Source organism: Dipteris shenzhenensis, chromosome 16 (assembly GCF_047967505.1).
Source record: "Dipteris shenzhenensis isolate YYH24624 ecotype China chromosome 16, Dip_SZ_1.0, whole genome shotgun sequence".
Classification (NCBI taxonomy): Eukaryota; Viridiplantae; Streptophyta; class Polypodiopsida; order Gleicheniales; family Dipteridaceae; genus Dipteris; species Dipteris shenzhenensis.
Window position 1 is genome coordinate 29,711,115 of NC_141611.1, and position 118,405 is coordinate 29,829,519.

Here is a 118,405-nt window from a genome sequence, read left to right on the forward strand (position 1 = left end):
CCATTTGAAATCTTTTATCTTATTATTCCGAGAACAAACATAAAACTAAGGTTTAACAATTTTACTAATATGGGAGGTGTATGCTCAATTTGAAATTATTGATATTGATGCATGAAACACATGTTCGATCCATACCTCTATTCATCAACAAAGCAAGTGCCGCAAGGCTATGGGAGGTGTATGCTCAATTTGAAATAATTGTATTCTTGGGACTGTATATTTTGAAGGAAATCAGCCATTAAAAGATCAAAAGCATGGCTAACGGTTTTCAGGTCAATGTTAAGTCATTTATCAACAAAAATATTGATGCATGAAACACATGTTCGATCCATACCTCTATTCATCAACAAAGCAAGTGCCGAAGCTAATGCATGGAACAAATATTGGACCCCTACCAAGATGGAGACTTAGCGATGGAACTTGAATATCTTGGCTCAACTAGATACTGATCTTTAGGGTTGGGTAGTCATGAACATTATCTCCATGTACATGCTGATCTTTAGGGTCGGGTAGTCATGAACATTATCTCCATTCAAGGCCCATCTATATGTAACAAGATACACTAGCATATAGATCTTGATGCTGATATTTAGGGTTGGGTAGTCATGAACATTATTTCCATTCAAGACCCATCTATATGAAACAAGGTACACTAACATATAGACCTTGATGCTATGTAGTGCTTGCATTGGATCTGCGAACTTTGCATACAGAAGTCAAGTCACAAAGATGCATCCTCCAAAAACTACTTCTAAAGCACATAAATAGCATGAGAGAGAGAGAGAGAGAGAGAGAGTTAAAGTCTTTGAAAGATTGAAGTATCTATGCAACTAAAAGGCCTAGATACATAAGAAAACTTGAATGGATGGGGCCACTAGGTGAGCATATACACCCAAGATGAATTCTAATATCTAAATCTATTGAAAAAGAGAGAGATATTCAATATTATATCATTATGAGAAGATCCTCTTTAGCTGTGAGTTGATTGTTGTAATCTTTAATCATGAGTATGTAAGCATGATCGGTTTTGCTACTATTGCAAAAACTCTGGTTGATTTGGTTTCTCAGTGTGAGAATCTTGGAAGTATTCTTGGACTCGTAGAGAGCTGCGAACATATCCCATACTTCTTTGAATGTCTTGACTGTGTTAAGTTGTCCTATCATGACATCTTGCACATTCTTCTTGATCAAATGATATGCATAATTGTCTTTCTTGTCCCATTCTCCCTGTGCTTGGGCAATGTCAGGATCTGCTACAGGTGCAAAAACTATTGGTGTAGCTGGAGATCCCGCTTCTGGTGCTGTGACAACAAGTGGAGTAGAGCTACTGCTGGCTGGATCATCCAATGGTCTAGGTGTAGATCCATCGACATACTCCCGTTTGTCCTGAAGCAAGAATGGTCTCCATTTGGTATTTCCATGTGCCATAATTGGAGTTGTCTAGCTTAGCAAATGCCTCCAGATTGAGGTTGATAGTCGTAGACATGGTACAAGAAATGTACTCAAAGTGTCCGTGAAATCACTATCTGAATCAACTACAAAACAATGAGTGTGTGAAGTGAAATTTAAACTATCAGCGATGAAGATAGAACTGTAGTATATAATCCAATCTGTTACAAGGCTTGTGGCAAATGATGCCGAGAATAGCCAAGAGGCTTTACAAGGCTTGAATAAAGTGCACAATGCCAAAAAATAGCCAAATAGGCTTTACAATGATGGCATGTGTGTGTGAAACCAAATCATGTGCTATTTGTCCCACTAATCTGGCGTTGCTGTGAGCCGCCCAGGCTATCGTCTGTTTGCTGTGAGCTGCCTAGGAGATCGACTATTGGAGGAGCTGTTGCCCGTTTTGGACATCAGTCGGTTGATAATGGCACAGTTGGAGCTGTGTTGATGGCAGGCCGAGTTGCCTTTTGAGGCCTATTACACCTTGGTTTTCGGAGAAGAGCCTTTAGTTGCTTTTAGACTAGAAGCGACTACTCATGTAGCTCAAGTAGGTCATAGCAGGAGCTTGGAGGTCGTAGTAGCAGGAGCTTGGTTGGCTATGGTGTCGCTCATGGTGGAACTTGGGACTTGTACCCTTCCAGCCAAAATAGATTGGATATAGCGTCACTCGTGGCAGAACTTGGGACCTGTACGTAGGTCGTTGAAGGAGTGTGTAGCATACGACTGTTGGATACGACTGTTGGCTAGAGAGGCGTTGTCTCTATTGGCTCAGCCTATGGAGTTGCTAACGGGTTTATATAGGTCGATGGAGGTAGCTGGCTGTGCGGGAGCAGAAGGTAGGCTGGCCGCCATTAGAGGAGCCTTCATTGTGGGAGCTTTAGTCAAAGAGCTTTAGATTTGAGAGCATTGGAGGTAATGCTGTGGCGGCTAGGTCGTCAAGAATTGGAGGGCTGGAGTCATTGCTGATTCATGGCAAAATTGAAGATCGCTGCTGTAGTTGTTGGTCAAAGTTGTTCGATAGAGGCTTGCAGGGGGCGTCCGTTCATATGGTCCAACCTAGTGCCTTAGTTTTTGAGGTGATGGCGCTAGCAAGCCGCTGGTTGTAGACTCGTCTGGAGAGCGTGCATCTCGTGGAGGTTGGCGCTTAGTCGGCTAACCCTTGCTCCAAACTGCATATCCCAAGCGCTATGCTATGGATGGTTTGTCTAAGCCTGAGTCGAGGCTGGAAGGGTAGGTCGTTTGGAGATGTCATGGGCCAAGGCTGTGGGCTGAGTCCAAAAACTCTTCGATGGAGTTCATTGTAGTAGGAGGAGTTGAGCAGAGGAGTTGTAGACTCCTTAGGTCGCCTTAATCACACATAGATCTGAAAGAAGATCTATATCTTTCTTTCTATCACTCATTGGAAGTGAAAGAACCCTCGATCTCTTAATCAGTCTCACTCTCTCAAGGATCACCATGTCTCAGTGGAAGAGAGGGATGCTCTGATACCATGGCAAAATATGAAGAGGGGAGAGGAGAAGAGTGGAGATGAGGAGAGAGGGCACAGCTAGAGAGCACACCACAAATGACTAATTGTACACTAGATTTAGTTGAAAATGTAGAATATATACAAACCCATTGAGGGTTAGGGTTAGGGCATCTAACCCTTTTCTTTATAGCACTCTATTGGGTTAGTGCTATGCACACATGATCACATGATGTTGAGCGTGGTCTCTCAACATGGGCACTTTGCAGGCTCATTTACAAAATCCTTAGGATTCTTTAGGAGACTAAAATTTTCATTTCTTTGAGCCAGCTCAAAGGAAGCTATCGAGAATAGTGTTGCCTAGCAATGGCAATAATTATTTCAGCAGTCTCTACTAGCTTTTCGGGGCTATCCTTCTCGATAACATGGCCATCCTTTGGAATATCTCAACTATCCTTTAACCATAATGGACGTCTTCTACTTGCATCTGTGTCATCATTTGGAAGCTTCATAGCTTTTGATGCAATGGCATCCAATTTCTGTGCTTCATCTTCAAGACAGTCACTGTTTGTGTCTTGGTTTCCCTTGTCTACACTGCTAATTAAAATTCATTATTTTACATCAGGGCTACAATTGAAATTAAGCACATAAAAGTCTGAGAATATCTGATTATAACTACATATCCTTTTTATCTATTTTCTTCTTGCTATTGTATAAGGACCTTACAACACTTCTCTTTTTGGGTTCTACTCCTCCCTTCGTCACACCATTAGCCTCATCTTTTGATGTGATTTTATCAGTTGAAATACATAACAAAATACAAGAAAGTCCACATGTTTACTCCATACGTAATGCAATAGGGAAAATAAGAAAAAAGGTAAGGATGCCAATGACACATCCTACCGTCATTGGAGGTCACATCTACCATCTCTCCCCCATCTCCCTCCTTTGTCTCAGAATGTTCCTTTGCAACCTCTCTCTCAATTACTTCCCTCTGCCTTCTCACCTTTCCCAAGACATAAGCTTCATTATAATCACTGTCCTCACCCCCTATCGGCGGCAGCAACAAAGCTATCAACATATAGTATTGAATAATATAATCAGCCCGTATGCTAACATAGCATTATGTTAGTACAATCAACATAAGGCGAACCAAAGAGTACATTCATCAACCTATAATGTTAACATAGTACATTTCAAGTTGGCAATAGCCACATCTAATTACAAAATCAATTTCATTTTCTCCTCCCCCACCTTCATCTTCCAATCAGATATGGCATTTTGTTGTTCCATAGTCAAGGTTTCACATGATGTACACTGAGGTCTGTCTTCACAAGGTGTTCCTTTTTAGTGGCTTCCAAGGGTGTTCCTGCAATGTGCTCCAATTTAATAAACATGTTTTTCTGAATACCACTCTTTAGATTCATTTCTCAGTGGTGGGAAAATTTGTCCCAATCCACCTCAATGCTGTGAGTAGCTGCAATATATGGTCGGGCCAAAATCGTGCCCACCTCATTGTTCATGGCTATAGTCGATTGGTATATCCTTCTGTATATAAACCATATAACTCTTTCTTGAGACTAGCAATATCGTAGCCTCAATGTCTTGCCTTGTCTTGGGTGCCCCAGTTCTCTTGCATTCACTCCTCCATCTCATTGTATAGTCATGGCTTTGCTTTGAGGAGGAACTTTCGGCCTAGCTTCAACCTAGTTGGAATGGAAAGGGTTTGAAGGGCCTTACCCTTCCTCTTTTCCTTTGTTGCAGCTTTCTTTGTTGGAGAAAGGATCTCATGGCTTTTTTTGGATTTGGTGATCTCAGGCTTTCCTGGTGACCTCGGGTTTCTTTTTTAGAGAAATGTTTGCTTCTATTTTCAAATAGAGTTATAATTCAGTCATATGTAACAACAAAAGTTCTATGAAAAAGGGTTATAGTTCAGTCATATGAGACTGCAAAAGTTGTATGCCAAGGTAAAGGTAGAAAAAGAAGAAGAACGAGAGAGAAAGAGATAGCCAAAGAAGAACGAGAGAGAGAGCCAAAGAAGAAGAGAGAGAGAGAGAGAGAGAGAGAGAGAGAAGTACATTTTTTGTTTTGAATCCCTTCATCCGACGTGCACTCTCTCGTAGAGATAAAAGCTTAAACCAAACGTCTACTCTCTGGCTGATGTGCACTGGATCTCTGGCCCACATGCACTTCTTCTTTATCTAGGAGAGATGAAAATGTAAACTGAACTCCTATTCTCTGGCTGACGTGCTGTTGTCGTTTGTCTAGTAGCTACGTTGAATCGACGTGCACTCTCTGACAAAAACCAAAAGCTTGAACCACCTTAACGAAGTTCAGAAGCGTATGGAAGTTCAATAGAATATCAAAGTTTAGAGCTTGTAACGAGAACAATTGGATTTGAAAGATTTTTCAAATATGTCTCATGAGAATCCATGCATGCATTACTTGAGTTCCTTTTTGAAAGTGTACTAAGACCATAGATTCTTGAGAATAGTACATATATTTGTAGCATGCATAGACCCCTTTTAGAAAGAGAATTTTTTACAGCACTTAAAGCAACAGAGAAGACAAAATTATAGGCATACCGCCTCTATATGGGAAATCAATAGCGTTTGTGAGTGAATGGCTAGTAGTAAAACTCACTTAGAGTCGAGTTGTGGGTTGAGATGCTTCAATGGTTCATTGAGAGAGGGAAAGCTAAATGGAAATTAGATTGGGAGGATAAACTTTTCTCTTTCACCGTCTAAACCAAGCGTTATGATCTTTCAAAGATATTTCACAAATTTCAATCCAAGCCTAGGAGAAATTGTTGCTTAGGACTTCATGTGGCCATAGCAATCTTATGAACAATTGGTGTGGTCATCTAAAGAAATTTGAAGATGAGATGTTGACTCACATCATTTGAAGAGAAACTTGCATTGAAATTTGAAGACAAGCAGTTGGCTCACATGAATTGAAGAGTAGCTTGCAAGCTTTGTAACAAGCACAATGTTAACATTTGGAACCCAAAATCTAGAGATTGCCTCAAAGACTTCATTCAAGAGATGCCCAGAGGCTTGGAGAACATGGGATGTCACCTTGATTTGGTGTCTTCCCAATTTTGCCTCCTCCAATGGAAAACCATACATTAATGGTGGTTAACATAATCTAGAAAAATGCTTGTAGGTTTTCCATTATGTAAAGCATCATGTGAGACCACTCTTCACCTATTATGGTCTTGCCCACTAGGTTGTTTTTTTTTGGAATCTTGTTACATGAGGAGTTGACTAACAATTGAGAGGTTATGTCCCCAGTTGTCATTTTGGTTGGAAACATACTTTATTAGGAGACACCAACGGCTTCTCCATCAAATTCACTACTTTGCAAGAGGAGCTACACTTTATGCATGCAAGCAAGTGTTTCATCGGATGACTCAATTGTGGTCTCAGTAGTAGCAATTTTATATGGTGATGTTGGATCTTTGACAACTCATAAAGCCGAGGGTCATTGCATTGTAGTGATGTTAGTGGGGGATTGTAATTGGCCCCTCTTTCACTCAATAAATTGTCAAGAAGCTTCACCTCCCCCCCATTGCCCCCCCCCACAAAGAAAATATACAAACCAGAAAATATTCAGGGAACTGGAATCTTCAAGAGCGGTCTTATAATAACGTAATTGTATCCATTAGCAATGTCGTGTAATAAATGCCTACAAGGCATCGCAAACGTGCGCTTCTCGAGCTTGAGTGGGCTGCCTAGTGATGCCCCTTGCAAACACAACCTAAAAGGGATAGCAAGGTCAAAAGGAGAGCTGGGGTAAGGTTAGGGGGAACTCTAGTCGATAGAGATCTCTTTTCTATAAAGCCATTTCTCTACTAGCTTCTTGGAGCCTGCATCTTCACTACACAGAAAAAGCTCCAACGAGGATGATCATCTTGCTTCTGCATCGATCTCGTCGTGGGTTTTGTTGGTATGGCTTGCAAATCCCTGATTCGCCCAATTCTCTGATTTGTTGCCCTCTTTTTGGCATCTTTCAGCTTGCCTTTTGTTTCCTGAATCGCAGAGAAAGCTTGAATTTTCCTCTACACCGGTCAGAGAAGAACAAATCTTGTTGAGATGGGCTGCCCCGTCGATGGAAAAGTCGTGCGCTCCGTAGAGCTGTACAGATGGAGGGCGGTGCCCAGGCGTCTAGATGTCTGGCCTTTCGTGATTTTGTATCTCAGCTGGATGATCCTTGCCATCCCTCGGTTGGATGCAATGGACGCCATCGTAGTGCTCGGGGCCCTTCTCGTTTCGCATGTTTTAACATTTCTATTTTCAGCATGGTCTGTGGACTTCCGGTGTTTCGTTCAGGCCTGCAAGGTGTGTGGACTAGGTTTTTTTGCATTGCCTCTGGAGATGTCATTTTATTCCTGTTGCTGTCATTTTATTGGTTTCTATGGCTTTTTTATCTGCTAAGATGACGACATATGCCTTGAGTCTTCTCTCCTGTATTCTTTTGCACGCAATTTGAACCAGAGAAGGTTTCCTTACCTATCGTACTCTAAATTCACTTTTATTCCTCATCTTCAGAGAATGCCTATTATGCTCCAAATGCTTGCATATCTGTTATGCTCCAAATCTACGTGGATCTGGGCAGAAACGCACGATCCTCATCAGGATATTATAATTCCTTCATCTTAAAGAGAAATATTAATTTTAATGCTGATGTATCAATGAGGAGGAGACTGCTGCAATGTCGTGCATAATAATTGAGAGCTTGAACTTTAAGCTCTAGCTCTCCTTTACCAAAGAAGAACGATCCACTATCGAGTTTTAGTATTATACTTTTCAAGTGCAAAACATTGTATCTTGTCCCACCAGTCCAGGTAGGCGTATTTGAGGGCCATCCAGCTTGAGAACATTTTAGATGCAAAGTGTGCAAATGGAAGGTTCGAACGATCCACTATCAAGTCTTAGTATTATATTTGTCAAGTGCAAAATATTGTATCTTGCCCCACAGTTCAGGTAGGCGTATTTGAGGACCATCCAGTTTGAGAACATTATAGATGCAAGGGTGCGAATGGAAGAGAGAACCTCTGAATTTTTATTATCTATTATGTGCGTATGCATTCCATTGAAACCCAATTGTCATTATTCAGGAACTGCTTAACATGAGCATTTATAAGGCCTACATATCCCGTATTACATGAAGCCAGATATTTAAACAAACATCCACTCTAATTCATGACTCAGGGCTAATGGGGGACCTAAATTGCTATACCACAAGCCTCATCAGAGCACACTGAAGTAGAAATAATAAGAAAGGGCTGAGACCTTTCAACCTGAAAACCAGCCTATTGTGGAGGCTTAAGAATGCTGGTGTACAGGAAGCAACTGTATGTGTCTCTCAATGTGGAGAAACGATTTATAAGGTCACTTACTGGCAAAGCAAATGAAGCTGTCGAGAGGAGGATGTTCGTAAAACTGTTTGGATTTTTAGTAGAGTGTGATCTGCGGAGTTCCCTATCTCAATCTACCATGTGCTAAGAGAAATCACTGTGGAATTGAAAATTAATCTGATCTCTTTTACTTGGACTGATGTGGGGCTGAGAGCTAACCATTTGAGAATACCAGGACCTCTCACTGCGAAGAGAGTCAAAACCTAGCGTTCTGGAAATGTTTGGAAGATTTGCTCATCTAGGGATTACCATCTGGACATTGTTCATGTGACTGAGCCGTTGCAATTAATGGTCTCTATCCGCATCCACCTCTTGAGGATTAAGATGAGGAAGTAGTCCCCATGTGCCAAAAATGAGAAATTGCTGCACTGAGTTCAAGCTTGATCAGCAGGACCCAAGGACCAAGATAACCCCTCGATGAAGGGGTGGGGTCTAACCCTTTGCTTGAGTATCAAGATTGCCACAGGGGCATAAAATTGGATGCCAAGACCCGAGAGAAAGAGACCCCTGTTGCTTTGGGAATGATGAAGGCAACCCCCTCCTATATACATTCCCGACATACATTGTAGTAATGTAGTCAATCCATGGATGTGATGGAGACTGTCTGGTCAAGTGGCCCAAATTTTAAGCCTTCCGGTCCTCATAAAGTACAGAAGGACTTTGCGGGAAAGAGGTTTATGTTACCTTTGGACTACCATTCAAAGGCAGTGAAGAATCGGCTATGCTGTAAGTGTTCAAGTAAAATCACATAGGCACAAATTGCCCCAGTCAACTATAGGATAATAAAAACCCTTTTGATAAGGGTAAGCAACCAATGAAGCAAGTTCATAGTGTACAGATCTTGCCAATTCATCAACATTCCAAATACAAGGAAGGCAAAATCTTGCGCGAGGATGAAGAGCATGCTTGCTTCATGCTACTTCATTACTTCGTCAGTGAATGCTCCTTGACTATTTTTTGGAAAAGTGTGTAAGAATGAGGTGTATGCTTTTGTCAGGGTTTGCTTACGATTAAGGGACTGGTTTGAATGTGCCATACTGCATGCCTGTTGCTTCAAGGGCAGTCTCAATCTGTGTCACTTATTGGACCATTCTGTGCAGGTGAAAGATGTTAGTGAAGCTGAAATATGCAAAGTTATCCCCGAAAAGTTTTCAGGATCTAAGGAAGTTGTACCATTGCAACGTAAAAAAGTTGTAAGTCCCGCATGAGATATTATATTGTTTGTAATGTTTTTGTTTTCTGTATGCAATGATTTGTCATCCTATTGTTGTTTCAATTTTGGAAGTTTTGGGAAAGGTCCTGTTCAAGGATCTTAAGCTTGATTTTGGTTATAATTTTTAGCTCATGTCCATCATGGTTGAATGCTTAAGATGTTTAAAGAACGTTTAGCATTAAGCTTCGACAAATTATGAAGTAGGAGGATCATCCTTTGCTTTTGTTGCTAGTCTTTTGTGTAGTATCTACACGCACTGGTCAACCGGAAGCTGTACAGTGCTGCTCACAAAATTTTGGTGCACCAAAGAGGAGTTGACTCCAAATGCAGTCCTTTGGATTTGATTCTGGAAGCAGCTTCCAACCCTGAGGAAAACTAGGGTGTGATATGCTGTTGTTGGCACTCTTGCCCTCTGGGCTGGTGCATGACAGATGTTTGCATGATGGAGGAATTGTTTGGCCTCATCATGGAAAAGAGCTTGGATCACTCATGGTCATATCGCCACATTTGACATCAACAGAAAATTGTTCCAAAGCTCAAGGCTAGGTTTGGGATTAGCAGTCGCTGTGATAAGGTTGGGGCCCACCCTATGAGCAGCTTTAATAGGGTACACATTGACTGCTGTACACTCTGTATTTATCTATATGTGCTGAGTCTCCAGACTACATTTTTTGGACATATGGAAGTCTTCCATTCCCTTCAAAAGTTGCCTAGGTCAGAAGTTCTGTCTAACCTTTCAGTCAGAGCTGCGGAAGTCGTGTCTAACTTTTCAGTCAGAGCTGCAGAAGTCTCTAGGTTCCATGTTTGTCCTCAAAATTCCCCCAGTTCTGAATTTGGAAGGAGTTGTATCCAACCTTACTACCATGCCTGACTTATAATATTGGGAATGGAACAAAATTAAGCGAGGAATAATCTTAATATTCAAGCATATTGAAAGGTTGGAGCATGTGGAAGTCTTGAGTTTCCTTCACATTCTGAATTTAAAAATTGTCCAACGTTCCAGTTGGAGTTGCAAAAGTCTTTAGTTTCCATCTTTGTCTTCAAAAGTCACCTTGTTCTGAATTTGGAAGGAGTTGTGTTCAATCTTACATACTTTTAATTTAGGGAATTCAAGCATATTGAAAGGTTGAAGCATGTGGAAGTCTTTGAGTGTCAAAAGTCACCTGGTTTTGAATTTGGAAGAAGTTGTGGCTTCAATTGGAACTGCACGAGTCTTTAGTATCGGTCTTTATATCTTAGGTCTGAATGTCATGTCCAAACATACTACCATGCATGACTTCTAATATTGGAAATGGAACAAAAATTAAGAGAGGACTAATCTTAAATTCAAGCATATTTAAAGGCTGAAGCATTTAAAGCTCTTCTGCAACTGTAAAATACTGCAATTTCTGTCTTTGTTTTTAAAAGTCACCTAGTCCTGAATTTGTAAGAAGTTGTGTACAACCTTCCAGTTTTGGAGCTGTGAAAGTCTTAAGCTTTTTTCTGTCTTCAAAAGCCACCTAGTTCTGAATTTGGAAGAAGTTGTGCCCAACCTTACTACCTTGCATTACTCTTAATGTTGTTAATGGAACAAAATTAAGAGAGGACTAGTCTTAAAATTCAAGCATATTGAAAGGTTGAAGCATTGAAACCTCTTTCTGCTCAATGAGCAAGGAACTTTTCTTACAAGAATGGTATGGTTAAGCTTTGTATTTCTATTCTTCATCTGTAATTTAAAAGATTTTAATTGAAGCATAAAATTGCAAATATCTAAGCTCGAATTCCAGCCCTCAGGGTCAGTGGTTAGTAAGCAGGCCAAATGGCCAGCCTGGGCTGACCAAAACCAGGCCAGACCAGGTTGGCGCAGTTGTGCTGACCCGGTCGGCTGGTTTGACCAGGTCTGTCAACCAGCTGGTCCAGGGCCTATGAAAGGGGCCTCAGCCCTCCCATTGTCAGCCCCCATCACCCCCATTCAGTCAGCCAGCATATGGCAGCATTAGCATGGACATCAGTGCGTCTCCGCCTGCTTAGTCATCCAGCATCAGCAGTAGCCTGAATGATTTATATTCATTTCCATTTTGCAGTCATGTATAGTGAGCCATTTAGGCATTTTGGCCAGCATTTGTAAATCACAAAATAAAGCACGTGTACAGTAAAGATCTTGTGTGTTTGCTTTGAACCTAGAAGAAGTCTCTTCAGTTAATTGTGCAAAGAAAAGTAATTATCTTTCTAGAAAAGGTGAACTTTTCTTCGAAAATTGCTCAAAGAAAAGTCATTATCTTTCTAGAAAAGATGAAACTTTTCTTCGAAAATCCCATAGGAATTTTGCCATATCTCATATGGACAAATGTTCCAATAATTTGTGTTTATTTGCAAAAAGTTTTAATTAGAATGTCTTTCGAGAGAAGTGAACTCGTTTGCTAGGACTTATGCCCTTGCCTTAGTTTCTCAAAAGGATCTCATCTCAAAACACCAGAGTTTTTGTAAGTCTTCAGGGTTGTTTGCAATCCAAGTATCCCTTTCTTTGTGCTGCTTTGAAGTATCACAAAATTCCAAAAAAGCCAATATTTATTGCAGTTGCTTGGCAGATGTTTCAAAATGGCTAAGCTACTGCTTCAAAGCCATGTTGCCTAGCGTCCATGAACTTTGGAGGGACTTATTAAAGGAGGCAGGTGTTCCTTTACAATCAAGCTGGGTTTTAATGACTCCGTAGGAGTGGTTCCTATTGTACATTTTTTAAATTACTCTCGAAGTGTTCAAGAAAAAGAGTCTTCTATTCTCCTTCAATCTTACACAAAGATTGAGTTGGAAGATTTGAAGTGTAGAATAAAAAAGCTAATGGCTGAAGTTTTTAAGCTGAGATTTGACAAAGATAGATGCAAATTGCTAAAAGTTCATTTATTTGTACCAGATGTTCTTGACTTTCAAGACTTTATGTATAAAAACGCTTGTGCTTTTGGAGAAGGATTCTATCCTCGTGACTCTCGTGAACTTAACTGCACTTCAAGAGGAGATTCTTGTGTTTTCTTAGTTCTTAGGTTCTATCAATCTGCCGCAGGATTAGAGGTTGATATATGATAAACGTCAACAAGGTGAAGATTGTGGTTTACACATTATAAAAATGCCTCACATTGACTCAAACATTTCTGATTTGGCAAAATATGGAGTCATTTCTTCGCAATTCCATAGATGTTCCCGTCTTTCTACAACTAAGGAATCTTTTATCACTCAATGTAGTAATTTGTTCACTTTGCTAATACACAAGAGGTGTAATCCAAGAAAAATAATGAAAAAAAGTATACATGATCGTAGATATGAAGTCTTTTATCTCCGGTCTATTGGCCTTAGGCATGTTTGGAATGATTGAACATAAGCTGCAAACAAAAAGCGGGGAGCTGAACAGCCCGTTGTTCTTTAGTTTTGAAAAAAGAGAGAAATTGAGTATGCATGTGGTTACCAAGTAAGGAATTTAATATTGCATCATTATAGGAAGTGGTACATAAGTGTAAGTGGTTCCTTTAGATTTTTATGTTTTGAATCATTCATTCTTCTTCCATTCATACATGTGAGAGAAAGAAAGAAAGATGTATTAACGTCTGCGGGAGGCCTCGCGGGCCTATGGGACAAAGTGCACAAAAATAGTACTAATACAAGCCTCAATGGGCTGGAGCAAAGGGTGCACTAGGGCCCTTGATGAGTACTAATCTATGCTATCAAAATCATAACCATAATTAGAACCAGAACCAATCAAGCTCAAGCTCAATCAAGTCGATCTCGGAGTTGGGACTTAGAAACTGAAGCTCGGCACAGTGATGGCTCTTTGGTGAGCTGTGAAAATATATCGTATCTGTGTCTGTTGAGCCGTCTCGCGTTGTGGTGGGGGGTGCGGTCTCCTTAATCTCTGAACTCTCTGGGCTATGTCCAGGGTGACCCCTCGCATTTGTCGTTCCCCTCTAAAGAAAGCCGTGATAGGTCGGACCTCAATAGAATGTGCTCTCGACACTCTCCGTCTTGCGCGTGATCTTTGCGTCCCTCTCTTAGTGGCACCATGTCGGCTCTCTATGCTGATCCAAGCTGCCCTCATATCAACTAGCTCCTCCTCCTCTACTCCACTGTGTCCTGGAGCTGACTCATATGCATAGAACTCTGTGACGCGTCGCTGTGCCCGGTCAACCTCCATGTCCTGTGGTCTAAGTGCCTCTTGCTGCTTGTTGATCCGTCGCAGGAGTGTCTCCCTGTACCAGTGCATCTCCATCAGATAGAGCCCAAAACAGACCTGGTCATGGAATGGATTAGTCATGATAGTGGACCAAAGCCACTCCCCTCTAGGTAGAGACAGTGGTAGCATCCCCGTATCTCATAATAGGCTAGGCAAATACAGAGAAAATGCTCCTCTGTCTCAATCGCCCCCACCGTACATAGCATGCAAATCCTCTGCTCTCTGGGTATACCTGCCGCTCTCCCTGCCTCAATCCTTAGCTGATGTGACGAAACACACATCTGTCTAATGGCAATCCTCAGTGCATGTGAGACTCCTCTATCCTCGAGGTACTGGGGTTTGATGATGAATCCCTCCTCTGATACTCTTAGGAAGTGGTCGCGATAGAACTGGATCTTGGTGGGAAACTCCTGGTCCTCTCCCCAAGTCCGAGATGTGTGGAGCTGGATGAGATCTAACTGTATGATACGGTTGATCTTATCTGATGGGATCGACTCAGGAGGTGCATCCATGCTATAGTGAAAGGGAGGAAGTTTGTCCATTTGGATACTGTGCCTGGGAAGCCATGCGGATATACGTGCATGCCATGTGTCTACCTTGCACTTTGATAGTCGTTTGGATTACTCCAGGGCTAGCCTCGGAAGTCTCCAGTGAGCTAAGTCCCAAACTCTGTGGATGAAAGTCACTGTTTGAAAGATGGCATCAACCTGGAGAGGTGTCATGGCGAACTCTGCCTCTACTATCTCATGTGGGACTGAGAGCTTACATTGAATCATCCTGGAACCCATGATCATCTGTAGCCGCTCTAGTTTCCTCCACTTTGCCTTTGGGAGATCGCATCACCAGAAGGGCGCTGCATATATGGCAGTCGATCGCACTAGGATCCTGGGTCATCATGAAGAGGGGTCCTGTGAAGACTGCTCCCAAATACGTATAGGACTGTACTATCTCAACTAGCTCGGCACGATAAGTGAGTGCTGCCCATGAGGTGTTGAAGACCATAACCTTGGTTTCCTAAGATTGACTGTTAGGTCTTTCTCTCGGCAAAACACCTCTAGGGCCTCCAGATGTCTCTGCAACCCTTCCACTGAAGATGATATAAGGACTATGTCATCAACGTATAGGAGTATCTGTATCATGAGGTCTGCCAATAATGATTGCTTGCCTCCTAGGCGGTCAATGAAGAATGTGATCTCATCGATGTAAAGTCTGAAGAGGGTCGGTGAGAGGGGGCAACCCTGCTTCACTTTGATCATGCTCTTGACGCAATCAGATAGACCACCTGGGGCACGAACTTTGCCTTTGACTGACTCATATAGGCTCATCACCTCCCAGATCAACGTCTTTGGAATCTGCATGTCTTGTAGTCTTCTAATCATGCGGGAATGTGGGAAGTGTAAAAGGCCTTTCAAAAGTCTACGAAGCATGTGTGTGTGTGTGTGAGAGAGAGAGAGAGAGAGAGAGAGAGTTTATTAACGTCTTCGGAAGACCAATGGGTCTATGAGACTGTGAGCAACCTGGTACACAAACTGGGGGGGTGGAGCTACTGAATGAGCATCCACACCAATGTAGAATGCAGAATGCAAAAATGCAAAATTATAGTACTAAGTATAACATAGTCATGCCAGTGGTCGACTACAAATCAACATCATCATCATCATCATCGCCATCAGGACATCAGGGTGGATGAGGCAATGGAGGCATGAAATTGGCGATAGTGTTGTCGGTTGCTCACGGGTGCGGCTCTGTGACGTCTCCTAGTCATAGCTCTGCATGTAACAAGGGCCATAGTAACCCCTATTGGTCGGGCTCCAACTCTGAACAGAGAGGTTATGTCTCCAAGTGTAATTTGCGGTTCAACCCTCTGTCTGAGCTGTCGAGTCATTGGCTCTGGATCGCGATCATGTTGAAGCCTCGTCTTGTGGGTGTCCATGTGATCTGGCAGGATGACTCCGTGATAGAGCTCTGAGAAGGGTCTGCTAAGGAAGAAGTATGCTGTTGTCTCCGTGATCGAAGTATCCTCTCGCGGTGCCTAACTACCTCATGGATGAAGCCTGCCAAGCCAAACATCCCTGGTCTAGGTAGGAGAGGAACCGGGACAAAACCCCAAAACTATCTTTGAAGAGGTAGTAGAAGCGCCCTCGGATCTCATGGTAAACAGGGCACCTGAAGATGAAGTGCTTCTTCGTCTCAACCTCCTGCATGTCACATAATGTGCGTATGTGCCTCTTCCTGGGTATGTCCTCTGCTCTGCCACTCTCAATACGAAGTCTTTGTGACGAGACCTGGAACTGCCCAATAGAGATCCTCAATGAGTGGGGTAGGTGGATCTGCGTATATCCTGGTGGGTTGATGAAACCCTCCTCTGTGATGTGCAAGGCAGTGATCTCTGTAGAAGCTGAGCTTCGTGTGACAGGAGGGGAGAAAAGGGAGCATCCATACTGTACTCTAAGGGAGGGAGTCTATCCATTTGGAGCCCTAGTCGCTCAAACCATCTCTCAGTGCGTGCGTACCAGCATCTCTGGTCCCCCCCGCTGAAGAGAGAGAGAGAGAGAGAGAAGTAGAATTTATTATCGTCATCGGGGGGCCAAAAATGACCCATGGGACCTAATCATCAGTACAAAAATCTCCTCCGATGTGGAGGGGTCAAGAATTTTCAAGTTCTTGCGGTACGAAAAAAGACGGGTGACAAAAGATCCCAATGGAAAAAAGAGTATGATCTTGGAGGAGCTCCCGTCTGCAGCTGCCCGCCACCACCCCGTGGCCATCATCCAGCCCGTCTGGCCGCGCCCTGCTCTCTTGGCCGTGCCCCCCTTGCCCCTTCAGGTCGCCCCCCTTCAGACCGCCATTCAAGCCGCCATTCCTGCGCAGCTCTGCCCGGCGCCGCCATTCAGGACGTTCCTGCAGCTGCTGTCCACCCCTCCCTTCTTTGCGCTTCAGGCTGGGCTGCTTCAGGGCCCTCTCCGGGGCTGTTGCTGCTCGTGTTCAGGGGTCTTCAAGCTGAGTTCCTGGGCTGATTCCAGGGCATTGGCAGAGCTTTTTTGCTTCAGCATTGAGCGGCCTGTTTTCATCCCACGCAGGCTGAAGTTTGGGGCATTTATTAACCAAGTTTTTGGGGATTGAGTAGTGGTTGGTTGCGACTCCATTGCCACATCCACCCTGATGTCCTAATGATGATGATGATGATGATGATGAGATTGATATATAGTCGACCACCGACATGACTATGTTGTACTTAGTACTTAGTACTACCATTCTGCATTTTTTGCATTTTGCATTGGTGTGGATGCTGTGGATGCTCGTTTATACCTAGACTTTAATAAACTTTCTTTCTTCTTCTTTCTTTCTCTCTCTGGACGGGACCCCACTCAAGAGCAACCCCCTTGCAGCACTACACAGGCTTACAGCTCTACAGGATCACCCTATAACATGCAGCCCATTTGGCTGGCTTACCTACACATAGACTTAACTTGGACTGACCCTGAGAGCTGGGAATGGACCCACTACCTCGTGTATGACTCGTTCCCAGTCTAGGCATGATGGGGCAATTGCATACGACAAAATATCCTGATTTGTGAACTAATGTTGCACTCGATGATGAGTTTAGTGTGTCACAATCCACCCTAGTTCAGGGGTGCATGTGACATTCTAGAGTGACAACTGCTGAGGGTAAAAGCTCTGCCCCCTCCTGGAATCTACAACTGGTATGTCTCTCTTAGAAACTAAGAGAGAGCTAGAACTATGTATGCATCCCAAAGGAGCCGCAGGTGACTAGCACAGCAGAGCACACCTCTAAGGGATAGACTATACAAGATGCTTCCCAAAGGAAGGGAGGAGCAGTTGAGCACCTCTCTAATCAATCTATTGAATGGGATGCTACCTGAAGGGACTACGAAATGAATGGAACTGCTGAGAACACCTCGACTCAACTGGATGCATCTTGAAAGAACTGAAAGATGGACGGAATAGATGCTCCTTACAAGAATGAAGCACTAACTAGAAGTGAGGATGCCTCTAGGAAGAATGGAATGAGGGACAAGACTGATGAGCATACCTTCGATGAATCAACCGAACTACTGCCAATACTAAGGGAAATGTCGGTGTGGGCACTGGTCACCACTACTGCTGATGGCTCGAGGTTTGATGGAAAGGAAACTCCATGACTAACCTCACGGACTGAATGATACTGCAATTGCTGCCTCCCTAAAGAACTGAGGAAGGTGAACTGTGATAACACTGTCTAACTATCCTATCAACCTCCGTACCGCTCACTGCTACAACCACTACTTCCTCTGTAAGGGTACTCCCTTCTGCTAAGCCTGAAATTGCCCCTCCTGCTGAGTTTCAAGCCCAGTGGGACTGGAAGCTGAGCCCACTACTCCTGAAAACCCCTGATGAGAAGGTGAAATGTGAGTCATACCAAAGAGAACTGATGTGGCCAACTGAGCTCCATGGGTGGAAGACCCATAGGAACTAAATGTAGCTGATGGAGAGGCCTCATGGGCATCACAAATGTCTGCTATGTCTCTGTGTAAAAGATTATGTCGCGACTTACGTGAGACTCCAAGAAATTCTCTGGTTCTAACCATAAGGTACCATTACAGTTCCAAATGGTATAAGACAGGGTCCCAGAAACCTGAGTCCCATAGGCCCTGCCTCCCTAGGTGGGAAGAGAGGTTGGTGCCTGACAAAGTCCTGTAAGGAGTCTCCCATCTTGCACCACCGCCCAATTCCCCTCCTTGCAGGCCAAATCTTGTTGTTGCATCAGGGCACGTCTCTCCTCGACCTATAGAGGTGCAAATCCTCGTCCATGGAGATAGATGGGTGGTCCCATAGGATCGATCGATGTCGTAACACTACTAGTCAAGCATGAGCGTCATGGAATCGTATGATGAGGGGCTGTTCTCAAATGGGGTCTCTCCCCACACGCCAAGCCCTCTCAATCACGTGCTCTGTAAAAAGCCTAAGGTCGTATCCAAAAAGTGGTCGCATCCTCCATTGGTGTAGCTATGGTATGCTGAATCCCACGAACTATACTGTTGAGAGCCTTACTGGCCCACTGCTGCTGCTCCATGAGAGTAGCCGAGACGGTTGCCTTTGCAGGCTGCTTGGCCACATCCACCCATCTAGATGTCTCCTTGATTATAGTTGAATGCTAGCAATCTGTGCCTCTACCACTGGTGTACTCCCTGGGGCTATATGTAAGTCGGTGACCTTCTCCCAGAGTTGCAAGGTATCCTATCTGAGCCCTTGAGCCCAGCCTGCTCTTGTATAACACAGACATGCTCCTGTATAAGACAAGCCTCCTCCTAGGTGAGGCGGGCCTGCTCCTGGGCGCTGCGCATCAACTCCACCTCTTGCGCTCCAATACTATGTACCTCCATGAGAAGGAACTCCTAGACATCTGGCAACTCTGCTCGTGGGAATTTGGGTCTTCCGAGGGACCTGGAACTAAAAAGGCCGTGGTACGAATGTACGAGGATGGGACAGAATAGTAGGTGGTGAAGAGTAAACTAGGTGAGGTACGAGGATGACTGAGGCAGTGGTGAGGTGACTCTAGTCGAAGCCGGGAGGGATGGCTGACTGAGAGGGAGAGACAAGAGGAAGGATGAGAAATAGAGTGGGCATGTGCGTGTCCCCTCCGATGATGGTGACAAAGAGCTAAATGGAGAAACTACAAAACCCCCTTGGGTGGGAGACCCAAGAGACTCCAATGAATGAAATGTTGCAAGATAGCCCACTAAACTGTGCTCTGAGATGGAAGACTCCTTAGTGGATGAAAAACTGCTTGCGGGTATTGCGGAAGGATGTTCAACTACCCTGTGTCTAGGGGGGGCGGAAGATCTCTGAGCAGATAGAGCTACTCAGAAAGGAGCCGGTGGTGCCAAGATGATTCTAAACTCGCATGAGAGTTGGAATGCTAGATGGACCCATCGTGGAAGATTGTCCTACCCATCAATCCCCAACCATGAGGGTCTCATCACTCCACCTCCGTATAGAGAGTCGTCGAGTGGAGGGCATACCGAGAGAGGGCCGCATTTGTACCATGTGCGATTCCTGGGAGATCAAGTCAGAGGAGCATTTCGCTTTCAAGTGCCTGGTTTACGACAAGATCAAAGGTCGATACCACTACCTTTTCAGAGATGGCTTTAGCTCCCTACCCAATTTCCTATCCTACCCAGACCAAAGATGCTTGGCAGCCCTCATTCATGAGGTTGTACGACATAGGAAGTGGTTGCTCAGAGCACGTAGGGGAGATCATGACACACACCCAGACTCCACTCAGAGCATGACCACCAAGTTTTTCCAGCCATACAATACTGACCAGCAAGACTCACGGAGACCGTAGTCACGGGGACCCGAGCCAGAGTCAAAGACACGCCAAACTGGCCATTACACTCAGGCACAGATCACGCTAGAGGACCTTGCTTCCATGCTTACTAGACCAAATGCACGACCCACAGGAGTGATTGTGGCACTTGTTTGCCGCAGAGGTACAGCCAAGAGACTTTAGCGGCCTATACATGTCGACAACCGCCAACGCCCTATCACAGTGTTTTGCCACCACAGCAACCTCACACCCCGACACCCCCCTCCTGGGATAGGCACTCTCACTAGCTCCCACTCAGTGAGGCTATGTACCGACAGCGTTATGGGCAGGGTTATGGGTTACAAAAATTTTGTATTTGTCCTGGGTGTTGATGCCCGTTTAGTGGCTCCACCCATCAGTTCATCCTATCAGCTTCTTTTAGTCTCATGGACCCTTTTTGGTGTTTCGAAGACTTTTAATACTCTCTCTCTCTCTCTCTCTCTCTCTCTCTCTCTCTCTCTCTGTGGACAATACTGTTGCTTCTGTATGCAGATGATGTGGGTCTTTTGCCTATGACCCTTATTCCATGCATCAACTACTACAGACACTTCAGGCCTTTTGCAATGAAAGTGGGCTGCAAGTTAATGTCACCAAAACCAAAATGATGGCAGTATGCACCACCCAACCTAAACATCCTCCCTTTATCAGCTTTGAGGGGCAGCCTGTCACCACAATGTAAATATCCTAAGTCAAAATACAGTTGACCATTTATTTGATCATAATTAAAGAGTTTTATATGTGTTAATTACGGTCAAAGAGTTATTCTAATGGTCAAAGGATTGACTACGGTCAAAGATACTTGACTCTAGTCAAGTAAACCTGACTACGGTCAGAGAGTGTTGACTTCGGTCAACAAGACTTGGTATGCGCCAAGAGGGGTTAACCCCGGTTAACCAAGATGTGCCAACCTCGGTTGGAGAGACTTGGCTATAATTAAGGCGCCTTGACCTTGGGTCGAAGCTCTTTAATTATAATCAAGAGTGTTGACTCCGGTCAACCAGAGAAAATATATATATATATATTTGTTTAGATGTGCACATGTGTTTAGTGGGGACGCCCACCGTGACTAGGATTAGTCCACAGTGTGTTATTTGCATGCAAAGCGCTAACAATTAATGGGTACCATGGTGGTGCGCTTTAATTAATTGTTGCAGGTACTAGAAGGATTATTTTTCCTAAGCGAAATGGGAGCCTGACAAGCATCCAGGAAGCGGTTCGTGTGACCGAGAGCTTTGAAGACTCCAGAATGGCCCATAGTGGCTTGTAATAGGTTTTAGTCTAGATTTTAGACAAGTGGCATGTTGCCAATTTGAATGGGGCTTGAAGCTCTTGTAAAAGAAGAATTCTTTTCATGTTTTGGAGAGACTTACGAGACAGCTTGAAGCTGAACTTCTGTAATAGATTTTCTGAAATGAATAAAGACCTTCGGGGGCGGTCCAGCCCGACAATTTGTCCTGGGCCCTAGTGTATGTTCAGAGAGAGAGAGAGAGGGAGAGCCTTTGGAGAGTTAATTTCCGTCGTGGAAATAAAGTCAAAGCTGTTTCGTCAGTTTGGGTTGTATAAGCCATAGCTGTTGTATCACCCTTCGTCGAATACGGGTTGTATTGCTGGTTGTATTGGTATCAGAGCGTAGGTTCATAGCCTTCTCAGGTTGTGACGATTCCGCAAGAGAGTAAAGATCCAATGTTGACCCCGAAGAAAGGGATGGCGTTGCCCTAAGAGGTGGCAGTTGGAAGGCTTGGGGCTTCAAATTGGACGGGGCAAGAACATTAACTTTGAAGCCTAGGTGATAATCGATGAACGTACTACAGGGAATGACTCTGTACATCGAATTTCAAGCAAAGCATGAAGGTGTGGACACGCCTTCGCGATGGGGGATTCCGAGCTTGTGATGAATGTGTACGCCTCTGTTGCGCCAATATTTGGGGTCCCGTGAATATCAGACGGACGGACAAACTATGGAAATTGGGAAGGCAATGCACGGTGAGCTATTCCGCTGTCTAACAGAGATGCTGACGAAGACCTTCAGCGAATCTTCGTGAAGGCTTAGATCGATGGTCATCAAGGCGCAGGCGCGACGCGCGATGACTCCTGCATAGCCAAGGTTTGAAACCTTTGGCTGTGCTGACGTGGCCAGGGTGCCACCTAGGCAGACACGTGGCATGCACAGAGCTGACGTGGCAGACACGTGTGGATGCTGACGTGGCAGCATGTGCAGGCTGATGACGTGGCAGTACACGTGGCATCCAGCTCAGAACTGACGTGGCACTCTGACACGTGGCAGCCAGGCTGGCAGACCTGTGGTTAGTGTGACCTTATTCAAACTAACTGCAGTTAGCTGACCCTGGTTAGGGATTGGGTCAGAGGACAGCCTAACCAGACTGGACTGGTGCAGTTAACCAGTTTGCTTCAGTTAGGGGCCAAGTTACAGTCATCTAACCAGACCAGAACAGGACTGATCTGGTTAATGTAACCAGTAGCTACCCATCTGGTTACTGTTCTTTCAAAAAAAAAAAAAAAAAAAAAAAGAGACAGTTGCAGAGACAGTTTTGGGTATCAATTTTCTCCTGCCTGTCAGACTTTTACTGTCAGAAAAGTAGCAGAAAACCAGAGAAAAGCAGAGAAAACAGAGCTTTGCAGAAAAAAGGAGTATGCATGCCTTTGAGCAGTAAAAAGAGGGAAAAACAGATGCCTTTTGAAACCATCTGCAGCAGCCAGAAAAGGGCAATATAGTTGATAATGCTTTGGCAACTGTGTGGGTATATGCCTTAAACTGACAGCCAGTACTGGCATAGATTGTGAATGCAAAACACCTCTTGTTGAGGTACCTTTTCTGTTGGAAAAGCAAAGGTAGTGTGCATTAGTTACTTGCACAGTGTGAGAAAAATCTGCAGATCTCAGAATATGGATCAATCACCTATCCAGTGGGATTCTCAAGATAGGGATGTGCATCCAAGACAGAGGAATGTGCCACAAACTCAACAAGAATTTGAACAAATGGTACGCACTCGTATACAAGAGCTGGAAAATCTTAAAAGGGATCCCAGGGCTCAGCATTTGTTTCCAGCAGAGGCTATGCCTAATCCAGTATATGACGTGCCAATGCCAGAGGCACACTCTCGTGTACAGTCTGAGAGAGAGAGATCTCATAGATCTCATAGGAGACGGTCCCATAGTAAAAAGAGATCGAGGCGTCATCACCGATCTCCTAGTCCATCACCGTCTACCTCGAGTTCGACTTCTGTGTCTTCTTCTTCCTTATCAGATAAACCATCCAGGAAAAGAAGGAAACACGAGAAGTCTGGGAAGAGAAAATCTTCCAAAGCGACCAGGGAATTTAAAGAGGGAGGAAAATCTGTTAAGTTTATGACCTACAATGGACAGTATGGTCATACAGACAAAGCATTGCAGTTTATCAGACAGTTTGATGCTGCATTCGATACTGAGAAATTTTCAGAATCCTCCAAGTTAAGAATGGTCAGCCTACATTTAACAGCAACGGCTAGTGCATGGTGGAGTGCACTGACTACAGATGGATCAGCCCCAAGAAAGTGGAAGGGCTTCAAGAAAGCCTTCTACCAGCAGTTCATGCCTAAACAGTTTAGAGACCATGTTCTTCAAGATTGGGACAGCTTGCACATGGATGCAGGAGATACAGTGGATGGGTACAACCAAAAGTTTTGGGATGCTTATTTGCAGGTTGCACCGTTCAAAAAGATCTCCAAAGGCACCCAGATGAGGAAATACAGAGCAGGTCTCACTCCAAGAATTCAGGCAGTAGTGAATGCTTTGGGGGCAAAGAATATTCAAGATCTTATGCATTCAGCCTCAGTAGCGAGTCTTGTGCCGCTACAAGATCCATCTACAGTGCCATCCTTGCATGCAGGACGTGCTGATAAAAAGAAAACTGATTTTCAAAAATCAGAAAAGAAAGAGTCCCCTAAGGCTGAAAAGAAAGGGTTTCAGCCTCAGAAGCCGAGGGGTACTCAGTTCTCGAAGACCTATAAGGGCAAATCTCTATTTACCCCTGAACAGATAGCGGAATTCCGTAGAGATGGGAAATGCTTCAGGTGCGGTAAAGAGGGGCATGTGGCTGCCCAGTGCCCAGAAAAGCCTTCAACATCGAAGGGAAAAGAGGCAGAGAAGCCACGAGGACCGCAAAAGCCAATGGCGGGGGGAATTCCTGATATACTGGGTCATGCTTTGAACTTAGAAGAACGAGAATTGCTGCTATCATGGGGCAAAGTTAGAGACCAGCAAGTGCTAATTTTATTTGATCCAGGGGCTACTGATAATTTCATATCAGAGGATCTAGCCCTGAGGCTGGGAATAAAGACGGAAGAGCTAGGCAGGGCTTTGGATGCCGATCAAATGTTTTGTGGGAATCCTGTGCCAGTTACTCCCTTGATAGGGAAGCTCCGTCTTCATATTCAGAGTTATGTGGATTAGGAAGACTTCTTCATTTCTCCACTGAAACATTATGATGTAGTTTTGGGGATGCCTTGGTTTCACCGCAAGGCAGTGAAGTTGACTCTTCCTGAAAGAGTGCTGGAATTTGTACATAGGGGGAAAAATCAGCGTGTAATTGCCAGGAATAAAGGGGACACTATCCCCATTGTATCTGATGTTTCATGCGGTAAAGCAATAAAGTCTGCAATTTCTGCGTACATGGTTTTTGTAAAAGAAAAAGAGAATGATATGCATGCTGAAATGAATGATGCAGACAAAGATAGGTTTCAGTTTCTGGTAAACTTTAAAGATTGCTTTTCTGATGTTTTGCCAGGGGAGTTACCCCCAGAGAGACCAGAAGATCATCAGATAGAGTTAATGCCTGGTAGTGAGCCACCAAACAGACCCCCTTATAGAGTCAGTGCGACTCAGAGAGAGGAGATTATGGCTCAGGTACAGGACTTGCTGTCCAAAGGCTTGATTCAGCCCAGCTCGTCTCCTTTTTGTTCCCGTGTACTGTTAGTACAGAAGAAAGATGGTTCATTCCGTATGTGCGTCGATTATCGCGCACTGAACAAAATGACCATCAAGAATAGATTCCCTATTCCGCGTATTGATGATGTCTTGGATCAGTTAAATGGAGCTTCAGTTTTCAGCAGGATAGACTTGAAGAGTGGCTACCACCAAGTGAGGATACAGCCTCAGGATGTGCATAAGACAGCATTCCGCACAACATTCGGGTTGTATGAATACTTAGTGATGCCTTTGGATTGACAAATGCTCCAGCCACATTCAATAGAATGATGGATCGCATCTTCCGGAAGTACAGGCATTTTACGGGTACCTTCTTTGATGATATCTTAGTTTTTTCTAAGACAGAGGAAGAGCACAGAGAACATCTTGCTATAGTGTTTCAAGAGCTGAGAAATCATCAGCTCTATGCAAACAGTAAGAAAAGTGAATTCTTCCTGGAAGAAATCCACTATCTGGGGCATATAATATCCAAGAATGGGATACAAATGGATCCAGCAAAGATCCGTGCCATTCAGGAATGGCCAGAGCTGAAAACTGTGCATGAAGTTCGAAGCTTTTTAGGCTTGTGTTCTTACTACAGAAGATTTATCAGACATTTTGCTGATATCGCAGCTCCATTACATGACCTCACTAAGAAAAATGCAGCTTTCACATGGGGATTATCACAGAAGAAAGCATTCAATACACTCAAGGAAAAGTTGACTACAGAGCCTATTCTGGTAGTTCCGGATCTGTATCAGTCTTTTGATGTGGATTGCGATGCTTGTGGAGAATGTGTTGGGGCTGCGTTGCATCAGAATGGTCATGTAGTAGCCTATGAAAGCAGGCGACTTCGGGATGCGGAAAGATATTTAGGAATCTATGAGAAAGAGTTATTGGCTGTAATTCATGCTATCCATACCTGGAAACATTATCTTTTGGGTGCAGATTTTACTGTCAAAACAGATCACCAAAGTCTGAAATACTTTTTGATCAGACCAAGCTTTCAGAGAAGCATATGAAATGGGCAAACATGCTGTCAATGTATCATTTTCAGATTGTCCATACCCCAGGAATTCGGAACAGAGTGGCAGATGCCTTGTCCCGAAGACCCCAGGTCAACAATGTAACTATTGCTTATCATCAGGACCTGGAAGGCATGAGGGAGCAATATGCTCATGATTCTGATTTTGGTGAAATTTTACAGCAGATGCAAGAAGGGCAATCCACCAGTCACTATTCCCTGAAAGATGGGTATTTAATGAAAGATGATTGCCTATGCATCACCCAGGAGATGAGGAAAAAGATTTTAGGGGAATGCCATGCACCTCCCTATGCTGGACATAGAGGAATTACAGCAACAACTCTAGCACTAGAGAGGTATTTCTTTTGGCCAGGAATGCGGAAAGATATACATCAGTTTGTTACTGAATGCCTTACGTGTCAAAAGATGAAATATGATAGACAGAAGGCACCTGGCCTACTTATGCCTCTTCCTGTGCCTGAGGCACCATGGGAAAATATTACAATGGACTTTATTTTTGATTTGCCGAGATCAAAGTCAGGGAATGATGGGATTTGGACTATCATTGATAGATTCAGCAAGCAAGCTCATTTCATTCCGGTTCGCAAAACCATAAAGGCAGATCATATGGCTAAGCTGTTCATGGCACAGATCTTTAAACATCATGGTATGCCTAAGTCCATTGTTAGTGATCGAGATCCCAGAATGACCAGTCTATTCTGGAGAGCTTTATTTGATAACATGGGGACGAATCTGAATTTTTCTTCTTCTTTCCATCCCCAGACAGATGGTCAAAGTGAAGTAGCAAATTCTACCATTTTGGATATGCTGAAATGCTACGTGGGTGACCAGAATTCAGACTGGGAAAAGTACCTACCCTTAGTAGAGTTTGCTTACAATAATACAGTACATAGCTCTACAAGGAAAGCCCCTTTTGAAGTCATATATGGGAAGGTGATTTTGCCACCTATATTGAGGACTAAAGATGAAATATTTGCAGCTGATCAGTTTGTAAGAGACCTCCAGACAGCTTACAGCCAAGTCCGGACAGCAATTGAAAGGTCTCAAGAGAAACATAAAAGGGCTGCAGATAAACATAGGAGACAGCTAGATCTCAAGGAAGGGGACTGGATACTTTTAAGGTTTGAAAAAGCTAGGCTCCGCAAGTTTAAAGGCAAACAGAAAGTGTATGCAAAGTTATCTCCCAGATATTATGGCCCTTTCAGGGTTACAGAGAGAATAAATGAAGTTGCATACAGATTAGCATTGCCAGAGCATTGGAGGATTCACAATGCATTCCATGTGAGTCTTCTAAAGAAATTTCAGGGACCAGAGCCTACAGAACCAGTATCAGAAGATCCACCAGAAGTGGATGAGCTGGAGGAAGTCCTTCAGCCAGAGCAAATTGTGTACCATACTGTACGTAAAGGCCCTCAGGGTAAGGAATTTTGCAGGTATCTTGTAAAATTCAAGAATTATACGGCATTAGATGCCAAGTGGATGGACAAAGACATGTTATCCAATCATCCACAGCTTTTGGATGTTTACAAGGAAGCTTTTCAGTTGCGGTCAACTGAATAGAAGCCGAGGGGATGTCACCACAATGTAAATATCCTAAGTCAAAATACAGTTGACCATTTATTTGATCATAATTAAAGAGTTTTATATGTGTTAATTACGGTCAAAGAGTTATTCTAATGGTCAAAGGATTGACTACGGTCAAAGATACTTGACTCTAGTCAAGTAAACCTGACTACGGTCAGAGAGTGTTGACTTCGGTCAACAAGACTTGGTATGCGCCAAGAGGGGTTAACCCCGGTTAACCAAGATGTGCCAACCTCGGTTGGAGAGACTTGGCTATAATTAAGGCGCCTTGATCTTGGGTCGAAGCTCTTTAATTATAATCAAGAGTGTTGACTCCGGTCAACCAGAGAAAATATATATATATTTATATATATATATATATATATATTTGTTTAGATGTGCACGTGTGTTTAGTGGGGACGCCCACCGTGACTAGGATTAGTCCACAGTGTGTTATTTGCATGCAAAGCGCTAACAATTAATGGGTACCATGGTGGTGCGCTTTAATTAATTGTTGCAGGTACTAGAAGGATTATTTTTCCTAAGCGAAATGGGAGCCTGACAAGCATCCAGGAAGCGGTTCGTGTGACCGAGAGCTTTGAAGACTCCAGAATGGCCCATAGTGGCTTGTAATAGGTTTTAGTCTAGATTTTAGACAAGTGGCATGTTGCCAATTTGAATGGGGCTTGAAGCTCTTGTAAAAGAAGAATTCTTTTCATGTTTTGGAGAGACTTACGAGATAGCTTGAAGCTGAACTTCTGTAATAGATTTTCTGAAATGAATAAAGACCTTCGGGGGGGTCCAGCCCGACAATTTGTCCTGGGCCCTAGTGTATGTTCAGAGAGAGAGAGAGAGGGAGAGCCTTTGGAGAGTTAATTTCCGTCGTGGAAATAAAGTCAAAGCTGTTTCGTCAGTTTGGGTTGTATAAGCCATAGCTGTTGTATCACCCTTCGTCGAATACGGGTTGTATTGCTGGTTGTACAGCCCATTGAATATGTCAGTACCTTTAAATACTTGGGAATCGACATACCAGCTGACCACAGATGGTGGCAATGTGCACAAAGAAGATTGGATACAGGTTGGGGAAAATACTATCAATTTGAAAATGACTATAAGCACACTGACACCCAAAACTGGAAGATCCGGGATATGTTGTTTGATGCATATGTACTTCAAACAGTGCTATACGGAGTAGAAGTATGAGGAGGCAGCATCTCTCCATCCACATGGAATGAGATTGAAAATATGCAGAAAGCATTCCTACGACGACATCTAGGAATCAAGGCTACTACCCCTTACTCAGTGCTCCTATTGGAAACGGGCAGGAGGCCAATTGAGCTTCATGTACTGATCAGAGTGATGCAGTATCTAGTGGACGTGCAACAAATGCCAATAGACAGATTACCACACAGAGCATGGACAGCAAGTATGAAACTTCAAAAAAACCATAAAAGCAAGATCATATGTACAGGATGGGGGACAGACATAAGGAAATGGTTCAGCAGATGGAAAGTCAATCATACTTGACTATGCCACCTGAAAAGGTCAATCTATAAGAATTCCAGTTGTCCTTACTATGCACCCTACAGGCGTAATGGTTGACAGCAGAAAAGAAGACAAAGTTAGAATACAACCAAGATCAAATAAACCCCTTATGCTGGTCATCCTTCATGACATCAGATGCCTCTGCTCAGCCATACATCAGCACTCCCATCCCTCTTCTCTATCGCAGGAATATTGCCAGATTCCGCACACAATCACACCCCTTGGCAATAGAGAAAGGAGCTTGGCTGAATTTGCCACGACATGCCAAAGTTTGCAGTTTCTCTAATTCACAGACAGTTGAGATAGAGGCACATGTAGCCCTACAATGCCCAAGATATACACATATCAGGGATGACTACCAGCAAATACTGGTAGACACCACTCAGCTCTCATCAGTTCTCACCATTGCCCCTCCGGCAACGTTGGGATCTTTTAAATAAAAGAGTGATATATTCCATTCAAAACAAATCATACAACAGGTGGGAGAGAAAGTACCCTATCCCTAGCCTCAACAATGTGGCAAAAAAGCCATGGTGGTGGTCTAAAATGCCACGACATCCCAAAAGGGGTCAAATGAAAAAACAATGAGCAGTCCCATGTCCTCATGAAGGATATAAGTCTCCCACGAGCTGCCAAAGAGGTGCCTGTACACCACTCCCACTGACTCCTGAGAGTGAAGATAATCTCTGCCCAAATGGAAGCGAGAGTGTCAGCCTCCGTGCATAAATGGCCCCCAATGACAAGAGAACATCGCGAACACCATATCCGCCATAGGGTAATGCTGGAAATCACCTCCCAGGCTGACCCTGCAGCTGAAGTAGGCAGGGAATCTTGAGCTGGTACAGGTACCAAAAGCAAATCCTGCGACTCCATGATGCTGGCCTCTGTGGGACCCCGTCTCTGGCGATGCTGCATGAAGAAGCCGTGGTCTCCTGGCTCTGACTCAAAGAGAGTAAAGGCTCCATATCCTCTCCCCCAAAGGGCAGCGCCCCATGTCATCAGAAAGGACTCGGATGTAACATGTGAGAACAACGTGAAGATACCTGTCCAGACCACTCTAGAGCTGGGGCAGCTCCATAAACAATGCTTGCTAGATTCCTCTGCAAGCTGACAACGCATACACAAGGAGGGTCTACCCATCTGCTGAAGCCAAGTACCCACAGGTATGCCCCTATGTATAGTGAGCCAAAGAAAGTAGGAGACTTTCCTGGCTCTACTGATGCCCCAAAAGTGAGTCCAGTAGCTCAGCAAGAGCTCTGCAGTAAGTCCCTGTGCGTGCCAATGCTGGGAGGCAGATGGTAGGTGATGAGAGTCTCTCTGCTGAAGCCTGTAACTTGCCCTCGTTGAGTACTGGAAAAACGAAAGAGGACGATTGCCTGCCACCGGAGCAGGCCATGCCCACTCACCTGGGTCCCAGTCAAGCTCCGCAAGAGGTCGATCCTGAAAAATCCAAAGTCTCCATCTAGTATCCTCTGCAATGGTCAACTTGGAAGGATCTGTGGCCCATTCCTTACCCAGGCAACCAATGACCCTGACTCTCTGCCAAAGGAGCTCCTACCGATCCAGGGGCTGAGTGGGATACAGTCTATGAGAGGAGTCCATCTCAAAATAAATAAACGGTGCCAGTCCTAAATGAACTCCAATGCATAGCCCAGCCTCACTAAAACAACTTGACCAAGTAGAGATGGGGTGAACATAGGCTGGATCTGTGAGTATATTCCTCCACTGCTGAGGAATAGCTCTCATGATCAGTAATCTAGTGGCAGCAATCTGTCCAAGTGGCCCGTGTCTATCTCTGATCACCTCCTCTGACATCTCCACACCTCCCCTGAACCAATCTCCAACTGTCTCAACCCCTTGAGCATGCCATCGGGCCAAGGGAGTCCTAAGTTCTGTACGAGGGGAAGATCCTTGATACCGAACAAGGGGGATATGGTAAAGTGGCTGTCGGGCAATTTCCTCTCTGGAGGAGGAAACTGCTCTGATGAGGTGCTGTTGAAAATGATCCCAGATCTGAATAAGCCTTTTCACAAGTGGTGAGGAAGGCTGAGAATGCTGGTCCGACAGGAAGATCCAACTGACTCTACCTGCCCACTGGCCTGCTGCTCTGGGGGTGCATTGGTGAATCCCATGCAGTAGGAATTGCTTCCACGGCTGATCTCTTGGAGTCAAACCTCTAACAAGAAGTTTGACTAAAAGGGCTCTGCTCTGCATCTCCGGATCAAGAACCCCAAGTCCTCCCTGCGAGGAGGGTAAAGTGATAGTATCCCATGAAACTCTGGCCCTAGTGTCCTCAGAACCATCACCACCACTCCACAAAAAGTTCCGAAGCAATCTCCTCACCTGACGGATCGAGTCAGCATGAAAGCACCAACATGACACAACGTACCACATAGTCGCTAGTAGAACCCGGTTGAGTACTAGCGCTCTTTCGGCCAAAGAAAGTCTAGCCGTACTCCAGTAGGCTAGCTTTCTCCAGATACTCTCAAGAACTGGGGCAAACTGTTGCGTCGGGGACACCTCAATGCGAACCTAGAAGCCTAGATATCTCGTGGAGGTGCCTCTCGGTATCCACACAAAGCCTCTGTCTTCTCCCCATGCTGGGGTATCCTGCTGAGCTCCAGTCCAGATGCCTTTTGATTTGTTCCAATTGACAAGTCCCCCTGAGGCTAGGCAGATCTTGTCAATTAAATTCGCAACAGTAGCAAGACTATATGCATCTCCTCTGACTGTCAGTGCCATGTCATCAACAAACTCAGTGTCCAAAAGCTCCTGCTCCTGCCGGATAGGTAGATGAAGGCCCAAAGTGCCATGACTGGTAGCCTGCATAAAGTATCCCATAGCCTCCGCTACGAAAAGGAAAAGGTAAGGTGCAAGCGGGCATCCCTATCGTACCGATCTGGATAGCTGAAAAGCTGGTCCTCTGCCTCCACAGACCACCATCTTGCTAGAAGAGTGAGAGTAAAGTGAGGAGACCCATGAAATCCATCTATCACTGAAGCCTAGCCTCCTCATAGTGCCCTCCAAGAAACCCCAGTCCACACACCCTGTCATAAGCCTTCTCAAAATCGAGAAGAAGAACTACAATCTCCTGCTGACTTTCCTGCGCCCAGTGAGTGGCCTCCCAAAATGTGAAGATGTTATCCAAGATACTCCGATCTTGGACAAATCCTGTCTGAGTAGCTCTGATGATATCTGGCAGCATAGGCTTTAAGCGAAGAGCCAAGGTCTTCGCTAGGATCTTGTAGGCTGTCCCTAGAAGTGTAATGGGTCTCCAATTGCGTAGGACTGTCTTGTCTCCCCCTTTCGGGATGAGACAAATCATACCTGTGCATAATGTCTCGCCCAAAGATCCTGTATCGAGAGCCTCTGAAAAGGCAGAGAGTAGATGAGGCCCAATCGTATCCCAAAGAGCTCTGAAAAGAAGTGGCGACAAACCGTCCTCCCCCGGGATCTGTCTCTGGGTAGCTCATGTAACGCGTCTGTGATCTCCAAGAGTGATAGTGGGCTATCCAAACCATGACTCATCCTGTCTGAGACCATCTGGGGGACATGACTCCAAATCTCCTCTTTGGCTCTGATCATCTCCTCGGTGACTGGATCGGTGGTGTAAAGAGTGGAATAGAAGTCGGAAGTGATCTCAACAAGACGGTGAGGGTCCGTCTGAAGAGACCCGGCCTCATCCACAAGTCTACGAAGGCTGTCCGAAGAGTATCTCTGACCCACTGCCCTGAAGAACTCTCTAGAGCATCTATCCCCCTTTTGGATCCAGAAAGTCTGCTGGGAGTAAAACCTGAAGTGGGCCCTCCTGCCCTGAATCTCCTCTAGTCTCTCCTGAGCCTCCGAAAGCTGCCCTTTGATGAAAAGAGAATGAGGAAAACTCTGAAACAATTTTTGAAGTCTGGATACCTCCGGGAGTCTGTGGGGGAGTACAACAACCCAGCCCCAGATTATTATAATAGCATAACATAACTACATTCAGGTATTATGTAAGAGTGATCTGAATAACATCAGTTTAAGACAGAGTCTTTGGGTTTAGGTTTGAAATCTCTTATCAGTGCTTGCCCATCTCGGTAGACCGCCCATTTCCCTTCCTTCCTTGCTTCTTTCACTTTGATGAGTTCATTTGCCCATTGTTTGAGTTGGGTCATAGTGAGCTCTTTAGATATCCAAATCCTAGTACCTTTCAGCTTGTTGGTTTGTCTAAGGATCTTGCCCTCGAGCTTTTTTCTTTGAAGTAAATCTGTGCCTGGTTACCCTTTCGAGTGATGAAGCTTATGTCATTCTCATCCCAATCGACTTGTGGTACTGCCTTCTTGAGTTGAATGATCTTGCTCTCATCAATGTGTTCCTCTTCCTCTTCATTCCAAAACAGCTAAGGCAGCTGTCTTGCAATCCTCCAATGCGTAAAATCTTCTTGTTACTTTCAACACTCAGCTCAAATCCATGGGACAGGAAATTACAGCAGCAATACACAACAAGATTGACAAATGTGATCTCTATACTCAGGTAAGAGAGCAGCAAACCATAGTCCATTTCTTGGACCTTGACTACGAGCTGTGGTGTCGGAGCCGTGGTATTGCATTGCTGTAGGACTTCTTGTATCACCTCGTCTGCCTTCATTCTTCATTTTGAAATTGCCTTCTTCAAAGAAGCAATGCGGAGCTTTGCATCTCCGAGTTCTTGCTGTAGGAAGTAAATCTGTTCGTGTGGATCAAGCTTACTTTGAAATTTGTGATAAGTCAGAGCATAGGGGGAAGGCATCGATGCCATGGTGGCACAGGACGGCTTCTTGGTGGCTGGAGTCCATGGGAAAAGCTTCGTTTTCGGGAAACTCCATATTGAAAAAGACCTGCGCAATCAACGAACCCTTTATTTGAGCTAACACCTCAAACTGAGCCAGGGGTTCAGCTCAGCCCTGGGCTGGGTTAGCTGACGAACCCCCCGTGTACAGAGATCTATACAGCAAACGGCAGTGAAGGGGCTAGTAGGCGGAGGGGGCTAGCGGATGGAGAGGCTAGCGGGTGGAGAGACTAGTAGGTGGCGGCGGAGAGAGAGTAGGCGGGGAGGCTGAGCGGCGGAGAGGCAAGGCTGAGCGGGGGAGGAGTGGGAGAGGCTGAGCGGGGGAGAGAGAGAGAGAGCTAGGCACAGAGGCTTTGGATGGAGAGAGAGAGAAAGAAAGAAAGAAAGAAAGAGAGTTTATTAGCGTCCTCGGGGGGCCAAAAATGACCCATGGGACAAAAATTTGGACCATGGAGAGAGAGAGAGAGAGAGCGCACACACACACACACACACACACACACACAAAACTTCATCTCTGTTTAGCTCTCTACACCTCTTAACTCCTTTCCCAGATTGCATCTCTTCATTTGCCCAAATCCTTTCCTAAAACCCCCCTCCCCTTTACCACCTTTTCAACCACAACTCCTCCTTCTTACCTTCCCACCTTGACAGATCCCTTGCGCTCATCATCTTTATCCTACAGTCCTCTCTGGAGAGCTCTCTCTCTCTCTATTGCATCAACCATCGAGCAAGAGTCAACTTCTCGCAATTAATTCTCCTTGCAGCAGCTACTTGCAGGAATTAGTTGTAGACTTCAAGGAGGTGTTTTGGAAGCTTCCCATGGGCACAACTTACACCTTTAGAGGCCTAGGTGACTCACGTACACTGGGTCAAGGGCACGATCAAAGTGGATTTGAATGCGTGCGGGTGTGGGAGGCGCTCTCCCTGTGGCTGGCATGGTGGCAGAGATATGAAAGGCCAAGTATGAGTGGTCAGCTCTAAGTTGGGGGGGGGGTATATGGCGAAGTTGTGTATCCGTGAGACAAAGTCTAGTGGGCCTAGTAGACAATCTACTGTACTAGACCCACCGCCATGCGGGAAGCAAGTGAGTCTTCCAGAAGATGGCCATCTATGAAGACCATTATACATGATCAGGTCGTGGATAGCTCTCAGCTCAAGCAGATGTCGTCCATACCGTGTCACCTGTGGTGCATCTTCAGAGTGCCTTAATATCCCGAGCTCACCTGCATCTAGCTCCGGGACTATGTGTGGATCTTTATCATTTGTGAAGTCAAGCAGGCCCATCTGTCTAGTTCTTGTCCGTGCATTGAAGTCCCCTAGTAGGAGAATGTCTCCCTGTCTAGAGAACTCCGTGATGTCATCATGGATCATCTCATATGGGCCGTGTCCATCTGTAGTGACCTCTCGTGCATAGGATGGCGTGTCTTGAGGGAAATAGCACACCACAATGAAGATAGGTCGAGCATCTGGAAGCTGAATTCGTATCTACAGGTGTTGCCCCAGGGCCCTGTACTCCGCTATCTCTCCTCAATTCCCTCCTGTGGGCTGTGGGCTGACTCCGAAGTATATTCTGTCACTGTAGGCAGCCTTTTCTCTAAAGGCTCTCATGTGTCTCAGTGTAGAAGATCAAGTCTCTTTCAGTGTATGTCTCTGAGAAGCCCCAAAGGTCGGACCAGAGGGTGCCATTGCAATTCCACACCGCTATCTTCAGCTTATTGTGTGTTCTCATCTCATGGGTCTGACACCGTCATGTGTTCACTACACCTTTTCCCTTCTCTCCTTTTTCTGCCTTCTCTCGGATAATCACCTTACCGTCTCTATAGGCTGCCCATTTCCCTTCTTGCCTTGCTGCCATAAGTCGCACCATCCTCTCCCTCCTGTGTTCTTGCTGTAGGAGTGTGAGTTCATCATCCAAATAGATTTTGGTGCCCTTCAGTGTAGTCCTCATGTCCATTAGGGTGGATCTATCATTTGCTGTCCGCAACTTAATCACCATGGGCCTTGTCGGTGCATATGCCTTACCCACTCTCCAGGCTGTTTCACAGGTGAGGTTGACACCCATCTTTTCAAATAAAGCCTTGGCATCTGACACGGAGGTATCACCTACTGTTAGGCCTCTTACCAGTACATTCATAGCCTTGCTGTTGTGCCTCTTTTCTTCCTCTAAAGTCTTAGAAATGAGCTCTTTTTTGGGAGACTGTTGTGCCTTTTTTCAGTATATCCTTCCATGCAAGCATATCTGCCTTCCCCTTCGTGATTTGCTGTGCTAACTCAGCATGTTTTCCCTGCATAGTGGCTTGTAATCGCAGCTTAACGGCCTTGGGACTCGCAGGCCTATGGGACAAAGTCCACCAACAAGAAACTCATACAAGCCTCATGGGCTGGAGCAAGGGCACGCTAGGGCCCTTGCTGAGTACTAAGCTATGGTAAGCTAAAGAGCTCATGAGCCCAAGCAAAATGAAAAATAAACTGAAGCAAATTGAGAGTTGGGACTTGGAAGTAGAAGCCTAGCACCGTGGTGGCTCTCTGATGAGCTGTGAAAATATGTCCGATTTGTGTCTGTCGAGTTGTCTCATCCTATGGCGGGGGACGTGGTCTTCTCGATCTAAGAACCCGATGAGCTATGTGTAGAGTGACTCCTCGTCTTTGGTGGTCTCCTTTGAGGAAAGCTGAGATAGGCCGGACCTCAATAGTGTGTGCTCTAGTCGCTCTCTCGCATGTGGTCTCTGTGTCCCTCTAATAAAATTTATTTCTTTCTTTCTCTCTTTGTTGATCTAGATTGTCCTCATACCAGCTAGCTCCTCCTCCTCCACTCTGTTGTGTTCCGGAGCTGACTCAAATGCATAGAAGTCTGTGACACGTCGTTGTGCTCAGTCTGCCTCTGTAACCTGTGGCCTCGTCGCCTCTTGTTGCTCTTTGATCTGTCGCAATAGTGTCTCCTTGTGTTGGCGCATCTTAATTAGATAGAGCCTAATGCAGACCTAGTGATGGAAGTGGATCAATCGTGAGTGTGGCCCGAAGCTGCTCCCCTCCTGATAGAGATAGTGGTATTGTCCCCGGATCTTATGGTAGGTTGGCAGGCACATAGAAAATGCTCCTCGATCTCAATCACTCCCAATGTGCGTTAACATATAGATCTACTGCTCTCTGGGTATACCTACAACTCTCCCCGCCTCAATCCTCAGTGGATGGGACGAGACTCGTGTATGTCCAATGGCGGTCCTTAGTGCATGTGAGACTCCTTGGTTCTTGAGATACGGGGGTGTGATGATGAATCCTTCGATACTCTCCAGAAGTGGTCGCGATAGAGCTGCATCTTGGTGGGGAACTCTTGGTCCCCTCCCCAAGTCCAAGATGTATGGAGCTGGAGGAGATCTAACCGTATGATATGGTTCATCTTGTCTCGTGGAATTGACACAAGTGGCACATCCATGCTGAATTGAAAGGGAGGAAGCCTTCCATCTGAATATCGTGCCTGGCAAACCACGTGGATATACGTGCATACCATGTGTTTGCCCCGCTCTGTGCTAGCCGTCTGGATGACTCTAAGGCCAGCCCAAGGCTTAAACTCTATGGATGAATGTCACTGTTTGAAAGATGGCATCAACCTAGAGAGGTGTTATTGCGAACTGTGCCTGTATTATCTCTTGTGGGACTGAGGGCTTACTCCGAATCATCCTACACCCCATAGTCTCCTGTAGTTGCCAAATCTCCTCCACTCTGTCACTAGGAGATCACTCTCCCCAGAAGGTGCTGCATACATGGCAGTCGGCCGCACTAAAGTGTTGAAAATCCAACCCTTCGTCGGTAGATCCCGGAAGTGTATTTGGAAGCATTGCTCTCTCTAGCCGGGCCAAAGCACTCTTCCCCTGTGAGTCGTGCCCTAGCTGCCTGGGTCATCGTGAAGACGGGTCCTATGAAGAATGCTCCCAGGTATAGGTAGGATTGCACTATCTCCAATGGCTCATCTCCGTAAGTGAAGCTATGTGGGTGAAGCACTATGCGTGAGGTGTTGAGATCATTACCTTGGCCTGGTTAGGGACATCATACAATGTGCGTGCATAGGAGTGCAAGGTTGTGGTGTGAGGGGGGATGGGGTGCAGGGATAATTTTTTTGCATTAGTTTCATTAATAAGCAAAAGTTTTATATGGCTTGTAAAAGCTTATAAATATAAAAGATCAGTATATTTGCCACAATTTGAAACTAAAGTTAAAAAAAGAGCTAGGTTTAGCCTTTTAGATTAATAAATTCCATGAAAATTCCCCAAAGTTTTATATAAAAAAGATATAATTTTGTAAATTTTTGTCAGCATGTTAAATATATTTTTTTAAAATTTAGCTAGATTTATAGAAGTAAGCACAAAAAGAAGACGTGTCCAATCAAGTACAATCTTGTGTAAACATTTTATGTTTGTTAGAGTGATAATAATTAGCTCCTGCGAATGCCCCCCCCCCTCGCTTCCGTCTACCTCCCCCTCGCGCTGCGCAGCCCCTCCCCTCCCCCTCCTCCCTCACCGTCGCCCCCGCCGCGGCCCTCCGTCCCCCTCTCCTCCCCCTCCGCCCGTCGTCCCCCCCCTCCGCTCCTCCCCTCTCCGCTCTCCGCTCCCTCCCCGCCTCCCCCCCCGCTCCGCTCCTCCCCTCTCCGCTCTCCGTTTCCTCCTCACCTCCCCCCCCTCGCCTTGCGCTACCACCCCCCCCGCCCCCTCCTCCCCCCCCCCGCTGCGGCGCAATGCTGCCCCTCCCCCCTCCCCCCCTTCCTCGCCTCTCCTCCCCGCCCCCTCTCGTGCGGCGCTGCCACACCCCCTCCCTTTCCCTCCTCCTCTCCCCCTCCCAGTGCTGCGCTGCCCCCCCCTCTCTCCTCCTTCCTTTCCTCCGCCACCCGCTCCCTCTTTACCACCTCTCCCCCCCCGCTTCCCCGTACCTCTCCATCCCTCCCTCTTCCCTCCCCCACCTCCGTACCACTCCCCCTCTCCTTCGTCTCTGCCGTTTCCTGCTCTTTTCCCTGACTTTGGAGCGTTCGCAGTTTGTCGGTGCGGTATGGCAGCCAAGAGCCTGGAACTGGTGGCCCAGACGGACCCCCCCTCCATCAGCGTACCGCGTAACACTGACAGAGCACCATGTCTCCTTGGTGAAGCAGGTCGCCACGGACTTCTCCCAGACATCCGTTTATGGGAGAGTCATTGGCTACTCCCCTTCATGAGCAGATATCAGGGATTGGTTGTAGTCCACCCTCTTACCTTGAGGACAGCCACATTGAGGAGGTTGCACTCATGGGACGTGGTATCTTCTGGCTCAAGCTCTCCTCAGCACAGGCTGCGAGCGATATGGTCAGGCGATCCCCTACTTCTGTGGGTGGGAAGATCATCCTTATGGTCCCATGGTATAGGGGTTTCAGTGTAGCGGACTTCGATGCCCGCTTCCGCATTCCTCGCCATCCAGTTATCCTCATCTTCCCAGGCCTCGCAACCGAGCTTCGCTCGATCATCAAGGACCTGGGGCGCACTTTGGCTGGCCCATGCAGGACACCTACGTTGATGCGGCAGCAGCCCAAGGGGTGCCACGTGTCAAAGTGGCAGTCCTAGATCCGCAGAGTATCCTCTCGGAGTTCGAGATCGAGACGGACACTGGTGTGGTGACGCAACTCATTATGGTCACTGGTCGCCCAAATCAGTGTCTGAGATGCCATGGCTTCGGGCACCAGGCGCGCTTCTGCCCTCGCTTCACGAGGACAGAACCTCAGAAGGCCCCCATCCAGGCAACTCAGGATCCCCCCCACCAGGAAGGGGAAGACTGGACTGAGGTCAAAAGAAAACGGAAAGGAAACAAAGTAGGACAAAAAAGCCTTCCCATCTACAGCAAGAGCCCCCCCGTGTGGTCACCAATCAGCAGCAGCCCGGTAAGGGGAAGGAGAAAGGGAAGGAGAAGATCAACTAGCCTCCCCCTTATCCTTCACCCCGCCCTCCCTCCCCTCCCCCCTCCTCGGTCCCCCGACCTCCACCCCCTCCAGGATCCCCCCCAGCACCGGTGGCTTCCGCTCCCCTCTCTTCCTCGAGCATGATCCAGAGGGAAACCCCCTCTTCGCCTGCGCCACCTGCAGCCCCGAAGCCAGCACAGACCTCCCTCGCGCCTATCCCTCCTGGCCCGGCGGAGGGGAGAGGCCCTTTCCCGCAGAAGGCCAGTACCACTCCAGCTTGTTCGACAGCCAGCACCCCTCTCTCTGGTTCAGACTCCTCATCCTCGTCCCCATACCCAAGGGCTGCTCCTAGAGCTCTACCTTTGGAGTTTTACCAAGCAAGACCTTGGGATTATCTGGATGCAGTGGGTATTGGCTCCTTCCCTGCATGCCTAGACATCAGCATCTTCTTCCTCCGCAAGGGGGGAGGGTAAGGTGTCCGTCCTTGCCCCCCACGATGGTCCTAGCTATTCCTTCACTATCACCAGTGACGGGAATGAGCAATGGACGAATGAAAATGTTTGGGAGACGATTCGAGATCAGTCCTAGGAGCAGGTGTAGGACTGGATCGGTAGCAGAGCAGCGGAGCTTCTTCAGCAGCAGTGGAAGGAGGGTGACGTTCGTTTGAGATGGCGCCACAGCGCCAAACGATTCCGCCCTTTGGTCATTATTTGGCCGCCTCTGGAGTGGGTCTACGCTGAAGGGCTCCGCTCGTGGAGGACCTTAGAGGTAGCGGGTTTCTACAATATTTCCCTGGCAGAGGCGTCGAGCTGGTTAGAGAGAGCTTACCACCATGGGACGAAGGGCCTCTCCCCTCTGTTGAAGGTTTTAGAGGATGGGTCCGATGATCCGGCCTCTCCTTCGAAACCCTCACAGAAGCGCCTTCGTCTGCACACTGGACATCCTCCGACCACCTCGACATCGACCGCAAGCAAACAGCTGTTTGTGGCCCATCTCCCCTCTTCATGAGTATACACATTATCTCTTGGAACGTCAACGGGTTCCACTCATCAGGAACCCGCGGCCCCAGGAAGATGGTGCTCAGACAGGAGCTCCAGCCAGCCTTGGTGGGAAGGGTAGATGTGCTCCTATTGCAGGAACACAAGCTTTCGGCTTCTCAGACCAGTATTTGTGGGAAGGTCCTCACAGGACGCTCCCACAGCTACTGGGAACCTTCGATTGGCGAGCAGGGGAGGAGCAGGGGTGTCTGTACCTCCATCGACGCTTCTCTAGTTCAACATGTGTGTGGTTTTGGCACTCTGATCCTAGGACGTGCGCTTTGGGTGGGCTTGAATATTCAGGGATCCCGTATCGGCATCCTCAATATCTATGCCTCGACCGACCTCAGACGGAGAGCCGCTTTTTAGAGCTCTTTGACAGACTTATTGCCAGAGATGGATTCTTGGATTGTAGGAGGGGACTTCAACAACCTTGAGACCCTAGAGGATTAGCAGGAACGGGGCCCAGAGTTGCTCGGTATAGCTCAGGCGGAGCAGGTAGATTGGGACTCCTTCCTGTTCGTAGTGGGAGGTCGGGACAGCTGGAGGGAGCCTTCCTTTCGCAGATGGATAGGGAGTGTGGACTTCTCTTGGGGTTACAGGAGGGAGGGAGGCAGACTTTTGGAGCGGCTGGACCGTTTCTATGTCAGCGATTGGGCGCTTGGCAGAGGTGGAGAGTCAGGAGTGGTTCCAGGGACGACACTCTCAGACCATGCCCTAGTCATCCTAGTCTTGGAATCAGCCTCTCACTCCTCACCTCCACGCTCATGCCGGATCCCAGACTCCATCTACTCCAGAGCAGCGGTTCGCAGCAGGATAGTGGACCTGTGGGAGCAGGATTGGGACCCCATGGGGGATATGGCAGCACAGGTAGCTCAGGCGCTTGCCGAGTCTAGTCTCATCTGTCAGCAGGAGGCGATTCAGGTCAGGCAGCAGTGGTGGACGAAGGAGAGGGGTCTCAGACGAGATCTCGCTTTGATTCAACGGATGCAGCAGTCTTCTCCAAGCTCTGAGGAGCTCAGACGGTAGGAGGTTCGAGCCCGAGCCATGCTAGAGGAGATTACCCAACGACGCTCAAAGTTCTCGTTTCATGCTTCCAAGTCCTTCTGGGCTAGGAAAGGTGACAGGATGTGTAGAGAGTTCTTCAAGACTCATGGCCAGAGGTCAGCAGGAATACAGCTCCGATCTCTTAGAGCGTAGGATGGTAGTGTCAGGACAGATCCAGACGAGGTCCGGGACTTGGCGACAGATTTCTACAGATCCCTGTTCCAGCAGGAGCTCCTAGACCCTCGTGGCCGCCTATGTAGGGAGGAGGTGTGGAGGTATACACCGCTGCTTGTGCAGCCTAGCATGAGTGATTCCCTTCTCGCCCCTTTCACCGTGGTAGAGATGCAGGAGGCGGTGAGCGCTATTGATGGGCAGAAATGCCCAGGTGAGGATGGCCTCTCTAGAGCTTTCTTCACCACCTTCTGGGAGCAAGTCCACCGGCCCTTGCTCGCAGCCTTCCAGCATATCTTCTCCTGCGGACAGATGCCAGAGAGCCTTGCGACAGGCTTGATATGCCTCATCCCCACAGGGGGGACCGTCAGGAGATCAGACAGTGGCGCCCTATCACCCTCCTCCCGACTTCCTACAAAATCCTCGCCAAGATGATCAATAGCCGCATTCGCCCCCGCCCCTGCTACACGACTTGATCCATGACACCCAGACTGGTTTTGTCCAAGATCGCAGCATTTTGGACAACATCTTCACTTTCTCAGAGGCGACGGAGTGGGCCCAGCACAATGGCTAGCACCTTGGCATACTACTCCTTGATTTTGAGAAGGCGTATGACAGGGTAGACTGGTCCTTCTTGGAAGGTACACTCTCTCGGTTCGGCTTCCCGGACGAGTGGATCAGAGGTATTGCTAGCCTCTACAGGTCGGCCTCCAGTCGGGTTATCATTAGCGGCAGGATGGGGGGGAGATTCACCCTCGAGCGCTCGGTGTGTCAGGGCTGCCCGCTTGTGCCCTACCTCTTCCTATTTTTTGCGGAGGCCATGACCCACTTCCTACGAGCCCGTACCATTGGTCTTCGCGGGATGCGTCCCCCTATTCGAGACGATGCAGAACTTTTGGACTCCGAGTATGCAGACGACACAGCCCTATATATGTAGGATGATATCGAGTCACTGGAGCGAGTGAGACTGTCCTTAGAGGTTTTTTGCCTAGCCGCTGGGGCGAAAATCAATTGGCATAAGCCAGTTGGTTTTCTTATGGATCCGGGAGCCAGCTCACAATGGGATATTTTCCTGGGGTTTCGCTCGATCCCTAGAGGACATACGACACGTTACCTGGGATTCCAGGTAGGCCTGGACATCACGTCGGCTCAGCAGTTCTTACCGGTCCTAGCCTCCATACGACGGAAGCTAGCCTTCTGGAGCACGGCTCGGCTATCCTTGGCAGGCAGGGCCCTTGTGGTCAATTAGGTCCTTCTTGCCACCACTTGGTATGTGGCCTCCTGCTCGTGTTTCTCGAGATCATGTGTAGCCCAGCTGAGGAGACTGGTGCGGAACTTCCTTTGGTCTGGCTCAGATGGTTTCGGTACCAATCGAGCCCGGGTCGCCCGCCAGACGGTCATTCTTCCCCAGACAGAGGGAGGCCTTGGCATCATAGATCCAGAACTGCAGAGTCAGGCACTACTTGGTAAGTTAGTCATCCGCGGTCTGACCCCAGGAGGGCAGACGTGGAAGCTCTTGCTTCAGCATGGTCTCAACGTGTGTACCCCCCAGAGAGGGGGTGATTGGCAGCCATCTATCCGATGGATCTTCACTTCTGTCCCATTGACTCAGCCCCGTTCCCCCTTCCTCCGTAGCCTCATCTTGGTCTGGAGGAAGTTGCGACACAGCCTCTCCTAGGTTTTCCCTAGCTGCCAAGAGGAGATATACAGACAGCCCTTGATCTGGAGCAGCCAGGTGACAGATGATACAGGTCGCCAGCTTGGAGAGAGATTCCATATCCCTTGGGCGCTCTGGGCGCGTGGGCCCGCACGCTCGGTCCGGGTTTGGAGGGATGTCTACAGCCAGCTGAGGCCAGGCGAGCTGGCAGCAACAGTAGGTACGGCACGTGGGATCCAGGCTCGGCGAGCGGAGATCGATGCTGCCATTCCTGCAGGTTGGAGGATTCCCATGGTCACCAGACAGCTCTTCCCGGGAGATGAGAGGTGGCTAGGACAGTTCACACTCCGGGGCATTCCTTTGGTGGTTGCAGGCCTTTTCTCGGACTCCTCGCTCCAATTGTTCTCCGTCGTTGATGATAGCCGCCTCCAGAGGAAAGAGGTCGTGATCGACCCCCAGCTTCCCTGGCAGCGCCTTCACATCATAGGGCTGCAAGGGAAAACGTGGCATATAGGCCCCCTGATTATGCAGGACCAGGACTGGAGACTTTGGATATGGGAGGGCTGTTCCTTGACAGAGGTGGAGTGGGACCCAGGGGAGTGGCGCTGGCCACCATTGGAGACCTCGGAGAACCCTACCCCCTTCTTCTCTTACAGTGCGCCTACTGGTAGGCGTGCTCTTGGGGCTCTCCAGCGCGGGCTACCCACACAGGCACATAGTTGGTATGCCCAAGGGATATCTATGGTCTTTCTTCGCACATTCTGGAAGACTCTTTGGGCAAGCTGGCGGCCCAGGAAGATCTCTTACTTTCTTTGGATGGTGGCACACAAGGGGCTACCAATTGGCAGTTGGCTGAGGCAGATGGGGCAGGAGGGGCACTGCCAGATGTGTTTTCAGGAGTCGTCGTCCCTGAAGCACTGCCTTTGGAGCTACTCGCGTGCGCATACAGTTTGGAAGGGAGTCATGGGGATCTTAGCGAGGGCTGCACCCGAGCTAGGACCGATCACTTGGGGAGCCGTTTGCTGGTGCAGCACCGAGATATGACATCACTTGGCTTATGAGTTCTCTAGGCAAGATTGAGTCTTCTTCATCACGCAGGCCACCTGGGCATACATGGACAGCTTCCCTTGGCATTTGACAGAGACAGATGCATAAGCGATGACTCGACACCCAGTTTGGGAGATCATAGGGAGCATTGCAGGCTGGCATATTTGGACTTCCAGATGCGCACAGACCGTAGGAGATCAGGCTTCTGCTACCCAGACCCTAGCAGACATTTGGAGCACTGTCATTCACACGCTCAAGGGTCAGTGGGATCAAATTCAAGGGGAGTCCCGGGCAGGGAAGGAAAAGAGACGGCGCTTCCTTCGCGATTGGGATCACCGGGAGCTATTCTTCTAGCACTCTACTCAGAGTCTTTAGTGGCATTACACCCCCCCACCGTGGCTGTTTGTCCACTCTCCGATGATTATGCCCTGAGAGGCTCCTCGGGCTGAATCCATTTTGTGATTGCAGCCCGCTGGCCTTTAGGCCCTCTTGTACTCTCGTTTTCAAGTAATATAACTAGCACTACTTTTTGCGAAAAAAAAAGAGTGATAATAATTTGGAGGCTTTACGTATTTGAACATGAAGCCGTTTGATATTACATAAAATGTACATATAATGTACTATTGTTGCCAATATATCTGAGATAGTACAATTTAATACTCAATCAATACCTTAATCGGCCAATGCATGGCCTGATATCCAATGTATATTTGGCTAACTTTAGCCTATGCTAGGCTCATCACTAGCAGTATGTTTATCCATGTTCAAGTCATATCATAGGGATATCACTATCTTGTATATATGTCTTCATACTTCCATCCTTAACAAGGACATGGAAGGACACTATATATAGAGGTTAACATAAGCAACAAGTATATTATTAGCAAGAAGAATCAAATGATTCAAATGATATAAAATTAAAGAATGACATTTTCTATGTAGACTTCGTTAATGTGGATCTCCGTTCGAGGAACCTCCGCCAGAAGTCTTTAGAGTTGTTACTGAACAAAATGTTTAGTAACCCATCTTCGTTCCGAGAACGAAGGCCTACTTCTTCCGGTGAACCAAACAATGGCACTCACATATCTTCTCTGCCTCTCCCGGGAGATGATGCTTGGTTTCAAGTCAGTGTTGTGGACATAAAGCCTTACACTTGTCGTCGTACCGCTATTGCAAGGTACCGAACTGAGGTGGAGGGTGCGTGGATCGAGTGGTGTGTGGAAAAGTGGGTAGGGCAGCCTCATGGAGAGATCGCGTGATCAAGGCGGCTATGTGATGTATGTCTCTGAGCAGGGCAGCAAGGCGAGCGAAGTATGCGGGCTTGAGTGTGTGGTGAAAGTGTATGTCTTGGTAGGTAGTGTGTGTAATTGATGGTGTAGTGTGCGATGTGGGTAGTGGTGTGGAAATATTAAAAACCAGATAAGTGTGATCTGCTCCTGGGGGGGTGGTAGAGAGAGAGAGAGCGTTTGAGCCTGCCCTTGAAAGGGTACAATTTGAGTAATTTGACACCGATGTCCACTGCTATGCAGTAGTAGGTTCTATTGACATTAGTACCTTATTGAAATTCTAAGGTATTCAAATCTTATATTAGTATGATGTATTAGGTAAGCAGACATATCACAATCATGAAGTAAAACAGGCAAGTAGTCATTATGCAATTCCAATAAATGAAAACATAAACTCTTGGTGTACATATCTTTAAGGTTCAGAATCTGCTAAGGGGCACGGCATGTGAATGTGCTAAGGGGCATGACATATGACAAGCATATCTGGAAAATAGCTCATGTTCCTGTTACCCGATTGCTCTCTTAAAGTTTTCTCTGCCTATGTAAAGTCTTTGTAGATTGGGATGCGGAAGTTGTGAAGTATAGTGTATTGGAGTACTACTCCTTTGAAATCAATAGCTCAAACACCCATAATTATGTTGAAATTTACAATGTCAAAGATATCATCCACAGATCTCGTGGAACCACAGAACCGGAGTAGACATTCTAGGAATCAAATCCCTGAGTTGAAATATTCTAGAACATGTAATAGAAACAAAAACCGGGAGACGTGGACAACATATTGGTTGCAAATGAGGTTGTGTCCCTGCATCAAGATTGGTGATGTTCCAATCCTAGGGTATTTCTACTTTATTAAAATAGGAATCTCTAAAGACCTAATTCTAATGGAGTTGACTGATTGCTAAATTCCTTTGAATATTAAGTGATTCTGGAATGCAGATCCAATACAAAATAACTTTGGCTAGATCTCAAAGGTAGAATCCAAAGAGAATGGATAGATTAATAGAGGGAATATCAGATAACATGTGAATCTTTCTATTTGATGTCACATTTGTTTTATTGATGTGCATGACTATTCTAGAAATTGTGGTGATACATCTTTCATTGAGCCACTTTGCAGTTGGCAGGTGACAAAGATGTTCTTGGCCAGGAAAATGTTCAGGGTTTCACCCTCAAACAGCTTGCAGCTGCTGCGCCCTCGACTTTGCCAGTGGCAGATGAAATTTCCTTTGATTTTCGAAAGCAGCGATTTATATATTCACGAGAACAACTGAGGTTCCAGAAGCTTGCTTATCCCACCAAGGATACTTTTGGTGACTATAGCAAAAGTACAGGATACGGATCGGAGGCCAAAGCTCAAGCGGCTACAAACAAGTGGGGCCGAAATGTGTATGTTACCAAAACGACTAGTTGTCATGAGCTGTAAAGGCACTTTTTAACGAGATTTTATTAATTTGAGTAAATTTATTTTTTGCCTTCTTTTTGGTATGTTGACTTGCGTGGTGTCAGCACTTGATTTGTTGATGTGCTTGGCAGGTTTGAATTCCCCCAACCTACATTTTGGAAGCTGATGAAAGAACACTGTATGGAACCATTTTTTGTTTTTCAGGTTGGTTTTGAACCTTTAATCGGTCACGAATTAGAAGAGACAGTTGTCAGTTTGTGAGTTATCACCAACAAAAATAAGGCATGAAACTACTAAGACTTGAGTTTGTGTAGTGGGGCAGTGTTTTTTTCTTTCCTTTAGTTTTCAGACTTGTGCTTTTTGATTGGCATCAAAACCAAGATGGAAGCTTATATATGGGTAATGGTGGGAGCATAAGTGAAACTTTACTGACTAAAGAGCTTCTCTTAATAACTATTGTAGTTGTGTTTCATTCCTCTCTCACATGCAACAAAACAACAGCCACATGCGATCCCCCGCCCCTGCGCCCCCCCCCCCCTCTCCTCTGTGTGTGTGTGTGTGTGTGCGTGTGTGCGTGTCTTCTCTTTTACTCCTTAAAATAAAAACTCTAATTTGGAATATTCCAGTCTCACAAAGGTGGATCTTTGATTTTCAGGTGTTTTGTGTCGGTCTTTGGTGCCTTGATGAATATTGGTATTATAGCATATTCACTCTTTTTATGCTAGTCTTGTTCGAGTCCACGGTCGTGAAGAGCCGCATAAGGACATTGACAGAGCTGCGGCGGGTGCATGTGGACAGCCAAACACTCATGGTGCATCGTGGTGGAAAGTAAGAGTCTTCTATTTGTGGATCCTGCTTTTGGCATGTATGGTTTGAACACTCATGAAGGGCGTTTGTAGTCCTATATTACTTTTATAGGGACTAGGCAGGGCTTATAGCTTTGTTTTGTACGCTTTCTTATTTCCATTTGACTTTGTCTGAACCTTTTTTCTACTCACTTTTTGCTGGAACAAGAGCGCACGGCAAGTATGACTTTCCTTTCTACATGGTGCCCAATTTATCAAAAGACTGATTTCGTAACTTGCGCTTCAATGCTCCATCATTCTTCTACTGATCTTCAAGGATGTCTTTGACATAGCTTGATCCCCTCCCCCCTCCCAAAACCCCATGCATCATGCCTGGCGTCTGATGTTTGATGTCCTTGGGTAGAGCATGATATCCCCACAGAGTATCGGACAGCATGTTGTTGATGTCTGGTTGACCAACCATGCCACCCTTATGCTGAAACATGGTGTTTCCCTTTTGGTGCATGGCCTGAAGCAGACTATGGGTATTCTTGTGGGGGCACGAGTCCTTGGCTGCGTGGTCTTGTCAAAGATATCATTCACGGAAATTCCAAACCATAAGGTTGATAAAAGGATTGGTCTCACTCCCATGGCTGCGAATTACAGCGTGACCCTCACCTCATGGAGCATAGTGACTAGCAGGGTATATTAGCCAATTATTGGCATACTTAAGGAAAACTGCGTTCTATTTGATTGACCAAGAAGGGACGGCTCTATTTGTGTAGGCATGGAAAGCTGCAAACTATATGCCGCCTAGTGCATAGAATGCACCGTTAATTTCGAATTAGTCCCCATATTGGGGAACAGAGTGGTCCATTTGAAAAGAGATGGAAGGCTGAAAATTGTGGGTGCATTGGAGTGTCTGACATAATACCACCTACGTAGTACCAATCTGCATCATGGCTCTCAAAAGGATCCCCATGCAAGGGTCCAGGATTCATCTTCATGACCATCATGCCAGTGTCTATTCTTCACATTGAGAGCTCAAGAGAAACTCAATATGAAGGCTTGTGCATAATTGGATGCTCGTGGGTGTTTGTGGGTGTGGATATGCGTGCATGTGCAAGCTTGCCTTTTTTACATCTCTCTTACCCATCATTGGCCCTTGATCCCACTGGGTTTTTCATCTCTTAGGTTGAGTCAACAAGGTCTAGTAGCTAGGTACTCTTGAATTTTACTTTTATGGATAGTTTAAGCATATAACATAAATGGTATCTTTCTTGTTGACAGATTGAACTGGTGGGCAAGTAAACAAGCTCCAACCTAATCTACTCATTTCGAAAAATCAGTTTTGACAAGCATGCTCATTGTAAAACAACAAACAACACCTTGTGTTTCATACTACGGTTGCTATCGACTTTGTCTTGGAACAGTTTGCCATGACATGGAATTGTTTTAGAACTCTGGGTAGAAAAGTATAGATTAAGGTTTCAGGTCACGCCCTTGTTGGTGCATGCTGGTAATGGGAAAAAGTGTTATGTTTTGTGAAGCGTTAAGTTCTGATGACACCGTTTCAGGTGTAGTGAGTTTATCACTTATGTAGGCGTTCTTAGAGATAAAGCACCATGGTTTGATAGAAGCTAGTTGATTGGGCTTTTGTGCTGCTGTTGTTTTGCAAGGGCAGATGGGTGAAATTGTCTGGTATTGACCTGTTGCCTGGAGATGTAATTTCCATTGGACGTCCTGTGGGGCAAGGTGCTGAAGAAAGGACAGTTCCTGCTGATATGCTTCTGCTTGCTGGAAGTGCAATTACTAATGAAGCACTTTTGACGGGTGAATCCACACCACAATGGAAGGTAACGTACTTTTTTGCAATTGGCAATTCGTTTCTTCCACTGTACAATCATTAGAGGCATTAATGTTTTGGAGTGCGTGTGGTTGAGTACATTTGAATTCTACATTTCACCGTAGTGTATGTACCTTTTTTTATTTTCATAATCTAGCTCAACTTTTATGGTGTAGGTTTGTATTTTGCAAATTAATGCTGTAGAGTCTTCTGCTTGATTAGTGAACATGTTCATTCACAATGCATGAGTTATCATCAGGTGTCTATCGTTGGCCGAGAGCTAGGTGAAAAGCTGTCCCTGAAGCGAGACAAGAATCATGTGCTCTTTGGTGGGACCAAGATATTGCAGCATTCAACAAATAAGGTCTTTTGTCACGTTCTCAAGAAAGCTTACATCCATGTTGTCCTTTTATTTGACATTTTAGTTTTCGAGAAATGCCGTGTTTTTTGTACATCTTGTGTAATCACCCAAAAGGCGAGTTTGGAAACCCAAAAAACTGAACTATTGTCTGTTCTCTTAGAAGCACGTCGTAGCAAATCAAGAATCCAATCCACTCAATGCAAAGTAGAAGCTGACAATCAATAGGGGATTGAAGTATGGGTAAATTTCATAGTAGAAAAGAGAGTGATAGTGTCGAAGGATGAGTAGTAGTAGGCATCACTCTTGACATGGTAGTGACAGTTCATGTCGCGTTTAAATGAGCTTTGGGACACCTTAAGGCAGATTACATCTATAAATGCAGCTCCAGCAGAGCATCTGATTGACGAAATTGATGCATGCTATTACTCATTCACTGTGTGTTGCCTGTACTTCATGTTTAGGAATGTATTGCTATGGCCAGAAATTTTGTCTTGAAAGATTGCATGGAACACGTTGGGAATCGTTGAGGCATCAGAAAGTCTATGCTTGTTTTGTAGACTTCTAGAAGGCCATCGACACTGTCCCACGATCCCGTATGATCAGGATTTTGGAGATGCGAATTCGAGAGATTATGGTTTGGGGGGTGATGTGCCTATACGAGTCGGTCCGAGGAAGGGCTGCCCTAGGAGGCCTATCAGATTGGGTTAGGAGTGTAACATCGGAGTGAAGTAGGGATGCCCTGTTTTATCGACTCTCTTTGGGCTCTACATTGATGAGATCACATTTTTCATTGGTCGTTTAGGAGGCGAGGGTAGTCAACCTTGGGAAGACCAAGGTAATGATCGTTAATACTTCACGAGTTGTTTTGCATCGACATAGGTTCACATATCGAGATGAGCGAGTGGAGAAAGTGCTTACTTAGGGGATTTTCATAGGACTAGTTTTCTTGATGGTTTATGCACGACTCACACGAGGATAGGGAACTTTGGCCCAACTAGAGAGCTAGTGCTTTTAGGGACATTTTTTGGGATCTGCCAACGAAGGATTGGCTTTCGACGCCCTAGTGAGGTTGACTGCCATGTATGCTACATCTTTCTGGGAGAGTGACCTTTTGGCGCCAGAATGGAGGAGATTTGAATGACTCCTAGTGATTATGGGGTCTAGGATGATTCAGAGTAAGCCCTGTTGGAATTATATCTATAATTCAGCAGTGACCAATGTAATATAATAAGTTAGTTAGGGGCACTTTTCCCTCTTTTAGAGGTTTTTCCCCCTAACTGCAGTTAGTTCACTAACTATGGTTAGTGACTACTAAGGTTTTGTCACTATGACAAAACCTTATCTACACTACTTTGTGTTGTACTCTTTTACACACTCTATTGAGCAACTACAGTCTTTAAGCTTACGTCTCTCTCACTCTCTCTTGCTCTCACACTCTCTATCTATCTCCATTCCTTCATTTGGTATCAGAGCAGGTCCAAGAGCCTGGTGCTCCTTGCTCCCTCAAGCTTCAACCATTGCCTCGACTTTCAGCCTCAGCAAATCTGCCCGTACAGTCCGTACGACTGTACGGATTTCTAAAACTGCCGTTCGATTTCGCCGTACAGCTCCGAGTTTCCGTACCTGCAGCCGTACCTCGCCGTACGCCGTACAGCTCCGAGTTTTCGTACCTGCAGCAGTACCTCGCCGTACGCCGTACAGCTCCGAGCTCCCGCACATCGCCGTACATCGTACATCGCCGTACACCGTACCTGTCGACGCAGCGCCGTACACCGTGGACAGATACCGTACGGTATCTGTCGTGGTAACCGTACTTGTCGACGCAGTACTTCCCGTACGGTGCCGTACAAACTGTACGGCATTTCCGTACAGTATTCAGTACAATCTGTACTGAATCTCAGTACAGCAGCAATTCTTCTTGGTTTTGGACAAGACATTTGCAGGTGTTTCTTGGCAGGTCATCTTTGATTTGGCAGGTGATTTTTGGCAGGCTAAGTTTGCAGACAGCCATTGTTTGGCTAAGGATTCTGCAAGAAAATTTGGGGCATTTTACAGATTGAAGCCATTGCAATCATTGGGCAAATTTGAAGCTATCACAAGAGCAAAATTGCAGATTTTTCTGAAATTTGGGGCTTTTGTATTAAAATTGCAGATTTGGGGCTTTTGGCATTTTTACCCCTTTCTGGCTGCAATTTCTAGCCACAAATTGGGGCTTTTGTGTTTGGAGAGCATTTTTTGGAGTATTCAGTATATACTGCCTTTATTGGAGTGTTTGGAACACTTTTGGCAGATTTTGGAGAGTGTTCTATGCTTGGACAGATTTCTGACAGCTCAAGTGCAGAAATCTAAGTTGCTTATACAGCCCGTTCTTGGGTGTAGTTTTTGGGAGTTGTGCATTTTATTCCCAGTAAGGGAATTCAGCTTTGTATCTGCTTCAATTCCTTTTTCAGATATGGCCCATCAAAATCAGAATGATTTTCAGTTCGGTGGTCTTTCTCAGGAAGACAAATTGGATGGTACCAACTACTCCCTCTGGAGTTTCATGGTACGTAATATTCTGATTTCTCGCAATTTATGGGATTATGTCAATGGGGATGAAATCCGACCAGCAGATATTGCACCTGCTACCCCTCCTCACCAAGGAGGTGGAAGAGGTCGTGCACAAGGTGCAGCTGCAGGACAAGTTGTTGGTGCAGCTACAGTTAATACTCCTGAACAAAAGAGATGGGATTCACGAGATGCCTTAGCCTTGTCTTGCATCTCTCTTTCAGTGAAAAGATCAATCATTCCGCATATCCGGTCGTGTAAGACCTCCAGGGCAGCGTGGGATATTTTGGAAAGCATGTATGCAGCACGGAATGATGCCAGGGTATCTTTTTTAAAAAGAGAGTTGACCAATACACATATGGAGGAGGGTGACTCCATGTCAGCCCACCTCACTAAGCTACAGGATCTCAGAGAGCAGTTGTTCAATATAGATGAAATTATTCCTGATTCAGAGATGATTACAACCACTCTGAATTCTCTTCCTGAGTCTTATCTCAGCTTTCATACTTCGCTGAATTTATCATTGAGGGGGGGTGCAAATCCTCTTTCTTTTCATGAGCTGATAGGACTTCTGCTTCAGGAAGAGCAGACCAGGAAAAATTTGGCTTCACGTGCAGGTGAACAAGCCATGCTCTCAAAATTCAAATCAAAAACAAAGGGACAGGCAAAAACAACAGCAAATCAGCCTTCCAGTGGGTCAGGACAGCCTTCACAAAAGGCTAAAAGTGATGCAAGCAAGCCCAAAAAGAAGGGTTTCTGTCACTACTGCAAAAAGCCAGGTCATCACATAGCAGAATGCAGGAAAAGGATTGCAAAGGAAAAGAAAAACAGCTCAGGAATGGCTGTTTCAGATTCAGCCCCTTGTGCATCTGACTGTGGGGATGCTGCAGCCAACTTTGTTGGTCAAGATTATGCCTTTTTATCTTGCATTTCTGATTCTAAGTTGGCTGTTCCAGATGCTCGGGATAGTACAGCTTCATGCAGTGATGACACATATGCATTTTTGACTTGCAGTTTTGACTCTCCTTCAGATGCATCTGCTTTCAGTGTTGATGAAACACTGAACACATGGTATTTTGACAGCGGTGCATCCAAGCACATCACTTCGAGGAAGTGTCTCTTTACTTCTTTGAATCCACCCCCTGTTGGTAAGAAAGTCACTTGTGCCAACAACTCCTCATATTCAGTACGTGGCACAGGAGAAGTTGAGCTCACTGCAATTGATGGCTCTATTTTCAGACTTTCTGATGTTTTATATGTGCCTGGCATAACCAAAAATCTCCTTTCAGTGTCCACTCTTAACAGAGATGGATTTCAGGTCATCTTTGAGGATGACAAATGTGCTGTCCGGGACAGGGAAGCTAACTATGCCTTAATGTTATCTGGTACTCTGCTGCGTGGGCTTTTTCAGCTTGATATTTTTCACAAAAGAGCAGCTCATGCTTTGGCAATTTCTTCCCCTACAGTTGCCATGCAAAATGCAGAATTATGGCATGCCAGATATGGCCACATGCATTACAACAGCTTGATGACACTTCAAAAATTTTCAATGGTTGATGCATTGCCCCCTCTTCAGATACCTCCTCCACATGCCTGTGAAGGGTGCATTTTAGGTAAAATGCATAGATTTTCCTTCAAGAAGGATGGTTCAGTTAAAGCTGTTCGCAAATTGCAGCTTATACACAGTGATGTCTGTGGTCCCATGAGGACTCCTTCATTGGGTGGTCATCTCTACTTTGTCACATTTATTGATGACTACTCCAATTTTACTTGGGTTTATGGGCTGAAAAAGAAATCTGAAGTGTTCACAGTGTTTAAACACTTTTCAGCCATGGTTGAAAATGAAACCGGGCTCAAGATACAGATATTACGCACGGATAGAGGTGGGGAATACCTATCTGCAGAATTTCATGCTTTCCTCAAACAAAAGGGTATTGTGCATCAGCTCACAGTCAGGCTGACCCCTCAGCAAAATGGCAAAGCTGAGAGGAAAAATAGAACCCTCATGGAGATGGACAGATGTATGCTGAAAAGCAAACACATGCCTCATAAATTCTGGTTAGAGGGTTTGATGTGTGCCAATTACATTTTGAACAGGGCTCCCACTAAGGCTTTAAAAACAAAAACTCCTTTTGAGGTCTGGAATGACAGGAAGCCTTCAGTGGATCACTTCCGAGTCTTTGGATGCCTTGCCTATGCACATGTGCCAGTTGAATTTAGGCACAAATTGTCAGATAAAGCCATCAAATGCATATTTGTTGGATACAGTGCAGAAAGCAAGGGGTATCGTCTCTACAATCCTGCTACACGCAAAGTCATTGTAAGTAGAGATGTAATATTTTCTGAAAATTCAGCTTACACTCAGGCTGATTTTCAAATGCCTTCACCTTCAGAAGATGTATTTCAAGGGTTGCTACCCATTGCTTTGGGTTCCCCAGCTGATTTTTCTGATCCAAATCAGAATTTACAGCAACCTTCACATGCTTCAGTTCCGCCACGGGATGTCATGCCTCCTCCACAGGAAGTGGAACAAGTGGTACAGCAAGAAATTGCAGACATACATGCAGCAAAAACAGTCCCAAACTGGCTGTTACAGACTCTCCGGGAGAGTAAACTTGATGCTCCGTTACCTGGCAGGACTCGCAGTGCAGCAAGGCACATGGAAGGTGCTAATTCAGTGGAATCAGCATATGCAGGTACTCTCCTTGATGAAGAGGAGCCTGCCACATTTGAAGAGGCACAAGGTAATGTGCATTGGATGAATGCCATGCACGATGAATTGCAGTCCATTGCCAAAAATCAGACTTGGGATGTTGTGGACTTGCCACCGGGTAAACATGCTATTGGCACACGATGGGTATTTAAAGTCAAACGGAAGCCAGATGGCTCCATTGACAGATATAAAGCCTGGCTGGTTGCTAAAGGCTATGCTCAGAAAAAGGGCATAGATTATGAGGAGACTTTTGCTCCTACATCCCGGATGACCACCATCCGCTCAGTAATTGCAATGGCTGCACATTTTGAGTGGAATGTTCATCAGTTGGACATCAAAACAGCTTTCTTAAATGGGGACTTGCTGGAAGAGGTGTATGTCAAACCACCTCCGGGTTTTGAAATTACAGCAAATGCACTTCAAGTCTGCAAGCTTAATAAAGCTTTATATGGGCTGAAACAGGCCCCTCGTGCATGGTATGCCAAGATCCATGCCTTTTTGACCAGCAAGGGGCTGCACAATAGTCCTACTGAGAGCACCCTCTACATCAAGATGGATGGGGGAGAAATATTAGTCATCCTTCTTTATGTTGATGACTTACTGCTCACAGGGTCCAATGACGACAAAATTGCAGATTTCAAAACTGATTTGCAGACCCACTTTGATATGTCAGATTTGGGGCTGCTTCATTTTTATTTGGGGATCCAGTTCTCTCATGAGAAACGTGGCACTGTTATGTCTCAGTCCAAGTATGTTCAGAAACTTTTGGACAGATTTAACATGCAAGAGTGTAAGCCCATATCTACTCCTATGGAATCGGGGCTGAAACTCACAATGCATGATGCAGGAGAATCAGTTGATGCCACACTTTACAGTCAAGCTGTTGGATGCCTCATATATCTCTGCAATACTAGGCCTGATATTCAGTTTGCAGTATCTCAGGTGAGCAGGTATATGCACAGCCCCAAAACTATGCATTGGCAGGCAGTTAAGCGCATCTTCCGTTATTTGCAAGGCACCAAGTCCTTTGGCTTACTATTTCCCAGGGGGGGTGACTTGCAGATGCATGCCTACAGTGATTCAGATTGGGCTGGTGATTATGACACTAGGCAGTCCACTAGTGGCAATTGTTTCTTTTTGGGAAAATCTTGCATTTCATGGCTAAGCAAGAAACAATCTACAGTGGCTACCTCATCATGTGAAGCTGAGTACAGGGCAGCTTTCACAGCAACAGTGGAATGTGTCTGGCTGAGACGTTTATTTGCTGATCTTTATCTGTCTTTGGAGGGTCCTTCTCCAATTCTCACTGATAGTCAGAGTGCCATTGCAGTGGCAAAGAATCCAGTGTTTCATGCTCGCACGAAGCACATTGAGGTTCACTATCATTACGTCAGAGAGAAGTTACATGCAGGAGAGATCAGTATGATCTTTGTGTCCACACATGACAACGTTGCAGATATCTTCACCAAAGCACTACCACGTGAGAAGTTCGAGGCATTTCGCAGTGCCCTGAACTTATATCCGTTTGGTGATTGATCAGCCTTGTACATGACATTGGCACTGCAGGGGGGTGTTGGAATTATATCTATAATTCAGTAGTGACCAATGTAATATAATAAGTTAGTTAGGGGCACTTTTCCCTCTTTTAGAGGTTTTTCCCCCTAACTGCAGTTAGTTCACTAACTATGGTTAGTGACTACTAAGGTTTTGTCACTATGACAAAACCTTATCTACACTACTTTGTGTTGTACTCTTTTACACACTCTATTGAGCAACTACAGTCTTTAAGCTTACGTCTCTCTCACTCTCTCTTGCTCTCACACTCTCTATCTATCTCCATTCCTTCAAGCCCTCCGTCCCGCACTAGATAGTACAGGTAGAGTTCGCCATGACATCTCTCCAGGTTCATACCATTTTTCCGAGAGTGACTTTGCTTCATGGAGTTTGGGCCTTACCTCACTGCAGACTTGCACTGGACGACTAGCAGAGAGTGGAGCTGATACAGGATGGTATGCATGCATATCCACATGGTTTGCCAGTCATGGTATTTAGATGGACTGGCTTCCCCCATTCCAGTTCAGCCATGGATCCCTCGAGATGAGATTAACTGTATCATACGGTTAGATCTCCAACTCCATACGTCTTGGACTTGGGAGGGGCGACCAAGAGTTCCCCACTAAGATCCAGTTTTATCACGACCACTTCTGAGAGTATCGGAGCCGCAACTAATCATTAGGCTCCAGTACCTTGAGAATATAGGAGACTCACATGCACTGAGGATGCCATTGGATAGATGTGGGTCTCATCACACGAGGTGGGGATTGAGGCAGGGAGAGCTATAGGCATACTTAGAGTGCAATTGATTTGCAGGTTATGCACACTGGGGAGGTTGAGACAGAGGAGCATTTCTTATGTGTATGTCCAGCCTACTCTGAGATCCGGGGACAATACTACTGCCTCAGGACTGGTCCAATCTCACGACTGATTTACTTCCATGACCATGTCTGCATTGGGCTCTATCTGATTGAGATGCGACGACACAAAGAGACGCTACGACAATAGATCAAAACAGTAGGAGCCGGCAGTGACTGAGCCACATGATGTTGACTTAAAGCTAGCACAAGGGCACGTCAGAGCTTTTACATATTTGAGTCTGCCCCGGGGCATAGTGGGGTGGAGGAGGAGTTAGCTGACATGTGGAGAATATGGATTAGTGGAGAGACGACACGGCGCTGTCGAGTGAGGGACGCAGTCACAACATGGAGAGTGACCAGAGCATGCATCCGGCATATCTCTGTCCTCCTTAGAGACCGCCAGCTTCACTCTTGACATAGCCCATTGGATACAAAGGTCGAGGAGACCACGCTCTCGGCCACAGCAAGGCACAGCTCGATAGATGTAGATCCGAGATATCTTTGCAGCCCACCCAAGAGACACCATGGTGCTGGGTTTTGGCTTTTGAGTTTTAGTTTTTATCCAGCTCCATTTTTGTTTGAGCATTTTGAGCTCTTTAGCTTAGTTTAGCATTGCGCTCAGCAGGGGCCCGAGCGCATCCTTTGCTCCAGTCCTTTGAGGCTTGTACGAGTTCTTTCTCTTCGGTGTACTTTGCACGTGAGGCCTCCCACAGAAGTGTGTGTATGTATATATATATATATATATATACATACAGGTAGAGTTCGCCATGACATCTCTTCAGGTTCATACCATTTTTCAGAGAGTGACTTTGCTTCATAGAGTTTGGGCCTTACCTCACTGCAGACTTGCACTAGATGACTAGCAGAGAGTGGAGCTGATACAGGATGGTATGCATGCATATCCACATGGTTTGCCAATCATGATAGTTAGATGGACTGGCTTCCCCCATTCCAGTTCAGCCATGGATCCCTCGAGATGAGATTAACTGTATCATACGGTTAGATCTCCAACTCCATACATCTTGGACTTGGGGGGGCGACCAAGAGTTCCCCACTAAGATCCATTTTTATCACGACCACTTCTGAGAGTATCGGAGCCGCGACTAATCATTAGGCTCCAGTACCTTGAGAATATAGGAGACTCACATGCACTGAGGATGCCATTGGATAGATGCGGGTCTCATCACACGAGGTGGGGATTGAGGCAAGGAGAGCTGTAGGCATACCTAGAGTGCAATTGATTTGCAGGTTATGCACACTGGGGAGGTTGAGACAGAGGAGCATTTTTTATGTGTATGCTCAGCCTACTCTGAGATCCGGGGACAATACTACTGCCTCAGGACTGGTCCAATCTCACGACTGATTCACTTCCATGACCATGTCTGCATTGGGCTCTATCTGATTGAGATGCGACGACACAAAGAGACGCTACTACGATGGATCAAACAGTAGGAGCCGGTAGTGACCGAGCCACTTGATGTTGAGTTAAATCTAGCACAACGGCACGTCAGAACTTTTACACATTTGAGTCTGCCCTGGGGCATAGTGGGGTGGAGGAGGAGTTAGCTGACATGCGGAGAATATGGATTAGTGGAGAGACGACACGGCGCTGTCGAGCGAGGGACGCAGTCACAACATGGAGAGTGACCAGAGCATGCATCCGGCATATCTCTGTCCTCCTTAGAGAGCGCCAGCTTCACTCTTGACATAGCCCATCGGATACAAAGGTCGAGGAGACCACGCTCTCGGCCACAGAAGGGCACGACTCGATAGATGTAGATCCGAGATATCTTTGCAGCCCACCCAAGAGACACCATGGTGCTGGGTTTTGGCTTTTGAGTTTTAGTTTTTATCTAGCTCCATTTTTGTTTGAGCATTTTGAGCTCTTTAGCTTAGTTTAGGATTGCGCTCAGCAGGGGCCCAAGCGCATCCTTTGCTTTAGTCCTTTGAGGCTTGTACGAGTTCTTTCTCTTCGGTGTACTTTGCACGTGAGGCCTCCCACAGAAGTATATATATATATATATATATATATATACCTATATATATATGTATACCTATATATATATATACCTATATGTATGTATATATCTATATGTATATGTATATATCTATATGTATATATATATATATATATATATATATATGTATATGTATATGTATATGTATATGTATATGTATATGTATATATGTATATGTATATGTATATGTGTATATATTTTTAGGTACATATATATATACATATATACATATGTATATGTATATGTATATATATACATATATATATATGTATATATATGTATATATAGATACATACATATATGTATATATATGTATCTATATGTATATATAGATACATATATGTGTATATATATATCTATATACAGGATTTTCAGAGATTTCTCTTTCAAAATTTGATCAAAATTGATTTGGTGATTCCGAGATGCACTTTTAGAAGGAATATGCCTAGTATCGGAAATTGCTTTCTCGTCGCAGGTGGAGGAACCCCTATCTATGAAAGGGGTTGGTGAATGGAAGAATTCCCGATCTGTCTATTCGATATCTCCATCCGTGGAAGACAGATTCCCACATTCCGATTGTGTTTCGGATATGAAGTTACCCCATAGTTTCCATCCAGAGGCTTCAATTCAAATCTTTTGTCGACAAGTCGAGGATGCTCCGTTTCTACATCCGCCGAGACTAACCCTTCGGGGTTGTAAAGAGTTGTCAGCAGGTTCTCCCCGGGAGGGGAAAAATGGTTTAGCTACCTTACTATGGAATCCCTACACGTACGAGATCGAATCGTTATTAATGCCTTCGCGGAAACATTTTTCCGGATTACAATCAGAGTCTTCTACATCTACATCCGATGGGAGAAATACTATTTGGAAGCAAATTGGTGCCGCTGGATTCAACTCAGAAGCATTGAAAGAGGATTCTTATCCCATCAAGAGTTCATGTATCCATTACGGAAGATATGAAAATTATTCTATCTTAGCTTTCGGGCGAACCATTTTTCTGGGATCTAGGCGTAATTGGAATTCCTCTTTGTTCCACTTAGTATTGAGTGAATCAGGCTGCCAGAAGAACACATCTCTTTTGCAATATAAGGGGAAGAGGTGCATCCGTCTGGTATCTATGTCCCTCCCCCTCAATCGACTGGGAGGGTGAAGTAACTAATTCCGCACCGAATGAGAGTCGTGTGTGAATGGGGGTATATAGGCTCGCAGATATATATACACACATATATGTATATACATATATATATATATATATATATATATATATACACATATATACATATATGTATATACATATATATATATATATATATATATATATATACACATATATACATATATATATATGCATGTATGCATATATGTACATACATATATGTATATATATGTATCTATATGTACATATAGATACATATCTGTGTATATATGTATCTATATGTACATATAGATACATATCTGTGTATATATGTATCTATATGTACATATGGATACATATATGTACATATATGTACATATCTGTGTATATATGTACATATATGTACATATAGATACATATCTGTGTATATATGTATCTATATGTACATATAGATACATATATGTGTATATATGTATCTATATGTACATATAGATACATATATATGTACATATACATATATACACATATACATATATATACATATATATTTCTATATATATCTATATATATATATAATCGGATATATTCTGATTGGAATACTTGCTGCGGATCCAGATAATGGCTATGCGAGTATGATAAGTTATACTTCTATCTACATATTCATGAATCTAGGGACTTTCGCTCGCATCACTTTATCTGGTTCATGAACCGGAACTGATCACATTAGGGATTATGCGGGACCATACATGAAGGATCCTGTTCTAACATGCTCTCTAGTTATACGTTTACCATCCCCAGGGGGTATCCCTCCATTAGTAGGTTTTTCCGGTAAACCCTACCCCTTCTGGCATGGATCGAAAGCTGGCTCGTACCCATTAGTTCTGGTAGCTCCCATCACGAGTGTCATTTCTATATATCACTATCTGAAGATAATTAAATTAATGTTCACCGAAGGGGGTGACACATCAACAATTTACATACAGGACCCATTAGTTTCTCCATCTACTTCGATTTCGAAGAGTTCCATTGAAATAGCTATATATATATCTATATATATATATAGATATATATATGTATATATGTGTATATGTGTATATATGTATCTATATGTACATATAGATACATATATGTGTATATATGTATCTATATGTACATATAGATACATATATGCATATATAGATATATATAGATATATATATGTATATATATGTATATGTTCATGTGTATATATGTATATATAGATACATATAGATACATATATGTGTGTATATGTATCTATATGTACATATAGATACATATATACACATATATGTATCTATATGTATCTATATATACATATATACACATGTACATATATATATGTACATATAGATACATATATACACATATATGTATCTATATGTACATATAGATACATATATACACATACATGTATCTATATATATCAATCTTATAGACCCTTCGATGTTTTGAAGACTTCAATAAACTGCACCACTCATGACATGCTCATCTAGAATGGGTTACACAGATGGCTAGGATTAGAGAGATATACACGTGGCCTGCAAAGTTTACCTGCAAGCCATAAGCCAATCCATACAGGGATAAAGCACTCATGAGTTGCGAAAAATCCCTCTCAATATTCAATTGAGTGAAGGAGTCATCAGCATAGTCTTGTGCAATCATGGGCTTTCTTTCATGTATCTCCAGACCATGCAAGGCATAAGTGTCGACAAGATGATCATTATAGCAAAGCATTGGATGAGTAGCTATTGCACATAGCAAAACACTAAGAGGGCATCTCTCTCTCTATCTCTGGCGTGCGCGCACACACCCACCTACCCCGGGAGACTACTGCTCGTAGTGGAAACTTTAGTACTACTTCATTGTGATGGCCATGGCGAATTCTCGAGTATACAGAGAAAACGGTTTTTCACTATGCAGTTTGTTGGCTAAATTTTAGTCCCTACAATAAACCCAAAAAGTGAACTGACATACAATTCAGTCCTTAAAGTAAAGGCTATGGGAAATATGAACTTGGTTTTTTCCATTAGATGCTTTCTCTGAAAAGACACATTAAATGCTGCTTTTCCTAAGAACAAATACTCTGGATGGCTGGGATGGACTGCCTGTGGTCGTTATGGGCTGGCATGCTGCTGTTGACATTTCTTGGGCTGCTCTGGGTGCATTAACATGGGTTGTAGCTGCATGTGACATCCCCTTTGCTGAGGCATTTTTCCAATAAATTATGGAAAAGGTGATTTTGTAGTATGCTTAGGATGGGCGGGTGTTTGTGTGGTGTGGTGTCTGTACTGATGTCCATGCATTATATGGTGGGCTTGAATGGTTTTAAGCATTGCGGAATTTTTGCAAGATATAGTGCATAACTGTGTTATTGAGTTGGACTAGTGCTACATTTTCCTTTTTGAATATGGATGGGTTCTCTTTACTTAGCATTGCTAGAGTCTTATGTAAGTCCTTATTTTGTAGTTAAGGTCTAATATTTTCCAAGGCTTTTGATTAAGCAGAAGTCGTTTTGTTAGCATTACAAGCAAAAGAACTAGTCATATTTTATAAAATTGCAAAAATTGCTTGTGATGTTTGTGGTTTCTTCCCATTTATCCTGCTTGAGAAATCAATTGGTTGTGCATTGCAGGGCGGGCATCTAAAAACTCCGGATGGTGGATGCTTGGCTGTCGTTTTACGCACTGGATTTGAGACTAGCCAAGGAAAGTTGATGCGAACAATACTTTTTTCTACAGAGAGGGTAAATTACGTGAAAGAGAGTTTTCTGTGGATGCTGTTTGAGAGCATTTGCAAGACAGAACAATGCAATTTGGAAATGCACTTTTTAAAGGCGATGTAGATGTAGACTCCTGTGCTTGAGGGGTCTCGTTCGAGTGTTGTGCTACAGAGAGTTGTGGAATCATAATCACTTCTTTAAAGAGAGAAAAATGCACCTTAAATTAAATGTTTGTTATAATGTTTATCCATTTGGCTATTCAATTTGAGCTTAGTCATGATTTTAAAACCAGGTGACTGCGAACAACTGGGAAAGTGGGCTTTTCATATGTTTCCTGGTTATTTTTGCACTGGTTGCCGCTGGCTATGTTCTCAAAAAGGTATTTTCTGAATGCCTTGTCAAGTTCTTACTATTACACAGTAATGCTGCTATTAGGCTGGCAACAACCATCTTTTGAAAGCAAACTGCAAATGGGTCAAAATTTCACCACTTAATATAGCATTAAAAGTTGATTCTTTTCTATTATTGCTCCGAACTTGCAAGAATTGTGTATTGTTCTGCTAGATGCTTCTTGATACAGACACTCATTCTGTAGGATCTAATATTCTTCATAATTCAACATGTTATTTGCAAAAGAAAACTTTTTTATTTGTCAATTTTGTTGGAAAGTTCACCTCCCCATCTGTAAGCCCCCATATGAGGAGAGCGTGTGGGAGGTAGACCAGGGGATATTGGGGCTGTCACATGGGCAGCACAGGAGCTGCCATGTGGGAAGCACACAGAAAAGGCAGAGGCTGCCACATGGGCAGCACACAGGCTGCCATGTGGGCAGCTGTCAAAGCAGGATCAGTGGGCTGACAGATGAGCAGCATGGCAGGCCAAAAGGCCCTGGCAAAGGCCATGGGCCTGCAAAAGAGGCGCACAGGTGGCGGCATGAGCGGGCTGTCTGCAACGGAGATGGCACAGAAGGGCGGGGCAGACCAGCAGATTGGCTCGGCCACATGGAGGCCAGGTGGAGTAGCAAAGGGGGCTGCTAGTGGGCAGTGATATGCCTTATATAGGGCTGGGTCCTTGCCTTGATTGGAGGGCCAAAGCCCTACAAGTGTGGGCCAAAGGGCCCCGGTTTGAGAGCCCTTAAAGGGCTGGACCAGCAGTAGACTGGTCGGCCAGTATGAAGCTGCCTGGTCGGTTTTCTTTTCAGCCCCTTGGGGGCTATATAAAGGGGCCATTGTGCAACAGTTGAGCAGAAAGAGGAGCAGACAGGAGCAGCCTGAAGGCATTCCCTTTGGCCTCATCTTGGAGGTATGAAGGTGTGCTGCAGACTGAGCTCCCAAGGGCTGGACCTTGGCTGTCTTCTAGGGCAGCAAGGTGTTGTGATCTGGACGGAGAGTCTACATATGCTCGAGGTATGCTCGAGGTGCAGCACTCGGGCTCGAGTCTAGAGATAGCCGGCGGATAGGAGAAGCACCTTGTGGTAAGATGCTTTGGTGGGACTTTGGATCTATCTCTCTTTTTTTGTGTCCATATTTTTGGACAGAAATATAAGTTTTTGGTAGCTTCTATATCTGGCTGGTTCATTGTCTATTGATGAGTCTGCACATCTATGTGATGCACATTAAGTAAAGAAGTTTGTGATTCCACACCCCACACACACTGTGTGAGCTCCTGGGCTATTCTACCAGTCTTCCGCTGTGCCTACCCTCTGGTTGTCCATTTCTAACAAATTTATCATCTCAAGTTATGCATGTCCCTGTGAGAAAGCTGGTCTTCGAAATTTCTTTCGAATGCATCTCTAGCTGCATCGTTTTGTGAAGGTGCTGCAGATTTGGAAGGAGTCGTCAGGTCACCTGCTCCAGCTATATTTAGTCAACTTATTGATATGTCGTGCCACAGCCTGCACATTCTTTATAAGGCCTGTGTGATTTTCTACTTCATGATGTGTTTTCAATAATGTTCTTGAGCGAGTTCTGAGCATTAATGTGGAGACGTATCACCAAGAGAATTGCACTTCAAAGCTGCAACCTATCCCGCTAACCTCTTTGAGAGAGAGTTAGGGCTCAAGAAAAAGGGATTGTCACCCAATTACATGCATTACTAGATCTATATTGAAGGGCTAATGATACTAATGCAATCATACTTTCTTTTCCAGTACACTTCCGTAGATTGGGGTGTGTTCAAATTCTGTTACTAACAGTTTGATACAGAGCAACTGCAAGCTTAAATTGGGTGCTACTTTGTCATGGTTGGGTATGTTACATGACTTGGCCATAGATGCGTGAGCGCTAGATTGGTATTTAAATTGTGCTTTCTGACTTTATATTCTGTGTACTAGTGGAAGAATGAGGTGACCTTTTATATGGGGCAAGTGGTATACATTTTGTCGCATTAGCCAATTGACATCTGAAACCTAAACCAGACTTCAAACCCAGATTTTACACACGATTCCAGTCTTCTGATCAATTCGAACTCTAGAGAATGCACCCACAAGCAGCTGGAAATTGATTCACAGCTCTGGAATACATTCGCAGCTCCTTGGAATGAATTGCACTTGCTAGGATACTTCATCTGGTGCCGAAATCACAAACAACGGACTTTATTGCAATAGAATAACTTTGTAGAACTGGCTCACAGAGGAGCATGAGGATGAAAACAATTATCAATACAAGTGGGAGCCTAGAGGCCTTTATTTTATAGACTAGGTATTTATTTTTAGAAAGCATGTGCTTCCTAAAAGTTGGGCCTGCTTTTCGTGCCTAAAATAGGTGCTTTTCTCTAGAAAGTCGAGCTTTCTCCAAAATCTTGGGCTTTCCCTAAACGCAGGCGCTTTTCTCCATAGAGTGGGGTGTCTTTAATGCTTTAAGCTCAAGTGAGCCCTTCATAAATTGGGGCGCCACTTATCTTGTGCTTTTCCCCTTAAAAAGTGGGGGAATTGAGCACACTCTAAAGTCTTGCATCTTGCACAAACAATATTCAACACTTAAGCCCATTAGAGATTAGCCAAATGCATGCTCTAACTTGTACTATCTGATGAGGGATTGAGGTCTTGCTCGGAATTATCCGGGACCCCATAATCTTACCTTAGGGATTGTTTCTAGCGGTGTTGGTACATATGTTGGCAAGCTTTTGTATATCTACTCTGTCTTGGCTGTAGATCTGCGATGAATGTCGGCGAGAGGGGGCATCCCTACTTCACCCCTATCGTGCTCTCCACCCAACCTGACAAGTCTTCAGGGGCACATACTTTTTCTCTGACCGACTCATATAGACTCATCACCTCCCAGATCATGACATCTGGAATCTACATGTTTGTAGTTGTCTGATCATGCGAGATTGTGTCAAAGGCCTTTGGAAAGTCTACGAAGCAAGCGCAGGCGTTCTGGGATCTCGATCCACCTCCTCAATGACTGCTCGCAGGGTGAAGATATGATCAAGAGTGGAGTGCTGTCTCTTAAAGCCAGTGTGTCCCAGTGCTCTCTGTCTGTGTGCCCTATGTAGGAGCTGATCTCTTGCTCAAGTATCGACCCATAGATCTTGGCCACTGTGTGACCAATCATGAGAGTGCGATAGTTCCTAGTATCCATGGGATCTCCTGCTTTGTATATCGGCACAATGGTGGTAGCACTCCAAGCAAGGGGAAGCCATGACACACAGCATGATTGAACATTGTGCTAAGATCGGGGCCTAGACCTCCTTTCCATGTGCGAAGTGCTCAGTGCATAGCCCCTCATGATCTTGGGCTCTCCAGTTGTGGAGCCGGCGCAATGCAGTCCTCATATTTTGTGGAGTGAATAACATGCATGTGGTGGGCCGGGGGGGAGAGACGATATGATTGTATTAAAGTCCTCTTGAGACCCTTCATGATCTACGGGACTGGTGATCACTATCAATAAACTGAGAGAGAGAGAGAGAGAGAGAGAGAGAGAGAGAGAGAGAGAGAGAGAGAGAGAAGTAGAAGTAGAGTCTATTAAGGTCCTCGAGGGGCCAAAAATGACCCATGGGACCCATCTCAATACAATGTAAAATAGAGTCTCCTCAAGGAGAGGGGTCAAGAGTCTATGAGTTCCTGACGCGAGGTAAAAGGACGAGTGACAAAAGATCCCAATGCTGCCGGAGAGGTAGTAGAGAGAACTGATGTCAGCTGAGCGGAGTCCTCCAGTATCTGCTAGTAGTCCTTCGTGATATGTGCATATCGGGGGCACTGTAGAGCCACATGTGCCTCCGTCTCAACTGTCTGCATGTCACAAAGGGTACAGACTCTAGCATGTCTGGGCTGATGCATCCAAGCTCCCTTCTCAATTGCAAATGTATGAGATCTGGTACGAAACCTGGCTATGTTTCTGCGATATAGAAGGGGGATAGGTGTGCTAATATAAGGCTGAGCATGAGTCTCTATGGACATGTATGTAGACCAACATGTGGGATTTATGTTGTCTTGGTAATATTCCAGCTTTACCCTCTTTTCACTTGTCAGCCAGTGGCAAAGTGCTCAGTAAAGACAATTGAAACTCTTGCATGGTGATCTTTTCAGGCGGCATGGTCAAATATGCTTCCACTTTCCATTTGCTGAACCATTTTCTTATGTCGGTTGCCCATCATGTACAGATGATCTTACTTTTGTGGTTCTTTTGAAGCTTTGTGCTGGCATTCCATGCTTTATGAGGCAACCTATCAGGTTGCATTTGTTGCACCTCTATTAGGTATTGATCAGTGCATGAAATTCAATTGGCCTCCTTCCCGTTTCCAACAGAAGTACTGGGTATGGAGTAGTGGGTTTGACACCAAGGTGTTGCCGTAAGAAAGCCTTTTGCATTTTCTCAATATCATTCCATGTAGAGGCTGAAATACTGCCTCCCCATACTTCCACTCCATATAATATTGTCTGTACTACATATGCATCAAACAATACATTTCGAATTTTCCAGTTCCTGGTGTCAGTGTGCCTGCAGTCATTCTCAAACTGGTAGTACTTCCCCCAGCCAGTGTCCATCCTTCTGTGTATACATTGCCACCATCTGTGATTTGCCGGGATATCAATCCCTAAGTATTTGAAGGTGCTGACATACTCTGTCACTCAATAATCTGTCCAACAAAGGTGATCTCAGGGGGATGTTCTCGCTGATTGGTACAGACTTCCATCATCTTTCTTTTTCCGACATTCACTTGCAGCCCACTTTCCCTACAGAAAGTCTTGAGCACTTGTAAAAGTTTGTGCATAGAGTCCGGATCGCATGCAAAAAGAATTACATCATCTGCGTATAGCAACATTAGCACTGTCCATAGTCCCAAATGCGGTCCTTGCAACCCTTCCTCTGTTGCAAATTCATTGATGAGTTCCTCCAGTTGATCAATGCATATTCCAAACAAGGTAGGTGATAGAGGGCAGCCTTGCTTCGCTCCCATATTACTCTCAAACACATCTGACATACCTTGTGCTTGTTTGAGTCGGCATAATACCTTTTCATAGATACAAGAGATGCCTACTCTCGAGGCCAATGTCTCGAGGCCAATGGGACTCCTATTGCATGCATTCTCTTCCATAGTCCTCCTCTTGGAACTGTGTCAAATGCTTTCTTGAAATCCACAAAGCAACAAAATAAAGTGCACCCTCTCAATCTGCACTCATCCATGAGGACTCTCAAGGTAATAAGGTGGTCGGCTGTCCCGTGCTCCTTGCGAAAGCCTGCTTGTCTAGTGGCCCTTTTCTGGGCCTCTTCTGCCCATGAGCTAATTTTCATTTCAAGCATTGTAGGCCATCTTCTCCTGGTTCTAGTGATGCCCTATGGGCCATGGTATGTGCCTTGTAGGCATAGTTATAGGCATTTATAGTTTTAGTGCCTTTTATGCCTCATAGGACATTTAGTCCTATGTGACACCTAGGACACTTAGTCCTAGGGTCTACCTTCAAGTACTATGTACTTCTCTTTTCATCTAATCTAGTTGACATGACGGCTAATATCTATCGACTCTTGAATCTTGTGCTTGCTCTCTCGTTTATCGATCCTTCAGTGGTATCAGAGCCCAGGTTTTACATTTATCTTCCAGCTCTCCTCAGCCTCCCGAGTCCTCCATTGCTCATTGGGAGTCTGCTGCTCTGCTGGTCGTCACATTTCCAGCCTGTTCGAGGCTCTTCAGCTGCTGTCCAAGCTTCCAGAGTCTTTTTGTCGCCATAATTTGCCTCATTGCTGTTTCCAGGCTGAGGCGATTGCTTTTAGGTCCTGCTGCAGCATTTTCGAGGTCTCCTACAGCACCCGTGGCCATCTGTTGCCATTTTTTGTGCTGCAGATCACTTCAACCAGACTCAGATCCAGGCGCCCAGCTCCCGCGACCTCTCTAGAGTCATTTGCAGGAGGCGTCCTGCTGTCGCGACCTGTCCAGAGCCCTTCACAGGAGACACTTGCAGCCACGCACTCATTTCGAGGTGTTTGAGGGTTGTTCCAGCTTTGCTCCAGCCGCCTTTTGCACTTCAACTTGCTGCAGCAGCACCGTGGTCTGTCATATTCTACCTACAGAGGTCTTTTGGGTCTCAGCCTTAAGTTCAGGGGACCAGAAGCTGATTTACAAGCAACATTTGCTGTCTCTTACTATTTTTTGACAATTTTTACTGTCAAATCCTAATTTCCAACAGGAAAATTTACGGCTTTTGACATTTGGACCTTCAACCTGTCAATACAACACTTTGGACAAGGTTGACAACTGAAATCCTTCTAAAAATTGAAGGTTTCAGTAAAATTCAGGTTCAGGACTGTCACATTGTGCCACGTCATCACTCAGGCCAACAAAATTTGGGGCTTTTGTGTTGGGAGCTCAATTTCAGCTGGTATCTCTGTTCCTATCTATTGTTGGTTCACAGGTATTTGGGACAGTAAGACATATTTTTGCAGTTTAAAGCCTTGAGGCTATCCTTTGGTCACTTTGTTAGTGCATTTCTATCAGTACTATTTACAATGGCTGGGAACAATCATGACTTATTTGGTATTCTTTGTGAAGATGATAAATTGGATGGGACCAACTATACGATGTGGTCTTATCTCATGAAACATATTCTTGTTGCAAGGCATTTTTGGAATATTGTTTCTGGGGTTGAATACGAGGCCAGCCAATGCTACAGTGGCTGCTCCTACTGCTGGTCCCTCTGCAGAGGGTACTATTCCTGATGCCTTATCTTCTAGCACCCCTGCTGCTGCTCCCCCAACTCAAGAACAATCAAGATGGGATGCAAGAGATGCAAATGCACATTCTTGTATTGCTTTATCATGCGAGAGAATCATTATTCCACACATCCGATCTTGCAGGCAGCAAAGGATGCTTGGGACAAATTGGCTTCTCTTTATCAGATTTGCAATGAGGCACGTGTTGCATATTTAAGAAGGCAATTGCAGGAAGTCAGTATGAATGAAGGTGACTCTATGGATGCATACCTGACAAAGGTCAAGGACCTCATGGAACAACTTGCCAATATTGATGAGGTGGTGCCAAATTCTCAGCTTGTCAGTACCACATTGAATGGACTGCCAGATACATATAAAGGATTTGCTACAACCCTTCGATTAGTGGCCATGGGTAATCCAGACCACTACTCTTTTGATCAGCTAGTCACTTTGCTTTTGCAGGAAGAGCAAAGTCGTGCTAATAGACAAGCCATTATTCCTGGGGAGAGTGAAGCGTAATGTGGAGCAGTGTATGACACCTCCGAAGTAGGTGTCATGAGTGGTGCGAGAGCTATAACAGGAGAGGAAGGGAAGGAAGCAATTGGCACCACGGGCATGAGACTGATAGTGGCTGTAGCCGTAGCTGGGGATGTAGAGGCTGTAGCTGAAACTAGTGCTGAAGTGGAAGCTGAAGTCGAGAGCGAGGATGTAGAGGGAGCTGAGACTGGAATTGGAACTAAGACTGAAGCGGGGGCTGAGGTCGAAGTAGAGATAGAGGGAGTTGAGGCTGGAACTGAAATTGAAGCGGGGGCTGAAGTCGGAGTAGGGATAGAGGCTGAAGCTGAGGCTGAGGTGGGCCCCGCCTTTGCTTTGCTGTCAACCCCGAGTCCACTTCGGTTGACGTGCGTGTTCACATCCTCAAGTTTCAATTGTCTGTTGTTGTTTTTTTGTTGTTGTCGTCTTTCTTGGCTTTATCCGTCTCTTTCTGGGCTTTTGCCATTGCCTTGGACTGATTCGTGTCCCCTTGATGCAGGTTTTAGTGTGCGATCGGGAGTGGGAGCACAGGCTCCCCCCCATGGTGGGAAGCACACCCAGGATGAGGGAGGTAGGGTAGTTGGAGGTGGATGAGGATGGAGAGGCGAAGGAGGAGCTGCAATGTTGAGGGCAGCCGGAGGTGGAGAGGTGAAGGAGGGCGGGAGGGAGGGGCTATGAAAAGGTGGAGGAGAGGCGGCGCAAGAGGCAGGCAGGGGCGGACGGGCTGCGGGGGCAGCGGGCAGCACGGGGGGCAGCTCCAGTGGACGGCAAGGAGCTGCGCGGGGTGTGTGGAGTGGGAGAGCTCAGCAGCGTGGTGGGCTGCACGGATGTGGGGCGGGCTGGGGCTGAGCAGCAGGCCAAGCGTGGGGAGGGCGGAGCAGCGGGCCAAGAGCGGAAGCTGCTTGCGGGGCAGCAGCGGGTCGGGAGCGGAGGGGCGGGTGAAACATGAGGGTGTACGGGTGGGCGGAGTAGGAGCGGAGGGGCGGGCAGAGCAGGACCGGAAGGGCGATTAAGGCGGAGAGAGCAGGGCGAGAGGGGCGAGCAGGAGCGGAGGGGTGGGGCAGTAGCGAGCAGGAGCGGAGGGAAAATGATGGGGCCATAAATTGAAATTTGGCTTCACGTTGAGAGAGAGAGAGAGAGAGAGAGAGAGAGAGAGAGAGAGAGAGAGAGAGAAGGGGGGGGGGGAATGATGAGGCCATAAATAGAAATTTAGCTTCTTAGAGAAACACCATTAATTAGGCCAATGCCCCTAGGGGCAGGCCAAAAATTCAAACACTCAAAGCTAGTGCATTCTTAAGCGTCTGTAGAAGTACAATCATGAAAGTAACTCACCACAAGCCATTGTGGGCTTGCTCAGGCCCTTGCTAAGTGCTAAACTAATAATCTAAAAAAAACTCAAACACTCAAAGCTAGTACTTCAAATACATGTCCAGGTGCCATGTGCGGCTCCAATGAGATTCAAAGATGTCTCGTAATCGTGTCTGGGCGTGGTCTCCGTGATCTCTGTATCCAGTGGGTAATATTAAGAGTGGCACCCTGACTCGGACGATCACCTTTGAGTTAGGCCAAGGATGGGATGGATCTCTATTGTGCACGCTCTAGTCAACTTGTGCATCGTGTGTGATCTCTGTGTCTCTGGTTCCACCACTCTGCGTCGTCTCTTCTTGTTGATCCATGCTACCCTCGTCGACTACCTCCTCCTCTACTCCATTGTGTGTTGGGTCGGACTTGAATGCATAGAAGTCGATGACATGTTGCTGTGCACGATCTGTCTTCTGTGGTACTGTCACCTCCTGCTGTTTGATCTGCTGTAGTAAGATCTCTGTGTGTGGCTGCATCTCCATGAAAAGGAGACCAATGTAGAACTAGTCATGGAAGTGGAACAACTGGGCGAGTGGCCCCAACCATGACCCTTCTAAAAGAGACAAGGGTTTTGTCTTTGGATCTCATAGTAGACGGGGCAAGTACAGAGGAAGTGCTCTGTCTCCACCTCTGTCATTGTGCATAACCTGCCATCTGTTTGATGGTGATTCTCAATGCATGCGAAACCCGCATTTGTTCGATGGCAATTCTCAATGTGTGCGAAACCGGTCTATCCTCTAGAAACTGGGGTCTGATAATCACTACATCCTCTTATACACTTAGGAAGTGGTCTCGATAGAATTGGTTTTTGGGGGAAAATCCTAGTTCTCCTCCCATGTCTGTGATGTCTAGAGCTGGATACCATATGATACGGTTGATCTTATCTCATGGTATTCAGAGGGATGGGGCATCCAAGCTATATTAGAAGGGGGGGAGATAGTCCATCTGCCCTTGATTGACAAACCATCTAGATATGCGTGTGTACTGGGCTGTGCTAACCCCACTCTGGACTAGTCGTCTGGATGATCTAGTGCCAACCTTGGTAATCTCCAGCTAGGCAAGGCCCAAACCCTGTGAAGATATGTCACTGTTTGTAATCTGAAGATGGCATCGATTTAGAGTGGTGTCATAGCGAATTTTGCTTGTATGATCTGATGGGGGACCAAGGGCTTACTCCAAATCATCTTGTATCCCATAATCACCTGTAGTCTCTCGAATCTCTGCCAATTTGTGCCAACAGGTCACTCTTCAGAAGGGTGTTGCATATACATGGCTGTCGGCCTCACAAATATATCAAATAGACATCCCTTTGTTGGAGGGTCCTTGAAGTGTGCCTGAAAGCACCGTCTCTTTAGTCGAGCCAAAGCTCCTTGCACATGTGTGATTCATGCCTTGGCTGCATGAGTCATCGTGAAAATTGGTCCCACGAAGAGTGGGTGTATGACTTTACGATCCCAAACCGGCTCCTCTCGGTAAGTGAAGCTGTGTCGATGAAGTATTGCCCATGAGGTGTTGAAGATCATAACCTTGGTCTTTCCAAGGGTGACTGTTAGGTGTCTCTCTTTGCAAAACGCCTCTAGGGCCTCTAGGTGTGTCATAGGCCTACCGTTGAAGAGATACCTTAGGTGATCAATGAAACTCATGATCTCATCAAAGAGGGTTGGTGAGAGGGGGCATTGCTTCACTCCGATCATGTTCTCAATCCAATCCGACAGGCCTCCAGGGGCTCGTACTGTTCCTTTGACTGACTCATATAGGCTCATCATCCCCAGATCATGTCCCTTGAGATCCGCATCTCCTGGAGGCCCCTAATCATGCGTGCCCGTGGGACTATGTCAAAGACCTTTTCAAAGCTTACAAAGCAGGCATAAACTTTCAGGGATCTTGATCTCACCTCCTCGGAGACAGCCCGTTGGGTAAAGATGTGGTCAAGAGTGGAATGCTGCCTCTGGAAACGAGCTTGTTCCCAAGCTAGCTGCCCATGTGCCTCTGTGTAAAGAGCTGATCTCTCTCTCTCTCTAGTACCGATAAATAGATCTTGGCCAGTGTGTGGCCAATCATGAGGGTGTGGTAGTTCCTTGTGTCCATGGGGTCCCTTGGTCGTGTCCATGGGATCCCCAGCTTTGACAATGGTGGTGGTACTCCAAGTAGGGGGGAGCCATGGCATACTGCATGGTTGAACATATGCACCAAGATTGGAGCCAAAATGTCCTGCCCATGTGCAAAGTACTTAGTCCGCGACCCTCACGGTCCTACTCTTTCCGGTTGTGGAGCCGGCGCAGTACAGCTTGAATGGTCTGTATAGTAAAAAGGATGGATGTGGTGGGCTTGGGTAGAGAAAACATATCAGGTTGTGTGTGGATCGAGACATCGTAGAGTGAGGTTGCCTGTGTGAGCCAGACGCTTGGATATCTGATGGGGATGGTGGCTTACCCTCAAAGAGAAGCCCCCATGCAATAGTGGGATCCCCTCCTCGAAAAGAACTTATCATTTCATCCATCGTATTGTAAGCACGTTTCTTATGGCGTGTCAAGCGTCGTGATATCCGCTGCGCCTCACGCGTTGTAAGGTGTCCCAAAGGTGAGATCTCATTTCTCGGCACTCATCATCAAACTATGGGTTTCTGGGGCATCTTCCCAGCTAGGGGCCATGTTGTAGATCTAGTCGTTGGGAAAGGTCTGGCGGCGGCAGCTTGAACCTTTGATATCTACCACCGATCTATGCGAGAGTATCTTTAACCCAAAGGTTTTTCATTTCCTATAGTTGCATTAGATCAAAACAATTTAGTTTAAAATTCTCAACAAATCTCTATTATCAATACATCTCTAGTTCTTCCTATCCCATAACTCTGGTTAACACCTTAAACCCTTTTTGTTGAGATGAACAACCCCTTTTAGGGAGGCATCCTTTAGAGGTAAATCTCTTCAATGGTAGAGAACAAGATTGAGTCTCTACTCATGAAGGTCCCTGCTTTTTAGGAGAAAACCTTCCATAGAAAATGTGGTCTAATTGTTTCCCATGCTTTCCACATTGCTTTCCAAAGCCCCAACCCATTTGAAGTACAAGGTTTTGAACCCAAAAAGGCAATAATTACAAAAAGTACTTTCAGTGTTTACATCTAAGAGGCTTTATTTTGGTTAGGTTTCTTCTTACCAAAGTAGACCAGATAGACTCTTTATCATTAGGGCCTTAAGCAACCATTGGCCCATGAATCTGGTATAGAATCTCTCTTTATTCACTATCTCCAAACCTCCTTTGTTCTCAATCATTTTATTTATCCAACTTTAGTTCATCTTCTCATGCTGGTATCCTTCCAAGAAGGGGTTAGATCAGATCAATTCTCTATTCAAAAATTTTCTATGGAGCGGTGAACTTGGTCGAAGGAAGATATCCAAAGTCAAGTGGGAATTTTGTGGGAGGTCGGTAGATCATGGGACATGTGGCTCATATAGACAGCATTAAGGACATGGTCAAAGTGCATCTGAACATGGGTGGGGGTCGGCAGGTCTCATCCCTTGGCTGGTGTGGTGGTCGATATGTTGAATGACAGATAGGAGAGATCATTGCCAAGTGGGGTGGAGGGACATTGCTCTCTCTCTCTCCTCTTCTCTCTCCTATGAGCTGACTCCTAGTTGTATCCTATCACTCTCGGCAGCCCTCTCAATGGGCTCTCATGTGTCTCAGTATTACAGTTCCACACTGCCATACTCTTCGCCCCCCTCCCATGAGCCCGATATTGTCATGTGCTGTCCAGCTCCCCTTCTTCCCTTTTTGCTCTCTCACGATAATCAATTATCATTGTATGCAGCCCACTACCTTCCTCCGATGCTCTTGTGAGATCATCTCCCAAAACATCTTGGTACCCTTCGCTCATGCGTGACCCGTTGTGGTCTCAGGGTTATGGCCTTGCAGCGAATAAGTGCCACTATCACCCCTGTGGGTCGCGTCTTTGGTCTAGTAAGCATGGAGGGAAGGTCCTCTAATATTTTATGTGCCTTGGTTCACTGGCGAGTCTGGTGTATCTCTGGCTCGGGTCCGCGCGTCCATTGTCTCTGTAAGTCTTGCTGTTAGGTATCTGGCTGGAAAGACTCAGTGATCATGCTTTGAGAGGAGTCTAGCCGTGTACTCTGATCTCGCCTACGTGTTGAGAGTAACGACTCCTTGTGTCGGATGGCCTCATGAATGAAGAGTGCCAAGCATCTTTGATCTGGGTAGGAGAGGAGACTAGATAGGGATCCAAAACCATCCCTGAAGAGGCAGTGATAGTGACGTCGGATTTCATAGTACATGGGGCATCTGAAGCCGAAGTGCTCCTTTGACTCGATCTCTCGATGATCGCATGGAGCGCAGATGCGAGCCTCTTTGGGTTTGCCCTCCGCTTCACCACTCTCAATACGGAGGCGGTGTGACAAAACATGGAACTGTCCAACCGATGTCGTCAAGGAGTGTGGGAGGTGGATCCGTGTGTATCCTGGTGGATTGATGAATCCCTCTGCCGAAATCTGCAGGTAGTGGTCTTTGTAGAAGCTGAGCTTGACAGGGAGCTCCCGAGGTGCCAACCAAGTCCTAAAAGTGTGTCAGTAGGAGATCTCTCGGATGACCTGGTTCACGTCATGGTATGTAAGTGGGATGGAGGGGGCCTCGATGTTGTATTGGAAGAGAGCTAACCTGTCTATGTGTAGTCCCAAGCTCTCAAACCATCTACATGTGCATGCATACCAACACCTTTGATTGCCTTTTGCCGCCGGTGCGGTGGATGAGGGCAAGGCCAACCAAGGAAACCTGTGTTGCCCTGTGGTGCAAGAGCCATACTGTTTGATGCGGTAGAAAGAAAGAAAGAAAGACATATTAACGTCCTCGGAAAGCCTTGCAGGCCTATGGGACAAAGTGCAAAACACACCATAACTCATACAAGCCACAAAGGGCTGGAGCAAAGGGCACCCGAAGGCCCTTGCTGAGCACTACGCTGAAAAAAAAAAAAAAAAAGAAACTCAATAGCTGAAGCAAAAGATCACATGCTATTTGAGGTAGGCTGAGATTGGAATTGGAACTCAGAATCCGAAACCCGGTACTGTGATGGCACGCCTATGAGCAATGAAAATGTCTCAAATCTACGTCTGTCGGGCTGTCTTATGCTGTGGTGGTGGAGGGGGGCTTGGTCTTCTCGATCTCTAAACTCGTTGAGCTATGTTCAGAGTGACCTGTTGTCTTGGGCGGTCTCCTCTGAGGAAAGCTGTAATAGGTCTGACCTCAATAGAGGGTGCTCTGGTCGCTCTCCGTGTTGCGAGTGGCCTCTGCACCCCTCTCTCAGAAATCCAGACTGCCCGATTATCGGCTAGCTCCTCCTCCTCCATCCCACTGTGTCTTGGGGCTGACTCAAAGACATAGAAATCTGTGACCTACCGCTGTGTCTGATCAGCATTTGTATCCTGTGGTCTAGTCACCCCCTGCTGCTCTCTAATCTGTCGTCGGAGCAGGGTCTCCTTGTGTTGGCACATCAAGGTGTAGCAGGGATAACGTGACAACCTGAAACGCCACATCAAGGTGTAGTGGGGATGCTCCGAACTCAGCCAGGACTATCCGATGTGGGGCTGAGGGCTTACTGCGAATCATCTGTGAGAGCATGTGAACCTGAAGCCTCTCAACTTGATCCCACTCTGTCTCTAATAGGTCTGGCCCCCAAAAAGGGCTGCCATGCATACCTGCTGATCGGACCGAGTCAAAGAGAAGTTTTTTGGTTTGGGAGTCCTGGAAGTGAGAATGAAGCATTGTCGCTCGAGTCTGGCCAATGTAGTGTACCCCTACTCAGTCAGTTTTGTAGTGCTGGTTGCATCATGAAGATCAGGCCTAGAAAAGGACCCTCAAGTATGTGTAGGATGCAACCACCATCACCGGTAACTCTCCTAGGGTGAAATGCTCGCTGTGCATGGCTGTCTGGGACATGTTGAGAGAGAGAGAGAGAGAGAGAGAGAGAGAGAGATGATATGGTTCTATCAAAGTCCTCTTCTTCAGGATCTATGGGATTTGAGACATTCAGGATCTTTTACATCCGGTGAAGGAAAATATTATAGACTTACTACATAGTTAGTACTTGATGCGCTAGCTTGTGTGCTGTTCCAAGTATCTTGTTGCGGTGTTACAAAACTTCTTTTAGATAACTCCCTAGCTTTGTAGCTAGGTGCTCTAGCAGAATTTCCAGGCTGCCTCTGTTGTCAGCATATCTTTCTGTGCATAGGCTGGGCATCTTAGGAGTACATGCTGCCATCTCACACGTTTCTTTGTAAATTCTTTTTGCAGGGTTTGGAAGATCCATCACGGAGCAAATATAAACTTTTTCTGAATTGTTCTCTTATCATAACCTCTGTCATACCACCTGAATTACCAATGGAGCTTTCAATTGCTGTTAATACTTCGCTGATTGCTTTAGCAAGGAAAGGAATATACTGTACAGAACCATTTCGAATACCATTTGCTGGGAAGGTTTGATCCCAAGCCTTTTTTGGCCTGAAGTTAGGTTCTGCTTGCTCGTTATCTCAGGAGTCAGTTGTCCTTTTCAACAGGTTGATGTGTGTTGCTTTGACAAGACAGGAACTCTGACAAGTGACGATATGGTACGCCAACTTTGAATTAAACATATCAGTCTTATTTAAAGTGCTTCCATCTTGTTGATCGAATGTTCATTTTTTGAAACAGGAGTTTCGCGGTGTTGTTTCTTTGAATGGGAGTGAACAGCTTGAAACAGATTCTAGCAAGCTTCCTGAGCAGGCTGTGCAAGTGTTGGCTGCTTGTCATGCTCTCGTTTTTGTGGACAACAAACTTGTAATGTTCTCAAATTTAAGTTCTTTTCTTGCTATGTATTAGTAAGGGCAAGATTAGAGTAGGGGCATGATGTTGATTTGTGAGATGGAATGCATAGTGAGTGGCTTTTTATGTTATAACAGACTAGTTGCAGATTTCTTTATGTCTGATAATCACTTTTTCTGACCAATTTTTGGCAGGTTGGTGATCCTCTAGAGAAAGCAGCTTTGAAGGGAGTAGATTGGGCTTATACTTCTGATGAGAAGGCCGTTCCACGCAAGTAAGTGCTGTCATGCATGTTCAGATCGACACGTATTTTTTAGTAGAATTTGAAGTCCACATGATGCAGTAATTTCTGTGCTGGTAAATATCTCCTTAGAAGACTCAAGGCACATGTGAACTTTTGTTTTGCAGCATGTGTTAAATGCCCAAATTTATACAAATGCAATCTTGAGTAATTGTTAAAAGCATATATTTTACTCAGATCACTATTTTGGTCAAATGCAACCAATAGGATTCCATTGAAAAGATACTTTTGTTGAATACTTTCAATAGAATTCCAATCAAAGAAAAATCTGTTTTGAAATTATCATTTCATAAAGGCTATCACTCACACAAGGACTGCTTTTGCAGGGGTAATTTTCAGCCAGTGCAAATTTTGCAACGACATCATTTTGCTTCGCACTTGAAGAGAATGTCTACTGTGGTGAGAGTACAGGATCTATATTATTCTTTTGTCAAGGTATTGTGAGGGATGCACACTTCAATTTTCCATTACAATTTTCCAGGCTTCTCTTCAAAAAAGCTACATAATTTTTCTGTATATGCTATCAAGATGTGTGTCTTTCTAGTAATGTTTTGCAGATAGTTGTCACCCATTTGGCAGCTTTCTTTGCAAAGCTAATCTTTGTAATTACTTCTGTGATTTTCATGCATTTCTTTGAATACGAGCACGATGTTTTCATAGATAGTAGGGTGATTACATGGGTCCTTGGTAGTCGTAGTTTTTATTAAGTGTTAACATATGTATAGGATTGATCTTTTTCTTAATAGTCTTGTTGCAACGTGTCAAAAATTATAGTTTAATGAATTGTATCAATGTGAGATACTTCAATATTTGACTTTGTAGAATGTATTGTGATTCATACTAGGCAAAGCCTCCACATTTGTGGATGAGGACTCTATGCTATCAAGCCATTTATGCATGATAGCTGAACCTTCAGTGCTTTCCATGAAAGCTTTGCAGAAGCACTAGTGCTTTGCTACTAGAGCTCAATGAGGATAGTTGCTCTTGGTATGCTTGGTTGTATTTTTGTAACACCTCGGAAAAGTATACACGAAGGGGAGATAGGTAACCCTTTTTGTTTGCAAAAAGAGGAGCTTTCAATTAAACTTGTGAAAAGAAAGACAACTCACCTTTCAACTAGGTTCGCATAGTTCAAGTCTAGTAGCTTATAATGAAATACTTTAGGCTCCGGTTTGTATAAATGGATACTCAAGTATGTGTGGGTGTGTGGATTTGTATGTGTGAGAGCATGTTTTTATACTATGGTCCACACCCACTAATGGGCGCTGATGACGTCGGTGGGGATGTTATAGTAGCTAGTCCCCTACTATGCGTGATGGAGTTTATGGTTTTCAATCTTATGAGTGACTATTGTGAGATTGATACTGCACTATGTTGTGTTTTTAGAGGATGAGTTTGGGAATGTTCTTGGTTTCATCTAGATATATATAGGCTCCGGTTAACTATATGTACTTGATGGTACCAACTTCCTTTGGTTACGCTTTGAAAATTTGACATTGCATTCTGTTGGGTAGCAAATGGTTTGACATATTTAATATTTAGATCACTCTATCTCCTTTGCATATGTACCTTAGCTAGCTCTAGGTGGTTTGCATCATTTTTGGGTTTAGACTTATCCTAGTCTCTGGGAATGACAAGGTGCTAAGACTCCTAGCGTGCCCACTCAGTAGCGTGAGATATTGTCCAGAATGCTTCTCCCTTGGTTGCGTGTCATGGATGATGTTTAGAAGGTTAGGCCATAGTCGCAAGCTCAAGACCTTAGCTAAGATCTTGTTTTCGGTGCCTAGGGGAGTGATCGGGTGTCATTGTCAAATGTTTGCCTTGTCTCCCACTTTTGGGATCAAAATCGAATCCATCCACCTGCAAGGGTCTGAGGCAAGTGTGTAGAATTGGAGATTTCTTGAAAAACCAAGCGGACATGCCTAAGTGCTCCCAAAAGTTGTAGAATAACATCAGAGAAAGGCCATGTTTCCTTGGACATTGCTATACTCGGAGGGCCTTGAGAGCCTCTAGTAGCTTCTCATCAGTAATGCCTTCTTCTCTTGAAAGTATCGAGGATCCTCACTTTTCTTTGGTTGTGTTGGCTATGGCAAGCAATGGAAGCCAAAAAATGGAGGTGAGAAGGAGAAAAATGAGATGTTGTATTTAAAATGCTGCAACAAGTGGAGGCTCAAGAGAAAGCCAATATGACATAACCCTAGGGCAAAATGCCCTAACAGGACTAAGTGTCCTAATTGACCTAGGTGGTACATGTACTAATTGCACCAATAGTCCTAACTAACTATAACTAGGCCTACATGGCACATACCAGGGAATAAGTGGCATGTACTAATTGTACCAATAGTCTTAACTGACTATAACTAGGCCTACATGGCACATAACAAGGAATAAGTGGCACCTATGGATAGCTCATAGAATGGCCTACAAATCCCCCTCCATGGTATGGGCTGAAGTATCCTGGACATGGCTCAGGATACTTGAATATCTAATGTCATGGTTGCACATGTTCATCCTGTAGGGATATAGCTACCTATGACTGTACAGAGTACAAGAAATCAAGTTACAAAAGGTACTAAGTTTAAGGCTTGCCAAAAAGCCTCAAACTTAGGTCGAGGTAGAGCCTTAGTAAAAAGATATGCCAAGTTGTCTTTAGTGGGAACATAAGACAAAAAATATCACCTGCTGATAATCACTCTCTGACATAGTGATAGTGAACCTCTATGCTTTGTGAGAGCATGGAAAACAGGATTCCGTGCAACAGCCAAAGCACTCTGACTATCAGTGAAGATGACGGTAGGAGCAGTCTGACATGCATAAAGATCCGCAAGTAGCTTCCGAAGCCAAACACACTCCACTGTAGTTGTAAAGGTTGCTCTGTACTCAGCTTCACAGCTAGAAGTAGCAAATGTACTTGCTTCTTGCTGAACCAAGAAACACATGAAGTACCAAGCATGAAACAGTTGCCACTAAGTGGCACACGAGTGTCCGAACAACCAGCCCCAATCACTATCAGTGAATCCATGCATGACAAGTGAAGTATCAGCCCCATAAAGAAGGCCTAAATGCTGAGTGCCTTTGAGACATCTGAAGACATGGTTCAGGGCATGCCAATGGTGCAGAGATGGGCTGTGCATATATCTGCTGAACTGTGAGGCAGCATACTGTAGACCAGGTCTCGTATGGCATAAATAAATCAAACAACCAACAGCCTGTTGATAGTGAGTGACATCACATGTATCGCTGCCATCCTTAGAAGAGAAGTGAAAACCAGGCTCTAATGGTGTGGATACTAGCTTGCAATCCTCAAACTGAAAACGCTGCAAAAGCTGTCCAATGTATTTGGATTGTGACATACAAATGCCCCCCTCACTGCTAGCAAATTGGATGCCCAGATAGTAATGCAAAAGACCAAGATCAGACATAGCAAATGCCTTCTGCAAATCAAGCTTAAAATCTGCAGTTTGCTGAGCATGTGTCCCAGTGATAAGCATGTCATCCACATAAAGGACTAAAATCAGCAAATCTGTCCCACATTTGGGATGTAAAGGGTAGCCTTTGTAGGACTGTTCTGAAAGCCAAGTGTGAGCAAATGAGTATGAATCTTGGAGTACTAAGCCTGAGGCGCCTGCTTCAAGCCATAAAGGCTTTCTGCAAGCGGCATACCTTACTTTCAGAACCTTCAACCTCAAAGCTGGGAGGTTGGGAAACATAGACCTCTTCCTACAAATGCCCATGAAGGAAATGTGTCTTGATATCAAGCTGATGGACCTCCCAATGAAAGTGGGCAAAAGTCTTCTCAAAGTCAATGCCTTGCTGCTGAGCATAGCCCTTAGCAACAAGTCGGGCTTTGTAATGGTCCATTGAACCATCAGCTTTCCGTTTAATTTTATCAACCCACTTAGTTCCAATGGCATTCTTGCCAGGAGGCAAATTACACAACTCCCAAGTGTTATTCTGATGGATAGAGCCCCATTCAGCTTGCATAGCCTTCAACCAACAATCATTCTGAAAGGCATCTTGATGACATAATGGCTCTTCATTGCATGCTGTAGCAACCAATGCACAAGCAACAAAACTAGTATGCTCTTTTCCGGACAGCTGCTCTAGTACGGGCTGGCAGAGAAGTAGCTGCTCTAGTACGGGATGGCAGAGGAGTATCTTGTTTGCTGTCTTTTAATGTGTCAAGGAGCCAACGGGGGACCTTTTTGGGCTCCTAGATTTCAGCTCTTTCGTGGTCAAGAGCCTTGTGCAAAAATGAGAGGCATAACATGCTGAATATTTGGCTGCACATGGGGCTGCAAATGACCAACAGATGGAGGAGATACAACCTCAGATGGAACATCATCCTGAGCATCGGATGGAAACAAAGGCATCAAGCTGTCAAAAATACCTAGGGCATCAACAACAGGCTGTTTTTGACAGCCCAGCAAAGGCATAGTGGTAGATTCATCAGACACAACATCCCGACTGACAAAACATTTGCCCGTGTGGGTCTAGTACAGCCTGTAGCCCTTGCTCTTTGAGCTATACCCAATAAAAATGCACTTGACAGCTTTATCATCCAACTTAGTGCGTGTCTGTGAATGCACATGAGCATAGGCCAAGCATCCAAAAGTTCTCATGTGAGAAACGTGAGGCTTACTACCCGTCCAAGCCTCATAAGGGACTTCAGGTATCCCAGATCAGCAAAATACTTGTCGATTCTACTGTACTAACTTCTGGGTACACTTCCTTTAAGCCGTAGACACTCTTTTTGAGATGACAAACCTGATTCTTCTTTCCTGGTTCAAGATAACCTACTGGTTGTTGCAAGCATTGCTCTAGCACTCTCTACTAAATTACCATTGTTCCTTTCAGCTCTTGCGTTCTGTTGAGAAGTATCTGCACAAGTGAATTATCTTCGAATGCCGTGACTTGTGTAAAAGTTCATGAATGCTAAAGACATGTATTCACCTCCTCTATCTGATCTCATGACTTTGATCTTTCTGCCTGTCTGGTTTTCTACCATGGCTTTGAATTCTTGAAATCTGGAAAAGACTTCATATTTCTCTTTCAGAAAGTAGACCCAACAATATCTGCGGTAGTCGTCGATGAAAGTCAAGTAGTAAAGTGAATCATTGATGATGCGGGTCTGGGCATAACCTCATACATCTGTGTGAATAAAATCAAGAATACCTCGTGCTCGAGAGGTGCTTCTGCTGAAGTTGGTTCGCTTTTGTTTGTCGAAGCAGCATGCTTCGCAACCTTTTTCAAGAAACTGTAGCTTTTGAATCCCGATTGCCATATTCTGATTCTTGAGATCTAGCAGCTTTTGAAATTGACATGATCATATCTCTTGTGCTATTTTGCAGATAGTGGCATATGTTGCGGTTGAGCTAACATGGCATGCAAATTTGGTATTGTAGCTAGCATTCTGTACAAGCGTCCTTCCTTGACTCCTTTTCCTACTAGCTGAAATCTCTGTTAGTGCATTCATCTCTGTCGAAGATGACTCGGTAGTTGTGTTCTGTCATTTGTCCTACTGACAAGAGGTTCTTGCTGAGCTTCGGAACATGGAGTACATCTTTCACCAATACTTTCGTACCAATGAAATTGTTCATAGGGATAATGCTTGTCCCTTGAATTGGATTCGGTGTATTATCTGCTGTGTAGATGACATTCTTTTGACCTTCTAATGGTTTCATCTCTGTGAACCATTCTTGATGATTTGTCATATGAGATGATGCACCACTATCGCTGTACCAAGGATCTTGATCGACTTGGTTGACTTGATAGCTGAAATCCTCTTTTGAATTGCAATCAGTGTCTACATATACTGTATCAGTTTTTTGCGTTTCCTCGTTTGTAAGAAATATATTCCCATGCTCATTTGCATAATGATTGTGGCTAGAGTGTCCACCTGTGAATGCGTGATCATTAGAATGACCTTTGCGTGCATGAATGGCTTGCGTCGTGAGCTCTTCACCAAGTAAGATTGACTGAAGTTCTTCCAGTGTTGAAATTTGCCGTTGGATGGCAATACTGTGGACTAGATTCTCATATCCCTTTTCTTGAGGATGACTTGAACCATTTCTGCTGGATTCATGGTCTCTCATGCTGTTGCGAGTTGATTGTTGTAGTCTTTGATCCGGAGTACGTAAGCATGATCGGTTTCACTACTATTGTGGAAACTCTGGTTGATTTGGTTTCTTAGTGTGAGAATCTTGGAAGTTTTATTGGACTTGTAGAGAGCTGCGAACATATCCCATGCTTCTTTTGATGTCTTTGCCTGTGCTTGGGGAATGATAGGCTCTGCTACAGGTGCGAAAACTGTTTGTGTAGCTGGAGATCCCGTTGTAGATTCCATTGCTGGTGCTATGACAACACGTGGAGTAGAGCTACTGCTAGCTTGATCGTCTAATGGTCTAGGTGTAGATCCATTGACATACTCTTATTTGTCTTGAAGTACAAGAATGGTCTCCATTCGGTATTTCCATGTGTCGTAATTGGAGTTGTCTAGCTTAGCAGATGCCTCCAAATTCAGATTGCTAGATGTAGACATGATTCAAGAAATGTACTCAAAGTGTTGTGAAAATCATTGTTTGAATCAACTGTAAAACATTGACTGTATCAAGTGAAATCTAAACTATCGGTGAAGGTAGAACTGCAATATATGATCCGAATTTGAATTACAAGGCTTGTGGCAAATGATGCCGGGAATAGCCAAGAGGCTTTACAAGCCTGTAATAAAGTGCACAATGCGGTGAAATAGCCAAATAGGCTTTACAATGATGGCATGTGTGTGTGAAATCATGTGCTGTTTGTGCATTGAACAATGTGCCAATACCACAGAAGACTGCTCACTGAACTGATGAACGTCAGGTTTCAGGTAATGTGATGATGTGAAACCGTATGAGAGTGTAGGGACTGACTCTGAGTAGGAACTAGTTAGGAATTTTGGGCATGGCTTAGATTGGCAACTTGGAGAAATTCAAATCATCTCCTCTATGGCGATCTAGTCTACTCTGATTTAGATCTATACTAACCGTCGATCGATGAAAGAACAACTAATAATTTCTTTTCTTTGGTTCTTTTTATGTGCTGGATCGGATGCGTCGATATAGAGACTGATGTGTGTGTTGGAAGTGGATTTGTCGGTGAGGCTCAAAAGTGAGTGATACTTGCGCCGAAATGTGCGCGTGATGTGACGAGCGTATAGAGCACGAAAAATTGAGCGATTTTTCTTTTTCGAGCGTCCTCAAATTCTTCCTGGATCAAGAGATACGACTTGATCTAGGTGGAGGGGCAAAAATGAGTGCTTGTGATGAAGTGGTAGTTAGGGGTCACATGCAGTGACTGTGCATGTGAAGAGGTGTGCCAGTGGAGCAGTGTGCTGATGTGGTAGGTAGGTGCAAATGCAGAGTGCCAAGTATGCCTGCACAGGGGTCAGTGCTGATTGGACAGCTAAGGTGGCATTGATGATGTGGACCTTTGACTTGGTCAAAGTTGATGTGTCAGTGATGAGTGAGTTGATGACGTGGCAAGGGTGACGTGGCATTGACAGCTGGCAGATGAGGATAAGGTGCCACGTGTCACAAGTCAATGGTGCCATGTGTCTCAAATGTAATCATGCTTTTCTGTGGTAATCCATCCGTGGGTTAACTTGACTGGAGGTTGGCTCGACCAACTCTATCTACTCTTAACCGTGCGGTGGTTATAATTGATTGAGGGGTGTGGTTTGTGGAGAGCCACATGGCCTTATCTGCCACATGGTGGTTTCTCTCTCAGAGGGTTTTTGATAGTCGACGGCAATGGTGACGGGAGCCCGTTGGAGCCGGGAGCTGCACGTAGGAGTACCGAGCAGGAGCTCTGGCAGTCCGTCGGTGGAAGATATGCTAGCGTGAGTCCGTTCTGAAAGCGTACTGGACGGTTAAGCGTGGGTTGTCATGAAAGATTACGATGGGTTTCTTGGTTGCTGTTGCGGCTATGGTGATGGCAGAGCTGCTGTGGAAGTAGCAACGGCTATGGTGCAGCTGTAGAGCTACTGCAGGAGCGATGGCGCGGGTGTTGTGGTAGCATGTTTGTGCCAAGGCGGGTGAAGCTGCAGGAGTCGGTTGGAGGAGCTGTCGGTGGGCTGGCCCGTAGCTTTGGAGTCGGTTGTTGACGGGAGTCGTCGTTGCTCGTGGTTGCATTGTGAGAGCTGGAGCTGAGCATGGTGTTGTTGAGGTTGGAGATCGACTATGCTCATTTGCCGCGCTTGGAGGTTTGGAGGCTGGTCGATTGGCAGGCTAGCGGGTGAAGCTAGAGCTGCATGCGCAGACGTTGTTGTGGACCTCGTTGGTTGATATTGCTAGAGGTTTGTCCTTGTTATCACCATTGGAGATGAAGGAGCTGTGTTTGTTGTAGGAGGTCGTGGTCACGGCTTTCCGGCAGGGCTCTCAGGTCGTCAAGGGAGTTGCTTGGTTGTGGCTGTTGATGGCAGAAGGACCTCGAAGACTGCACGTAAACGATGAGGTCGGGTGAGGCTGAATAGTCGTTGTAGAGGCTGTGGCTAGAGCCTTAAGCTCATCGTTGCAGGTGCAGGCTAGGCGCTGAGTTGATTTAGGCCGCCTTAGTTGCTATAGGCCTTACAGAGGTCGATGCGCAGCCAGGAGATATGGAAGATGCCGTACTTGGAGAGGCTGTAGTAGATGGAGCTCCTTGTAGAGGCCGGCCGTGCCCATGTGCTCTTGCAAAGAGAGCTTGAGCTCTCTCTCTATCCCTCAAAACAGCAATGCTTGATGTATGGACTAAAATCTCTCAAGCAATGAAAGCATCTCTCCACATGTATGAATCAAATAACGAATGGAATGATTGAAATCTCTCTCTCTCAATGGAAATCTCTCAATCTCTCATAGACGGAAATCTCTCTCAGAAGAATGAAAATTCTTCATAAAGGAATGAACGGAAATCTTTCATCAACGGAATGAAAGAATGGAAGCACTCAATCTCTCAATCACTCTCTCACACTCTCACAAAGATGGATGGCGCCTCACCGGAAGGTTGAACCATGCTCTAATACCATGACAAAATATGAAGAGGGGAGAGGAGAAGAGTGGAGATGAGGAGAGAGGGCACAGCTAGAGAGCACACCACAAATGACTAATTGTACACTAGATTTAGTGGAAAATGTAGAATATATACAAACCCATTTAGGATTAGGGTTAGGGCATCTAACCCTTTCCTTCATAGCACTTTATATGTGTTAGTGCTATGCACATGTAATCACATGATGTTGAGCGTGGTCTCTGAACAAATGGGTAGTTGGTCCCATCAAGCTTGCTCGTGTCTCCAAAGTTAGGGATCTGATATCTGTTGGCCATAACAATGAACTGAAAGGAGTGTCGTACACTTGCGTGAATGTGCTGGGTACAATCCTTCATACGTGACACCAGCACACCACACACGATCATACACTCAACCATCTGGAGATGGTGCTAGTACTTCAGTTGCACCCGATGGTCCTGATCCTGATGTTGATGATTCTTCTTCAGACAGTGACACAGATGGCTCAAGCTTATCTGAGGACGCAGAGGATGACGATGACGAGGAGTCCATGGATGATGCAGATGATCAGTAGTCCTGCTGCTTTTTTTTATATCATCCATGGACCATGGGTGCTTTTATTTTGAGTCTTGCATGACTCATGAGTCATGATCATGAAGTTTGTGGATCATGAATCATGATCATCTATGGAGTCTGGACATTGGATACTTTCAAGTTTCAAGTTTCAAGTTTCAACTTGTGTGCTAAGTTTAAAGTACTTCAAACTTCTAAATTTCAGATTCTTGTAATGCCAAACTTGTTAGTCATGACTCATGATACATGTTGATTTCAAATTATTGAAGCATCATTCAAGAATTTAGAATCATAGAGGCATGAATGATGCATTGATGCTTGAAGGCTGAAGCTTCGAGTATAGATAATTGTAATTTGTATTATGTATGATTTGCACTCTATTGATAATTATATTATGTATGAAAAATAAAATTTTATACATAAATTGTTATTGCCGTTTCTTCCGTTTCTGTTTTGGCAGGGCCCGGAAACTACGTTTCTTCCGTTTCTTCCGTTTCGGCTGGTAACTATGCATATGTCGAAGTAGATTCCCCCTCGAGCAATCAATCAAGGTCGTCCTTCAGCAAAGTCCTTCCCTTCAAGCTCCACTTCCTGTGAACTTCCGTCAGGGATTTGATACTATTTTAGAAATGAATCCCTACAGAGGGTATCACACAGTGGAAGATCGTAGAGTTTCCCAGGAATGCACACACGGAAGTGTTTAACTATGGAATCAAATACTTCCCTACTTACGTGTACTTCACAACAATGAGTGTGTGCAAGCCAATAAATAGACTATGAATAACAAGAGATACATAGAATCCACAAAAGGTATATTTTCGTCCAAAATACAAAAAGAGATGCAAAGTCCCACCAAACCGTGGTCCTTTAATCTTACCAAAAGCTCTCCTACTATCTCCTTGACACTTCTAGATCCTCGAGCCCGCGTGCTAGGGTAGTCAGCCTAGGTGGGCAGCCCTTCCAAGCTTAGTCTGCAGCCCTCCAGCACTTTTTTCTCCTCCTGGATGTAGGCCCAAAAGAGCTGATCTTCTGCTCCTATCTGCTCACCGAAGGCTGCTCCAGATGATGCCAAGTGAGGCCTCAAAGGGCCCCTATATAGGGCTCCAACTCCAACAAAACCGACCAGCCAGCCTTAAATGGGCCGACTGGATTTCCACTACCAGCCGACTAGGGCCCAACCCCTTTATCTGTAAAATCCGACCGGATAGGCAGCCTTCTTGCTGCCCTACCAGACCCGCCTGGCCTTGTGGCAACCAGCCCGTGGCCAGGCCCTTTCCTGCCCTAAATTGGGGGCTGTTGCCGGTCTGACACCTGTTCTTTCAAGGCGCCTTTATGCCTTGCCCATTCTGCCTTCTGTCAAGCTTCTTCCGGGGTCCAAACCTGCAGCAAAATCTTCCGTACAGTCTACTGTACCTGTCCGTACCCTTGCTGACATCATCACTCTTTTTCTTGTTGGAAACTCTGTGCAGATCTATCCCCAAATCTATTTCTTTTGTCCGTGGTCCACCCCCCCATGCAATCCTCATTTGGGGGCTTACGGATTGGATGGGGTGCGAGGAGGGCTTGAAGGGAGGCAGGGCCGTTTAGGAGTTTTGGGGGGGGGGGTAAAAAGGAGCAATGGTAGGTACTGGGTAGCATAGAGCTCTGTGTGTGTGTGTGTGTGTGTGTATAGAGAGAGAGATGATGTTGGTGGCTGAGTGGGGCTATGCTTTTATTCTGCATTATTTTAATTTATCAGATGGATGCAACTTGCACTGCCCTTTTCCAGTTCCTTGGTGTAATCTGGTATGCTAATTAAATAATGTAAAGATTTCATGTAGGAATTTGCATCCTCAGTGTGTATTGTGGTGGTGGTCAAGCATATATATAGTTAAACCACTGCAAAAGCTGCAACAGTTGTTAATGCATTAATAGTAACATGTGCTTTTGCTTTCAGTGTTCTTTTCCCTGTCAAACTGGATGTTTTTATGATTGTTGTCTTGGCTCCCTGGAAAATACAGGGTGCGCCTGAGGTCATTCAAGAAAGGCTGATTGAGGTGGATTCTAGATATGTTGAGGCTTACAAACATTATACCTGCCAAGGTTCTCGGGTGTTGGCTCTTGCATATAAAAAATTACCCGACATGCCGGTATGCCAGCTGAAGAACGAGCTAGCTATATAGAACTGGATTTATGAGTATATCAAGTATATGAAAATTTGTATATGCTTACCTATGAATGCCTTTATGTAAGGGAAGCAAGCTTGTCAGAAGAAATTTGCTTCCTAGGTTGGCATAGATGTTCACAGGAGTCTTTTGTGGTGATGCATTCAAGGTTGGTGATCTGCGAAATCTGGATCGTGAATCGGTTGAGGCTGACCTGCTATTTTGTGGCTTTGCGGTAATATTTTAAGGAAGAAATGCTAATAGAGAGGAAGGTTAGAGCTTTTAATGATTGCCCTATGAGGTGTTGCATAGTTAGCATAAATTATATGATTCAATTTATCTGCAGGTTTTTGATTGCCCACTTCGAAGTGACTCTCCTTGTGTCCTGAAAGAGTTAAGAAACTCTTCGCATGATCTAGTAAGATTCCTTTGCTGGATATAGCTCTTCTATATCAAGGCTTGGTTGCATTTGGACTTGACATGGTTCTGTGCTACGTAGGTCATGATCACTGGAGATCAAGCTTTGACTGCCTGCCATGTAGCTAAACAAGTGCACATAGTCTCAAACACAGTATTGATCTTGACTTCAAAACAAGATAATGGAGGTTTTGAGTGGTTATCTCCTGATGAAAGAAATCAGTTTCCATTCAAGTATACCCTTGTCCTCTGGAAACTAAGCATTTGTCTCTTGCTCATTGGATTCTGCAATCACCAAAGCTCTGGTTTCTTATATATGCTGTACTAATCTTTTTTTTTTTTTTTGCAAAAAGAGACTTCTATTAAGTATTAAAGAAAACCGTTAGAGCAAGCTCTATACGGGATACACCATGCAATGCATGAAAAACTCAAGAGCCAAAAAGAAAGGATTGGGGCTGATAGTGCTGTGCTAATCTTGGTTTTGTGCTGTTATTTAAATCCAGAGATGAAGATGTTTCATCATTATCTGCCACCCATGATCTTTGTATCACCGGAGACGGTCTTGCTATGCTGCAACGAACTGGAGCCCTACAGTTGGTCGTCCCATTCATCAAGGTTTGCATTACCTCTTGCATTCATACGTTGTCATGCTCACTTGTAGACAGTGTATATTGCAAATGAAGACATTTGTGCAACTAGTGGGAGCTTTGTAAGGTTTATAGCGAGTGGCAACATGATTGCAACAACCAACAGTGCTTTGGATTGAGATGAGTTTTTTAGCTTGCTTATCCTAAATCTCAATTAGTTTAACTAAACAGTCACCTGTAATTTTATTGATTAAAAGGTTCAATGTCACACAAACAAGTGGAGGTAGGTAAAAGCTTATGACTCAACCAATTTCTACAATGCAATGCATTTCATCAAAGTTTCGCCAGCTGTTCAGAAAGGTGGTCATGTAATGTGAGACACCATTTGGTTCATCAGCATTTCTTTGCACTAGCGATGTTCTCCAATACTTGTGTACATGTAACTACCTAGTGTAGATTAACTCTCAAGGTGACACCTTACAGACCATACCAGCTGTTAAGCCCCTCTTCTCTCAACCCAAAATAATCATTCTTTCAAATACCACATGTAATGTAAAGAGAACCAGAGGAAAGTGGACTCTGTAAAGACTGGAATTTGATATTCATGGACAAAAGACTCAAAACAGAATCTGGACTACGGCTCACCTCTATGGAGGATTGTCACTATTTACACTGACACAAAGCTCATGACTCCAAAAAATACTAGAAGCTAGAAACCAAACATCGAGTAGCCACTCTCATGAGCTTGGAGAGCTTGGACAAAGAGAGCTCCATCATGCAATGATACTTTGATTTATAGTGAAGCCATGGCTAGTAGATGCCATGGGCTTCAATCACGGAGAATAGGTAACAATAGCCGAGTAATATCCGCCATAGGAGGGGAGATAATGACAGAATATGAATATTTCCTTTTGGGTCAAAGCAGTAAAGACATTCCTTGTGGGAAATTCTATCTGCACCATGTTTGCCCTTTCTAGGTACCCCTGCGCTGAAACTAACCTTTGAGTTGGGCCAAGGGTTCAACCCAACGTAGGGTGAATGTATAAAGGTGGTGCCCCCCTTGTGCCTTGTTCAAGGGTAGGAGGTTGGAGCTGAGCAAGCTTGAGCAAAGCTGAGTGGAAAGTCAACGGTAGGTGTGTATTGTGCCCACATTAGGTCTTTGGAGCAGTTGTTGTATGGACAAGAGCTGAGAAGTGTATGGATAGAGCAGAATGGTGTACGGGCTAGAAGGGAGGATCGTACAAGTGTTCTATATATTGAGATGATGATGATGTATTATCGTCCTCAGGAGGCAAGATATGGCCTATGGGACCAAGTTGGGACATTAATTAAGGGCTAATGAGAAACGGTACATGCGGGATACCCAAGCAAGGGTGTGCTATGAGGTATGGTGTTTGGCTTGGTGTGAAGAGCTGGTCACATCTGTTGTCTAGAGCCTCGGCAATGAAATTGATCAACGTTGTCGTCCATCTTGACTACGAGAGGAAAGCTACAATCGAAGCATGATCAGAGAAAAGCTGTTAGGAATCTAGCTCGGATGTCCTCACGACCGCCGGTGCATGCGAGTAGTGCATGTAGTGCTAGTCTAGAGCAGAGTCGCAACATGTGCAGATGCAGTCAGTGGTGGCTGATGGAGTGCTTCTTGTGGTCTGTCAATTCCATGTCTTACTGTGTAATCTGTGGGATCTAGTGCGGATGGCGACGACTGTCCGTTGACTTGATCGAGATACTGGCTCCAAGAGGTAGGGCTGTGTGTGATTCTTCCTACCATCATGAAGGTACCAGGCAGAGGTGATGAGAGTAGTGGACAAATTTGGTGCCATTCTCTGTTTGCTCCCTTATGCGGTAAGGAGACACCTTTGGTAAAAAGCGTCAATGACCCGCAGATCTGTAGGTGGGTCCATCATGAGGATATCTAGCCCAGCGGTGGAACCTTCTCTACGTATCTATCATCCAACTAGATTGGATGAACTTACTCTTATGTCTTTTGGGAACAGGTGCTCGCTTCCCATGCGGTGAAAGGGAGGTAGTTGTGTGGTGGCTGGGTTACTTTGGCTAGGTATTTAATCATTATCTCCATGCCAAGGAGCTTCAAGGGTATAGTACTCGTCTCAAGGAGCAGGATGGACTAAGGACTGGATCCTTGAGTCAAGGAACCGTGTGAAAAATCTTTGTTGGAATTTCTCAATTTCATTCACCCAGAGTGGAGGGATTTCTTTACCAAACCTTGACTTCGTATAACATTACTGGTGTGATTGAAGCCTCAAAGAGGTGTTTCTTGAGCTTCTAGCACCAAATGTTAGCTTTGCTTGCATTTGTTCTCGAAATTGTACATGTCAGCAGAGGTGACCCATTTATGATCGCCTAGCATCTAGATGACTGAAGTTTTTGAAGAACTTGGCTGCGTCAAGGTGCTGCGTCGAGGAATATATATGTGTGTGTGTGTGTGTGTGTGTTTGCATATGTATGTATGTATGTATGTATGTGTATGTATGTGTGTATATATATATGTATATATGTATGTATATATATGTGTATATATATATGAATATGTATGTATGTATGTATGTATGTAGAGAGAGAGAGAGAGAGAGAGAGGGATTAACGTCAAGCTGAGTCAAGTCAATCTCGGAGCTGGGACTCAGAAACTGAAGCGTGGCACAGTGATGGCTCTCTTGTGAGCTGTGAAAATATCTCGTATATGCGGCTGTCGAGTTGTCTTGCGTTGTGGCGGGGGACGCGGTCTCCTCGATCTGTGAACTCTTTGAGCTATGTCAGGAGTGACCCCTCGTCTTTGTCGGTCCCTCCTGAGGGAAGATGCTCAATAGAGTGTGCTTTGGGCACTTTTTGTTTCGCGTATGGTCTCTGCGTCCCTCTCTCGTTGGCACCGTGTCCACTCTCTCTGTTGATCCAAGCTGGAATGTCAAAGAGTGATGCCTCATATTTGGCAGTCCCCTCTGAGGAGAAATGAGATAGGCCGGGACCTTAATTGTATGTGCTCTGGTCACTCTCTGCATCGGGTGTGGTCTCTGCGTCCCTTGCTCGACAGCGTCGTGTCGGCTCTCTCTGCTGATCCATATTGCTCTCATATCAACTAGCTCCTCCTCCATCCCATGGTGTACTAGAGCTGACTGAAATGCATAAAAATTTGTGACATGCCTTTGTGCTCAGTTTGCTTCAATAACCTGTGGTGCTACCACACCTCCTGCTCTTGGTCTTGTCACAATAGTGTCTCTCTACGTCGTTGCGTCTCCATCAGATAGAGCCCAATGCAAGCCTCATCAGGGAAGTGTATCAAGCGTGATAAAGAAATAAAGAAAATTTATTAGTGTCTTCGAAAGACCGATGGGTCTATGAGACTGAAAGAAAACTTGATACAAATCACAGTAAGGGTGGAGCTACTGAAACGAGCATCATCACCCGTGCTGAACCCTAAGTCTGATCATATACATCTGGATGGAACAATGAAAAGAAAAGAAAAGGACTGAAGCAGAGCGGAATCTTCCGTATGTCATGTTGCCCTGGCTGGTGCATAGCCGGTGATGGGATGCTGGTGCCTGTCAAGGTGTGCCGTGCATCTCGATCTCCTGGACGAGGCTCGACACAAGACTAGAGCCACCGTGACTCCCATGGGACGTATCCCGAGTCTAAACAATGACGGGAGGTCCCCCAGAGTGATCTGTGTCTCCCTTCGATGTCTCGTGTGTCGTGCTGCGGTCGTCGGGTAGGGGTCTCTGTCACGTCTGCGGCTAGAGACTGGACGATCAATGTCACTGTATGGGAAGAACTCTGTGACCCTGTTCTGAGAGGTGTCTGATGATGTGGCCAAGCCTCGTCGCCTGAGTAAGTACTCTCTGTGTCGGACCCCCTCGTGAATGAAGGCCGCGAGGCATCTTTGATCTGGGTAGGCGAGGAATCTGGAAAGGAGTTCGGAGCCATCTCTGAAGAGGCAGTGGTAGCGACCTCGGATCTCGTAGTATACTCGGCACCTGAAAATAAAATGCTCCTTCGACTCAACCTCCTGACAGTTGCACAATATGCATAAGCGATGCTCCCTAGGAATCCCCTCTGCTCTGCCACTCTCTATGCGGAGGCGGTGTGATGATACCCGAAACTGTCCGATGGAGATCCGTAGTGAGTGAGGCATATGAAGCTCAGTGTACCCCGGTGGTGTGATAAATCCCTTCTCCGAAATACGAAGACAGTAATCTCTGTAGAAACTCGGCTTCATTGGGAGCTCCCTCGGCTTCAACAGGTCCTAAAGGTGTGTAGCTACAGGAGATCCTCTCGAATGACCTGGTTGGTGTGTGGCCGAATCAGGATGGTGGATGGGAGTACCGAAGGGGGCATCTAAACTGTACTGAAAAGGAGGTATCCTAGTCTCACAAACCATCTGGGAGTCCGTGCATACCAGCATCGCTCGTCTCCCTCTGTTGCCAACCTCATGGAGGAATCGAGAGCCAACCATGGCAACCTCTGTCTCCATGGTGTGTAGTTCCCATATGATCTAACCCGGTGTAGATATGTAATGTCTAACCCAGTGTAGATATGTGATGGTTTGAAAGGCTGCATCTAGCTGGAGTGGAGAAGTACCAAACTCGGCCTGAATGATGTGATGTGGTACAGACGGTTTCCCTCGGATCATCCGTGAGAGCATGAGGATCTGCAGGCGCTCCACCCGTGTCCACTCTATCTCTGACATGTCAGGCCCCCAACAAGGGTTGCCATACATACCGGCTAGTCGGACCAAGGAGTCGAAGAGAAGAGCCTTGGTCCGAGGGTCCTGGAAGTGGGAGTGAAAGCATTGTCTCTCTAGCAGAGCCAGTGAGGCGTATCCCCTGCTCAGTCTTGGCCTGCATCGCTGGTCTCATCGTGAAGATTGGGCCGGAGAAGATGACCCCCAAGTAAGTGTATGAGGATACGATCTCAATTGGTGACCCACCGAAAGTAAAAGTAACTTGCTTCCGTTGCATGTTTGCTCGAGAGGTGTTAAAGATCATGACCTTGGTCTTGCCAAGGTTGACCTCCAAATCATGGGATAAACAAAAAGCCTGCAGTGCATCCAGGTGTCGCTGGAGCCCCTCGGGTGTGGACGACAAGAGTGCCACATCATCTGCATAAAGAAGAATCCTGATGATGATCCCGGCAAGTGAGCAATCGGTCCCTCCGAACGCCCCCATGAAAGTCTCAAGCTCATCGATGTAGAGGCCAAACAGGGTCGGTGATAAGGGACAACCGTGTTTGACCCCTATGGTACTCAGGATCTCATCTGTTCAACCTGCGCCTGTCCGAATTGGTCCTGAGACTCTTTCATACAGTGCCATGATTGCCCAGATGATCTCTTGATCAAATCCCAGCGTCTGTAGGCATGTGATGAGACGAGCTTGAGGTATTGTGTCAAAGGCTTTGCGAAAATCCACAAAGCAACAATATACCCTCTCCTTCTGTGATCTGGCCTCCTCAATGACACTCCTGAGTGTGAGTATGTGATCCATATGTTGGGGTAAAAATGATCAAGGGCTTGCTCTATGGTGCATGTGAGCATCTAGGGGAGTCACATGTGTGTTTGTGTGTGTTGTAAAGGCACATCAAGTGCTATGATGTGTCTAGTGTGTGACCTAAGTGATGATGTAAGACAAAGGCAATCCCACTGATGTAGGGATTGATTCCTACTAATGTAGGGGCTGATTGCCACTATGTAGGGAAGGTATTACCTTCTCCCCCTTTCTGAAGAGAGAGTCCTCTCTCTCACAATCATAATAGAGAACCATCATCTTTCTTTCATTGTGCTCTCACACCTCTTGCAGGATGCATCTATTCTATCCTACGGGATCCTACAATTGGTACCAGAGCTTTAGGTTCTAGATCTAGCCTAGCCTAGCATTAGATGCTGTCTCTAGGATGCACTACTAATTTCTCATCTTCTCCATTTTCCTCCTCATTCCCCAAATCTTTGAGAGCTGAGTTCACCACCTACAAGCAACCATTCTTAGGGTCCTTTTGGCTGGAGAGACCCTTCATATGGGCGAACTTCCACGTCAGAGGAATTAGAGAATGCTGCCCACGAAACTGCGCAAGAGTCGTTTTCATCCTGACGCCTTTTCTTGCAATGCGACTTGCTGGAGCAGCATTTCCAAAATTCCTCTGAGCCAAGCTTGCACAACAGTATGAGCTAGCTCCTGTCCAGGTTTGCAGGGAAATGGTCCACCAAGGAGGGAGAAACAGCAAGGTCCACCAAGGAGGGAGAAACAGCAAAAAAACCAGTCGACTTTCAAGCTGCTGGCTATGGCGACGTGACGCGGCATTTCACCTCTCCTCCTCAGTGGCTCTTCTCTAGTATACCAGCTTTGTTTCTACCTAGAGAGTCCTCTTTTCTTTGCTTTGAAGAGTGAGATACAAGCCCTCCAAGTTCTGGTCTCTGTTTTAGACAGTTTTGACAATGTTGTGAGTTTGATGCTACATTAGATGCTACTTTAGCATTTCTGATGTTTTAAAGTGTTGAATAGCATCAGTACAACTATGGCTACAGCTTTGCTTTAAGTTGCTACTCTTGGATTTGCTTGGAATACTTTCATTTAACCACCTCTATGAAGCATGCAAGTGAAAGCATCATTGATTTGTAGTATGGAATTTGGTTACAAGTCTTTGCTACTCTAAATGCTTGTATTTTGAAGCTCTTCAACTCTTTCTAGCCTTGTAAGAGAGTAGACATTGCCCATTTTGGGTTAGACCCTCTCATGGCTACCATCTTGAATATGGATAAGTTCAATGGTAAAGGCTTTCACACATGGCAGATGAAGGTTAAGTTTGCATTGATGAGGGAAAACCTCTGGGGGCTTGTCAAACCTGCTTCAACTACTTCTTCAACAGCCTCTAATGCTGGAGAATCCTCAGCTCCAACACATCCGGCAAGAGATCCTGCTAGAGAGGAGAAAACCAATGGCATCATTGCCCTTGGCTTAGGAGATGGCTATATTCATCACATTTCTGATTTAGAGTCTCCTTCTGAAGCTTGACAGAAGCTTGACATTATTTTTGGTGCTAGCTCTCACATCTCAAAATTATCACTTAAGATTGCTTTCTTTGAATTGAAGATGGCTAGTGGCACTCCTTTGGCTGCCCATGTTAATTATATGTGGAGTCTCATGACTCAACTTGCTTCTATCAACTCTCCAATCACTACAGATGATGCAATGGCAGTATTACTCAAAAGTATGCCTGAAGATTATGATCATGTTGTTACCACTCTGAAAAATCTTCGTAATCCTACTCTTGAAGGTCTTATTACTGCTCTTCAAGAAGAAGAGCAGTAATAAAAGCTTGACATTATTTTTGGTGCTAGCTCTCACATCTCAAAATTGTCACTTAAGATTGCTTTCTTTGAATTGAAGATGGCTAGTGGCACTCCTTTGGCTGCCCATGTTAATTATGTGTGGAGTCTCATGACTCAACTTGCTTCTATCAACTCTCCAATCACTACAGATGATGCAATGGCAGTATTGCTCAAAAGTATGCCTGAAGATTATGATCATGTTGTTACCACTCTGAAAAATCTTCCTAATCCTACTCTTGAAGGTCTTATTACTGCTCTTCAAGAAGAAGAAAGGCACATGGGACTCCGGAGAGGCAATGACACAGCCTACCAGAGAGGCACTGACACAGCCTATGCCATAAAAATTCAGAAGGGCAAGTTTTCACCTTGCAAACATTGTGGGAAGACTAATCACCTCTCAAAAGATTGCTTCAAGATCAATCCATGCAAACATTGTGGCAAAAACAATCACCATGAAAAGTATTGTAAAGCCAAAAAGGAAGAAACTACAAAGTCAGAAACTGCCAATCTACTTTCATTTGATGAGTCTCCACATGATGAAGACTATGCTTTTTAGGCACTTTGTTTTTTTTTTGTTTGTTTATCATCACTTGGTCAAATTTTGAGGTTCTCTGTCTGGAGTAGTACTCCAAAAAGAATATGTTATGTAAATCACCTCTGGTAACCATATGATGTAGGCCATGTGATATGTGTTTTGACTATCCCATTTCTGTGAACCTCACACCCTTGGGAACCCTTGCTAGCATGAGATCCTAGCCATAGATTAATCCTTGACCACCATGAGATGGCTTGAGAAACTATGAGACTAGATGTATCCTTGACACTGCAAGAGGCAACCCCTTGAGGGGGGTTTGTTGGGGTAAGTAAGATCAAGGGCTTGCTCTATGGTGCATGTGTGCATCTAGGGGAGTCACATGTGTGTTTGTGTGTGTTGTAAAGGCACATCAAGTGCTATGATGTGTCTAGTGTGTGACCTAAGTGATGATGTAAGACAAAGGCAATCCCACTGATATAAGGATTGATTCCCACTGATGTAGGGGCTGATTGCCACTATGTAGGGAAGGTATTACCTTCTCCCCCTTTCTATAAGAGAGAGTCCTCTCTCTCACAATCATAATAGAGAACCATCATCTTTCTTTCATTGTGCTCTCATACCTCTTGCAAGATGCATCTATTCTATCCTACGGGATCCTATACCATAGTCCCATGGTCTCGCCTGGAACCGGCCTGACCCTCTGCTCTGAGCCCTCTCATCTCTGCGAACAGGCTGACCGATGCATCCAATACAGCTGCATAGATCTTGGACATCACATGTCCAATCATGATAGTCCTGTAGTTACTCGGGTTTATGGGATCCCCTGCCTTGTGGATGGGGATGATGGTGTTAAGTGTCCAAGTGCGGGGGAAGCCAAGGCAAACAGAGTCATTGAATAGCTTTGCTAGGATCGGGGCTAACGTGTCGATCCCATATGCGATAAACTCAATGCATAGCCCCTCGTGATCCTTCGCTCGGCCATTGTGCAGTTTCAATGTCGCGGCCTTGACTCCCCCTCTGGTGAACAACGTGCAAGTGGTGGGGCGTGGTGTGGGACATCATAAAGATGGTGTGCATACGTGTGCCAGACTCTCGTGTCAGTGAGGGGTGATGGGGACCTACGCTCAGGGAATCTCCGGCCCAATATAACCTATGGGACCAAAAGATGGCGTTACAATAGTAGCAACACAGTTTGATGTGGAAGCAGTACTGTTGGTTACTGCTGTTTGCTTATGTGCTGTTGTGAACGTACTGAAGGAGTCGCTTCCTGGTATCCATGACCTAGACAATGCAATTACGCAGTAGTGTGCAATGGTGTCGGTTTCATCCAAGGTGTGGTGAAATCTGTCGTATGTAGTATTCTAAAAGGACGTGTTGCTTAGTTGCCTTGGAGCTTTGACAGCAGAGTAGCCAAAGCCATTTTACCATGGTATCTACTTATAACCCAGTACATGAAAGAGCAGGGAGTTTGAACATAGCTGGGGCTTGCTTGTTTCACTGATCTTTTGATTTACTGGACGGAGGGGTTGTCACATTGCTGATTTTGTTGCCCAGTACTTTTGGTTAGTGGGTTAAGGTCCTTTACTTTTTCTTTCTAATTTATCTGTATTTTACAATACTAGTGATTTGGAAATGATGGGGACATATGACCAGGGAGCTGTACCAGGCCCTTGAAATGAAGAAACATCCATTCGGCAGATGACCAACTCTACTTTGGTATGCAAAATGCACTTACTGATAGCAGGATTACTGATGGCAGGTGTTTGCAAGAGTAAGTCCTGACCAAAAAGAGGTGATACTTACAACCCTGAAGTCAGTTGGACGAATGACATTGATGTGTGGTGATGGCACAAATGATGTTGGTGCCTTGAAACAAGTAGGCCACATGCCATTTTTCCAAGTTTACATTGGTTATTGAGCAAATTTCCTTAAGCTTTCTAGGCAGCATTTATATTACAATGTCACTGGATTTATGAACTTTTTGCAGTCACATGTGGGTGTTGCCCTTCTGAATGCCACTTCACCAGCTCCACCTGCTTCTGAGTCTCCACTCAACCAGCTGTCGTCTCCGTCTGTCAATGGTTAAGATCTGGTCTACATTTACAATAACATTTGTCAGTTCTAAGCAGGTTGTTATACTGTTGTTTATAAGGATTGCATGTGTTTCTCAGGAAAATCTACCAAGATCAAGAAATCAAGGAGTGGTACCAGTGCCCCTACAGGCATTTCAGGCTCAATAACTTTGAATGAAGGCATCTCCAACAGGGCTAGTATTGTAAACCGTCCTGTCAAATTGAGCACAGGTTCTGGTAGCCCACAAGGCTCAGGTTCTGGTCAAGGGATCTCAAATAGCCGCCAACTCACCCCTGCAGAGCGACAAAGACTCAAGTTGAAAAAAATGATTGATGAAATGGGAGAAGAAGGTGATAGTAGAACAGCTCCTGTTGTAAGACTTGGTGATGCTTCCATGGCTTCTCCATTTACTGCAAAACATGCTTCTGTTCACCCTACGGTTGACATCATCCGCCAAGGAAGAAGCACTTTGGTGACCACCCTGCAAATGTTTAAGATTCTGGGGCTAAATTGCCTTGCAACAGCTTACGTACTCAGTGTGATGTACTTAGATGGTGTCAAGCTTGGAGATGTACAAGCTACCATCAGTGGGGTTTTTACAGCAGCTTTCTTTCTCTTCATCTCACATGCACGGCCATTGGCCACTCTATCAGCCGAGCGACCACATTCAAACATTTTCTGTGCCTATGTCTTCCTGTCCCTCTTAGGACAGTTTGCTATCCATATCACATTTTTGATTGCAGCAACCAGAGCAGCAGAAGCATATATGCCAGAAGAATGCATTGAGCCAGATTCGGAATTCCAGCCTAATTTGGTGAATACTGTTTCCTATATGGCAAACATGATGATCCAAGTGGCCACGTTTGCAGTGAATTATATGGGCCACCCATTTAATCAAAGTATCAGAGAGAACAAACCTTTCTTTTATGCTCTTACTTCAGCAGCCATATTTTTTACTCTCATCACCTCTGACATGCTTCGTAGTCTGAATGACTGGCTAAAGCTAGTTCCATTACCACAACCCTTTGGACACAAGTTATTGCTGTGGGCAGGACTGATGATGATCAGTTGTTATATTTGGGAGCATATGCTCCGAAGGTTGTTTCCTGGGAAAATGCCTCTGTGGAGACGAAGGGTGCGCCGTACCACTACCGATGAGGATGCCTCAAAGAAGAATGATTAAATCTCCCAATATGTTGCGTAGACATGCCTTTCAAAGGATGGGGTATCATGTTGCTACTAGTTCTCACACTTTTAATCAAGCTGTGGGATTGTATCTAGCAAAATTCCACTTTCGATAACGGGACTGGGCCTTTAAAGTTTTGAGCCAGATTGCACATAGCATGGTGTGAAACATCGATCGGAGCTATCGCCATTTTCAGTTTCAAATCTCCTTTTCTCATGCCATGCCTATTGTTGCTCTGGAATATGGATTCATGCTGATCATGAAAGCAAGTCCTTCAAAGTTGGAATCAATTGATCAGGGTATGTTGAGGCTTGAATCAGCTGCAGGCCCAAAAGATGCCATATCGGGCTGGAATCCCTTTTTTAAAAGAACCAATTTTGTTCCTACCAGAGTCTGACCCGTTTTGTAATTGAACAATATACTGGGCATGCAGATGGTGCATGCTAGAACTTCCAAACATAATATGGCATGACAAGATTTATGATAGGGTGGTTCGTATCAAAACATCTTCCCAAGTCGAAGAGTTTTGATTACTGAATTGTAGAGAAAGGGCAACCAAAAGATTGATAGTACTTTTGATAAATTTTGACAGGCCATTGTTACTATGCATTCACGATAACCTCCTGCCTATTATGAAGGATTGAAGGTGATGGTATATGGTATGCACACTCAAGTAATGTAGAAGAGAAAGCAATGAAGATATGCTATGGCTATGCACTAAGCTCAATGCCCAGTTATTAAATCAGCTCGTGTGTCAACTTTGATTGCCACAGATTTGTTTGAAAGGAGGACAACCATTTGCATGTTAATGTAAACTAGTACAATACTGACAGTATGTTACTAGAAGATTCAATAATTATTCAAGCTAAAACTACTTAGAAGTAGACTGCAGAATGACGAAAGATTTTCCCTACAGCAAATTAGATTGGCCAGAGGATATAGATGAAAGGGTAAGTGGTGGAAGGCCAGGAAATTATGGCCTTCTGTTAAGTTCATTTTTTCTGTATGGATTACTTGGCTTTGCATGTGTTCTTTCAAGCTAGCTAGAAATGGTGAAGATATACGCCCTTTTGGTGAGCTTGATTGATGACCTAAATGTTACAATGTGAATATTGTACTTTTCCTTGGCATGTTTTGAATGCTCTCTTATAGTGGACGTACCAATATTGTGGGGGGTGTATCTATTTTGTTGTGGGCATGTTGTGCACGTTTTCTCTAATAGTGGACTTAACAAATGAATCTCTCTCTCCCTCTCTCTCTCTCTCTCTCTCTCCCTCTCTCTCTCTCCCTTTTTCCCTTTTCCAAGCACACCCCCATGCCCCAAAAAAATAAAAACTAAATTGCACACGTATCGGCACGCGTGTGCACATACACACGCACGCACGCACGCACGGACGGTGCGCACGCACGCACGCATGCACGTCGAGGATATCAATGCTAAATTTTGTGTTTGTTTGGGCAATGTATTTTTTGCTAGCCTCAGTTATCACTTGTGTTGCATGTGTCACTTGCGTAGCACATTCTCTTAGATATTTTAAGTGAGGAACCTCATTATTATGTGTGTTTTCAATTTTCAATAAATTAGCAGGTTGAGGACTGTCAGTTGGTGTGAACCACCACACCTGACAGCCATCTGCCACTCTTAGAACTATTTGAATGGATGGACATGCAAACTCATGTTGTGACGTGTGCACAGTTGGCGCATCTCACAAATGAGTGATGAACGAGAAGGGTGGAAACAAAGATATATGGCTCGCAACGTGAAGCCTTCTTTGGAGTATGGTTGAGCATATATGCATGGATGACCAAGAAGTCACCATTCATGAAACTCTCAATTCTAACACGGTTGTTCTAGGGAAAGCGGATTAGCAAGGGCAAGCAATAGAGCAAGGCACAACTGAAACCCCCTAAGAAGTAGGCACCAAAGGCCATGAGAGATCTGGGAGGCATTTTAGTATCCTACAAACTGTTACCGACTTGAAAGCGATAAGCTTGGTAGCATAAGTAGACTTGCTAGCCTTGGGAAGTCAGATTAAGAGAAGCTTATGAAGTCACAATAGGAAAAACCCATGGTAGACAATGCCTTGCATGATTCTTTGTATTGCTGTGTGCTACATTCTTTGTATTGCTGTGCGCTACAACTTCACCGACAATGATCGCCTACCGCATTTTCATCCCACCCTGTGACTCATCGCAATCACACAATCAAGACATGAGAATCACCCGGTTCTTTTCATTCCCAACTATTCTAATCGTTGTCGTCGCCCATAGCATAGCTTGAGCCGGCCAGTTGAGAGAACTCTTCGATTGTTGTTGCTCCATCCGCAAAGCAATCATCTCAACGACATAGATTGATGAGAGACAAGGTGAAAATTGATGAGCTCTTGGCGAGCGACCATTAGAATTGAGATTCGTGAGTTCTTAAATCCAACTACTCCCGTCGATTGTGCCCCCTTCCAAATCTCTTTGCTCACTTGCTTTTGTGCGCTTGTTTCCCCTTTCTTCTCAGAAGTTTACCTCTCTCTTGACACTTGAACATCAACCGCTCCTCTAATTTGCTCGCTCTTTATCCTCATCAAGCCTCATTATCTCGCATATGCTGCACCTGCTTCCACTGCATGTCATCCCTCATGTAAAAATTCCAACCTTTACTTCCGTGCAAGGTCGAAACTTCACAATCCCCTTTCTTTCAATATTGCATTGCCTCAACTATATTGTTGTGAATTTGCCTCCTACCACAATCCAATTTAAATGAGCCAGGAGCTCGCCACGTCCACTTGCGCTTGCCTCCCCGACCTCTAACTTTCACTCTGCAGTCTGGTTGCACGACTAGTATCCTCCTCCTCCTGCTCCACCATTTTTGCCTCCTTGCGCAGCACAGCTCTCAACCCTCACCTCCTCCTCCACAACCTAGGAACCTCGACGTGCCACCAGGAGCAGCTTCGATAATAGGATCTGTGCTCCTCATTTATGTAAAGCTCGAGCAACTTTCTATGTAGATTGTGTCAAGAAACTACCATCACGAGCCAAAAAAGGAAACCCCATGGTTGAACTCCGCTTTAAACGCAAAACTTTCTTGTTGCTATAGCCTAGTGCTAATAAACAATGCCGAGGAGGAAACCATTGAAATTGCCCTACAAAGAGGGAGACCCGAGAAAATTACACTAGTGAGTTTTAAGAGCAAAAAAGATGGGTCATGCTTCCAATATTTGAAGTGGACCAAGAAGAAGTCAATCCCACCAAGAATCGAAGTAGAACTCTAGCAGTTTTATGGACGGAAGGATCAAGGTCCCCTTAGCCACATATCGAGTTTGCTAGGTCAAATGAATGTAACTCATAGGATGCGCACTTTCTTTACCAATGACATTCAATGCATTTGTATACTAAGCTCTTACTTCCCTTGCACTTTGCATTAGGTAGTCCAGTACCGCTGGTCAATTTCCAATAAGTTATTTCAAAGACTCAGATAAAATTAGAGAAGCCTTCCTCATAACGAATAAGAAGGAAATCAATGAAGATGTATGATCTCCATTGAATAATCGTAGGCTATGTGAAATAATTCATTCTCATGATCAGTTTGTGAACCATCTCGGATGTCAATTGCATTGAAATGGACTTAATCGTAAAGATTTCCTTTTTCTTTCTTGTATTCATTGGCTTAAACTCATGTTATGCCGAAGATGAGCCAAGCTTAATTGAAGTATTTGGTAATCAAGAAGATAGATGGAAAACAATTAAAAGTTAGGGTTGTTGGGTGCGCCTAACACCCCACTTATATATTTGTTTTTTATGTACGAAAAGACATGAGAATGTGCTCCTATTTTTGGCCCTAATTCAAAAGGGTTGGAGTTGCATAGTGCAAGGAAGCAACAAATGATAGAAACCTACAAAGAAAACAAATGCATTCCCTTTGGAAAGCCATACTATTGGGAACCATAATACAAAAGCAAGAACATTAGTTCCTATGGCCAAAGAGCAAAGATAGTTACTCTAAATCTTTCAACTGGGCAAACGAAGGTTGAAGTTGAGCCATTTAGCTTGGAAAGAATTTCCAATGTGGGGTTTAACATGATGTAGAGGGGCTTGCATGAGATTTTGGCCCTTGCTTTCCTAAAAAATGTAGGAACCCCATATAAGACTACCAAAGAAATGCTTAAGAAAGAAATAAGAAGAAAAATATGAAATTCCTAAATGAAGTAAAGCAAAAAAGGAGCAACAAGTTAATGAGGCCAAGAAGTTGGAAGTGGCAATGATTTCCTTCCAACAAAAGGTCAATGATCTCAAAGCTAATTTAGAAAAAAGCAAAGTTTCCCTTAGTCATGTGGTCAATCTAAAGCAGTAGTCAGAAAAGCTTGTAGAAACTAAGGCAATATCAATGTGGAAAGGTAAGAGCTTCCTTCACACTCACTTAGGGAAATAGATTCAAGCAATGAAGCAAGAGGTGAAGGCACACATTATCACAATAGCCTAACTCAAGTCATTGAAAGATGTCAAAGGAACGCCAAAGGAGAATTATTAGAGCTCTAGAAAATATTAAGTGGTTCATGCTAAAAGAAATCTCCCTAGCAAAAGCTCATCATCAATTAAGAGATTCTAGGCCCAAGAGGCAAGATGGTAGTGGATCAAGGAAAGCATGGATCTTTAGATAATATTATGCCTCCACCTTCTTAAAATACTTAATAGATTAGGATAGTAACACAACAATGCAAACGAATGGGTAAGTACTAGGATGCTAATAAAGACAATAAACAAGAATAAGACTAAGGGCCTCAATGAATGGATGGATCTGTTAGGCCGTGCACTATTGAGAAACCCTATGTATCATGTGCATCCGGGGGGTATTTAAAATCCCATCAACTAAAAATTTCCCGTCGAGATAAAACACACCCTCTTATGAACTAACTGGTTTTTTGCTAAAGTTGGATTAAAAGACCGCTCATGTTATTATTATCTTGTTAATATTTTCCCTGAAGCTTGAATTGAAAAACGCTCCTTTTGAATGCATGCGGTACACTAACATTCTGTGAGGTGGAGCCCCCCCAAATGGATCTTTTGTCTAATCTTATACCTCCACCTTCCCAAAATGCTTAGTCAAGACCTGGTAAAGATAATAATACAACAATGCAGAAGAAGAGGGGGAAGTGACCCTAGAAAATTGATGTAGGATAATTGATCCACAAATACAACATCTTCTCGAGGTCTCAAGCCTGCAAAATAACAATCCCTCCTATAATATTAAAGTTTTGTCATTCGCATGCCTACTCCATTCCATAGCTTTCCTTCATTTAGGCTTACAAATTTCCAATCCTAATGATGCTTATTTGCATTGTCTCCCTGTATAATAGATTTATTTGGGAAATAAGTGAATTATATAAATGGCATGGAAAAATACCCAAAAAATCCATGGAGGGTTTAAAAGATCGATCCCCCTTGAATAAGATAATAAACCCCAATTTTATCCCTTGATGCATAATTTCCTGGGCCAAGAAACGAGAAAATACACTTCTATTGGCCCCTCATTCAGATAAAAGGATGACTTCTTAAGGTGATGAAATATCATGTTCAATACTATAATGATGCCATTGATCTCTCATTGTAGACCTTAGTACAACATGGCCGATTGCTCATATTCAATAATACTCTCTTTCTACCATTAGGGATCACGACATATCTGAATTTTAATCCGCATTCAAACTTTTGAGCCCATTGTGGGCATGCCTTTACTTCCAAGCATGGATTTTTTTGCCCACTGTTTGGTTGGAACATATAGTGAAGCATTGGTTGTTCAATGCACCCCATCTTCTAAAGATCATTTGGAGTGTTACATATCTCGACAAAGTAAAGCCATCAAAATTTGTGAAGTGAGTGTTCAAGGGGTTGCAACTCGATATTTTTAATGTGGACATAATGTTAAGAAATCTAGTGGATATACAACTATGTTTCAAAAATTGTCAACATAATCATTAAAACACACAAAAAATTACAATGCTTTGAAGGGGTTTCTAAAAGAAATATGAAGAAGTGGGGAAATTTTATTTAATGTATAATTAATCAAGGGCATTCCTATTGAGACATCTTGTTTTAGTGGGAAATGATGCAAATGCTCAACATTCTACATGTAGGAGCAAGCCAAATACATCAACATCCTATTCAATGAGAGAAGATGAGATATAGCTTGGCATGTTATGGGCATGTTGAACTATGGATGACCAAATAGAGAAAGAAATAATGTACACGATGGCATGAAACTAGATCTTGAAATTAAAAAAGTTATGGTATGGATAGAACAAAAGTGCCAACCATATTTCGAGTTGTCATGAAAACTAAATTATTATCATTTCACAACACATATCTGTGGGGGTTAAAGGTCACTGTGCCTTTACCCCAGTTATGTACAATACTCAAACACATATATAAATGAATGAAAAAGAAGATTAGGGTGGTTTTGCACCCACCAAATCTTGTGGCTCTCTGTCTCTCTGTCTCTCTCTCTCTCTCCTTCTTCCGTTCTTGCTTCCGTTGAGAGCACTCTCAATATCTTGTAGAAAAATGGCAATTGCAAGTCCATAGGAAAGCACCATTCCATGTTAGCAATTCCAGAGAATGGGAGCCGGTTTTAGATTTTTTCTTTTTCCTTTTAGTAATCATGGGATTAACATTAGGAGGCACTTATGCCAAGGGAGAGCCATTCTTATTTGAAATATAGGAAGAAGAGGGGTGGTACAGGACACCAAACTTAGGGTTGTTGGGTGAACCCTAAATGCCATTATTATATATTTATTTTCTTGGCAGGCACAACATTATTTTTGGCCCCAATCTAGGATGATTGAGTTGTTTTCTTCCCATCTCTCTCTCTCTCTCTCTCTCTCTCTCTCTCTCTCTCGATGCTATGCTTGTATTTTGGGCACTTGATGTACATGTGTTGGATGGTTTATATGGACTTATTAAAAAAAAATAAAAAAGACCAAATATTTGACTTTAGACTCACATAAGGCTACAAAGCCGAAAAGCATAATAAAAATTGCATGCAATGTACTATCATGTGATGCCAATTGGGGATTCTTCTTGGGGGGTTCACTATTAAAAACCCTAGATAGCATGTGTGTTTAGAAGGTCGAATTTAATACCCAAACTATAGGAAATTTACCCTAATCCTTCCCAAAAGTTTCCCCCCTAAATTTCATTTTAATTTGCACAAAGCATAAGACATGCCCATTGGGGATTTCACCACAAGAGATGCATATGCTATTTTCATCCGGCATAGATACTTGAAAGATTTTGCACCACCAAAGTGAAGACAATGTATGCTAATTGCATTATGCACAGATGCCCAAAACCTATTGCACCAAGGTACAATTCTAATAAAGTAGGTGAATGATGTAGCAAACTGCATGCATCTTACATAGCAGCACTATAGGGTATCAAACCCCCCCTTGTACAACCAAGCTCAAACCAATAGACCATCAAGTCTTCCTTAACCTTATGATGGGAAGAATTTTTTTAAAGACCGCCTACACAAAATTTGGGTTATTTGAGACCATATTGAGCCATGTTGATATGTTCTAAGAATGTATATATATGTTGAACTATTTCTCTCCCCTTGCAGTGGAAAAATCCCTCTTCATCAATGCCTCTTTATTTCACAAAGCAAGCATGTGACACACTTTTAGAGATATCTTCTAGAGATATAATAGAAAAGAAAAGTTAGTCTTGTCAAAATTGGGGTTCTATTTTAGGTCCTTTTTTATGGACATGTAGCCAAAGGATTTGCAAATGGGTGGATTTGGTCCACAGGTTGTGGTTTCTATTGAATGGTCATGGGGAAAGAGAGAGAGAGAGAGAGAGGGAGGGAGGAAGGGAGGGAGTGAGGGGGAGGGAGGGAGAGAGAGAGAGAGAGAGAGAGAGAGAGAGAGAGAGAGAGAGAGAGAGAAGGGGGGGAGGGAGGGAGGGAGGGAGGGAGGGAGGGAGGGAGAGAGAGAGAGAGAGAGAGAGAGAGAGAGAGAGAGAGAGAGAGAGAGAGAGAGGGAGAGAGAGAGAGAGAGAGAGAGAAAGGGGGGGGGAGGGAGGGAGGGAGAGAGAGAGAGAGAGAGAGAGAGAGAGAGAGAGAGAGAGCTCTGGCTTTAGAACCCATTCTACGCAATCCTGATTGGTCAAAGACTTTCTATATCAATTTTGGGTTTGGTGAGCACACTCTGGCGGGTATTCTTCTCCAACAAGGGGAGGATCGATTCATGTATCTCGTTCGATTTGCTTCTCGACAATTGCTCGAAATTGAATGATGCTACTCTGAGGCTTACAAGCATGCTTTGTCTTTGGTGTTATGCATTGAGAAATTTAACCATTATGTTGCTGGAAAGTCCTTCATTATAATCTGTAGAAATGGTCTTGCAAAGCAGGTTCTTCAATCACCAAATCCCATCGACCGGTTGGCCAAATGGTTGGCAGTTTTACAAGAATATGATTTTTCTTTCAAAATTGTAAAAGGGGGTTGTTCCAACTTGAAGAATGCTTTGATTGATTTAGAGGAGTGCCTCTATATAAGCCTTGTAGCAGCCATAGAAGTTGGGGATCCATGGTATGGTGGTATCTATAGATTTTTGACTGCTTTCTCCTTTCCTCCAGAAAGTACTAGCTATGAGAGAAAGAAGATCCACAGAGATAGTAGGCGCTACACTCTCTTTGATGGGGTGTTATACCGTCAAGGCCTAGATGGGGTACTAAGACGAGCCATTGATGCAGAGGAAGCACCTATTAAGGTATTAAAGCATAATCATGATGGATTTTGTGGAGGCCATTATGCCGGTGACTATATAGCTAAGAAGATTTTACATGCTGGGTACTATTGGCCGACCTTGTTCAAGGATGTCACTATGTATTGCAAAACTTGTGAACCATGCCAATTCTTTGGTAGGAAGGATTTGCGTCCTGGGCAACATTAGCCAGTGATGTCCATCCATCGGTTTCAGAAGTGGGGAATAGATTTTGTTGGGCCCCTACCCATGACTGCTCGCAAAAAGAAGTATCTTTTAGTAGCCACTCAGTATGTCACTAAGTGGGCTGAAGCTATCGCCCTCCCCGTTGCAAATGGTAAGGAAATTTCAAATTTCATATTTGAACGTATGTGCACAAGGTTTGGGACACCCATGGAAATAGTATTTGACCATGGGAGTCCATTCTTAAATGAAGCAGTGGAGTTGCTCATGGATCGCATGGGTATTGATCATCGCACTTCTAGCATCTATTATCTAGCATCCATGGGACAAACGGAGTGGACCAATGGCCTCCTTTGTAAATCCATAGGAAAAATGGCCACAAAGAATAGGAGCTAGTGGGATCAGAAGGTCATTGAAGCTATGTGGGCTTACAACATCACTCATAAAATGTCTACAGGTCACACTCCTTTTGAGTTGGTGTATGGTACTGAGGTAGTTTTACCCCTAGAGATAGAGATTCCAGCCTTGAGATTGGCACAAGAATAGAGGATGACAGAAGATAAACATGTAGAGGCCACATTGGTACAACTTGAGAAGTTAGATGAAACCTGACGCCTTGCACTACATCAAACAGAGATCCAAAAGAATCGACAAAAGGCCCGCTTGGATGCTAAAATTTGCAAGGGATGGGAAAGACACTTTGCTGAGGGGGATGTTGTGCTATGCTTTGATAACAGATTGGACCAGCAAATGGATAAGAAGTTCCTACCACTGTGGATTGGTCCATACAAAGTCATCAAGGAACATAGCAATGGGTTTGAACAAGTACAGGAGCTACGTGAGCCATATGGCAAGAAGGTGATCAACAAGCGTTATCTCAAGCTCTTCTTTTTGCATGATGGTCCCAGGCATGGAAATGTTGTGCATTTCCTGCCTAGGAGGGGAGCTGTTATGGATAAATTTGACCAAAGTAAAAGGCATGTGTGCTTGTATGTGTGGCAATAGTATAATAAAATATGGTGTGCATAAGGCCCAGGGTTGAGGTGGCAGGGCATGACCATGTGCCACCCTTCCATGTAAGAGGACCCATAAGGTGTGTTGTACATAATCCATGGTAGTAATAATATAAAATGATAAGGTGGCATGGGTCCTCCATGTACCACCCCTCTAGCTAGGCGATCCCACGCCTGCGTTTAGTGAGATATGGCCCAAGGACCATGGGAGAAGTAACATAAAATAGGTGCAAATGGATATTATATTGGATTATTCCCTCCATGTAGGATAGGCCCATGTGGGGGGGGTGTAGAAAGTCCAAGAATGCAAGTTAAATAATGGGAAAGAAGGATGAGGTGGCAAGATTCCTTGTGCCAACCCTCCACTTGTCCTCCTAGATGTTTGAACGTATTATAAAACACACACACACTCTCTCTCTCTTTCTCTCCATCTCTCTCTCTGTCCCTCTCCCTCCCTCTGCCTCTCTCTCTCTCTCTCTCTCTCTCTCTCTCTCTCTCTCTCTAACTTGCACTAAAGAATGCGATTTGGGTTCCGAGACCCCCAAATCGCATTCATTTGTTCAATTTTCTAGAGTGTACAAATGAAAGTGATTTGGGGGTCTGGGAAATGCTCAGGACCCCAAATCTTGTTCTTTTGTACTATGGTCAGAGCTTAATGGATGGAAGCTTAAATGACGAGGATGGCACTTAGCGAGAGAGAAAATACGAGCCTCATGGAGAGTCGAGTCTTGTATGATTGTTGGCTTACCTATCGAGGCTTTAATTGGCCAATCATTATGCACGTGTGGCAATGTCTCCTTGTACAGCTCATTATGGCTATTTAAAGCCTGCACATATCTCTCTCTCTCTCTCTCTCTCTCTCTCTCTCTCTCTCTCTGTGACTTGTACAAAAGAATACGATTTGGGGGTCTAGGCATTTCCCAGACCCCCAAATCGCTTTCATTTGTACAATTTTCTAGAATGTACAAATGAAAGCGATTTGGGGTCTAGGAAATGCCTAGGACCCCAAATCACGTTCTTTTGTACTATGATGGGAGCTTAAATGTCTATGGAGCACCAGAGAGAGAGAGAGAGAGAGAGAGAGAGAGAGAGAGAGAGAGAGAGAGAGTCTTGTATGATTGTTAGCTCGCCTATCGAGGCTTTATTTGGCCAATCATTATGCACGTGTGGCAACGTCTCCTTGTACAACTCATTATGGCTAATGAAAGCCTGCATGTCTCTGTGTGTGCATGTGTGTGTGTGTGACTTGTAGAAAAGAATGCGATTTGGGGGTCTAGGCATTTCCCAGACCCCCAAATCGCTTTCATTTGTACAATTTTCTAGACTATACAAATGAAAGAGATTTGGGGGTCTAGGAAATGCCCAGGACCCCAAATTGCATTGTTTTGTACTATGATGGGAGCTTAAATGTCTATGGAGCACCATCGAGTGAGAGAGAGAGAGAGAGAGAGAGAGAGAGAGAGAGAGAGAGAGAGAGAGAGAGGGAGAGAGGGAGGGAGGGAGGGAGGGAGGGAGGGAGGGAGGGAGGAAAAAGCATATAAATGAAAGTGATTTGGGGGTTTCGGTATTGTCCAAACCCCCAAATTGTGTTTTGTTATATACAATTACACATGCAAAGAGAGAGAGAGAGAGAGAGAGAGAGAGAGAGAGAGAGAGAGAGAGAGAGAAGAGAAAGAGAGAGAGAGAGAGAGAGAGAGAGAGAGAGAGAGAGAGAGAGAGGAGGTAAAGAGGAAAAAGTGTACAAATGAATTATGAAAGTGATTTGGGGGTTTGGGTATTGTCCAAACCCCAACATCGTGTTCTCTTGTACACACTTACACATGCGTAGAGAGAGAGAGAGAGAGAGAGAGAGAGAGAGAGAGAGAGAGAGAGAGAGAGAGAGAGAGAGAGAAGTGCATGATTGTCTGCTTACATCAATGATGGTGTACATGCATCGATGTATGATTGTGTGCATGTACACACACTTGTTATGTGTATTTTTAATTAAAAAGTGTATTTGCATTCTTGTTGTAGAGAGAGAGAGAGAGAGAGAGAGAGAGAGAGAGAGAGAGAGAGAGAGAGAGAGAGAGTGGATTTGAGAATGGCAGAGTAAAGTTTCGAAGTATAGAGTTTGGATGAATCTTCCCATCACACCATAAGTCAATACATTGTAAACCTTCCTTTCTCATGTTTTCTCTTTGCACGACGCCTACGTATTGTCGCTTTGGTAGAGGCACATATTCTTCTACTAAATCAATATGAAGATGGTGCTGTTGTCTCTTGTTAGCTTGTTCCAAAGTGTTGTTGTTGCACGCTTCCATTCTGAGAGTACAGTTTCTCCATTGCTTCACAGTTTCATTACATTTTCTTAAAGCAAGGAGTTGATGATGGTGGTAATCTTGAGAAAACTTGAAAAGCAATGCTATGGCGAGATTAGTTATGGTTTTTTGACAGAGAAGCTAAATGGATCACAAAGGTGGCTAGAAAATGATTGAGAGAAAGGAGTGGCTTGTAGGAGCATTGAATGCAAATGCTTGTGGGACATAAGTACTAAATATAGAGGAGTATCTTTATTCGTCTATCCTCTGACATGTTTACAAGACTAAGTATTTTATTATTTCCTCATATTTCAGACGCACAAAAAATGATGAAATTGTGAATTTCCCTCATGGCCTCAAAATGAGCTCCCTTTTTTCCTAATGCATGCCCACACATGCACACTGGCACATACATGCACACACGCATGCATGCACGTGTGCGCACGCACACTCACACAGAGAGCTCCCCTTCACTCTGGTGTGTGCATGGATGCACACATACATGCATGCATGGGCACACATAGGCATGCTTGCGCGTGCACACACATGCCATGCACACACACACACATGCACGCGTGTGTGCATGCGTATAGGCATGCATGCACACATATGCATGTGCATACACACACACACACGCACACACACACACACACGTGGGCACACATGCCCCCGCCCTCCCCCCCCCTATGGTAATATATATATTTTTGAAATATGGCTCCAAATGCTAAAATATTGGTGACAACATTATTTACCTTTTATTTTGGAAAATTAACAATAAGCCTAAATGCAAGTAAGCATGGACTACATACCATATACTTGTAATGTTCTCTTATAGTATGTATGTCAAGACAACAAGAGTGTTTTTTAGAAAGTATCACTTACATTTAAATGTTATTTTGTTGGATTAAAGGATAGTTTCAATGTTCATTTACTTGTATTTGGGGTGCGAATAGTTGAAAGAAATTTGAGTTGACAAGTGGGGACCTTGTATGATATTATACATTTTAATTTAAAGAGGTCACACAACACCTCAGCATGATAGAAGTTGAATATATGAGGGTGATGATTGTACATGCATATCTCTTTGTTGATATGTTCTGATCTTACTTTTTCAAAGGTCTTATTTCTCTTTTCTAGGATATCTAAAAAGTCTCAATAAAATTAAAGTGTTGGGGAATTGGGAGCAAGCTATGAACAAATTGGAGTGTCTTGTTAATGAGAATTTCTAAAATTAAGGTGTAAAAGGTAGGAAAGTGGGAGATAAGTAGGGAAATATAATTTTATATGATCATACCCGACACATTTGTATCTATAGGTTGTAATCAAATATGAGAAGATTCTTGAAGTTGAATGGAAAAGAAGGCCAAAAGTGTGTCGCATTAATGTGTGTAACTGGTACTAGAATGCCTTCTACCTAAGAAAGGGGTCAAAGTTCAATTCTACTAAGGATGTTGCCACTTTGGTCTGATGACTTACTTTGAAGAAGGCACAAAGTAGACAATGGTGCATTTTCTCCACTAGCATTGGATTGGAGAACATGTGTAATATCTCTTTGCCCTTGTACATACATTGTGGGATCAGCGTGAAACAAATATTCCTTACGGCATGAAAGCAATATCCTATGTACAATTTGTGCAACTCATGTATTCAAATTTAATCACTTTTGTGTACAAGGTGGGTCATCCGATCCCCGTTGAGTGACACATAATGTGTCCTCTATTCTTCTGACTACACTGAAAGGAAAACATGAGCCTTGAGCCATGATGTAAGAGGTCTATATTTGGCATACTCTATTTTCCAACATCCTTACAAAGAGTGTAGGAGTCTAGCTTTGCATTTCATGTCTCAACCACATGTAAGGACACTGAAGGAGGAATAAGGCCATGTAATGAAAGGAGTGTAACATGCCTAAGTGCCTTCTATGTCCAAGTCTACTATCAATGGACCATTCTTTTTATAGAAAATACTACTATCCATGAAAATTACTTT

The 118,405-nt window shown here is 44.7% G+C and overlaps 1 protein-coding gene across 1 annotated transcript; it reads left to right on the forward strand.

Moving 5' to 3' along the window:
- Positions 1-6,788: 6,788 nt before the first annotated feature.
- PDR2 (phosphate deficiency response 2) lies at positions 6,789-104,541 on the forward strand. Its single transcript, XM_087386901.1, has 23 exons — positions 6,789-6,859; positions 6,953-7,251; positions 9,431-9,523; positions 47,309-47,577; positions 47,725-47,797; positions 48,249-48,421; positions 50,063-50,234; positions 50,484-50,588; positions 64,066-64,176; positions 64,445-64,531; positions 79,494-79,676; positions 79,757-79,807; positions 79,890-80,015; positions 80,195-80,274; positions 80,628-80,736; positions 91,899-92,027; positions 92,212-92,277; positions 92,389-92,460; positions 92,542-92,693; positions 92,963-93,074; positions 102,674-102,790; positions 102,902-102,995; positions 103,086-104,541. Exons 2-23 carry the CDS (start codon positions 7,006-7,008, stop codon positions 104,168-104,170), a joined length of 3,705 nt encoding a protein of 1,234 aa, XP_087243027.1. The 5' UTR covers positions 6,789-6,859; positions 6,953-7,005; the 3' UTR covers positions 104,171-104,541.
- The last annotated feature ends 13,864 nt before the right edge of the window (positions 104,542-118,405 follow it).

Bases quoted from the DNA above. Each gene is read 5' to 3' on its own strand.
- PDR2 (XM_087386901.1), top strand. From the start codon at position 7,006: ATGGGCTGCCCCGTCGATGGAAAAGTCGTGCGCTCCGTAGAGCTGTAC. The intron at 9,524-47,308 runs GTAAGTCCCGCA...GCCACTTTGCAG, and splicing joins CATTGCAACGTAAAAAAGTT to TTGGCAGGTGACAAAGATGT. The intron at 50,235-50,483 runs GTAACGTACTTT...AGTTATCATCAG, and splicing joins AATCCACACCACAATGGAAG to GTGTCTATCGTTGGCCGAGA.